The following is a 104,193-nucleotide window of genomic DNA, read 5'->3' as shown; positions in this document are numbered from 1 at the left end:
TATTTTAAAAATCTGTTTTTCAGTCCTAACCTCTTTAGACCTTTTACCTTGGGCGGTTTGTTGTCCCACTTCAGACCCAGTGATGATATTCTTGAGAATTCTTGCTTTCAGATTTCTTTCTAGTTTTCTTCTATTTTCACAGAGTCGCATGTATATGAATGAATGATTTTTGGTTGGATAAAAGAACAATTCTATAGGTTAAGTCAAGAGAAAATGAGGAAATTTTCTCTTGGTTAAGTTCATTACCTGACGAGGGAATTCCACGTTAAATTTCACACGAAAAACGAATATCATATCTATTCTGCCTCAATTTGGACATCTTAGTTCAGCGTGAGTTCCACATGTGTCCTGGGACACAAAACTTACATGCTATTTACCTCAACTTACATGTTCACTTAAGTAAAAGAAGAATTGCTTTGGGCTCATGAAACTGAGTATTTTATGCTGTTCTTGATTGAATTCAGCTGAATTCGCAATTCCTAGTAATAGGAAAATGCTGATGATGTAGGCAAACTAACAAGCTACGGAAAAAAAAAACGAAGGCGTGAAATAAATAAATAAATAAACAAATAGACAAACCAATCAATAAATGAATCAAGCAATAAGTAAACCTCAATAAATTAACTCTCACGCGTACGACAACGACAAAATCGAAAAAACTGTCTTTACGGCTGAAACTCGTACGCAAGAAGAACACTGGAAACCTGTTACAGGATTGTCCTCCTCAGGGGTGGGGCCTGATGGGACAAAATCGGGATCGCTTTCGTCATCGCTTGATTCTTCGTCACTGGAACACGAAGAGACACTTTGCTCTCGTCTGACAAAGACCTCCCCCGCGATCTCGTCGGATGGTTGCTTCTCGCGACTGTGAATATCGATTTCACATTGCGATTTGGAACTTGTACTACAGTGAGGACATTTCAGTTCGCCCTCAGGACTGTTTTCTTATGTCAGCATTGTTGTCCATGTTAACGAAGAAAGCAGGGCTGCTGTGACCAGCAGCAGTTACTTGAATGTCGCTTGCAGATTTTGTACGTTTATGAGCTCCTAAGCCAATTGTGTCGCATCCCTCCGGTGTACCTCTCTCTTCATAGCTGGGCTCGGTCAGACCATTGTTGTCATTTGAAACGGAGCCAGCCATTGAAGACTTACGAGTTGAAGGTACTTCTTCGCCACTCTCACTTGTCATGATGCCAGGATTGCTGTAAACACCTAAGGTGAATAATGTAACAGTCACTAATCTTCGGAAAGTTATGTTACCTGAATTTGGTGCTGGAAGGTATGAGTGGAAAACAGGAAAAGAAAAAACGCTGAAAGATACTGGGAAAAGAAGAGTACTGCTACTCAGGGCACTTGATTTGCCCCCTGCCCAGATTTTTGATTTATGCGTTAAATTTGTAATATGTATTTGTTTTCAATGTTTAAATATTCGACCCCTTTAGTCCCATTGGCACTTGCGTTTAATCAAAATTTCTTAATCAATATTCATTATTTCTAGCTTGAAATATTAATTATTAGCATTACACTGCATGATTAGTTGAAGATACTCCAAACATAGATACCGGACAGTCATACAGGCGATGACATTTAGTAACTGTGCATGATTCCATACTTTGGTATTGAAGTCTTTTCTAATCTATATGCAGAACACTTTGGTCCAGTGGTGAGTAACTCTTGAACGTGTTTTGGTTGGGTGAACCTCTGTTATGCTTACTACGAGGTAACATGTCAACAATGTCATCAAGAACATAAAACGCTTCTTGCGTCTTTGATTTGCATGCGTTGACGGCAGCATTTGTCCAAAGTGTTCTACTGTTTAATGGCAGCGGATATGATGGTCAAACCTACAGCCGGACTTAGGCAAATTATAAGGACCCTATAAGGGTGCATTCCTTTGGGAATTGATCCAAGATTGCGCATCAAAGAAACCGATGAATTCTGCTGGCTTGAAGTGGGTTTATGGTTTCCATTGACGCACCACGATCTGACCCGATATGGGTGATCAGTCCAAAGGAACGCACGCTTAGTTTCCGCCAGTTTTCCAAGTTTTCCACGTTTCTGAAATCTTCGGGTCCACATTATTTTGGTCAGCGGACCAGCATCGAAAAGACGCGCGCGTTCCCTTGACAACAACAAACCCTTTCATTAGCAACAAGTAGAACGCGAGGAGAGATTCGAGAGCTACCACAACAAATTTATCGATACTTTTGTTATTTTGACCGATCCAAACCATTTTAGTTGTTGAGAGACAGCTTTTGCTTAGTTATTTAATTCTCAGTTGCAATGTCCTCTGAAGTTCGTGACGATCTTCACCAAACATCAACAGGAAAAGGACACTACTACAGATCGCCTCACGACTTTCCGCCGCAAGGCTTTCGAGTGAGTTTCTTTATTAGTATTTTGTGTGATTAGTTAACTTACAAACTACACCAAACACCTTTCCTTTTTCAAATCTACACTTCGTAAGACCTGAAGCATCTAACTTTAAACATGTATTTTTGGTTGAGCTGACTGCTTGCATGGCAATGACTTCCCGTTGCTACCTTTCTTCTAGTTTGATGTGTATTTTGTTAAAACGTCTGTAAGCTTTTTTATTTAAAGCTCTTCGACATGCCATAATAACATTTTAAACACGTTTAAGGGTTACGCTTCTAAGCTGCAGAATACCCCGCCCGCCACTGGAAGAGAATCCTGGAATTGCACTCCAAGAGGTGTTCCCTTGCAACAATTTAATGAAACAGGCAACTTGTTTGAAACAAGCCTTAGATTTTCAAGTACTTTTTTTTTCAGAGAACAGTTTATGATGTGTTGCCACCAGTCCTTGGCAATCCAGATTACATTACTGAAAAGGAACACTTTCAAACAACAACTGGAACAACTCACGATTACAAGGCCCATGGAGGGACACTCAGCAACACGCAATTCAAAAAGGCTCCAGGATCATGGAAAGTTCACTGTGTAGAGGACAACATTGCGAAGGTGAACCACGATCGTAGAAGTGTGAAACATTTAGTTTAACAATTAAGTAAACAACAATAACAACAACAGCAGTGATATATTATGCATCTGAATATGTTCTGCCATCAGACTTGTTTGCTCTCAAGAGTACATGCACATGCTTCAGCTGAGCCTCTCCATAATGGCCATCTTGGGAACAGGGGAAAGTCAGGCCATTGTGTAGAGAGGTGGCCAGTAGTGGAGGTTTGACTTTATTTTGTATCTCTAATAGTTGAGTGTAAAACCATGGAGAAGACCTTTGACAATGGGATATCAGTGTAGTGAAATGACAGCTCAGTACACAGGGAGACCAGGAGTGAATTTGGATACTGTTTACAATGCAGGGATACAACCATTCAATCTTGCTGATCACCACAGGGAAGGAAATAGTAAGGTATGGTTGCATTTTCTCCTGTTCGCTCAAAACGTATAATTATTAAAAAGCCAATAAAGCCAGATGAATGTATTGGTAAAATATCACTTTTAGGACCACAATCAGTTTCCCACTCAAGCTAAGAGCTTATTAAGTCTAAGGGCCTTATAAGGGCCCCCCTCCTGCTCGTCCCTGGATTGAGCGGTTTGGGTTCGAGTCCGGGCTGGGGACAGGTTGTGTTATATTCTTGGGCAAGGCACTTTACTCTTACAGTGCTTCTCTTCACCCAGGTGTGTAAATGGGTACCAGCAAACTTAATGCTGGGGGCAACCTGATGATGGACTAGCATCCCATCCAGGGGGGAGTAGAAATACTCATAGATGCTTCATGCTACGGAAACTGGGATATAAGCTCTGGTCTGATGGGCCACTTGACTTGTATGCAGACTTTACCTACCTTATAATGACAATGTATGGGTTATTGGTGTAGAGAACAATCAATCAACCAAATACAGTAGTCCTGTAGACATCATACTAAGTAATTATAATATGTAAATTTACTTGATTTTATAGGATCTTGTTCCATCAACAATAAACAGGGGTGTTGCTGGTCAGAAGTTCTACCCCAGGGACAGAGGTGTTCTGACATACCACATGGATCCTTATTTAACCACAACACAGAAAGATCACCGAGCTTTCACTAAGTAAATAAAAAGTTAATACTTTCTTATATTTAGTGTTGCATCATTTGTGGTGAATTAATTTTTAACTTCTGGGACAATTTTGAGAAAAATAATTGAAAATCAAAATGTAATCTAGCTTGTCTGTTGTTGTCACAGACCATAAATACCCACTGCTGAGAACTGATGTTGAATGTCTGGAAATTACTTGGCTAATGTCAAAGACCCTCGTTAGAGAAAATGGCAATTAACCAACATTAACTAATGATCTGTAACCTTTTTTCTGTACTTAAAACAGGCACGAGTTGGGACATTATCCAGCCAAGGATTATGCGACCTACTGGGAATGTGAAGAGTACACCAAAGCTTGGGGTCATGGCTCAAAGGAAAATCCTCTACCCCCAAATTCTGTTCCTCGAGAAAAAGGGCCCATGAGGGACCCTATCTGGTTCAAAGAGCCAACAATTATTCCCAGGCTACCAAAGTCACTGGATCCTGTTCCTAATAAGTAAGAATAAAGTGTACAAGTTACTTTCAGTATTTGCATAACTAGTGAAATTTACAAATAATTATGCAAGAGCATTTATATGATTGTGTGGTTCCAGAAAATATCCATACCTCCTCCAAGGAAGGCTACTTGGTTTGTACCCAGGGGTACTCCCTTATATGAGCTATATAGGTATCTGCGACCTTTGAGGGTATGGTTTTTTGGTGGTTTTGGTCATAAATAGGGTATCGATTTAGGCCATTTTGGTCATAAATAGGGTAGGGTTTTGCACTCTAGTCTTGAATTGGGTGTATTTTTAAAAAGATTATAGCTACCCTTTCATCATTATCAATAAGACCATCAACAAAATGCGTTGATAAATTATGTTTAGGGAAACTGTGTCAGCCGCAACGGTCGTAAATAGGGTTTCAAATTTTTGGTCAGGTCATACATGTAAATAAGGTACAGAAAGTTGCTGATTTTGGTCATAAATAGGATTAGGGTTTTGGGAAGCGGGCCGCACACCCCCACCTGATTTTTCTGGGAGTACCCCCTGGGGTTTGTACCCCTTATGCCAAATTTGGTTATTGAGACCCACACATTGCAAGTAGCTGTTTTTTGTTTTATGATACTTTTAAAGACATACGGTTCTATTCAGTAAAAGCTGATGGCAATTTACAATCCATGCTCAGGATATGCCCATGTTTCTATCATATCCATGTCAATGAATGATCAATCACTGAGGGTTGTCACCCTCCCCATCCAGAGTTTAAATAAGAGAATGTGTTTCTACTCCAGGATTTGAACCCTGAATTTGAACTCTGCTACTCTGCACTAATGCAGCACTGTGACTATCAATATTGTCACCCCTGTGTAGGAGCAGTTAATACATGGTGGTACATGGACATGCATAAGTAAACGTTTTTCTTTATTTGCAGAGGAATGAAAACGCTGATGAGTGAATCTTACACGATGCCTCTTGAGAGAAAGAGATGGGAGCTATTTAGCTTGAATGTTCCAAAACCCTGGCACGCTCCTCTAGAAAGTAAGGACATACAGTGTATGGTAGACAAAGCCAAACAAAACCAATCCCCCATTACATGTAAAAAAAAAAAAAATCTATGGCTTATTTTAAAATTTGTTTGTTTTTTCTCAGGCCCTGGTCCTGGCAAAGGCGAGACTTTCCAAGTTCCACGGATGTACAACACTGAATATCAATTCTACGGTAGTGAAAAACCAGTAACAATTTGAACATAGAAATGACTTATGAAACTCTCACCAAGTACTTTTTAAAACGGAATTATTCTTGTTGTCTCCTTTCAAAGTCAGCATAGATTTTAGTCTTTGCGGTCAGTAACTTCTGGAACGGAGCAGGGACAAACACAAGGATAGATGACTTTTAAATTTTTTTAAGAAACTTGAAATATGCGAAAAAAAAAACTTCATATGTCTTGGTTACAATTGGGTTGTATGTGTATAAATCGTCTTCATTTTTGGTCATTCTTACATTCAGAAATATTTAATTAATACCTGATATAGATAACAAACAGAACATACTTAAAGAAAAATTAACTAGAGTTGTTCTGTTCACCCGTTCACCCTCGGTGTCGCTCAACTTGGAAATGCTGTTGAAATCTGTAACAAATTTCAGAAGGCAGCCTACGGTAATGAAAAACTTGATTATACTGCCCAAGACACAGAAGACAGGGTCAAATATAAGTCAAGGTATCGCTCAACTATCTTGCTCTTATCACTGGATATAAAGGATGATGTTTTAAAACATTTTATTGTAAATAACATTACCAAGGAAAGAAACACGAATATAAAATAAAATAAAAATTATTTACAAGCTGTGTAGATTATTCGTTTAGTCCTACGTTCATCTCGACATAGTAACCAGTCGGATCATACAACTACATGTACATTTAGCCCTAAAAGGGTGTATAACCAAATGTAAATATTAAACAAATGGTGCCCAGTAATCAATTCAGTTGACCGTTGTATCAAAATTTCCCCGTGGTTTCATGGAATCGAGAAAAATGGCAATTTGCAGTACTACATCATGTACGCACCAAATGAACAGAGTGCACAGTGTATTGGAGTGTTAGTGTACTGTAGTCTTCATTTCGTGATAGGATACAAGCCCTTTCTGGTAACTGACGTTAGATGCAATTTATCCCCCGCACCAATCAGAATTTGAAGAGAAAATATACGTCACGGTCTAATTCGCGCAAAGGAGGTCGCGATTGGTTTTAAGGGACAGCATGTTTTAGAGCTGGTAGTATTAATCAATGCTCTATGTATAACTCGGTCACAGGAACTGTTTTCTCTCCTGTAGAAATAGTATAGTATAGTACCATCAGGCCTAACGTTTTCGCCGCCACTCTGCCGTTGAGGAATAGAGAGCAGGAACAAAAGTCTGGTCATTAGGTGCTGGCGATGGCATTCATTTATCAGTTCATGTCAGTTTGTTTAGCTCAGAGCTAGAACCTTACACGATATTTTAATTAAGAGCCAAAAGTCAATGGGTTAAACTGTCGGGCGCCAATAGAAACTAATCAATTAGGGGTTAATGATGTAAATACTAATTTTCCCGAAAGTTAACATGTATTAAAAAATGTAGATTTTCTGTTATGATAAATGTGGTGATACTAACAACATTATAATTTACAGTCAAATTAACCTACATTTTTCGATAACATATTATTTTTTACAAAACTCCAATTTACAAGGATGGAAGTTCCGACAAATTATGGAAAATACGCTGGTAGGATTTTGCCTTGTCATAAAAGAACGGGAAATAATTTGAACGAGCCATCCAACCACGAAAAATCGCACAAGCACTTGCTTTCGTGCTGTACAGGCCCGTACACGTGAGTTTTTTTTCCTATTGGTATTGAGATGTTCGGAGATTAGCCTGAAAGTCGACACTTTATTCTTCAGTATGGAATTTAACAGTTCACGCTTCATATGTTTTATCGCTGACTCGGAGAGTTCATTATCGTTCGCTTGTATATCTGCATCTCTTAAATCTCAGTAACTAGGATACAATCTAATCTACCTTTCTTCAATAATTTGACCACTTTACAACGTTGCTGAATATATTGTTGAAGTTGCTGAAGCTAACCATAGACCTGACACTTTATATCAAGTCTAGTTCTCGCCTCAGGGGCCGGGCACGCCTCTCTTATAATCAGTTCAGTGTTTCTAGAAGACTTGTATTCTGTTGTTCCCGCTATCGACAACAACAATGTTGCCCTCCTTAGTTACAGCGATACCACAAGGATTTTTAAAGCAGCCTTCATCTTCGCCAAACGTACCAAACGCACTCACAAATTCGCCATTAGTATCAAACACTTGAATTCTGTGGTTGTGGTAATCGCACACTAAGATGTTGTCTTCATCATCACAGGCTACGCCCTCAGGACCGTCAAACAGGCCGTTTTGTGATCCTGCAGGTTAGAAAGGGCGATGCAATAGCTATTGGTTAAATTAACTATAAGGGAATGCCTAATTTGATTACCAGGGGCCTTACTGAAAAAAGAGGGGTCCATCGAAAAGGGGGTGAGGACAAAAGGAAGCTATAAGAGGTACGCGTTAATCAGATATTTAAAAGGTAGCTCTTGTTATCGATTAATAAAGGAGAATGGCTGCAGCTTATACTAGAAAGGAGAACTTTACGAAGAAGGGCTAGAAGCCTCTTAACAAACACTCTGTTAACGCTACTGATGCATAAAATGTTCACCTTCCTTTCCAAAGTCGGATAAGTATTTTCCTTCCATGTCAAACACCTGTACCCTATCATTCACGCAGTCAGCGACAATGATCCTCCCCCGCTGGTTCACACACACGTGATGCGGGTATATAAACTGCCCCTTAGAAAAGCCCTGGGTTCCAAAATGTCGCACTGGCTCCCCGTTCATGTTGAATAACTGCACTCGATGATTATCCTGTTCCGTCACTATCACCAGTTCCCCAGCAGTGGAAACCACGCCGCACGGATGGTTCAACAGGCCTGGTCGCTCAACCCCATACACGCCGAATTTCCTGATGAATCGACCGTCTTCGTTGAATACTTGAACTCGATGATTGTTGCAATCTGCGACCATTATATGGCCGTTACGAGCGCGGGCGACGCCTTTCGGGTTTTTAAACTGACCCTTCTCCGTGCCCTCTGAGCCGAACTTGAACATGAAGGTTCCCTCAAAGTCAAAGACCTGCACTCGGTGGTTGTTACAATCTGTTACAATCAGGTGATTGTTTTCATCATCGATGGCGACGCCCCATGGCATGTTGAATTCACCTGTAAATTGGAGGAAACAATCAGCAATAAAGCCTTAACATTGTTAAGAAAACATTTCACACTAACTAACTGACATTAAAACTTTGACAGTCCAACTTGTAACAGTCTAAGCATGTGGGAAGATTCAAAATAGAATGACAAATAAATTACGATTTGATGTTCTAACCAGTGACAACCTAGAAGCGCAGGACAATTTAAAGCATGTTTAAGCGTTTGCGAAAACAAGCAAACAAATAAATAAATAAATAAATGGATAAATAAATAAATAAAAGATACAGAAGGGCTAAAAGTAGATTCTTCTGTAGACCTGATAGTGAGAACACTAAGCTCTAAATCAAGTCAAAGTAACAGGTGACTTGAGATTTTAACTACTCCTTAAGGTTTCTGCAGTCCCATTACTCCTTACCTCCTCCAGACCCCTCGCAGCCAAAGCATGCCAGGACTTTCCCAACCTTAGCAAAGTCCATTCTGCCAGTCACGTTAACAGTGAAGGGACTGCCGTTGATATTGATGTTTCTCATGGTGATTTTAATCTGGTGTGCTCCCCGGACTATTGGTTGGTAAGATACCGTAAAGGTGCCATCTTCGTTGTCAATTACGTACGCTATCAAACAATTAGAAAATATCTTTTTAACGTATTTCGAACGGTTCTTCATACCAAGCTCATAGCAAAAAAAAAGCTTTGCAGTGAATTTGGCAAGTTGTGTGAACTTCTCTGAAAGTAACGAAAGTGAGAAACTGGGCTCTACTTACTTGGTACGGGATCTCCCTCGGGTGGGGCAATCTCCACGCTGATTGATTCCCCTTTGCCGCTGTAGATCTCGTTCATTCTGTCTTTAGTAGTAACAAGAAACACTGCTTCCAATCCAGATTTGGCTCGATGAATTCCGACACCAGTGGCAAAACAATATGGCGGATAAGCATGATAAACCTTCACCTCACCGATATGCTCAATAGCCTTTCTAAACTCGTCAGCAGAGAATGTGTAGTCGATGAGATCATCCTCTAATGGCAAGTGCTCTAGCTTCGTGTTGTTCAAATCTTGCAAACGTTGAGTCATTTGCTTTTTTACAAGCATGACTTCAGCCTCGTTGCCGTGCCTGAGGAGACTTTCGGTAAAATCAATACTGCTGTTTAGATTCCCCAGCATCATCTCTAGCTCATCGAGTTGGATTTCCAGAGTTTTGGATTTCATACGGTAAATGTTGTTTACTTGTGTCAGAATTTCTTCTTCTCTTTCTGAAACGACTTCTCTGCATCGCTTGCAGTTTTGCATCACTTGCTGCCGAACTTCCTCCAGTTTACAATCGAGCTTCTGTTTAGTTTCGGCTACTTTTTCGATGGCCTGTTTTAATGGACCGATTCTTTTTTTCGTGTTCATGACGAGGACTCCAACCTGGGAAAAACATATAAAAACAATTAGCAGCAAACAACAAAACAAAGAATGTCAACTAACAACTTTAAATCATGTTTTAAATCTATGGGAAAACAAGCAATAACTTCAACTACCAAGTGAACATAATTTACCCAAAACCCAAAGGTGATTTCACATTTTAAAGTTACATGGGAATGCTAATTCGAGTCGAATTTAACAACTGGGGACAGATTTAAATTCAAGCTCCTGCTACCTGCTTACCTATTTTTCCTCAGTTAACTCACAATTTCTTTTTACTGGTGATATGTCAAAAAGCAATCTATAGTGTGTATATATTAGAGTCCTTGGTTACCGGCGTTGCATGCGCTTTCGGACGAAAGATTACAATATTTCACAACTGAATGCGTAGTTAGATCACGCCAGTTATTACATTTCCAAGTATTTTATGCGGAATAAAATGAAGAGATTCAGTTGACGCCGCTTAGATATGTACTCCAGTTATGGAGAAATATGAAATATTCTTTTTTATCTGCTTAAAACGGACCATCCTACCTCGGAGCGATGTCTCTTATCCACATCTTTCAAGTAACCATAATGATGCTCTCGATGATCGATAATCAGGCACTCGCGGCAAACAGGCTCATCACAGGTTTCGCAGAAGTACTTCAACACATCGCGCTCGTGGACGGCGCACAACAGAGGCCTGTGAAGCTTCTCCTGGACTTCTTTTTGCGCTTGCAAGTCACCTAAGGCAATAACTTCATGTTCTTTAGTCATTCGAGTCCTGCGATGTGCTGCCACGCACTGCGAACACAGGAACTCCATGCATTCGATACATCTGGATGTCGCCCTGTTTTGTTCCTCGCAGTTTGTGCAAACAACTGGGTTCGAGTTACTCTTCGCAACCGAAAGAAAGTCCAGCATGTTGTTGATGAAGAAGTTGGTCGATAGTGCACCGACGCCATCTTTGGGCACGGAAACCTCGCATCGACACGTAGGACATATAATGGTGTTTTCTCCACTGTTGATTAGTCCTTGTAAACAATGTTGGCAAAACGTGTGCAGGCAAGGAAGAACCTTAGGCGTCGTGTAGGTTTCCAGGCAAATTGGGCACTTGAGAAGATGCTCTGATAGTTTTTCGACCTCCACAGATGCCATATCCAAACGAAATAAACGACTCTTTACAATACGTACCACGGAATTACCCAGAAATTCTTTAGAGGATTTCGCATTTTAAAATTTCTTTCCTGGTCGCTGTCTTTGGTACTTCGGCGAGTGTGCAACACGGGTTCGTTCAGGCGGAACGATAACCACACGTTTATAAGTGCTACCAGGGAAGAGTTTCATACGCCCTTGACAAACAGGTTTATAGCGCAGTAGATACACCCGTAGAAGGAAAACAAGACGTTTTCGTTCCATTGCCACCTGCGGGGGCACCTGTTTTAGACTAATTCGCTGTCAAGAATCAAGTGAAGTTCGGTACCAATCGATAATCTTTCGGACTGGTCTGTAAAACTTACTCGTCAGCCAGTTGTACGGTACATAGGTTAGCCTACGAGCAGGCTACGCCGCGCGCACTTTTGCTCCAACGTGAGCCCGCTCTCGGGCTATACGTGGGTCTCTTAAGCTGTTGAGAATTTAACATTTAAACTCCAAGATTACAATCGACATCAGATTATGAATAAACGACAGAAACCATTCACTAAGTGAATACTATCCGTGCCAAAAATTTCTCTGAAAAACATCATTTTAACTGTATGTCGGCCAGTAAGGACAATTTATATACTGAACAATTTACAGACTGGCAGACAAGTAAATACTGCTTTCAATCACGAGCCAAATCATTATCACTGAAGGTGGCCCACCTGTTAGCCTGGCAAGAGTCCAAATGCGCGCTGCATATTTGAATGAATTGGGAGAATATACCTGAATATTTATTTTTGTCGTAATGCGAACGATCGAGTACCATGGATGCTCGATTTGTACAAGTGCTTGTTTTAATGTTGTTGTTTTGTTCTACAGTCAAAGGTAAGCTGTGCTTGTCTACTGCAGTGTTCTATTGAAAATACCTGCCCTGAAACTAAAGAGTTACCCTGATACCCATGCTTAGTTTTTGTTTTTTGTTTTTTCACGTTGCTGAAGTTCCATCAGGCGAAAAACATTATTCGAATTGTTATTTAATATCAACGGATATAAGACAGTTTTTGTGTAAATCAATGTTGTACAAATGCCAAAAAATTACCAGCGTAGAGAAAAGGTCTAGTTCATTTGATAAATATTCGTTTTTCTCACGATCTGGCGATCCCCCTTCAACTGAAGAACTACTAAGAGCATTCATCCCTATCTATGGCCTTGTTCCTCAGAGCGCCGCTTGAAGACACAAATTAGATCGCCGCCTCCAAAAATGTAGCCAAACCATCGCCATGATTTAATTGAATGTTATTTTTTGCAGGTCTTGAAGCAGCAAATGCTACTCGTAACAAGCGAACCCTCATAGAAGACTTGCTCGACGCTAACAAGTACAACAGACGAGTTAGACCCGTCCTTAGGAGCGAGGACGCGGTTATCGTTACGTTTGGATTAGTTGTCAGAGAAATAGAAGATCTGGTAAGCAGCGGTTGTCTGTGTTGTAGTCTCATTCCTAGCTCCAGTGATTGTGTTTAGAACATGCACTGATCTGTGCATGTGTTCGTAACTCGGACGCAAAAATCGCTAATTACTGACAATATATAATCCGGCCTAAATAAGGTACTTGGTCAAAAAAATTCGAACAAAAAAAAATAATAACAAAGAAAAAGATACAAAAATTTTTACTAAACTAAAACAACGACCCACTTGTGGCTTTATAACAAAAACTTTCAAGCCAACTGATAGTCTTCTCATGCAAAAAACAATTTAAAGCCATCATTTTCTAACACATTTTTAACAAAATTGCTTAATTAAATTAAAATACTTGTTTGCCTTCAAACTAAGCCATAATATTAATTGAGAGGTTTTAGAAACTTGTCTAGGTGGCATCATATTAAAACTTTTGTTTAAATTTACGTTTACAGGATGACAAGAACCAGTTGCTTATCACCAGAGCTGAAATAAGAGAGGTACTGAGATCTAGAACGACCATCACGGGAACAATATCTTCAGATTCAAGTTCACTTTCAGTTCTGTCAGATATAAACTGGTCTTTGATTAAATGAAACCTCACTTTAAGAGTCCAAAATGAAAGAGATCCTACGATACAATATTGACTCCTTAGACCGGCTTATGGAAATTGTAGAACGGACATTGTTCAGTATAGACCACCAATTTCTCAGTTGTTAAAGACGATACCATTTATCATTACCGTTTTTTCTTACCCAATTGAGTCGTTTGAGGCAATATCATTTAGTGAAGTGCCTTGCTCTTGACCAAACCTTCTTGCTCATTGACTGCACAAGAAGTTAATTATAAATTGATTATGAACTAAATTCGATCTTTATTTAGTATTGGGTGGACCCATTCTTGAGGTGGAATTCTTCAGAGTATGGTGGAGTGAAGTACATCAGTGTTGATCCAAAAACGATTTGGATCCCTGACATTGTGCTTTATAACAAGTGAGTGAATTTTAACATTCGGTAGTTTCAATTGACTTCGCCTGTTGATAGTCTTTTCAACCTAGTGTTGTACTGTCAAGATTGGTGTCTATCTGTACAACGTAACTCCTAAAATGAACGAACATTCTAAAACTATATATTTCCAAATACATTTAAGCGCTCACCTTTTACTGCGAATTTCGCTGTTCATGAAGTGATCTTAAAGGCCCAGTTTCACCCTTAATGCATTGCGCGCCTCCCACTTCACTGATGAATTTTGTGCAGTCGAAAATTATCCGTGAAGTGAATCACTCCGAAATCCATTTTAATCCTGTTCATGTCTGTCTTTATCCATCCAATCATTTTTCAGTGCTGGAGAAGGCTTTGGCAACGGCATGACACGAACAAAAGCTGTTATCAAAAACAATGGTCTGATCAGCCTGAACGTGCCCACAATCATTGAAAGCAGCTGTAAGATACGGGTGGATAATTATCCGTTTGACCAACAGAACTGTGAGCTTAAATTCGGCTCCTGGACTTACGATGCAGCTGGAATAGCCCTGACCTTGGAGGTAAATTACCCAAGTAAATGCTATTATGTTTATTTAATAGATGTAACTTGAGAGAGAGTTTCCCTTTTCCTCTTAGATTAGAGAGGACGAAAACACTCTTGCAAAATAGGTTGATTTTTACATAGGTTTTGTAATAGATTTTTGATTACTGTATATTTTGGAGGAACACAAGTTTATTAGTTGTATAACTATTACGTGTTTTACCCTCTATAAACAAAGATCGATTGATTGATCGATTTAATCTCTGAATCAGCGTTTAGTATATGCAGGATCAAAGCCATCTAGCCAGGAATATCGCCTGTTGTTTCACAAACTGTTTGATATCATACCCGGCTTAAAGTGCCATATATCATTTCTTATTTTGTCAGAGTCCGTCAGCAGACCTGACCGAGTACTCTCCCAGTGTGGAGTGGGAACTATTGGGGGTCCCCGGAGAATTTAATTCCATTATTTACACGTGCTGTCCTGACCCCTATCATGACGTCACCTACAGAGTGCAGATTAAGCGGCGGGCGTTGTATTACGCCATGTATTTGATAATACCCTGTGCCATGATTTCTGTCTTAACATTGTTGGTTTTCCTGTTACCTCCAGACTGCAACGAGAGAATGACAGTTGGTAAGGCTGTGCTGTGTAGTGTGTAATGAAATGGTAAATATGTAACGTACACTTTGAGTGGCTGCTCAGTAGCTTTATTGAAGTTTTATTGTGTATGGCTACGTTTGACAGCAATAAAAAGAAACTTTGATCACATTGTGTTAATATAACGTTATGCAAACACACGAGGGAGTTTGAAAGAACTGATAAATACTCGAGTTCATTACAATCTCTACACATGAAAGATTATTTCGCCAAGAAAATGTTAACGTAAATGCACCATAGACATGCGATTTTATTGCAATGCCACCATTATTACGAAGTGATGGTGTATTGCAAATGATTGTCCTACATCAGAATTGCAATCAGTTTGATAATGATCTGTTTATTAATCTTAGGAATGGCGATTCTTGTTGGCCTGAGCTTCTTCTTTCTACTTGTGGCTGAAAACATGCCAGCCACATCCGAAGCAGTACCGCTGGTGGGAATGTATTACACTGTGACAATGATTGAAGTGTCTTGTGCATTCTTTATGACGTGCTGGGTTTTACGTTTTCATCATCAGAACCCAACTGAGGGAGAGGTTCCCAAGTGGGTCAAGGTGCGTTCGTGGGATAATCTTGTTCAAAGGACCTAGCTTTTTCTTGAGATTTAGATTACTAGCATCGCCAGAAATTGCCTGATGCTCATTGGTTTACATATTTTATTCATTCTTACTCTGTAATCCACAGGTCTATCTTCTTGGTTATGGAGCAAAACTGTGTCGATTTAATTTCGGGAACAGTAGTTCTCAAAGCGATGCTTCACAGGAAAGTGACGTTTCTTCAGCAGAAAGTATCACCGGTCAAAAACGTAATTACCTTTTATCCAAATAACCATGTTAAGAAAATGCTTAACTCTTCTGAGCCAAAGAAGTGTGCACATCCTCGGCAGCTTACCAACACTGAAGTAAATTCTACTCGTAATATGCACCAGTGAACGCAAAAAAACGAGTCGTGTTTTAATCTACCACGCTTTTATCGATTTTACTTAATATCTGTTGCTTTAAATAAGGAAAGTTGATTGCATGTAATATGTACAACCGTATTTTTTGCACTTCCTAAGCTCCTTATGTGCCACACAAACCCTTACAATGTGATTCAACGTATGAAATAACAGAATTTTGTTCTTCGCAAATAAAAACTTATCATAATTGCCTTACGCATACATTTTTCCGTGACTGACAGCATTCCATATCGTTTGCTTTTGCAATATTTGTTTAAAAAACGATCTGCTGTAGCATTGTGCCAACCTAATTTATTACCAATGTAATTTACTTTCCAGTGAATGATAAGGAAATCCTGGTTGCCAAGGAAACAAACGGAATTAACCAATCAAAAAGCAGCAAGAACGGTGGTCACGTGCCAGGGGACAAGAAAAGCGCCAATAGGATCCTGGCTGATAACGTCCGACAACAAATGATCCTGGAAGCGAGGCGGGACGAGTGGAGGAAGGCAGCCCTGGTGTTGAACCATATCTGTATTTGGGTGTTTCTCTTTGCTGTTGTCGTATCGTTCATGGCCATATTTTTTCAGGCTCCGTTGTAAAACAGAGAAGAAATTAAACGCTTTCAAGTAAGCCTCGGCCAAACTTCCTTAATAGCAACTGACTCAGTTGAACACTTTGCCAATGAACAGGGCTTGGCAAAAAATGTTTTGTCGATAAAAAAGAAAAATTTATTAAGACGAGCAAATTTAGGTTTGTTTCGAGAAGGAACTCATGTTTTCAAGCTAACGAGGCAAATATAAAGCCCTAACATCTCTGATATTTGGAGATTTTCTCATAAGCAAAAAACAGCACAGCTAAGTTAGAAATGTCATGAAATTATATTTATCATATGATTTGTTTTACATCGATACGCCGCTCAGTACTTAATATAAAGTAAGCCTCAACTCTGTTTTGTATGCAACAGGCTATACCGTTTGAGTTTAATAAAAGACCTGTTAACAACTTTACAGCAGATATACCGAATTGAATACTTGAATAATGTAATATGCATGGATATAACAATAATAATAGTGATAATAGTTACATTCATAATGTCATTTATTGGATATTTATTAAGTCTAACCATGGCATTTTCTAAAATCATAATTCCGATATAGCACTATGAGCCATAAATATATGTGATGCCTAGGTTATATAGTTCTCATCAACTTAGAGTCTTTATCGCTAAGTGCATCGTTGAGGGGACTTAATTCGTTTCTACTAAAATTTCTACCTGATCCCCGTTGACATGTTTTTTTTTATATGTCATACTCTATATTATAATTGCGTTTCTTCCGTGTAACGCAAGACGAAATTCCTAATAAGATATGCCCTTATGAGAAGCCCAAGTGTATAACAAGAGAAGCGTTCACCTTATGTTGGAATGCTTCCAATGCTTTTCGTGAATATACTGTTTTTAGAAGCGGGAAAATATTATCAGCCAATCAAAGAAGCACATTTAACACGGCGATAAAAAATTCTATGAATATGTTACGGACTAAAAGGAATTCAAATTCTTCGAGTTATGAAATAAATATGAAGTGCAAACTGGCAGTTAAACCCAGCAACAGAGCCAAGCCAGTATTAAACTGCGACCAAGAGGCAGCGCTTTTACTTCTACCAACATTCACGCTTGGATCAACCATGACGTTCTGGTTGAATTTAGGAATGCGGAAAACAAACTTTTTCTCGCCATCCTCGAACTCAAATTTTGGGAATCCCAGCGGCATGGCAGTGTATTTATCGTCATCGGTAACGACCTGGAAAAAAAAGAGAGAAGAGAGGAAATAAAATTGGCGCTAAAACATAATTTTTAAACTTTTTGTCAACAAAGCTGGGCGTTACCAACACAAAAGTCAATTTGAGATAACTCGAACATATTTCAGCGAAGTTTAAGAGGTCTCGGACTGTGTGGACACGAATCCAGATTATCATCACTGCAATACAGTAGAAAGAGCCTTTTGCACATGCATTCATCCTACCCATTTGTTAAGAACCATTTCGGAGTCTCCACCAATGTCATATATTGCTGGGCAGTCGTCATCATTATCACTGCTATCCTTTTGATCGTCAGCATCATCATTGTCGTTGTCTTTACAGATTGCTGGTTTAGCTGCCTTTTTACGGTCCTCATCGTCTACCTCTTCTGGTGATCCTTTGCTCTTTATTTTTAGTTTAAGATCAAGAAATTCTCCAGTTTTGCCCTCGCTGCAGTCTGCAGGCGTCCCGTCACAGAAATCCCAGTCACTAATCTGTCATTAGAAAGTCATAGATGTAGTGGTGGTCTACTTCGAAGTGACTAATTGCTTTTGCTTTCATGAACAACTTCAGTAGACAAAGATATTACAGAGTAAGAATGTAGGTAGGAAGAAGCATTTTGAGCAATGTTTATACATCCTGAGCCCTTAACACTGTTAACAATGAACGTAATCAGAAAATAAAAATCATAGTATCATAGGACGTATCACATGTAACCCATGCTAAGATCTTGAAGTGAGAACACTTACCTTAATGTTGAACTTCACTGTTCCACTCTGCACTGCAAAAGTCTCGCTACCAAAGGTGATACTACCACCACGACGAAACAGGTAGACTATCAGGTCAAGAGTAGCCATTTGCTCGACAAGGAAAGCTGACATGTTGACATTAATAGCAGGCAGTCCTTGTAAGCTTGACTGGCTGTCTACTTGAGAGAACGTAAACTTCACATCGTCGAGAGAATCCACAAAATGTTTCTCCAATTTACCAACGTCCATACCATCTGCGTCTTTCTCTTCTATTTTTTCCACTTCAAATGATAGCAACTCCTCATTGCTGTCACTAAAGTCTTCATCGTCATCTTCGTCGTCATCATTATCATCATTATCGTCTGTGTCACCATTATCATCGTCGTCATCATCATTGTCGTCATCATCGTCATCATCATCATCACGAACCATCATGATTTTGCCAGACCGAGACAGCATCCTAGTCGAGACATCACTTCCTCGGATTGTTTTCACTTCATCGTCTTTGATAACCTCGTCCGCCAAACATACCATCAGAAATAAAGCTGTTGAAAGAAAAGAGATTTACTCAAGTTATGGTTGTAGTAGCATGATTATGGATTCCTTAGGTCAACAACAGTTTAATTTATAAGCACTATACATTGACAAACAAGGGCCAATCTACATTCCATTCTAAGGCTAGTGTAAATATCTTTTAACGGTAAATTATTCAGTGCTGAGTGACACAAATTTGTTTCATGTTTACTCAGAGGAGGATGAGAGTGGGTTTTTTTTCTTCATTCCCTTCAGCTTCTGCTTGCGGCAATGTTTAAGAGCAAAAGAATATCGATCTTTTAAAAAAAATTAACAGTTTTAGATCTAATTAACGAGAATGTAGTATATTATAAACATCCGTGATCGAGTTTGTTTTGTTATTCTGTGTTTCCCATTTCCTCGACCATTTCCTGTCTATTTTTGTTCTATTTTCTCGTGATCCACAAAACAAAATCGACATCAAAATTTTAAGCAGCTGGCCAATATAAGTTACTCAAAAGTAAGTCATAAAATTACGACAATTTCAGTATTTCAACTTTTCTTTGCTTGTTCTACACTCTTCACTTTCCCCAAAGATTTCTCTGCTGATAGCGGTCTTCAGAATGATTGATGACAAAACATCTAAGGAAGTTCCAACGCTGTTGCGATAACAAAGGTTGAACTTTTCTTACCTTAGATATTAGCAACAAGAATTTATAAAATTCAAAAAGCAGACTGGACGACTGAAATATTTCCATGGAATATTGATCATGGGATTGCATCAGTGTCATTATTGATACAGCTTTTGTGATTTCTTTTTAAAATTCACAGCTGTTCTTAACGCTTCCAGAACCTACACCGCTGAGCGAAAAGTAACAGAAAATTTGCTAAGGTGGCCTCTAGTAATTTGACAATATATGAACTCTCCAAAACAGAGACCTGTGAGATGATTCCGGTAGTTTAGTCGAAAAACAGTGTCAGGATTAAAAGTGGATGTTTTTTTTCTGCGTATTTTAAGTTGTACCGTTAATATATCTGCCTGGTTTAGCTTTTGATCAACAAAATTCACGGACCTGTTAATAGGAAACATTCTTAGTTCAAGCTTTCTCCACCGATCATTTGTAGAAAGACGTTTACCATCTGAAAATACTAGTTACGTTACAATGCAACAGTTGCTAACTCAGACTGGCTGATCCACGTGGACTTCTGTCCTCCTCTAGTCTCTCTGTGTCCAGCAGCTTCTGTGTCCCATTTCATCGACGTTTGTTACCCTAATACCGAGTTCATTCGCCACAATTCTTTTCTTTTGTTCACTGGAAGCCTCAAAATAAAGTTGCCGATAAACCTATTGTGAGAACACTGCGTTTATATTTATTCGTCAAGCGCTTAGAATGAGTTCTTTACACAGAGCAAAGATGAATGTTAACTCTTACGATATGCTTCAATTCTGCTGTTAGTTATTTTTTCAAAAGCGAGGTAAATATACTTAATGCTAGGTCGCCGTTCAATTCGTTAACTGAAAGGAACAAAATATCCTAATCGTATTTGATGTGATACCTCTACTGTTACAAATTTGATCGAAACTTTATACCATCGCTCTCGACTTTTGTGTCAGTGCTACTAGTTAAACTTACCAATACACAGAAACAAACTGCTACGGAATCGCTGAGCCAAAGCCATGACAGATAGGGTGAAATAAAAGGATGAGAGTTACTTCCTTTTATAAGAGAAGAACAAAGATAATTAGATTCGCTTTTGTGATGTGGAATTAGCATATGATATTAGACGACAGTTTTTATTTGCCAGTATAGGTCTTTCGCCACAAGTATTATTTCCGCTGCTCCCGGCTTGCTTGTAAAACTTGAAGTGTGTAGTGATGTGAAGTAATAACTGCCGCTGCCCCTGGATATTTCTGATTCCGTTCTCAGGATATTTCGCTATCTATAATCAATGTCTTATGGATCAATTCTTCGCGCGTTTTGTTTTTTTTGGAAGGGGGTAGGACTGGGATAGCTGTACAAATCCGATCATTTAAGAAGTTCTTTTAGTAAGCGTTAACCAAATGAAGTCCCCTCATTTAAAATATTGTAGATGTGTAAATGTTGTCTGTGTCTCTTGCGGTCTTTTTGAACCTTCAAGTGTATATTTTGTCTTTGTCGCAATTTTGGGCAAACACTTAAGGTTGCTTAGCTCCTGTTGCCAACGCAACGCTTCCGTTTGGTCGCTGTTTACAAATGCTGAGAGACATGAGGTGGAAACCCTTACTAGCATGTGGCGCAACATGTAAAGAGTGCTCTAAGAATGTTGATGCATTGTGATTATAAAGATAGAGCGCTTGTACAACAATAGGAAGTGAAAGTTAGGTTAATCGAGTGACAAGCTTGAACTGAGCAGTCCGCCAAACTTTTCAAGAACTTTATTAATTCGCTGGCGATTAGAAGGTGGTATAAGAAAAGAAATCATCTACAGAGGATAGCATTTTAAAATACTTACCACCAAATTTCTCAAAACTAATATGAAAGAATGCGCGAAACAATTTATAAGAAGAATTTACCGCGAATCTTGGCACTACTGACTGTTATAAGGATAAAGAGAAAACACAACAGAGTGTTGTTTACACGAGAGGCCACTAATTTTAGTTCTCGCTGTATGTGATGTTTTTCCATTCCCATGTCAACTGTTGCCAAAAAACAATGTAACGTTAACTTTAAATTACTTCCAGATTTGGACAATTTTTATCATCTAATTGAGGAGACTGAAAAACTAATATTGAGGCCCAAAACGGCTTGATAATTGTCAGTGCGTTATCAAAGAGACTTTCCTGGAAACAAACACTGTTTTTTTTTAACTCGATCAACTTGACGATTGATATCTTTAGTATTTGATATTGGATTAATTAGCTTAGTGGGTAGCTGTCATTGTATCGTATTTTTCTGTGCTAAAATTTATTTTAGACCGTTACTGAACGATGACCTCGAAAGAAATCATTGCATGGGGTTTTTTTACTTTCCTTTGCCGAAAACTTGACGTTATATTAACATTCGACTGGCATACCTCATTTCTAGAAACAGATAAAATACACACTGACAAATATCAATTGAATTGGTTAGACCAGAACTAAGTTATTGTGTATATTGAAGGTTCGCAGGTGCAATAATTCAAAATAAAGGCAGTCCATTATATTTTTAATCCTTTTCAATTGGAGCTTGGTTAAGCTTAATGTGGAGCTTTTTTTTCGGACGGTAGGAATACTTAGAAACCTCTTGAGCTATGAACGTGATAGCCCTCGGTTAATTGTTTGATAACATGACACAGGAGATGAGTTAGCCCATCAACAACAACAACAACAACAACAAAAAACAAATAAGGATGTTAAAGATTGGAGAAGATTGAGTGAGAAATTATTACAAATGTCGAATTAATCTATAATTAAGGTCAAAGCTGTATACATTAACAGTGTATGACTTGGAACTACGAATATCACGAACATTTTGTATTCCGATGAAAACAGCTAAGGTATATCAGTTTCTATGTTTTCTCTATAAGAGTTTTTATTGGGTAGATTTTAATTCCGAAAAAAATAAATTTGTCCGTTGCTAGATCCTTTGATTTTCAATGGATGATGCAATTATTGAATTAACACGTTTCATAATTTGCTTTCGCTTCTAATAAACAACAACAACCAACCATTTTATTTTGCCAGATTTCTAAGAAAATAATAAAAAAACAGCACAAAGACAACTAATTTGATTAAGCAAACAAATTACTCAGAATAGTAAGAAAACTAAACAAGCTGAGTAGACAGAAGAAAAAACTTATTTGCTTTACTTCGTAATGGAACGAAAAAGTTTACAATATTTGCAATAAAGTATCATACGGAGAATCGGCGAGAAATTAAAAAGCTGATATCTGGGATGTTTCATTGAGTTATATTAATTACATCGTTGGATGAAGAAGTTGACCTTGAATTTCATAGACAAACGTTAGTTTGAGAAAAGTACGTGCCAAGTTTCACACATGTCAAACACCGACGAAAAACAACAACAGATTAAATTGTTACCACGGTAACGTTAACGGGAAAGCGGATTCTCGCCAACCCAACTTGGACACTGACGGTTTAGAGAAGCTCAAAACACATGGAACCTGGCCCAACAATAACAGTGTTTATTTGGGAGAACGGTTATATATTTGAACACTATCACATTGGGAAATGAAGTCGGCTATCAATTCCTAGGGTAGACATATGAACATGAATTACACAATATACAGAAACGAATAGCTTAATGTTTTTAATTTGGGTTTAGACAATGATTATTCAAAGATGAAGGCATTTATATTAAGTTTTAATTAAATAAATGTTACAAGCGATGGCAGAGTACGTTGAATATTTAAAGAACAAGTTCTAATCAATAATGAATCGTGTTTTCACTCGTTTGGTCGTTGCTATTTATTTGTGAACCATAATAGTGGCTTGCCACCTGCACTGAACAGCTCTCTCGAGCCATTCTGTTCATTAACATGCGGCGTTGAGCAATTTCCGTAACACGACTGCAGTAAAATATGTTTCATTCAATGCTTGTGTTTTTGGCGGAATTCTTGAAGCAAAAATGTACATTTTCACCAAGATGTATCCGGCTTGGCTTGTAATCGTCTTCCAAGGTAAGCGTGTTTTTACTGTTAAACTTTGTCCATCAATATTCATTCTTTATTACAAAGCCAAGATAGTGGTTTATTTCACGCACCCTGAAGCAGCAAGCGAAAAATGTCTACTACCAAACATCTTTTCCTTTCTAAGGCTGACTACCTTAACACGAATCAATTCGTCATTGAGAATTTCACTAAACCGTTAGCAAGGAAGGTTGATTAATTTCCATATGCAATAATACTTGTGAAATGTTCGTGGCTAGTCTGACGCGGCGTTTCGTCTCGGCCAAGAGACTCTTCAGAGACCTTTAGAATTCAAAGGCAAACTCGTTGAGCATCACGCCCAAAGTCCCGTTCGCAAATTCTTGATGTTGACAGTCTGGCCCTCTATCGCAGAAGGATTCCCAACCGTACGTTCACGAGTTAAATTTATACAAAAGCAAACAATTGTCAAATACTTGTGAAATGTTCGTGGCTAGTCTGACGCGGCGTTTCGTCTCGGCCAAGAGACTCTTCAGAGACCTTTAGAATTCAAAGGCAAACTCGCTGAGCATCACGCCCAAAGTCCCGTTCGCAAATTCTTGATGTTGACAGTCTGGCCCTCTATCGCAGAAGAATTCCCAACCGTACGTTCACGAGTTAAATTTATACAAAAGCAAACAATTGTCAAATACTTGTGAAATGTTCGTGGCTAGTCTGACGCGGCGTTTCGTCTCGGCCAAGAGACTCTTCAGAGACCTTTAGAATTCAAAGGCAAACTCGTTGAGCATCACGCCCGAAGTCCCGTTCGCAAATTCTTGATGTTGACAGTCTGGCCCTCTATCGCAGAAGGATTCCCAACCGTACGTTCACGAGTTAATTGTTTGCTTTTGTATAAATTTAACTCGTGAACGTACGGTTGGGAATCCTTCTGCGATAGAGGGCCAGACTGTCAACATCAAGAATTTGCGAACGGGACTTCGGGCGTGATGCTCAACGAGTTTGCCTTTGAATTCTAAAGGTCTCTGAAGAGTCTCTTGGCCGAGACGAAACGCCGCGTCAGACTAGCCACGAACATTTCACAAGTATTTGACAATTGTTTGCTTTTGTATAAATTTAACTCGTGAACGTACGGTTGGGAATCCTTCTGCGATAGAGGGCCAGACTGTCAACATCAAGAATTTGCGAACGGGACTTTGGGCGTGATGCTCAACGAGTTTGCCTTTGAATTCTAAAGGTCTCTGAAGAGTCTCTTGGCCGAGACGAAACGCCGCGTCAGACTAGCCACGAACATTTCACAAGTATTTGACAATTGTTTGCTTTTGTATAAATATGCAATAATGACAACGAATTAACATGGTGTAAACCTGTTGTCAAACAGTAGAAAGGTATGTTCATATAGAGAGTAGTAACAGCGCATGTGACTATTCTTTTTAAATATGAAGGGATGGCATTTTCATTTCGCGTCTTATTCATATTTAGCTATGCATCTGTTGTGACGTCACATAGCAGCCATGATGACTAGCCAAATAATTGCTGCTTGATCATCCCAGATGAATACATGATAACCATTTTGAAAACTTCACTTAAGCTTGAAACTTTCAATTGAATGAGTGAGCAAAAAATCGCTTGAAAGCCAAACAGACCAATCGATACACAGTAAACCGAACTGAATGCAACAAAATGAGAACCATAAACAGTGAAAGGGCAGTATGAGCCAGCTAATGAGTTGAGTTTGTACCGGGGAGCCACACGTTATCACTGTGTACTTGCTTCATATCATCGCGACTTTCGATTAATTGGCGATAAATTAACACTTGCTATCCGCGGGCCAAACAACATGTAATTTTACAATGAAAGAATATAAAGATTATTGTTGTTATGTCCCTTTTGTGTGCTTTACAGGAGTGCTATGTTGCTACTGTCAAGAGGGAGACCTAACAAGATATCTTCTGAATACTACACGTTACAGCAACAAGTTTAGACCGATTTTAGATGATAATGACACCATAGAAGTGAAGCACAGTTTGATTCTTCACCGGATTGTTAAAGTAGTAAGTAAAGCGCTCGAAGTCTCACTCTCAGGAGTAATTTCGCACCAGTCTCCACACGTTTGATCCCTTAGAATGGCCAACAGCACATGACTGACTTACTGGCTGGTTGGCTGATTGGTTAACTGGTTGACCAGCTGACTGACTGTCCGACTAACTGACTGACTGTCCGACTGACTGACTGACTGGTGGTTTGATGTGATGTCGTAATATTTTTGCTTTTGCTAATCAATATTATTTTTATTTTATCTCTGTTCCTTAGGACGAAAAACATCTGAAGATCGATTTAGATGTAAGAATTAAAATGGTAAGTTTTTTAACGTGTGTAGACGCTGTTTATTCGAAGCCATATGAACGTTTTCTCTTTCGTTTAATATGTTATTATAATATGTATTATAATATGGATGTTATTATAAGAGGACAAATTAATTAACGATAAATGCGATTGATTTTCTTTTTTGGCTTTTTGCTGATCGCAGTAAATACATGATCAATTTATCTCATGTGTGTAACCATTGGCTTAATTTGCTTTGATTGGAAAGTGTTTTTATATCATAATATAATATACCAGACATTACTAATCATTTACAATGTCTTGTGGGATATTTAATATTTCAGTTCACTGTTTTTTTTTATTTAGCATTGGAGAGATATGCATCTGAGATGGACTCCTTCAAAATACGGCGAAATAAGACAGATTAACATAGATGATATTGATATATGGACACCGCGTGTCATTTTATACAACAAGTAAGTTGAGTTTGATTGGGTGCACATGACAACCCATAGGCTGATGATGGTGTTTCTTTTTGTCTTTTTCTTTCATCTATTAAACGTTTCAGCTACTGCGTAGCTTAGAGTAGCCAGACCCCACTCACTGTAAATAATCTGCATCGCACAGGTTATGACTACAGGCTTGATTTGGGTTCGAGATCTTGTTCCAATTTCCTTGTGACAAATTCTTTTGTTATTTTTCTCTTGGAAAAATTAGCATGTATAATAGCTACTCTTAAATTCGAGAAAAAATAAAGTTTATGTATGTGTATGTATGTAGGGTAGTGTGCCGATCTTGTGACTGAGATCACGCACTTGCTGTTGATCCTTGAAACGTAGACTGACTCTTAGGACGCCGCTGTCTTCGCTTGAATTTCTTTTACACCCACTTAACTTGTTCTGTATCTATTCAAGCTGACGCAAGTGAAGTAGAAGTTTTATGCACCGCATTAACGGTAGAAATTAAAATGTGGCTTGAGGTATCAACTGAATAACTTAAGTGAATACGGTACTTATCTATATATCAATAGCAACTTTTTGCACTCGTTTATTTTGACACCAGGAGAAACCGGAATTTTCCAACCAATCTTGCATGGTCAAACCCAATAAAGACTTTAGATTTAGTTTTTCTTCTTTAGTGCCGACTTTGATGATTCGGACACAAATCCTTTCAAAGCTACCGTGACATATGATGGGAATGTTACGTGGGTTGTTCCCATGACTACTATGAGCTCCTGTCAAATAAGCGTGGAGAACTTTCCGTTTGATGAACAGGTTAGTGACTTGACGTCATATACACTAGTCAACAAATCAAGGATTGCCAACCTCAATGACTGAATGACAGGCAGACAGATAGACAGACACACTAACTGACTGACGGACGGACGGACTGACTGTCTAAATGACCGACTGACTAACTGATTGACCGACTGACTGACTGACTGACTGACCGGCTGGCTGACTGACTGACTGACTGATCAATTGATTGATTGACTGACTGACAAGACAGCTTCTTCGACTAAACTAATTTTAAAATACTAAGAAGCAGTAAGAAGCATTGACGGTTAAATCAAATCTCTTTTTCAGATGTGCAAATTAACATTCGGATCATGGAACTACGACATTACCAAGCTAAACATTAACGCAGCTAGTGACACTGTCTCCACTCAGCAATACCTTGCTAACGGAGAATGGCAGCTGATCAATGCTCGATCTGAACAAAGCCTCATGTCGCATTTCTGTTGCAAAGCGATGGTGTCTGGAGTGTCGTATGTTCTTCACATCAGGCGGCTGTCTCAATTTTACGTCACGAATTTCATCACACCGTGCGCACTGATCGCTGTGTTGACTCTTCTAGTATTTCTAATGCCTGAAGGTTAGGGATGTTTCCTCATATCCACTGCCTGCATCAGCTCCTAAATAGTGTGCGCCACCTTTCTGATAAGTCAGTATTCAGCCATACAACCAGTAAGCCAATCAGCTAACCAGTCAGTGAGACAGTAAATCAGTGAGTCAGTCAGTCAGAGACAGAAATCAGTCAGTCAGACAGTCAATCATTCAGTCAGTATGCCAGTCAGACAGTCAGACAGTCGACCAGTAAGCTAATCAGCCAACCAGTCAGTCAGTCCGTTCGTCAGGCGGTCTGTTAGGCAGTGCGTCCGTTCGTCCGTCAGTCAGTCAGTCAAGCTAACTTGCTAGTCGGTCGTATAGGCGCTCTTTTGGTATTTTGGGAGCAAAGGTTTGTAACGATGTCATTCAATTTCAATTTCAGATACTGGCGAGCGGATGGCAGTCGGAGTAACAATTCTGCTCTCTCTTGCGGTATTTTTCTTAATGGTGGAGGAAAAAATGCCAGTTTCTGAGAACCTTCCACTGATTGGTAAATACTACTGCTCCACAATAATAGAGGTGTCCCTGTCACTTGCTGCAATGTGTTACATGCTGCGATTTGTCCACAACCGGCCATGCGCATTGCCAGTCTGGAAACGGGTGAGTAAAGAAAACAGATAATATACCAGTAATGGACAAGCATGCAATTCAAAATAACTACCAGTACTCCTCGACGGTTCACTCTTGGTATTCTTTTTCAGAAATACATACTGGGCTACTTGGCGCGAATTGTTTTCTACAAAACCGGACAAGAAAAGGCCGAACAAGAAACGACGTCACACAAAAAAGCACAGTCGAACCCTCGGAATGAAGAAAACGAGAAGGTTGCACGGAGAGCAGTGAACAAGTGGAGAAAACGTAAGATGCTAATCACTGTTTGTACAATCACTTTAGCATGACGGGGAATGATTGAAAGTCTCTTAATGGCGTATACCTTGCGTCCAGTTAAATTTCGGCAAATCGTCCCTGTGATAGATGACTTTTATCATCACCAGTTACTTACCGTCCCCAATGTAATCTATAGAACTGTAATTGTTTACTTTATTTGACAGCGTTGCAAGAAAAGAAGTCTGAACTCCCTGTAGCCGAGTCCCGCGCGGTCAAGATCCTAGCTGACAACGTCAAAGAACAAGATAAGACGGATGAACTTAGAGAGGAATGGGTACTAGCTGCGAATGTCCTCAACAGATTCTTTATTTGGCTGTTTCTCATCTCAGTCGTTATTACTCTTATCGCTGTGTTTGCAGTGGACACAAGATTTGGAACTTAAACCTGAGTAATTTATCAATTTATTGATTATTTGTAATTTTTTTACTTATATATCTAGATACAGTCTGGATAGATTCAGTACAGGGGAGGGGAGAAAAGGGGATATTACCCAGATTTTCACGTGCTGAAAGAAGACTTCCGCTCGGGTTGTCGATACATAAATCACCAACAACAGTTCTTTTCAGAACTTCCCTCGGCCAGGTGACCACACTAAACGAACCAGAACATGTATATATCAGTACTCCAGGAACCAAACAGTACTATATGTTCTGTTGAGTCCAACCATTTTATTGACATTCAGACAAGAATGATAAATATAACTGTGCATAAAATCTCGATATACAAATGTTAAAAACAAATAAATATACTTGTTAAATATATCTACAACATATATCTCCTTTTGTCTTGGCAGGCAACACTCTTCCTCCAGTGTTTTCCAGTCTGAAAGTAATACTCTAGATTTGAAACAAATTTACTTTGTGTAATGGATTGAAAAGATACAACACCTATTTTCTGTTTGATACTTTACGAATACTCATCGGTTTAGCGGTCTATCTATTTCGAGCCAGGAAAAGACTTCTTTGTGAACAGTTCTAATCATTGTGAGAATTTTCACGATAATTTTGACAAGACTTAATGAACTTCGTGAGTCTATATCTTTCTTCAAAAGTGATAAAATAAGTAACAACAAGAATCTAAACTAAGTCTTCATTTATATTTCCTTTTCTAACGCTCTGTCAAAGCGTTATTTGTGCGACGGGAGAATTAACTAAAGCCATGTGTCATACCTGAAAGAAAACCGAACAGAAATATATTAAATGAATAAACTGTAGTTAAAATTATACTTCATAGCACCTTCATTATTACAGTTCTCAAACGTAATCAAATCGACAAGTGACGACACTTTTCTTGTGATAACGTGTATCAATCGACTGCGTGACTTCCACAGGAAACTATTAACATTCAGTCAAAAGATGGATCAGTTTGTTACGTAAAAAAATCAAGTGAGCCAAAAAGAGTTTCCAGGGTCCTTAAGTGAGGAGTGTTTTCTTATATTTCAAGGAATTTCTTCGCTTGTTATCTACGATCAAAACTCTGCTACTTGAGCTCAGCAACAACAGCTCGCAGTGTTCACCCCCTCTACTACCCCCCTGCGTCAATGATCCTAGCATACAAAACTACTTACACCTCCACCCCAGTGACGGGATCTCGTTTCCTCACTACACTGCCACTTCTCAGAACTGGCCGCCGGCTCGCTCTTTTCAAAGAAATGGCCACGACGAGATCGATATTTTCCTGAGTGCAGCAATAACAGCAAAGACACAATATTATTAGATCTCATACCTTCACTCTCAAGCTCGATAAATTATCAATTCTCCTAACTTGTTACCATGGATATTCCTCAGTGTTAGTTCTGAGAACTTGATTTGGCATCAAGATAATGTCCCTTGGTTGATTATTCTGCGTACTCTCATAAGTTACCTTCTTGACAATGCACTGGTATTGTAAGGTCAAATTAGTTATCGATCACTCAGTCCAAACCGAGATCCAACGAGAATAGGAAGATGACAGTTCCTTTGTCGCGTATAAAAGTCCGTTAAATTTAAATGCATTTGCCCCTCTAAAAATTATTTTCCAATGGCTATTTATGCAAAGTATATTACATACAAACTTACTGAGTTTCTGTTCATGGCCTTGTTTAACTCCTCGTGAGCTTCTTGCACACTTACTCCAAGGAGACTGGTGCCCTCCACATTTAGCAACTGATCTCCAGGACATACTCCGCCTAAAAGAAGGAGCTCATGAACAGAAAACTGGGGAAGAATAGTCCATGTACTCAATTGGGCACTAGTAAGTCATGAAGTTTAAACGTGATTGGATCAGCGAGGGAAACAGAAACATACCGTGTACAGCCACACAGCCATGTTCTTGAACACCTGTCACGTAAATTCCGCCATCGCGTTCCTCCAACTCTAGCCCTAACTCTGACACCTGCAGTTTAAAACCAAGAAAGAAGAAAATGTCAAGACATAAAATGTAGAAAACTCACTTAGCCGACATTCTCACTAGCAAAAAGGCTTGGGACTACGCTCGAGTGACTGGTCACGATTCATTTCAGGTAGGGTGGCATAGGCTTGGCGGATATAAGTACTATTGAACCCTTAAAACCGCAGCCGCGGCATTGTTCCAAGTACAATAAACAGGATTTTATTAGAGATCTCGAAAGATAAATACACCGGTCAGAGGCATTAACATTTCACAAAGGTCAGCTATTATTTACCTTTTCAATTGACAAAAAGTGAGCTTCTCTCCCCTCAAGCACGTCATCTTCAAACTATAACAAAAGAAAATTCAAGCGGGAAATGATCATCATAGTATTAAACAATTCACTTGCTGTTGTTTCTGGTTGTTAACCGAGTTCTGTACTCTGAGTGAACAAAGTAACACAATCCGACTTAGTTTCTGGAATCCTCTTAATTCATTAATAATTCATCGAGTTTCGACAACGGAAATCATGACGGTCTTAATTAGCGTAGGTTTTGACAATTTTGTTTCTCTGTTGTCTCCCTAGTTTTAGTTTCGATTGAGAAGATATATCAAACACTAAAGACAGTGTTTGACCACATTTCCAAACACCTTGAGGTTCGTCAGAAATCAAAATACTCCACTGCGCATCGTATTTTCAACTCCCTTCTCGATGTTTTGAAATGTGGTCAAAAACGGTCTTTCGTGTTTGATATGTTACCGCTGGGTTACTTTTAGCCTGCGAGCAGGTTGTAATGCGCTCCAGCACGAGCAAAGGTGACGCAGCGAGAGACGAGTCGACGAGCAAAGTGAGCCGGTGAAAATCAGAGCTCTTATTTTCACCGGCTCATCTCTGAGGGTTTGACCTTTGATTGTGGCGCAGTGCCTGAGCCTGCTTGTAGGCTATGTTACTAAGTTAGGCTCATTATCCTTTACAGTGTGACATGTGGTGTGAGTCCCCGGTCAGTGAACTTTCTTGTACGTTTATGTAAGGAACATTGTGTACCCTGCCTTTCGGTTGACTTCATATAATACCTGTACATTGCTGGGATGCAAAGACGCGGGATGCACATCACTGACCACAGTTTCTTCATGGTAGTTTTTACTGGTTCCTGCAACAACAACTTGTACACTGAAATAGAGAAAAAAGAGGGCCAAACTTGAAACATTTTATACCATCCTTTTTCAGAGGGTCTATTTCAAGGTGACCTGGTACTGAACTAAAAAACAGTGCTATTAATCAGTGTCAAGTTTGCGGGTTTACATAAGTTCTTACAATGTCTGATTACAACCACAATGCCTTTTTGCGTTTCATTCTTAGCTTATGATGCAGTTAGTTTTAGGAGGGTAAAGGAGAATTCAGGGAATAATCTTCATTCATTGTTTGTTATTTTTAATGGTAGCTGCCGGTTTCGCCTCATAGCAAGTTCGTCCCCACCGAGTTCGCTCCCACATTGACTCAATTTGATCAAGTTCGCCCCCAACCAGATCGAATTGAATTCTTGGATGATAACTTAAAAATAAGGTCGCTTTCTGAGAGTGAACAGTTCTGTTAACTCACACTAAAAGTACTATAATTAATAATCCTCTCAGAATTCAGGAAACTACAAACATGAAACCAGTAGCAAGACCAAGAAGATAAGCCGCAGTTTGCGACTCACTGATGAAAAGACATCTCAGCTCTCATTCAACTGAATCCTTCAAGATGCATTCAAATTTACACTGAACTGAAATGAAACCGTGACCAGAGAACTTACGTTTCTGAAAACGCTGCTCGTTTGTGACTGTTGGGTGTAAGCTCTGAGCACTGGGATTTGTTGGACGGCTGACTGACTTCTGCATTTTCTACTTCCCTTCCTGAGCAGAAAATCACAGGAAATTAACGAGAAAGAGTTTTAAAACAACTTAACTGCATGTTGATTATTATTTTGTGTACTATCTTAGTCCACAGTTGGGACTTATTAACGAGCAAATGATAAAGATCTCTCACGAGACTCGCATTTTATAAATTGTCCATATTGTAATCTACATTAACGTGGAGTAATAAGGGAAAGATTATCTTTCAACTTGTCGCTCGACAACGTTGAAAGCGTCATAGCGTGTATTACTAGTCAAGTTGTTAATCGTGGCATCACGTTGCACAAAGTTCACACTGCCGCAACTTGCCACATAGCTGGTAGTTAAATACAAGCAAAGATGTTTGTCAAGTTTCAATGCAACAGTGTTGCAAGACAAGTCTGATACAACAGGTTTAACTGTACCTTCAGTTGCTCCCTTAGATTTCTCATGCCCCTGATCATCCTCTTCACGTTTTGATTGCAGCAGCTGCTTGAAGTGCATCTGTTCTTTGGCTTTATCTAATCTTTCTTTTTCTTCCGCTTTTCGAGTTAGCAGCTGAGTTTTAATGGCAAATTCTGGTAGTTTGTCCTTCTGCTGTTTAGCAATTTCCTCCATGATAAACTGTTCTGCTTCCTGTTGCAAAAAATGTAATGCTTGCTTGAACAAAAGCAATGTATTACACCACTGGCGAAAGACAGGCCCCTACTTAATGCTCCAAATGTAATACAAATTACCAGTTACCTTGTCATGCCGGAGAACAAGTTGTAATTCCTTGAAAGACTTCAGCAAGTATATCGCCTATATCAAAAAGAGAAAAGAAAAGAGGTTTGAACTGAACAAACTTAGGTGGGGTGTGTTTGTCAGGTGATGGGTTGGGGGTGGGTTTGCCCGTTTTAACTTGATTCTACTCATGCTGAAGACTGGAGGACTGTCTGTATTTCCTCATCCCCAATGTTCCTGGATGGCCTTTTTAACACACCCACTGGTGTGAATTTGTGAATAGTAAAAATCTCAATGAACTTACCTCTGAGTACCTTAGTTTCATAATATTCTTTCCATTAACTGCCACTATTTGATCACCGATCTAGAAAAAAATTTTTTTTTTACTAACTGAATGTGAGCACCACAACTACCAGTATGTTCTAGGAGCGAGTTGTTGTTGTTGTTGTTGATAACTTACCCGTACACCAGTCTTATCAGCTAATGAGCCTGATGTGACAGAGATCACGAACAGCCCTTCTTTGCCTGGTATGCCATTCCGAACACTAAGAGAATATGACACAGGACAAATCAGGTTTGCTCACAAGACTGATGCTCTACTCTAACTAAATGAGTTCAACTCAGGCACTGTCTTGTGCTTTGAGCAACATTTTGAAAACTGCAAAACAGGATCAAATTTTGTAGAATCTTGAAAATGACAGGAAACCCATAAGGAAAAGAGATAAAACAGAAAGGCAATTAGGATCAACGAAATTGGATATAATATCCCTGGATAACAAGGATAATACTGTAACTGCTACAATTATTATGATCTTTAATCTTTCCTTAATCTTTCTTTAAACATCGTGAAAATTCATCAGGATTTACAAATTCAATGAATATACCTTATTTATATCTATACTACAACTTAATTCTTATCATTACAGTTCATATACCGGTAATTAAAAACAATAGGCTTGAAGTGCTTTGAAATTTAGCAAAAATTGTGCCATCAACACTTATCTCTCTGACCTGTTAAGTTGTGGAATGCATAGCCTGTCACTCATGTTGTAATGCCAGCAGGTACTGCACATGTACTTAATAACGCAATAACGTACATGTATTTACAATTAAAGTCAAAACTGATAAGGATCCCTACAATAAAAAAAGCCATTGTCGAAGGAAAAAATATAATGCGCACATAAAAGAAACTGTACAGTGAATTTTTATTCACACCACTAGTAGTCATGGGTTTTCTTATGGAATTTGACTTGTTAACGTCATATAAATGTAACCTCCCTTTGGTATGCATACATGTACCTTAAGACCTTGAATCAGGGGTGTTAGTGGCAGTTCTTACCTACAACCAATTCCTTTAGGTCCAACAACCAATGTCACTTGCTTGTCGTCTGGAGCAGGTTCAAATCTGAGTTCATCTACAAAGTCTCCTTCTTTGATGAGATAATCCTACAAGCAGTCAAGGCAATACATATACTGACATGATAATGTACTGATGGGCACGCAACTTCTCATGAATATGACTGTACTTGTATGAACAAGTCTACAGTTATACATGGGACTATTAGGCTATGTACACATACTGCCAGTCAGATCTGTTTCACATGCACTATTTTGTTTCTTTATAGATTGTTTTAATTACTCACCAGTAAGTCAGGACGATAATAAACATTTTCTTTTCCCTCTGCAGTTTCCCAGCTGATGATATCATTTCTATTGGAAAAAAATTATAATTAATAAGTAAACAAATTTAATAACTTAAAAGTCAATAAATAAAATATTATTATAAATAAACACACGTTTAGCAATAGCTAGTGAACAAAAAAGTAATAATATTAATATACTAATTGTCACTATAAGAAGCATGTAGAGTGATGAATTAATGGTTCGCCAGGCACTCACATTTTGCATGGCACTTTCCCTGTGGCTGTGAATAAAAGAGAATTGAACATCATCAAACTCACTGAGTGAGTAGTCTTCATAATAAAATAATCAACTGGTACATTATTAAAGTGGATATATAATAATGTTTTTAAATAAACTATTTGTAGTGTGTAATCAAAGGAAATTCTTACTTCTAACTTTCACAAGAAGATTTTTTTGAGACCTCAAGATGTTGACTACCTCTCCATGAGTTGATTCCGCAATGTACAATCCATTGATACTTAAAATCTCATCTCCTGCCTAGACAGAACAAGAAAGTAGGAACAGTATATGTAAAGGGAATACAATCTGTGGTGGTTCAACTGATGGCAATGTATACAATGACTAACTAAGGTTACTCCAAACATTTGCGGGTGTCATCCAGAAAAAAATGCGCATGCGCGTTTTTTTGTGATGAGATCCCCACAAACTATATATCAATAGAAGGGTAACGATATGTAGAATTCGATAATGTTATATTCTGTTTTGCAGATTGATTTCCTCCCAGCGTTCACAGTATGCAAACTTGAGCTTCACAGGAAAGCGATAGTGTTACAGTCATGTTTTAGGTGCACATGTTTTAGGCCAGTAGTCAACAATAATGCACAAAACAGAAGGAAAGTGATAAGCCACAAAACAAAACGAAACTGAGGAGCAATTGCTGAAGTGTGATTATGAGGAGTCACTCTTGAAGAGCATGAAATCTTGAATTGAAAGAAGTCAATATAGGATCTCCGGATTAAGCCGTTTTCCGCGTAAAGGTCACTGAGGAGTCCATGCCTTTTGGGGATTATGACACCTTTACGGTTTATTAACTTTTATTAACAAATTTCTTTTTCCTGATCTCTTTTTTTTTCTTTTTCCCCCCACGTTACAATATTTTATTTTCACTTCCTTGGAAAATGTTACCTTAAATAATGAACTTTAATTTCCTTGAAAAAAAGAAAATTTGGCAAATGTAGCCCCGTGAAGGTTTGGAGTAACCTTCACTGCCCCATGACAATAATTATCATGGGGCAGTTACTCCCTTTTAGACTGGTGAGTGGTGAAATTACTGATCACCATGTAGATCAAACAGGCTAAACTTAATACACTCCAACATAATTTAAATACTGAAGTATTGATTACAAAATTTATTAAGACAAAGTTCTGATTTAGAGCATACATCTGAGCAGAAAAGTACCTTTAGTCCAACAATGTCTGCCTGTGAACCTCGTGAAACAAGAGACACAAAGATTCCAACTCCATGCTCCCGCCCTGTAACAGATTAACAATAAGGAACCTATTAACTGTTGTCAGATGTCACTGTTGTGTTATCAAGTATAAATATTATATACACGGTTACCACAATAGAAATGCTGTTAGCGTGCTACAGATCTATGTGTTAAATTACACACACATATAAATTCTGTTAATTGTACCAGAATGCTCCCCCACACAAAACCAGTTCTAATTAGCTTCCTAGATCCCCTAACTACCTTGAAAGCATGTACAATTTGTACTGAAAGGGCCACAGCCATTTGGCCTAATAAAAATTGTCATTTCATACCGTGTCTGTCCAGTACTGACACCTACATATTATACAACAACTATAATTCCACATGCACATTGGATGCGAGATGCTACCATAACATGTAGATAGCTAATGAGGGGTGTAGCTTGCCAACTTGGCTATAATCGTCTCATATCTAATAAAAACAAGACTAGCGGAATAATTGTTCTATTAAAAACATCCCACCCCCCCCCCCCCCCAAAAAAAAACAGAAAACCAAAGTAACAAAAAATAAAAATGCCCTAAAAATATGCCAGTCCTATGCTTTACCATATTTGTAGAGCATATTATAGTTGCACATGATTATACATGATGGCTAGAAGCTAATGAAAACTCTTTAAACTGTATATATCCAAAAATTCACTTTTTAATCATAGCAAAATTTAGATGTTGAGAAATCAAATATCAAATACAAAATCAAAGGAAACTTATGAACATCTTGTTGATTTCTGAATGGGGGTAAAACTATAACTGACCATGCTACAAATATCATGCCTCAACTGATTGTATTGTTCTGTAAGAATATACGGATCTCCTCTACAGAGGGTTGTTTGGTATGAACTTAATACCCCCCCTCCCTCCCTGGTATGAATTTTTTTGTGAAACACACACACATAGGCAAATTTTACCTCCACGAACACTGAATCCAATGGCACTGTTTCCAAAGTGCTCAAGCTTAATGAGCCGTATTCCATCACTGAAAAAGAGTTACTGGAAATGTCACATCATAATGATGATGATGATGATGATGATGATGATGATGATGATGATGATGATGATGATGATGATGATGATGATGATGATGATGATGATGATGATAATGATGATGATGATGATAAATTACAGTTTGATCTTAGTTACAGGACAGACAGGACTTATTGAGAGTAGTCACACCCCACACACCTTGGTAACTTGGGAATCAAATTCAGGTATGCTGTAGTGTCAGCTGGCTTTACCAAATACCTGTCATAAGTTAGAGTAGATATCAGTCCTAAAAAATAAGTTATGCTACACTCAATTCCAACAGGATTTAGTATTTTGTTGTCCTTTAAACCGCATGCTAATCTTATACTTGATTGTTTCATGATGCATATAACTAACCCAAGTCTACAGAATTGACATACAACACTACCAGGGGTTGATCAAATTCAGTACAGTATATCATACAATGAATAATTTATTGACAGTGCCAGTTGCACTGTTGTGTAAATTTGGCGACTAAGATCAACTTAATCAAATTCAAGGGAAGAAGTTCCCCATAAATTAAGTGGAAGCAGTCAGGAACATACATGTATCAAGTACAACCTACTTCACTTCTCTGAATAGTGGATATCTCTTGGGAGTGTTGATGACAGACTTCAGATCATTCACAAGTTTTTGGAGTGAGTTGGACCTGATGTGAAATAATTTTAATCAATAATTTATTTATCGCTTAATTAACCATTAATAAAAATAAACAGCAAAAACATGTGCAAACTGTGTATGGAAAAAATATTGTGTAAAGGGTCAGGTTGATAGAAATTTATACTCAAATGTTAAGCAAAAAATAATTAGTGGTATAAATCAGTTAACTAAAAACTGTTCTCATTCAGAATTGCAAGTCTCCGTCAGGTTTGATTATTTCCAAGGAAGACCTCCTTTCATTTAGCTACATGTAAGTTTTTACGGATTGATTTGTCATTGCTAACTGATTGCCATAAATTGTAAATATAGATAAATGAATGAATGAATGAATGAATAAATGAATGAATTGATTTAAGAATGTCGTAAATGTGTGTGTCGATCTGCACTCCAAATGCAATCAAAACAATAAAGCTTAAGTGTTTAAGCCTAATTAAATGCTGGAACAAATAACTAGGCGCTTACCCCTGATAGTCCTGGAGAGCCTCATAAAAGGAAACTCTTTCTTCATCGTTCTCAATCAAGACTTTAACCTTGAAGAGTAAAGGATTAACTAAGCTTCTATGTGAATTTGGAGATGAATGTTTGAAGTCATATATCATCTGATATACAGAGCAGTCCCCTCAAACTAAATCAAAATTACAGGGTTAGTTACCTTATTTTTAAACTCTGTAGCGTGTTTAGACAAAGTGTATAGATTCTCCTGCTCAAATCCTCGTCTCATACTTTTCAAAACATACAAAAAAACACCAAAAAATTAAGCGATTTTGCAAACACCATTTCAAAATGTGTGGCCTTAGCTCTTGAGAAAAAGGCCTGGGTGCTAATGTTTGAGAATTGTGAAACCTTAGTATTTGTGGTCAGGGATTACTGCTAAAATGTATGACGTCATCATGCTTGGCTCTGGCCGTTCGGAGCTTTTGAAATGCGTTGTTTAGAATCGAATTTATGACATTCTTAGAGAATTAGAAGACTTAAAATGGACGTAGACTGCGAGTTAGATGGCGATTTGTTGACGAAATTTAGTTGTCTGGGAACGACTGATCACGATGTCCTTATAAGTGAGCTTCAAAGATTACTGGATTTTCAACTCAACCCGACAGGATGTGCTTTCTTCTTAGACATGACGAACTGGTAATTCTAAATTCTAACTTAAGTTTATATTTATTTTCTAGCGAGTAAGGTTATATTCTTGTGGATATTATAATTTGTAGAAAGAGTAGCTAATGTGAGATTTTGTTTTTTCCGCCATGTTCGTGTCAAGGAATCTCCAGGTAAGCTTTATGTAAATTAAACTCCACTTCAGTTCAATAAACTTTAATACTTGAACTTACATGTTGATATTCACGATACATAAAATATTGCAACTGGCTTAGAATGAAGACTTTCAGTTCAGTTGGGGTGTTAACTTTTGGCTAAACTGGCTTGTGATGTATTAAGCTTATGTCCAGGTTTTTGTCTCCTCTAAATACTACTACAGTACATGTAACAGCTAACTTTAAATAATTATTTTGTGATCTAATATCAACCATCAACCATCAACCAACCGCGTCATTTACCTTGGCTAGTGTTATGTGGGCTTGCAACTGGTATTTGGATCTTTTGACAGTAGGGAGACATCTTTTATAACATACATGTTGTGTGCGTGCTCATTTAATTGTCAATTTACAATACTGTGTACATATACAAAAATCATGAACTTAATATAACTAATTCATGGCATTATTTAACAAATAAAGAAGCCTAAGCCATGTATTACACTGTGATAAAACATGATGGGCATTTGAGAACACGAGGGAAATGTAGAAAACACGAAAAAAAGAAAAAAAAAAAAAAAAAAAAGAGAGAGAAAGAAAGAAAAGATAAAACACAAGCTGTAGGTGAGTGTTTCTACCTTTCTCGAGTGTTATTAAATGTCCGGAGTGTTTTATCACAGTGTAAGACAGGGCTTAGGCTTCTTCATTTGCTTTATGATATACAGGTAGAGTAGAAACAACAAAGTGCACAGATCGACAAACTGATGCAATTTAATACCACAAGAGTGCTACCTGTAACAAATAAAATGTTTTTCGCCATCTCTAACAAAAATGTTGACTCGAGGTAATGTGGCGAAAAACAATAAAACACGCTTGTTCTATGTTTTATACTCTGATAAAACATAGGTTTTTGAGCAATCAGAGCTCGTGCAGGGTCCTATCCATATTATATTATAATATAAGCTTAGATGACAAGAAAATTGCTTTGCTTTCATTATTCATAAAAGTTCAATTTTGTAGCTGAATTATGTTCATGTATCATAGCTGTACATTGTATTATATATATTGTAGTTCATTTTGTGTGGTACAATTTGGCATGTTAATTTGTTCTAGTGTGTGGTAATATATGATAACATGTATAAAAACATACATTTCCTTTCATATCTACAGTAGATGAAACAAAGGAAAATGGTAAATTGTAATTTTGAACCAACCCATGTGTTTATGTTATAGCCAGATTACAGAAACGATTCTCACAAAATTAATGGAAAATATATGCATGCCATGTCTGTGCATATTATAAGAGTATTTTTTAATCTCTCTTCTTTTACTAATCATATTTTCAGAAGTATATGTTGGGGTGGGATTGGGGTTGGGGTCAATGTTGGCATGGCAACATGGAGATAGCCTCTTTGACCCTACAGCTTGAAAGGTCAGCTTTCATATTTCAAACAAGATAGAGTTTATTAATTCAGTGAAATGATCCTAACTGGTACTGACACTCATAGGGTTAAAGAGGCAATCCACTTAAGGTGTCCTAATTATGAAGAAATTCCTGAAGCATGGATACCAAATATCAAGTAGCACAACAGCCAGTCAGTAACAAAGTGAACTTATGAGGAAACGACATCTAATGGTCAGAGTAGTATGAGGATCAAAATGTAGCAATCACAAGAAACCAACAGGGTTCAAATAGTGACTTGAAAACAAGGAACTCATTGCCTAATGAAGGCTAACAGTATTTAATTTGAAAATTGTGTTCAACTCCTCAACAATGTAGTGTTGAATACTTCTATCCTGATCTCAACTTTCACATTACTCATCTGACTTTTTGATTGTTCAAATTTAATAGAACCGTGTAGAATACTTTGCAAGATACTATAAAGGTGTGAATTCAAAATGATTTATTACATATATTCAATCAACCTTTGTTGTGTTTGTAGGCAGCAGTAGGCGCATATTATGATTTCAATGGTTCTCAGGACAAGCTTCCAACTATGTCTTTTATCCGAGATGTGACAATAGGAGAAGGGGAATCAGTTCAACCAAATACAAGCTTTGTGAAAACCTGGAGAATTCAGAATAATGGTAAACATAATTAGAGAATTTATTCACAGATTGTGGAGTTTGAGATCATCCTGCAAGTCAAATGTCATTTTATATGGTGGTTAGTTTTTGTCATCCGACATACACTGTTGTTAATCAGAAAGTAATAGAAAACAGTTCAGGGTCCATGAATGGCATTGTTAGGTGGAATAGATAGATATTTGGACAGTAAATAAACTGTTTAACACAACTTTATGTTTGTCTTTAGGAAATACTGCTTGGCCATCTGGAGTGTTTTTAAAATACACAGCTGGAGATCAGCTGGGTCCTGTAAATTTGGTGTCTGTTAAACCTTTGGATGCTGGTGAATATTACGATCTAAGTGTCAACATGATTTCACCTGGGAAACCAGGCATGTATCAGGGGCAGTGGCGTATGTGCCTGCCATCAGGACAATATTTTGGGGGTGAGTAAATTTTATGGTTCTGTTAAATGAATCTATTCAGTGTCTTTCTCTCCTTGCCATGGTTTGTTCATGCTACATGTATATTCTTTTTTGTCAAGTCTGCAAACTTGTCTTTATAGTTTGTTAATTTTAACTAATGTACACGTAGAAACTATAGTCATTAGTAACAGAACCAGAGGCTACGTAAGGAAAAGTGACCAAAATTGGGCAAATTGAAATGCATCACAAATTTAAGATATACTTTACCTGGTAGAAGTGAAGCCTTGGTCAACAAATTTTGGCTCAGTCAAGCTCAACATTTCTTAGCTCAACTTTGAACTAAAGCCACTTTTTATGCTTTTGTTTCATTGCAAATATGGGTACAATCAAACCTCCAGTTGTGACTGCCTTTCGTAAGCAACCACCTCTCCTCAGCCACCAGTTTTCCAATTGAAAGTACCAAAAGTTTCCGAGTCAAATCACCATACATGTATTTGGAACCTCTTGTAGGCGACCACCTCTCATAAGTGACCACAACCGCTTTTAGAACTTAAAGTGTGACATTTTCTTTTCTTTTCAACCTCCCGTAAGCGACCACTTGACAGATAATAGAATGAAAATTGGATAATAAGTTGTTGTAACATTAACCCATTCCTGGGTAGTACAAGAGACAGAATTGTTTCAATGGGAAGTACCAGAGTTTTCTCTAGATTAACTTTTCACTTGAATAAAACATGGGCGAGTCTCTGCTGTTACCATATGCTAATGAGGTAAAATTTTGACCCAGTATGGTCTATTAGCTCTTGTAAGCAACCACCTCGCATAAGCAACCACTTGGGCTTGACATTTTGGATGGTGGCTTATGGGAGGGTCGACTGTATCAACAAAGAAATAATCCACGCTACTGTTACTTTAAAGTTTACTTTGGTTGCAATGATGATCTTAAAAATTGTGCTGTTAATTTTTTGCAGATGTTATATGGGTTATTCTGTGTGTAGATGAAGGAGGACTTTTAGGACTGACACAGCAGTTGTCTACCTTAGGAAGAGAAATGAACTCATATCCAGGATCTAATCCTGCATCACCCTCTGCTAATCCCTTTGGACTTTCAACCCCCATTGGAACCTCTCCACAACCTATTTATTCTGTTCCCCATAACAGTCCTGCTAATGGAGTCTTACACATTTCACCAGCTAGGAGATCACTTTTTAATTCCATGGTAAGTACAGATAATAATGGAGAATGAAACTTGAATTTGTTAAGCCTATGGGCATACCAGTCTGTGCTCCATGTATAACAGTATTCATTGTACAGACTGTAGGTTTATATGAAGTGATCAGAATATTGTTTCTCCTACTTATGAATTGGATGTTAGTACACTTCAGTATTTGTCAGATTTATTTGGATCAATCTGCAAGGGATGCTAGTTGCTGTGAAGAAAAAGTATAAAATAATGTAACCAAAGAAGATTGGAAGTGACTCCACTCAAATCCTGGTTCATTTTTCAAATTGGAATGGAGTGCATTAATCATAACGTTCTTTGCCTCTTTCTAAATGAAAGTCTGAGTAATGTTGACTAAGAACTCTTCATGTGCAAATGTACCAGCATCACCAACCGAAGACCAAGGAAGGGCTCTTGACCAAGCTATTCTAAACCAGACAGGAGAATGTTTTGCCATGATTCACTTGCCAGACATGTCACCGCACTCCGTTTGAGAGTTCTGTTTGTTAGAACTCTATTAACTCTGTAATACAAAACAGTTCCCATGCTTGTCTGCTTTTTAACCTGATGACGTTGTACAATGTACTTACTCTATTGCCATAAGGTATTTAAGACTATTTTTCTCACAAACGTTGCCTTGTTTCTTCTTTGTTTCTCTACAGGTCAATGGAGATCATTTAGAGCCTCTTATTAGTCCTAGCATACAAGTTGGTTCAACATTAAATAGCAAAGAAGAGGAGAGTTTAGTAAATCAGTTAAGAGATGCATCACTTTTACAAGATTCAGACCCTGATCACTCATGATGCATTTAGTGCCACAGTTTGTAATTCTATTGAGTAAAATGCACCCTGCTTTACAGCTTTGATGTGCTGTCAAAGAGGAGTCAAAGTGATTTTTCACATTAGGCTGACTTGAAGCAGAAATTGCTGGTGGAACGAATCACATGGAGGTCGTAAGCCACCTTAATATTAATGTAGATTAGATTTTTAAAGTTGCACATATGGACTAAAAATTGTATTATAAAATAATGATGCAGATTTATCAGGTCTCCACATATTGTCTGAGGATGTCATGAATGTGAATAATGCTTAAAGTATTAATTTTTCAAGAGGCAATTTATTTTTTACTCAGTTATTGAGTGGATTCGTTATTTATGGTGCACTAAGTATGCATTGTTTTATCCATTGTGAACGTTTGGAGTGGATTGTGGAATGCCATCACGTATGTATCTTTCCTCACTCTTGGCTAATTGTCAGACATTGCTAAAAAATACATGTATCAAACTTTGGGAAAAACAGTTAATTGTTCACTAATCATGAATGCTCTAGTATCTGTAATACTCTGTAAAAGACGGTTTCTAACATTCTATAGTTCTGTGTCCATCTTAGCCAAACTTTGACAATTCATAAGTTTGTTGTATGTTCCTTTTGTCAATTTTATTATAGGCTTTCTTCTGGATTGCATTCATTTTAATGGCATTTTGTTGTTTCTTCCATGTTACATTGTACTGCGTAAAATTAATGTTATTTGATCATCCTGAATTCTATGGCACCTTTAAGAATGATCAAGAAATTTCTTGCTAAGTCAAGCAGCTGGTTAATTTTAATTTACAGCAGTGACCTTACTTGTACTTGTAGTTCATTCTTACATGTACTTTGCCCTCATATATTCTGAAGTAATCATGACCTCATGGAATATGTTTTCTCCTTCTGATAGCCCTTCCAAAAGCACATGCATTTCATTTTGAAATGTGTGTTTAGATAAGTTGGAATGAGGTCAACTGTTTCACTGCCTACCGGAAGGTATGAGACTAAAAATCTACCAAGCAAATCAGTGAAGTACGAAACATCACGTGAACCAAACTACGTGTTAGTTGCACGAGAAGGCAACCACGCCACCTTTTTTTTTCCAAAGTCATTTAATGAGCCGTTTTTCAACCTTCTAGATAAGTGGACAGCTGGCTAGAAGGATTATTTCTGGAATAAAATCCTTGAATGTGCAAGTGAAGTGTTGTTTTTCAACCGTTCATGAGTGCACTGGTCTAGCCATGCTTTCGCTTTTTTTGAGGAAATGTTACATGGGCCGCCTTCTCGAGGAGGATTTAAACTTTAGGGGAAAAAATAAATAAAGTATATGAAAATGAAATCTTAACTGCTTTTCTTTCGCTTTTTGACTTTATTCCTTCTCTTTGTTTAAAAGCAATTTCTCTACTTAAAGTTATGTTTCTTTTGGTTATCATACTTGAGATGTTTTGACTAGGGCCCTGTCCACACGTATCCGGATATTTTTTAATCCGCAACTTTTTCTTTCCGGATATGGCTTCCGTCCACACGCATCCGACGAATATCAGTGAACCCGGATATTTTTTAATCCGCTCTCCAGTGTGGAAAAAAATAAATCTGCAACAAATCCGATAACGTTTGGACGGTGAATCCCGATATTTTCGGATCCGATGACGTAGCAAAATCGTGTCCAGTCTCTTACCGAACAATAAACCAATATGGCGGCACGACGTGAAGGCCCAGTTTCTCTACAGTGAATCACCATCGGATGCGTGTGGACAGGCGAATTCGATTTGAATACGCTACGTGTGGACGGGAAAATTTTTGAATCCGGAAAGAAAAAGTTGCGGATTCAAAAATATCCGGATACGTATGGACGGGGTCTAAATACTGAATCAAAGAATAAATTATTAAAAAATTGCAGGCCTGCAGATCAGATTTGACTTAACTCTGGTCAGCTGTGACGTTCAGGAGAAGAAACCTTAGAGCTATAACACTGCAGACATCTTATCACTGATAAACATGTACCAGTTGGCACCAAGTTGGAATTTTTCTCGGTTCTTTCATATAGACGTTTAACCCGTCAATGACCATTAGTTTATTCATTTTCCCTGGAAGCCTGCTGCTTCTATGTCCAAGGTACTTAAGCCACAGGCGGCCCAAGCTCACAATGCGAGGATTTTTTTTTTTTTTAATCTTTATGCGAACGTTCAGCGCGCGAAATGTGACACGATTACCGCCGACATCTACTATTACATAACGACCGAGTTTGGTTACGCGAAACGTGACCTTCGCCTTGCAGTATGCGGTGGTGTTGTGTCACAACGGTTTGAATTTATAAAGGTTTGTATGGGGAAAAACGGTAATCGACATTATAGCTGAAATTTCGGTATTTTTGGAATAAAAATGACTCACCTCAATGCCTTGTTGTCTTTTCTATTGTCATCTCGCTTCTCAGCTCGATCCGAAGCTATTTAAGCAAGTTGTCGCTTTTTGGTTTTTCTCTACTAAGAAAGAGTACTCTTTCTTAGTAGAGAAAAACCAAAAAGCGACAACTTGCTTAAATAGCTTCGGATCGAGCTGAGAAGCGAGATGACAATAGAAAAGACAACAAGGCATTGAGGTGAGTCATTTTTATTCCAAAAATACCGAAATTTCAGCTATAATGTCGATTACCGTTTTTCCCCATACAAACCTTTATAAATAGCCCTTTTTACAGTTCCCGGCGCCATCTTGGAATAGCAACCGCGCAAACACCACATCGAGGCTAACGTTGACCCGGGAAACACAAACAAAGAGAAATCACAGCTGTTTTGCTCGCGCGTTCCTCTCTGTAGCTATTTTCTTCGATCAAAATGGTCATAAAGTACAAAGACAAGGAAATTACGACCCTTGAGGATATACAGAAACTCTCAGTGAAAGATCTGAGGGATATTTTGAAGAGTAATTCGGAAAGAGCCGGCGGAATAAAGGCGGACTTGGTGCTGAAAGTGTACGCTTTGCTTATGCGGAACGTAACAACGCCGGCTGATAACGCCCAGGAAAGTGTGGAAATCACTGGCGACTTCAAATACGACGAAATCCTAAGACAAATCTCCGCTCTTGGATGGTCTACTGACTTGCGTCAGCTTCCAGAACTGAACTTTATTCAGCTGTACGATTACCTTGTCGTGTCTACACGCAAGTACCGCCACATTGTGCTAAAAGGCACAAACTACAAGAAGCTGAAAAGTTACCAATTTTTCTTCGAAGGCAACGTAAAACGGCTGGAAAGCAAAGCTTATCAAGGCAAGACCTATGTTAAGGCCAGCGTTCTTCCTTCAATGAAGAAGAATTCGTATAGAGTTTTAGTGGAGTTCTCACCTCAGTGTGACATTTTGCGAGCAGCGTGCACGTGTCCGGCTGGACTTGGCAGACTCGGCAAAGGCAAATGCAACCACGTAGGAGGCGTACTGTTTGCTATCGAAGACTTCACAAGGAGAGGATTGCAAAAACACGCTGAACCATTGTCGTGCACGTCACGGCTGTCTGTATGGGTTGTGCCACGCAACCAAAGTGTCGCAGCAAAGCCACTAGACCAGGTCTTGATTAGAAAGATACGATTCGGCAAGAAAAACATTCGTCTGCAACCCAAGATCATAAAATTTGACCCAAGAGCGCCAAATCAGCGAACAATAGAGGAAGAGAGTTTCAAAACCTTCAGTGAAAGTCTTCAGAATTGTCTCCCTGCTAGCTCATTCTTCTTGTTTCACGACATCAAGTCAAACTGTCTAGAGGCGTCTGACCCCGAAGAGCAAGAGGAGGAGCCAGAGGGTGTGTCCTTTACAGATAGTTATGATATAGCTACCAAGCACTTTAAATCTATGGTCGATGAACACATCTCTAACTTAACTATCACCCAGGAAGAGATCCAGGAAACAGAAAGATTGACACGTGGACAAAACCAAAACAATCTTTGGTTTGAAAAAAGGAAAACTCTCTTGACAGCCTCAAATTTTGGAAAAGCTGCCAAGACTAAAGTGGAACCCTCAAATAAAGTAAAATCAATTCTCTATTCAAACTTACAACTTACTATTACACCAAATGCAACATACGACTCAACGTTAGCCTCGATGTGGTGTTTGCGCGGTTGCTATTCCAAGATGGCGCCGGGAACTGTGAAAAGGGCTATTCAAACCGTTGTAACACAACACCACCACATACTGCAAGGCGAAGGTCACGTTTCGCGTAACCAAACTCGGTCGTTATGTAATGGTAGATGTCGGCGGTAACCGTGTCACGTTTCGCGCGCTGAACGTTCGCATAAAGATTAAAAAAAAAAAAATCCTCGCATTGTGAGCTTGGGCCGCCTGTGCTTAAGCCAGATATTTTAAACTTATCGCCTTGGGATAAAGCGAAAGCTTTTACACGAAACTCCTTTAGCGAGTTTTGTTTTCATCGCAGCGTCACTTAATACCTTGCTTAGTCTTTTGTGGTTGTTGAAAATTGTGGCAACATGCCTCTCTTGGTCGGTAAACAGTTTACATATTTTTGTTACCTCGTAGCAAGCTGCTGCGGTCGCTGATCTTAGAATTAAACAATGCCCAGAAAAGGACAATATTTTTAGTCGAGCTAAAATACGAAGACAACTAATCGATCAAATTTAAAGGACATGTTTGCGTGACAAGCATAGTTGGTATTGTAAGCGTGTGACCTTGGATTTTACCAGAGTTGCTGCCTAATATAATCGGAGAAAAACATGACAGAATATGAAGGTCCAAAGCATAACGTCGTTCTCATTCCTAGCTAAAGAAAGACTTCCTGGCTTAAATCCCGTAGATTTCATGTTCATAATTGTCAATGAATAAATTGACTCTGCTGATCTGTTTGCCTTGGCAATGTTTGGGTTCCGAAGAAAGTTTTAAGACAAAGAAACTAGATTCTTTAGATTGCTATGAATACTTCTCTTCTTACATTCATTTCGAGGCTAGCGTGGCAATTAACTTGATCTAGATTTAGAAATCACAAAAGAAAACTTGACTTGAAATGACATCATGTCGCTTGTGTCGTATTTTCTACGTCCTACTTGACCAAAACAAGCCAGTGTAAGGAAATCGGCTGTTACATATCTGAGCGTTCCTATTGGCTAGATCAGGCAAGCGGATCATCAACAACAAAGCATTCTTCAAGTATGCGTGTCAGCTTTTATCTGGGCGTGTTTGTATAGGCACTGCAGCATAAGAGCCTTGACGTTCTTGGCATTTTAACTCGGATCAGCACTGCACGAGTCAGACGGTCTCAATCTAGCTGTGAGAAAAAAATTATGGATCCAGTCAACGGTGATGCAGAGTTGTCAGAGGAGGGAAGCGTACTCCGTGATGGAGAGGATGTAGAAAGGAGTGCGAGTTATTGGGAAGAAGTCGATCAAGAAGAGATTGAACGCGAAAGAAGGTACGGTGAAATGTTATTCGGTTCCACCGAAACATCGCGATCTTTCTGAGGTATCAGTGGTAAAATTTGCAAATTGATGCCTGTGATGTTGACATAATAAAATGCTGACCGCACTACAAGTTTGTTTGAGCGATCGTCCATTCTTATCATGAACAATTTCTCTTCAGAACTGAATATTACTGCAGTTTGTTATATTTCTATGGCTATCTCATTTGCGTCGATGTTTAGTCGATTGGATATTGCCTAAATCGGTAACTTTTGTGCTTTTGTTTATAGAGTTAAATTTAGTCCTTGTCGGGAACTTCATACATTAAGTCGTGTCCCTAAAACAACCGATTGAGATGGCGAGGATCTTGTTTATAGCTTTCCTTAACTGGAATTATATACATTAAGCTAATTATCCTGGCTTTCACTGTATTTGTACGTGTTTACTATGGCCCAAACTGGATGCAGAAATATGTCTTCTGTGCAAACAGACTAGGAAAATGTTTGGACGACTGTGTCATATATACTGCCAAACAACGTGGTTTTTGTGACAACTTTGTAAGTAAACGACCCAAAAACTTGCCAAGGCTACTGGCTGAGAAGGTTCTGGAACTTTATACTGAAGCACACGTCGTAAAATTATATCGCGGTGTTCTTACAACAAAAATGACCTTTACCTTCATAGGAAAAAGCTGACTTTCTTGAGTTTTGACAGATGTTAATTTACGCGCGGAGAATCGTCACGCAATAACACAGACATGGATCACAGCCAATAAAAACTCTCGCGCCCAGCTGATTTATCTGGGTCTACGATATTTCGATGAATAACGCTAACATCTGATTACCACAGCTTGCTTTGTTCTGAGAACACTACTATCGAAGGTCGAGACGAAGCAAGCACTTGAATGAATCTCATGTCAAAATTAAGCAAATATGGTAATTTGGGGTAGCATATGGGAAGGAAGATGAAAAATGTTTGTTAGTCTTTCAAAATCCTCTTCTCTCTTCAAGCGATAGATGTCAAAAGAGGAAACATCTTGAATCGCACAGATATTTTGCCAAGTGTCGGTGAAAGGTCGGAATTCTTAAGATTTCTGATGAAAGAAAAGGCGTCATGTCCAACATTATCGAACGATTTTTTTTAAATTTTACAGTATCGCACGTTTTCTGTAACACAGTTTTAATCTTGATCTCCAAAGTAGAATTGTCACATAGACAAGCCGAGGCAATATACTGGAGATAACAGTATAGCATGTTATTTTCAAATCGTTGAGGTCATCTGTCATGGGAAGATGAGGGATCTTGTCACTTCACAGTCTCCATATATAAATAGGACTTGTCTCCGAAACCCAGCTTTAGTTCATACAAGCCTTGCAAGTTTGTCAGTAACAAGCCCAGCTTTCTATATTTTTCGAACTGAGGAGTCCTTTCACCGCTGTAAAACACGTCCAGAACGTTTTCAGCCCTCAATATCTGAACATGGTTGTTTAAATGGCTTTTCTACGGCCAAAACTCCTAAGAACCGCAAAATCGGAAGGTTTATCGACTGTCAATTTAGCTCCAAATAATAATAATTCTAATCAACAATGATTTAGATAAACATATACAGGCAAAAACTAACGATAGATAAATCCGACGTTTCGGCGACATCTTGGCGCCATTGTCAAGGGAAACTAATTAAATATGCGATTTCAAGGGTAACTAAGAGTTCAGAGTTTCTAATTTGCATAAGTTAGACAAAGACTTTAGCGCGAACTGAGTCTGATTGTACATTTAAACACGGTCGTAATTGTTTAATGAGTAACATCTCATTAATGAGACAATCAAACTTGTTGTGGCATTTTTTCAACACGCTAAAACAATTGCGAAGGTCATCCGGAATCCTGCCTGCGTGTCTACTATCATAGTGATTGCGTACTGACGAGGTCTTGCTTCTATGTCCATCAACGCGTACGAACAGATGGCCACGGGTGTAACCGACATAACCAGCATCGCACTGGTCACACTTGAAGTTATACACAACGCATTGTTGATCAATGAGCTGAGGCTTAGGTTCGCTTGTCGGGAACTCCTGGGCAATCTTGCGGCTCGTAAACACCGGTTGAACACTGGTCTGCAGCTTCACACTGAGATCTTTCAACTGTGTCTTCACGATATTAGCAGACTCCTGGTCTTTAAAGGGTATGACAACCCGAGTAGTGTTTTCTGTCGTAGATCTGGACCGTAATGAGGGCTGGTCAGCGACCTTTAAATTTAGGAAGGTTTTGACAGTGGAGTCAACAAGGTGCTTGGGATATTTCAGTTTAGAGAAAACAGACTTCAGTCGTTCGCACTCCTCAGTGAAGTAGGACCATGACGAAGACAGGCGATGTGCGCGATCGAGCATAGTTGTCAATAGTCCGCGCTTGTACCTATTATCGACATGACTGTGGTAATGGAGAAGCAGACCACTGTTTGTTGGCTTCACAAACACTTTAGTTTCAATACGAGGCGCTCTGTTTAGGAGTTGAGTACCGAGAAAGGGAACCTTTAGAAACAACTGGTTTAATTCCGAGTATGATTTGAACATTTCAAAGCAAGACCTTATTGATCTTTTGGGTGTGGCCACCAAGGGGCAGCTTTTCCAATTTAATGGATCCCTGTATGAACAGATCGACGGAGTAGCGATGGGGTCCCCCCTTGGGCCCTTGCTAGCCAACGTATTCATGTCGTCTATTGAAGAGAAATTAGATGTTGACGGCAAACTGCCACCTTACTATCGTCGATATGTTGACGACACATTCACTGTGATGCCCGATTTGTCTACAGCTAGGGACTTTCTTAACACCCTCAACCACGCTCACCCCGCCATCAACTTTACTATGGAGGTCGAAAATGATGGAATGCTTCCCTTTCTCGGTACTCAACTCCTAAACAGAGCGCCTCGTATTGAAACTAAAGTGTTTGTGAAGCCAACAAACAGTGGTCTGCTTCTCCATTACCACAGTCATGTCGATAATAGGTACAAGCGCGGACTATTGACAACTATGCTCGATCGCGCACATCGCCTGTCTTCGTCATGGTCCTACTTCACTGAGGAGTGCGAACGACTGAAGTCTGTTTTCTCTAAACTGAAATATCCCAAGCACCTTGTTGACTCCACTGTCAAAACCTTCCTAAATTTAAAGGTCGCTGACCAGCCCTCATTACGGTCCAGATCTACGACAGAAAACACTACTCGGGTTGTCATACCCTTTAAAGACCAGGAGTCTGCTAATATCGTGAAGACACAGTTGAAAGATCTCAGTGTGAAGCTGCAGACCAGTGTTCAACCGGTGTTTACGAGCCGCAAGATTGCCCAGGAGTTCCCGACAAGCGAACCTAAGCCTCAGCTCATTGATCAACAATGCGTTGTGTATAACTTCAAGTGTGACCAGTGCGATGCTGGTTATGTCGGTTACACCCGTGGCCATCTGTTCGTACGCGTTGATGGACATAGAAGCAAGACCTCGTCAGTACGCAATCACTATGATAGTAGACACGCAGGCAGGATTCCGGATGACCTTCGCAATTGTTTTAGCGTGTTGAAAAAATGCCACAACAAGTTTGATTGTCTCATTAATGAGATGTTACTCATTAAACAATTACGACCGTGTTTAAATGTACAATCAGACTCAGTTCGCGCTAAAGTCTTTGTCTAACTTATGCAAATTAGAAACTCTGAACTCTTAGTTACCCTTGAAATCGCATATTTAATTAGTTTCCCTTGACAATGGCGCCAAGATGTCGCCGAAACGTCGGATTTATCTATCGTTAGTTTTTGCCTGTATATAATAATAATAATTGTTAAGAAAATATGTTGAACTGTAATTGAAATTTATATGTTTTTGTAGAGAAGAATAACATACGTTTTGTCTTAAAATTAAACAGTCAAGAAAATTCCCGTTTAGTACATTATAGAACGATTTCAGTGAGGAGAGGAAAAGAGTTCTCGGAATGGAAACTTCTCTTTTTGTTCCACCTGTCACGCTTTGAAATTGTAGCGTGACAGCCAGTGGGGGCGAATGCCAACAAAGGCGATGGGAAAAATCGCAGGTCTCCAGGAATTACTACGGAACTGTAAGAGGTGGATTAGGAAGGAACACACTTACCAGGCAGTAAATCAACAACTAGATTCTTGAGTGGCCATTTTCCATTTCTTTGATTTGGAACGACAAGTTTATTTTTTAACAAAAAATCTTAAAAGATATTCCCGCAAAGCGGGAATTTTTTTATTAATAAGTCTTCCATGTGTAAGTCATTAGGACATTTTATTGTATGGTTGAAAACTCGCCAAACAACGGCGTGAAACACTGGAATATACAAAGAACAAAACGAAAGGGCCGGGATACAATGTCGAGCATTACACGGTGGATCTCGCGTGGTGTTTCATTGATAACTTTATTACATTATCTCCCGTCACCTGCTTCCTTTAGTTCAGTATTTCTTTAATCTTTCATTTACCCTTTGTTGCGAACTGCGAGGAAAGACTGGAAAGCACTTTGCCATTAAGTCGTGCCTTAATAAGCTGTTTTATGAATGGCGTGATGGTATTGGTTGATTTATTGTTGTTTTGCTGGCTATCACTTAAAGCGATACGAAAGTCAACGTGGCCAAATGCTGCTATCGTAGTTCATTAGAATTCACCACCACGTCGCGCCTGCTAGAGTGATTTCAGTTGAGTATTCTAATCAACCGGTTAATTTCGCTTCACTGCTGAGGTATGTGTTACTGCCAGTTGCTTTTGATGTAGTTGCAAACCAGTTTTTGGTCTTCTCGAGCGATAATCCGTCTTCTACTGTATCTGTGGTCGCTTAATAGTACAAAGCTCAAATTCGGTAACGCGTCTTTAATAAAAAGCGACAATGTAGAAACTTCTCGCTACAAACGAACCATCGTCAGGCCTAAAGGGATAGAATCTGTTTCTTTCATATAACAGAAGAGCATTGTGTATTAAAGTGAAAAATGAAAGCATCTTTTTCAATTTTTTGGCTCTTTTCTTAATTAAACCAAGGATAGAACTCTTGGTTGAGAAATGTTTATAATACGTATGACAGAACACTGCTCAACTCCACTGTCGCGTCGATTGTCGCTGCACTTACACCGACGATAAAAATCTTCGAGTATGATTCTTTTCCTCGAATTTAAGTTTTGACTGCGAATAAGCCTCGCCTTTGGGCGTACATTTTGTCGATTTGATGCGGTTATTATGCAAGTTTTGGCGAATAAAGCCGGCAACTGTCTGGCAAACAGGATGTAGACTTCTGTAATATCTGAAGTATTGGTTGAAAAACTCATTGCCGGATTATCGGAGCAAAGCTTAGTGAACTTACGTAAAAAAGTTGATTTTTTCACTTTCCATCAGTGTCAACACGTTCAGAAACGTGATTATTTGTGGAAAATTAGTGAGTTTTGAGCTCCTGCCATTTGCTGTCATTTTCTACATTTAATCTTTCTCTCTCTCTTTCCTTAGGAATAAATTAAGCAGTAGAAAAATCAATTTAAATGATTATTACATGTAAATTCCCCCAATCACTGTTGAAAAATGTGTTGTCTAAGTTTTTCTTAAGTCAAATCATATTTCGTGTAACTTACTTGAAGTGCCCTCCGTCTTTCCTACCTTCAAAGGGAGCGGGAGCTGGAACGTGAAAGGGGAAAGATTGCAGAGGAAGAACTACCAAAAAGTGGAAGTGCGAGACGAGCTAAGGACCTTTTTGAATCTCAGCCTCAAGAAGCGGAAAAAGAAACGCCGGTTGATTTGCAAATACTGTCTGGTGTCACTAAAGCAAGTATGAAGAGGTACCAAGAAAACCAAGCTTCAAAAACTCCTTCACAGCAGCGAGAACTTGAGGGCCTTGATGAGATCCAAGGTGGAATAGCCGCCTCGAACAGAGAAGCATTCGAGAAAGGAACGGCGCGCAACGTAGATAGCAAGAAGGAAGATGAAGAAGAGGAATACTTACCTGCCACAGGAATTGCATCTAAAACACGTGCAAGCATCGAATCTGGTCAAGTTATCCGCGCCGAAGATAGGCACGTACGCGAGACGAACAACTCCGAGGAAATGCCTTCAGCCGGTGCTGCGTCTTCCGTGCGGCGTAGATTTGAGCAAAGAAACGACGATGAAGGCAAGGCACAAAGGCGCTTGAGTTATGAACCAGACAAAGGCGAGGCTAAAGCCCGGACAGCGATGTACATGCAGAGCGTGGAGGTTTCATCACGAAAGAATCAGTCTCAGGACGAGGAAGATGCCCTTCCGCCCCCCGGCAGCACTCGTGGGGTCAGGCAAATGTTTGAGCAGGATAAAGTTATTCACGCCGAGTCAAATATTCAGGATTCTTGGAAGGAAGAACTTCCTCCATCTGGCGTTGCTCACGCAACTAAAGAAGCACTAAAAGCAGCTGCTGCCAAAGGCTATGAGAAATCACAAGTCGAGGACGAGGCTCTTAACCCTGGCAAGGCTTTGGCAACCAGAAGTCGGTTCGAAAAGGGAGAATTTGAAGACCAGAAGACTGTGGAGCGGGAGGAACCTATTGTGACACCTGGATCAACCAAGGAGCAACTGAAACAGTTCCAGGAAGCAGCCCAGAACCAAGGTCCGAGAAGACGAACCATGGATAGCGAGCGGGAGGATCTGGAAGCTGCCCGCGGTGTAGCCCTAGCGGTGAAGTCAAGCTACGAGAAGGAAGGTGCGCCTCATATAGAAACCAAAAGAACCATTTCAGATGAAGATTTCACAGCAGTTCATGGCCGTACCAAGGAAACCACTCGAGAAATTGAGTCGGGTGCTCTCATCAAACAAGCACCGAAGATGGTTGAAACTGAGGACTTTGGTGTGACTCAAGGAGTCACAAAACAAACAACTCAGCAAATAGAAAAAGGAGAATTAATAAAACACGCGCCTAAAATGGTTGACGAGGAAGATTTTTCAAGTGTGTCCGGCCGTGCCAAGCAAACGACGCAGCAGATTGAAAAGGGCGAGTTGATTAAAGAGGCACACAAGATGGTGGATGACGAAGATTTCTCAGGAGTTTCGGGCGTTGTCAAGGGAACAAGAGAGCGCATCGACAGCGGAGAAATGGTTCAACAAACACCAGTCAGTAATGCCGACCAGGGCAACTTAATGGGGATGCAATCTGTGACGAGTAACCGAGCTGTGTTCGATCAAAATGGACTGGAGTCGAATTCTGTTCATCCGGAATAAGACCTCAATGATCAGGTGTGGCAGTTATATCATCCTAAGTTCAATGCCACTAAAAAGTAAACGAAACAATTTAAGAACGAATTTAAAATCCTAAGGATGAAATAATACGGGTTATTTGAGATTTAGATCATTTACTATTTTAGTTGATTACGCGGTAAAGAGCTTTGTAGCAAACTTTAAACAAATCCTGAAGGATAGTTTGATTTTGCGTGCTACCGTTTTTAAAATTATATGAACCCAGACCAAAATACAACTTAAATTTCAAAGAGCGTAAGATAATTAATAAAATGCTGTAGTGTAGAAGACGGTACTGTGTAAGCTAACCTGAAAATTCTTTCACAAGAAGTTATTGGTATGTTTTGAGTTTTAAAGTCCAGGATATGAACAAATTCTGGTCATAACAAGCTACTTCAGTAAAAGCTGAAAGTGCTGATTTATCGAAGCTCCTGTCATTATTATTCAAGGAGAGGTGATGATATGAACACTAGCAAATAAACTTGGTGTTCATCCGGGTACTGGCAGGATCTATCATCAATATAGTCTCATTCAGATGTAAATATGTAATAAAGCTGCCTTAAGCCAGCACTACAAATAGGTCCAAAATTCCCACAGTCCAATAGATTGAAGTTTATAATGTGTAGAATAAAGTGCTTTGAATTTTCATCCGCGTTGTTTATGTAATATTTAGGAAATATTAAAAGTAGTCTCTTATCTTTTCCGCACTGAAATCGTCAACACGATTTGAAATCGCGAAATCTGGGAGAAGACAATGCTATCACTCCCCATCCCGAAGAGTATTTTTCATCTCTCGCCAGGGTCGAGGAATGTTTCACTCACAGATTATCCAGTCTATCCCCTCCGATCTGATCTGAGATTTTTATATTATATTACAGCTATGTTTGAATATTGCCATTGACCATTTGTTTTCAATTCTGAGGCTTCTTTGGAACTTAACTTTCTTCAGACTTGTTTATTTAAGAGTTTAGGGACTGTTTATTTTTTTACGGGGTAGCGAGGGGAGTTGAGTGGATGGGAGGGGCTGGCCGTGAGCATTAGTAAGAATGAGTTGCGAAAAGAAACTTGCTTGAAAGTGGGCGAGAAGGGTTTACGGGAATTTTTTAAATACAATTTGGAGATATTAATTGAGCACTGAAAACTTTGAGAAACTGATCCACTTTAAGATTTCTGTGAGCCGCATGAGAAGTAATTTGCCGTTGGCGGTAAAATAGCCAACCTATCGGCCACTAACCGTAAGAACCACACTCCAACAAAGAGCCTCGTTACATTTTACTGAGGAAAAGTTGACCATCGACTGAAAGGCTTTCGGAAGGCTTGGGAAATGTTCAAAAGCATCGCAAACCGTCGCGAAGCACCTCCGAACCTAGCTTTGGAAATTCTCGTTAACGATAAAGGCCGATCAATTGCGCATTGCTCATTTAAAGATGGCGTGGCTATTGAACGGTGTTTTTGTTTTCGTTTTTGTTTTCCTTCGTACGAAGGCTCGAGTTCATATTTGCAAATTGCTCATATTTGTTTAATCTCACGTTGTTCTAAGAACAGTTGTGAGGGATCATTTCTGGTGCACTGAGAGGGAACCACCCCACGGGCATTTTCAATTGTTCCATCTAATGACTTACAGTGTGGCACGAAAATTTTGCAGCAGCTTAATTTTGCCAATAGGCGAATTTTTGTATTTTGCGGGAAGCAATTTTTGCGATTGTGAAAGGCTGTTTTTTGGAGTTGCTTTCTATCCTTTCTTCAGTGCTGGGTATTAATTTTTGCGATTATCACAAAGGAAGTCGAGTTTGTTTCGATTATGACCTTTTGTTTTGTTTTGTTTTTTTTTATTGAAAACTACTTGCAATCGACAAGTGAAACAACATGAAGAGATGTAAAACACGGTACTCAGAATCACTCCATTACAACTACATCTGGCTGATTGGGCCGAGGGCTACGGTACCTCTTGATGTATACCCCTTGAGGTTTGTTTCTAAACGAAAGAGACGTTTTAATTAAATAAATGGGACCGCACCAAGATTCTGCATGTGTTGGTTTTATGTATAATATCGGTAATGGTAATGGTATTTTATTTATATTTATACATGGTAAATCCTTCAGCAAAGATTATAAAATGATAAAAGATCGACTAATTATCCAACTAACCTAAACTACATACTAAAAGCTGCGTTAAAAGGATGCCCTGTTAAAACTCATTCTGTGGTGACGTATGTTAAGTTTAAAATCCGTAAAGATGTTGCCTGCACGACGGTCACTGGATAGGCTGTTTCACAACCTGGCTCCGCTGTAAGAGAATTCTTCTTCAAATAATTGGTGCGGGGCTGCGTAAGTGCCAATTTATTTTCAGTATTCCTTCATCGATATGATGTTATGTGTTTCGAAACACAAATTTAGAACTCAGATACTCAGGGGTCATCCCATGTAAAGATTTCTACATCATAAAGCAGCTGATTAAAATCCAGTTGATATGTGAGTTTACGCCAAGCCAGTGCCCGGAACAATTCATCGATATTAGCGTCATAATTGGCCCACATTAAAATTCGGGCTGCCCGATTTTGGAGTTTCTGAAGCTTTTCAGAGAGACCACTGCCACATGCAGTTCATATTTCGGTCGATGTGCAGACCAAGATATTTCGTAGGTGACACTTGCTTCACTGAATGGTCATTTATACTGAAAGAATTAGGAATTTTAGGAAATGTTGATAACTTCTGTCTTGACGTAACTAACATGAACTCAGTTTATGTTAAATTCAAGGTCAGTTTATTGGCTGATAGCCATTTATATACCCTGTTTAAATCGTAGTTAAGACAGTCATCAGTATGTTTATAATCTACGCTAGCGAAGGTGAGGCTGGTGTCATATGCATACATTCTAGGTTGTGAAAAACAAAGGGACAATCCAGCAGGTCATTAATATATAAAAGAAAAAGTAAAGGTCCTAGAATTGTTCCCTGGGGGACACCACATTTGACAAATTTTGGAGTAGACATAAAGGAGTTCATTAGACAAGTTTGAGTGCGTTCATTAGACAAGTTTGTGATCGACGGTGTCGAAAGCCTTTTTTAAATCTAGAAAAACAACGGCATTGACGAAACCGAGATCAATATTCATGGCCCAACTATCCATAGCTTCGAGTAGCGCAGTAACCGTAGAGTGTAGAGAACGAGATCCAGATTGATAACAAGAGAGAATACAGTTTCAGTGAGATAGTGGGGTAACTGGTCATACACAACCCCTTCAAATATTTTAGCCACGACTGGGACTATTGATATTGGTCAATAGTTTGTTGGATCATTGCGTTTTCCAGAATTTTTCGCCACTGGTATAAGTTTTTGCGACGATTGCGGGAACCCGTTTTTTCGCGTGAACTTATTTTTGCGCAAAACTGATTTCCGAGTCGTGGCACACGATTTTAGTGTGAGTATACGCTTTGCCATTAAGAGATGTTGAGAAGCTTTTGGTTGATGATCATTCTTAACGGCCTCCCTACAGCGGAGATTGTGTGTTCTCGGGACTTGGAAATTTAAACTCATCATGGAATAAAAGGAAACTGTATTCAGATTAACCGTGATTTCCAAGCAACGTTAGCTCAGTGTGGTTCTCAGCAGTCGACAACCTAATCCTGATAACGTTGTCTCTTTACATATCTTTAAATTGATTCCGTAGGCAAAGATATAAACAAGAACAGACCTATTCTTAGTTAGTTTCTAGTTTTGGAAGTGTTTCCCCTACGGCCAATTTCTCCATTTAAATTTGGTCACTAGAAAAGCCCGTTATGTTAGTGACCAATTTGTTTTCATTGGGTGAAGTTTAACTAAGAAGAGAAATTATTTTACTCAGTGTGTTAAATATGAGACAGTTTATACCAAACCTGAATTAATAAAATGTTTCAATAATTTATTAAATATCAACATTGTTAGCTAACAAAACATTTCAATTGTTTAATGTCGCAAGCCTCTAGAGAATCCTTGGAATTTCCTTCCCCCAACAATTGATTTTCAACCCAGAATTCGTTTCTACTTGGAGGCAGTAATAGAAACATTGATATATACCTGTTGTCGCGATTGTAATATTTACATGCATTCAATTTTTCACAATTCTTTAAAACATTCTTGATCATCTGGGGTTAAATAATACTAAAAATACAATCTATACTGACAAAATAAACTTTAGAAAATGTAAGACTTTTAGAATAACTTAACGCAGTTGTCATTCTAAGTTCGTGTACCTCAACTACAGTGATTTAATTTCACTGATGTTAGCATGTGTTTATGACACTCGAGGTGTTCGTTCTCCCACGCTATAAGCAGTGGAGTTCTACCTTGCTTGTCAACCAAGTTAACATTCGCTCCTCTTTGTACGAGTAGTTTAACACAGTCTAAACTTCCTTTAGCGGCGGCCTTGTGAAGAGCGGTCTCTCCAGACGAACTCGGTTTATTAATATACCAAGGCTTTTTATCCAAGAGGTCTTCCAGTTCAGATACAGAGTTCTGGCTCGCAGCAGTAAGAATCAAAGCATACATGGAAAATGTGACACGTCTGCAATTTGGAGACGGAGTCGATGGTGAGCCCTGTTGCTCTCGACGAAGACATGATTTCACGGGTAGTAATTCAGTTCTTGTTGTCCTCACAGGACCAGTGTGTTCAACTTTAACAGTTCTTCGAAGAGTCCCGCAACTTGCGTCATTCTGTTCTTCCTCTTTGCTTCTTCCTGTCTTATTTGTGTTTGTTAATCGCAGCCACTCGCCGCTGAAAAGAAAACTTTCTGAACAAGCTCTCCGGAGACTTTGCCCTTCTCTTGTTCTCTTCCAAATAAATGACATGCCTTCTTTGAACTTCATGATTTTCGGATTTTTATCTTCAGCGCACAGATTATTAAGTCCGTTTGCCTTCTCCATGAAGTTTACAACTGCTCGGTCATGCACAAGACTGTGTTTTCCTCCAGACAAATCAACTCCTACGCGTTACGAAAGATTCACGACTTTCCACATGGGAGGTTCCTTTGTTTGGAGTGCTTGACGTCCCGTCTTTTGTTGTTCAGGTCATACATCATTCTGTGGTCTATTGTTTAACATTCTTTTCAAGGAATTCATAACCCCGTCAGCTGTCAATTCTTTTGTGTTAGATCATTCACGTGAGTTCTAATCAGTTCTTTATTTATAGATTTACGTTCACAAATTTAGTAATACCTCTTACAAAGCGTCCAGGTCACGCATAAAACGGCTGGTTTTGGCTCGGTAAGTGAATCCTCCGCAAAAAAAAGGCGGGTCATGTGATGTCGCCATGTCACGTCTTTATGACTGGGTGGTACTTGTGTTTCTAAGGAAGGCAATCTGAATAATGGCTTGTCAGTACACGACATAGCAGTGGAATGTCTCGTACTAATGGACCAATGTTCGCTTCTAGATCTGTGTGGCAACACACGTCATCATGCGTTCCGTACCAACAGGTCATAGATTTCACTGCAATCAAAAGTGTAGAGATTTGTAATGTGAAGGACGACTTTTTTAATCGACAGGGTACATCTACAACAAGATTTTACTGAAGTGAAATAGCAGCGATAATTCTTTCGAGCAACGTCTTTGCATGACATCAATATTGATTATTTACATGGTTACGTTAAATACGTCATTATCCTTAAGTGCCATCTGCCACTGAACTTCCACCTTCTTGTGCTGTGCCCTCGACAGAAGCTGGGATGTTGACGGTGATTCAGTTATATTTTTGCTGATGAAACTCCCTGTGAGCATTCAAATGGAAATTATCGAGTAGTACTTTTCTGCGTCAGGTAAAGTTTGAACCTTGCCTGATTTTTGGTGGGTAATATCATCGAAGCTTGCAGCGCGGGTCGGCTTTGAGTGTTGCAAGTCTGCATGTCCACAGAATTCAAGCCAAATGGCACGGCTTGGTTTTGTGCATATTCATCGCACGGAGTAAAACTTCCTGACAACATGCTAAGCTTTGCTGTTCAATAAGTAAATGTGCCTAGCTCACTGAACTATTTGTCTTAAGAGATTGAATAGTTTAAGGAAATTGTTTATTGGTAACACTGATCTTGATTGGTGGTAAATTGTTTGCTATACTCATCTTCAGCGTTGTCAAAATTGTTTATTGTAAACAAAAGTTCATAGCCTTAGTTTCGAAATCAGTGGCTATGCGGCACGTGCGTTATAAATCTTTGTACATTTCTTAGCCGACCTCTGTAAGACAACAACGTGAAATGACCACGTTCTACGTATTTTGGAGAACGCGAACGAGGGCGGCTAAATTTTCGTCATTTCCTTTGGAACCGACCGCTGGCGTTACACTTTTAGCTTGAGCAAGCTTTGAGCCCGACAGGCCCACTCAACAGGTCTAGACAATTGCGAAATTCGAATGTAAAATATAAATTCATTTTTACTAGCCATTGTCCTCGGGGTCGCTGTTGTCATTGCTTAAGCACCCAATTCAGTCGACGTTGTTTAGATGAAGGAAAGGTGGAAAACATGTTATAAACTTTTTCATAATATAGATAGGATCCTGCGCGCGCTCTGATTTGTCAGAAACCCATGTTTATCAGAGTTTAAAACATAGGGAAAGCGTGTTTTGTTGTTTTTCGCCACATTACCTCTGTTCCTCGAGAAATGTTGTTCTCAAATGTCCGTCGTTTTTTATCACAGTGTAATTCACGGCTTAGGCTTCTTTATTTGTTAAATAAGCTACGGTATATTATTACGCTTTTCGGTACACACCACAAGTTTAAACGTAGAATTGAGATTCTTAACCCAGCATCATTTTGGGGCCGCCTTTCAGTTACTAACACATAAAGACGCTTCTGAAGTCCTCAGTTTGGCTGCATGTTATCTGGTGTAGCTATACTGACTGGACTGTCTTCTCTTTTTGTTACTTTAACACTATACACCGAATTCTTCAATCGTTTTGCGATCCGAATTCTGACAGATTTTCGCTGGAGTATCGTGCGCCTCCGTCATTCAGTAGAAATTAAAAACGCAAATAATTTGATTTTTGCTATTGCCGCTAGAAAGATCATTACTCGGTAACAGCTTGAATTTTATTGTTTATTCACTTAAGCACTGGATCGCTATCGGCAGCAGATATCCTGAGACTTTCTCGAATGCTATACCACCTCTTGTCTCAGTTCTCTTTTAAGATTTACAATGGACCATTTTATGAGAGTACGAGAATCTGCTCTGTTACTTTCAGTTACATTGAACAACGAAAGCGGATTTTTTTTTTTCTTTAGAGTTTAACGAAGAAACACAAAAACGGACGTCACAGGGTCGTTATTTTTGCTCGAATGGAGTTTGATGTAAGTCTAAAGTATTCTTAAGCACGTACCGACCCTTGCGCATGGTATGAGTGTAGAACTTTCCCAATCTTACTCCGTGATATTTGTATGTTTTGTGTTATTTCAGAAATTTAATCATAAATCTCAAGGGTTATTGACAAAACTCATCAGAAAACAAAGGTTCAATCTTGTTTTCTCGTTGAGCAACTGACAAAAGATCTTCTCACGCATCAGTTAACGTCAGTCATTAGTGAACGGTGGGTTAACGAACACTTTATCTAATTAACAGTTCTTTAAATTTTAACACCTCGACCCTTTCAGAGACCTCTAAGTGACGTGTACCTTTTCTATAGCTTTGTCTTAAATTAAGCAAATCAAGCTTGTTCCACAGAATTTCTCGTGTGAATATTGATCTTTGAAGGCTTGACATCAGGTAATTCGTTGCCATGAACTAACTTCAAACTCATTTCACCCGAACGAATATTCTGATATGCCTTTTTCCAGACGGCTGAGTAAGTCAGAAAGGTCTTTCAGACAATTCCAGTGTAAATTTCAAGAAGAAGAAGGAATCATTGATGGGCCTAACTTAGAACAAGACCTGGCCAACAGTAATCATTCACCGAGCAAATCGGATCCACCGAAGATATACGTGGAAGATAATCCTTTAGACGTAGGGCTGGATGGGCTGCCGAGAATTCACCGTGCGGTCTCAGAAGGAAATGTAGAACTGCTTAAAGAGCTGATAGAAAACAGAAACGAAGATGTAAACATGCCTGATTCGGAAGGTTGGCCCCCTTTACATACAGCTATCAAACAAGGCAGACTTGATTGTGCAGCGTACTTGTTGAAGAAAGGAGCGACAGATTTTTACGAGAGACAACAGCTAGAATACCAAAAAAGATTGGGTGTTTCAAACGGTATCGCGAAATACAGGGCAAACTCGTATAAGTAGTGCCAGAGAGTTTTATTTTCCTGGATAACTCTTACAGTGGTATATCAATTTGTAGTAATAAGATTTCAAAATGAAAAGCCGTGACGAACACGACGCAAGGGCTCGGATGAGTTCTTATCCACGAAATTATCGAATTAATTACGGTGTTTGAATATTTGCTGTCTGCATTTCAGGCTTGCATTTCGTTTATACTCGTCTAGGTATTGATTTCTCTATTGGTTGTAGTATATCCCGCAATATCCTTTGTAATCTTGTCTATTGTGATCTTGCCAAGTTCTGAAATGGCTACCACACCTGAAGTTGTGCACATTTGATTTCCATACCGTACAAACTTTTCCACATTTTGTATATAGGTCATTTGCAATCGGCTAACTAACTAAACAAACAGGTTTATCTTTAGCAGGTTGTTGTCAAATTTTAACACCTTGCACTGACCTTAAACTGTAGCTATTAATTGTAATTTGACTGTGAAATTAAACACGCTGAAGCGAGACGAGGTATACGGGTATGTTAACTTAGTTTTGAAAACGCAGTGTTAAGTGATATGCACGTTCTTGTTGTAAGATTGCTGTTGACTACGATATATCACATTCCCTTGTAATTATTGCTTCTGATTATTTACTCTCATATGCAAATAAAAGTATACTTGGCAAAGGCAAATCCGTCGCCTGTTCCAGCTCTCGAGTCCCATTGTTTATTCGGCCTTGTTAATTTCTCTTTTATTCCCCTGAGTGCGCCAAAGTAATTTAGTCAGCCATCATTACATGCTGTGAACATATAGAACAGTGAATATACACCTGCACCAGACTACTCTCACACTGCCTCTTGACTCCATTCTAGCTTTCACATGGCAAATTAGTCTCTCCTCAAAGTGTAACGACGGCTTAACTTTCACCTGAAGCTGATTGTAATTGAGTAAGAATAAAATTAATTCAGGCTCTGTAACACTAAGAGACAAACAATTTAGAAAGGGGAAGGTAAGTGAAGCCTAAAAGAATATAGCCTGAGAGGACTATGAAAAGCATCTCTTTTCGTGTGTAACATGACATTCTTCTGCAAAAGCCAATACAAAAAACAGATTCAACAGACCAAATTATCATTGTCCCCGGATGGATGACTCAGAGGGGGGCTGATTTCGATTTGAAGTCACTGTAAACTACAACATTTACAAAGGACCTCGAGGAAATAACGAATAAATTGCCTTCCACTCATACAACAGAATTCATCGACACTATACGTAGCTATTTTTGTTTTAAATCAAAATGCATTTAATTTTATTGACCCCCTAATATTGATCACGTTGATTCAGTCAATCTCCCAGTAGAAAAATATCAACTAACAGTAAACTAACTCGAAATCGTGCCGCATGAACTGAACGTGTGTATTTTGTACACCATTTTATCTAGCGTCTACCTTCTCTGTTGTCAGAGCTTGCAATTGTTTTGCCGAGATGAGACACTGTTACCCGGGTAACTGACTGAACGTGCTATCATTCAAAAATAAGGGCGTGACTTATTTATTTAGTTATACTTTATAGGTCTTCTTCTGCTGAGTATGCGAGGAATACATAATATATATGTAACTAAACTGAATAAAATAGATTAAAGAAATATTTTGGAATAATTCATCCGTCATTGCTGATTAGTCCTAACCGACAAGCATTCATACAACGGTTTAGTTACTGCTGGTGTTCATTTTATATATTTTTCTCGACTAGCAACCGTTACTCCTTGGTTGCAAATACAAAACACTCAATATTCGGTGACGGTTTGAAGCTGAGCTAGTATCACTGTTGCTCCTGTGATTTTCGATCGACACTCGACATTCACTACTTCGCTTCAATCCCAGCTGATAATGTTGCTTTTTATCTTCACGAAATGAATCTTTCAACGTTAAAGTTGGCGGTGGTTGTTGCCGTAGTTGTTGTCTGTTTTGGTCTAATTTTGACAGATGTTTGCCTTTTTGGCCGGCGAGAATGTTTTCCAAATCCGACAAAACTCAAAAACAGTTTGGTCGTTTCTCTAGAGCGGTTGTCTTTCTTGGAAGATACAGCCACCGACAAAGAGGAGAATGTGCTTCACTCACCGAAGGGATTAAACCACCATGTTTGGGAAAACAACTGCGTAAAGACCATTGAGACACTTTGTAATTTTCCAGTCTTTCCAAAAGCACCGGATAGAAGACAAATCATTTTTCGAACCGAAATTATAGCTCCAAAAAATCGTGGCGTGGATGGGCACCGACTTATTGGTTATTTGCTTCCCAATTTATCTGGCGATTATCATTTCGCTGTTGTTTCAAATGGTTTTTCTGAAGTTTGGCTCAGCCCGATAAAGAGTTGGAGGGCAGCAAAGCAAGTTGCTTATATCAGCCCGCAAGATGTACCATCAACGATCAAGAAATGGGACTTTGAATCTTTAAAATCTCAGATTTCGACGAGAATTTATTTAAAAGCGAGGAAGCGATACTTCATTGAGATAATATATTCTGTTGGCGCTCGAAAAACAGGCGAGAACTTTCTTCAGGTCGCTTGGAAAAGACCAGGGAAGTCTATGTTTGAGATTATTGAAGGCGAGTCGCTTTCACTCTACACAAATGACAGCGAGAAGGCACAGTACAAAATGTTTGACGATGAATTACCAGAGGCTCATTGTTGTGCCAAATATCGAAAAGGCTACGCCAACAAGTACATGAGGCCACCGATTTATCCCAGTTTAGAAAATAGAGCGGTTAACAGGACGCTAGATTTTTGTGATTACAGACCGAATTATCTTCTCGAACCTGATAATTTCGATAAACTATCTAAATTCCAAGTCTATAATGGCGTGACAAAACATGTCCATCAAACGACAAGCTTCCCATATCCAAATATTGATGGCGTCGTAAGGAATCAAAAAGCCCATCCAGTTTTCTGGGCTGAAAATCCGTTAGAAGAACAAGAGGCGTGGTCTGTAGTGGAGAGATACATAGAAGCTATTGAGGAGAGTTACCCTGGGTAAGAAGTTTGACATTGTTACAGTTTTGAAGCTGTCCATTCTACCAAAGATTTTCGTTCTAATTAGGTAATTATATAGTTTGTTTATTTATCGTTTTATTGGGGGATTTATTTGTATATTTTTCATATATTAATTTTGTTATTTACACAGATAAGTACCGAGTTTGGGTTTTTGTTACCTCTTTTTATTTGGCTATATCTCCATTCTGTTAATAAACAATTACGAATGAGTTTTCTCGATATATCCAGAATACTCAGGTAAAGTGCAATCAGGCGATGCAGATGGCACTGACAACACTTACCTTGATTACCAAAAAAAAAAAAAAAAAAAAAAAAAAAATTAAAAAACGCTTGCAGTCCCCTGAGTGGGGCGTGACTGCTTTGTACAATGTTCGCGATTGGCTGAAAAAGGATTCCAAACCCAACCGCTTTTGTTCTCTGTTTTTCTCAAATTCTACTTTTGCTCTACAGGAAGTATGAGCTTAAATCCATTATTCGCGTTGAGAAGAAAGAAGATCCCAAAAAAGGAAGCAGATATTTTCTTGAACTTGAAGTTAAAGATCTAACCACTGGTGCGAGCTATATATTGGCAGAATACGTATTCCAACCAAAAGGTGAAAACGCCCGTTTATGCTATCCTAAGGGCCTGCAGTGGGACAGGACAGCGGATGTTTATCTTATCCTCACGGCCAAGAACCTGGGTCGATGGGTTCATCATTTCATCAAGAACGTAGAACAAATTGTTCAAGAAACGAATGATGAACATTTACACGCGGTCATTTTTGACTTTGATAGCCCCGATATTGATCTAGAACAGGCTTTCAAGAGGAGCACTCTGAAGAACTACCATTTTATCACACAGCCTGGAAACTATTCTCGTACAATTTCTTTGAGTAGGGCAGTGCAGTCCATACGGAAACCTGACGCCATATTTGTCACTGTCGACCTACACCTAGATATTGGTAGTCAGCTGATTAACGACATACGCAAGGTGAGTACATAGCCACCATTCCTGTGCGGCAATACCGATATCAATGACAAGTTCTTATTTTCCCGGATAAGTCGAAACTTTGTCGACTGGTATCCAAAATAATAAAATCGCTGCCACGTGTAGATGGTGCTAATTCCATTCTAAAGAGAGTCGCACATCTTAGCCATTATCAATTGTGTTGACTTCTTACTTTCATCTTCTCTTCAGATTATACACTTACATTAACGTTTGCTGAATCACTCAACTACACTACTATCTTTTTTTTTTCTCTCCAGCACTGTTCTAAAGGAAAGACGGTGTATGCTCCCCAAATCGTCTTTCTAAATTGCGGTGGAAGCAGCGCTTTACCCAGAGGTGTCTGGTATCACTACAGTTATGGAACAATAGCAATGTACAAAGAGGACTGGCAGAGATTCGGCGGATTTTCAAACCGTTTTGCAAACAAAGTTACGTGGGGAGGCGAGGACTGGGATATAATTGACGGCGCGGTCAAGAGTGGCCTGGAAATAGAGAGAAAACGTTGCCCCTGGGTCTACCATTATTTTCACACTAAAGCTGGAATGTGGTCTAAAGGACACCGCTAGAGAAAAGCGACCCTGACATGCGCAGTTCGGACACAAGGTAGCTGCTTGACGTCTCATGAAAGGATTAATTTTAACCATCACTGAATAAAATGAAGTACACCAAACAGCAGAAGTTGTAATCTCACATCAAATTTATCACTTTCAGTTAATTCCAAGCTTCTTAAAATGATTAGTGGAGAAAATGAAAAAAGCTCTTGTAGGTGACGTCTACCTGAGACTGGAGACTTGGCCTTTTCATAGTGCAATCGACTTCGCAACGACTTCTGTGAAATGCTAAAATATGAAAAATCTACTCGAGGCAAGAATCCGAATTAACGGCAAAAATTGCACTTTGTCAGCGACTGCGTTTAACGCAAAAAAATGGGTAATAAGGTAGAGAGGTTTCTGATTTCTGACATTATGTATATAACCATACAGTCAAATTACAAGCTCCAAACGAAAGCCTGTTGTAACCCAGTCTGTTCAAACTAGTCTTTTACTAAGTCCGCTAATATTAACAATCTCAAAATAATTTATCCCATTAGAGGTTTTCATACATAAACAAGTCTGCTTTGACCTTAAATGTTCAATAGGTTAGTTTACATAGTTTTTAACTGCTCATCAACAAAAAAGTAACATTGAGAAATTAACATCAGAGAGCAGTTAGACGACAAAGAAAAATTTTGGTCGTTTTTGTGCGCTTGTGTAAGAATCCTAAGTGAAGGCAGGGTCTCTTGACCTCCTGAATTAATATTGTGAGCCAATTTAATCAATCAATAAATTACCAAACCATGTACTGTTTCTTCGTGCCCCTACAGAAAACACAGCACATAATCATAAACAGGGTTCCGTTACAAGCATCCTTTATTTCATGCATTATTCCTAACTGCGGCAATTTATTACGTCTCTGTCAGATTATGCGATGTTGTTTGATGATCACGAGAAATTTGGCATGACTGAGATAAAAAAGCATATTTGGCCAAACCTGTTATGTGAAAGCGTTGTGCAACTGTCATGATAGTTTAAGCAAGTTAAATTGGACGTGAAGGTGAAAGAGCTGACGATGAAAGAGCTATCGTTTGACTGAAATAAACGGAATACGGAACACGCCAATATCACATCGATCACACAAGAAACCAGAAACCAGTAGGAATGTTTTTTTATGCCTAACAAAACGTAGTGGATGAGGCGGGAAGGGTATTATCAATTGAACAAAGAATTCTATAGCTTAAATGACTTACTTGACACGCACTTTAGACGAGGACTTAGGAAGTGTTCAATCACTTAAACAGGTTTGTTAATGACGACAATCCTATCAAATGCGAATTACCCTGTAACCTGGTCACACTAAGTGACATGGCTCTGCAATACAATTAAATCATCTCGCAAGTTGGTTGTTCACAAGTCTGATCTCCATTGAAGGAATTGCAAATAAATACTGTAAAACCCTTTCTTTTGTCTATCACTTCGTTTATATGACCGCACCTTGTTATTTCAGTCACTACTGGTTTGACTGGGTTTGACTCGTTGGAGAGAATTAAGTGGCACGTTAATGGACGGACAATAGAGGTTCCACTGTAAATTAATCATCTATCTATTTTACTATCTAACAAGCTATACCTCCACTGAATTTATTACAAATGAGACAATAGAGTCCCTACGTCTTATTTTTTTCCTGACGTTCCTTTGGTGGCCCTCTTTGCTTTCTGCCACATTCCTGCTTTGGTGTGATAATAATGGTAAACAGCTGGGGAACGTGTCCGTTCTATTTCCAGGCCACCCTTGACTGCACCGTCAATTATGTCCCAGTCTTCACCTCCCCACGAGACTTTGTTGTCGAAACGTGTGGAAAATCCTCCAAATTTCTCCCAATCTTCTTTGTACACTGCTACCGTTCCATAGCTATAGTGGAACCAGTGGCCGTTGGGAATGGCACTGCTTCCGCCACAGCTTAGACGAACTATTTGAGGAGCGTACAGTGTTTTTCCTTTGATGCAGTGTTGAAAGGTCAATTAAAAAAAAAAGAAAATGAATGGCCAAATCTCTGGACATACATACATTCTTGTATGCACGTATGCACGTATGTTTACTTACTGCATTCATGTTTGGCCAACCCACGTACTACAAGTGGGCCACAGGTCATTCGTTGTTACAGCCCTTTTAGTAGAATTATTGATGTTTGGACAATTTTCGAACGTTTTGACTTACCAACCCAAGTCCGTTTTTGTTTTCATTAGTCATAATTACATCTGGGATTTGTCGAAAAGGTTCTAACTAAAAGACTGTCGACTTCCTTTCAAAGCGTTCAGTTGGTTGCTGGAACAGCTAGCGTAATAATGGTTTGAATCTTGTATGTCTCATTTTCGTTCGTCGCCTTTCACTTTGCTCCTTAACTAGTTGAACTCTGAAACAGTCTTATAATATAACTGAGATCAATAGGCTATATTGTGCAGTTATGGAAATTCTTATTTTTACATTTGCGTAGTTTGGACATTTGGAACCAACAATTACAAGTATTTCTCTATCGTCCAAACGAGAGGTAACAGGATCGATGCTCGGGCTCCCCACCAATCTTAATTGAAATCCCTCTATCGTCCAAACGAAGAGGTACCGAGAATCTGTTTACAGGTGTTTTATAGCACGGACCTCTGTCTTGCACTTTCTCCGCCTAACTTCTACTACTTCTACTTCTACTTCTGATGCTATTACTCGAGTAATTGACCAAGAAATGCCGCTATGCGTGAGCCACATCGGACGAACTGACCTTAGACGATTACACATCTTTTTTAGAATACTAACTCAAACACTTGAACGCGACTTTCAAAAGCGAACTACAAAGTTCTAGAAACAACCAATATAGAAACTAAAGTTTAGAGAACAAGAAACCTAAACAGGATCTTTGTGGGAGATTCAGACCAAGGCCAGTAGACAAACCCAAACATGCCCATCGGTGGGGTATAATTCGGAGCTCGAGTATTCTCGACAAACTAAGATATATAAAAAACGTAAACTCATAAAACTCACTGAGTGGGCAGTTGGGTCCTACAATCACAAAACTAACGTGGTAACTACTAAATGATAAACAATTGCTGATCACGAACAAAAGTTCTAAATTCGAAAACTTCTATAAAGATGATTGAACTTCTTAACACAAGGATGGAAGTGGATAATGAATATACTTTCCAACGTGGGAAAAACCTTTTTCTATGATCGACATTGTAAAAAGTCCGTTTGTGACATAACGTTCTCGACATTAACTAAGTAGAAAGTTACAACAGAGGTTTTGCATGAAAATCAAATCATTTCCACTTCGCACAACATGTCACACCTCATAGCCTCACAGCTTGGCTAGTGATAGTGCAACAACTCCTTTCAACTTGCAATGTGACATCTTTATGCGACAAGTTGCAAGGAAAATGTTGCTCGTATTACTTGAGCCCTTGACGAATCTTACGGCCAATACACAACAATCGCTTTCACGTACCAAAGTCTTAAAAACTCCATCGGCTGACAAATAGCTTTTCACTTGACTTTGAAAGTGGCCCATGCTTTCCCTAGAACATTTCAGAACCACCCTCACCCAGACTATGACAATGGACAAGCTCCTAACACTTCAGGGGTCAAACCATTTACTATATGTTACAAGTATAAGTGGACAGGTCGACAAAAAGCAAACAACAATTCTAAGGTTTCTTAAGATGTATAAGTAATATCTCAAATCCTGTTTTCTTTGACGTGCGAAGCTAAGCCCTTTCTTTTGTTAATTTCCTTCCTCGGATTTCATCGGCTATACCAACTTCCTCCCCACCCCCACCTCAGCTGACTTCCAATGTCAAGATGCATGTCTATGGTGACAATAATGGCGTCAGGGTTTTTTACTGACTCTATCGCTTTGCTAAAGGAAACTGTACGAGAATAGTTTCCAGGCTGTGCGATAAAATGGTAGTTCTTCAGAGTGCTCCTCTTGAAAGCCTGTTCTAGATCAATATCGGGACTATCAAAGTCAAAAATGACCGCATGTAAATGTTCATCATTCGTTTCTTGAACAATTTGTTCTACGTTCTTGATGAAATGATGAACCCATCGACCCAGGTTCTTGGCCGTGAGGATAAGATAAACTTTATCAACTTTGGAGTTGATGTTAACATTCTGAATAAAGTTTCTCTTAGCTGGTGCCTTAGGAAAAATTGGATAATAGCACAGTTGTTTTAGGCTGCTCTGACAATGTGTTTCCCATGTATGCTTGTTCAAACCTTGGAAAATATCTTCGTTGTAATGATCTGTAACATGGCGACTCGCTAGCAGCTCACTAGTTGTTCTACTTTCAGGTTTAGGCTGATTATGTAAAGACGTCAAATCGGGAATGACTTCTTGACGGCTAAACAGATAAACGACGACTGATATTACTCAGAGTCCAGCCATAAAAACCGTAGTGACAAATGCCTTCAGTAGTTTCACACGATTCATGGTCTATTAGTTCGTAACTAACATTTGTGCCTCCTAAAATTGAAGTTTCTAACCGCAGGCGGTCCAAGCTGTAGCTGTGGGCGATGATGAATTTGCGTAAAGGACGGAGGAAGGCAAAAGGCAAACAAACAAACAAAAAAACACTGGAGACAGGCTCCCTATTGGGTTATATATTGCTAGTTTTGACTATCATACCATCAAAAATAGAATTAGTGTCAAAAATGTGTATCAAAAAAAGAAATAGGTTCATAATGTTTACGTACGCCTATGCTTTAAAATCAATAATTAACTAATTCGAATTTGATATAACAGCGGGAAAAGAAACTTGTCAATGCAAACTGATAAACTTATTTTTCGTTTGCACTGTCACGCAATAAACATATAATTCGAAAACCATTCAGTAGATAAAGTCAAGAAATTGTTATGTTATTGCAGAAAAAAAGAAGACACTTCTCCCAAACTTCAGATATTCGTCGAAATATTTTGCACAAATTCACAGAGCCCTGTATGGAGCCACAACGTTGTCACCGTTATCAGCATGCATGGCGGCCAAAAAAATAGTGTAAACATCTGGAACTTACTTTGGATATCTATGCGACTGATTATCTGAACTGAACTTGCAAACATTTAAATAAGTACTTGCCCTAACACTTTAACTTCTAAAAAGGCTAAAACTCACGAGATAAGTATATATTTTTCGACAAACGCGATCGTAGCTTTATGTCACTCACCGCCATAACTCTGAAATTCAAAATGGGCTTGTTTCCAGGCGAAGCAAGCTATTGAGCTGAAAAGTTTACCCTGACGAAGATAAAAACTTTGGTGGCTCTTTAGTTTTGGATTTTAGAACATGATGACATCACCTGCAAACGAATCAATCGTGTATGGTGGTATTTACTGGGGTATCAGAACCCTGCGTAGCTGGTGGTTTCCGTGGCGCGGAACGAGCGGTGAAGCCGCAAGAAGAACTTTTAACACTCGTCATCACAGTCCTTCTGCTAACAACCAAAATATGTTCGAATTGATCTTTTTTTGATAAAAGCATGGAACTTTGCCAGATTACTAACATCCCTGTTAACAACATTTTCAGATATGCAGCCAGCCAAAATTTGCTACCTGAGCATCATGCTGCGCATGTTCCAAATCACGACTACATGAAAAGAACATTAAAGAAATAAACATCAAGGAGCAATTAGTCGAGAAAGAAATCTTTTCGTGGTTTTTCTTGCGCATATGTGAAATTCCTAACTAAAGGAAGCCACTTGACTTTCTAATAGATCGAGTTCACGTGACGTCATCAAATTCAAAATCCAAAACTAAAGAGCCACAAAATTTTTATCCTAACAAGGCATAAGGAGATCTAAACTTATATCTGTTTACAACTTTTCAGCTTAGTAACGTGCTTGGTTTGGAAACCAGCGCCGTTTGAAGTTTAGAGTTATGGTGGCGCGTGACATACCGCTCCGATCGCGTTTGTGGAAAAATATACACTAATCTAGTGATTTTTAGCCTTTTTAGGAGTTTAAGTGTTAGGAAAAGTGCTTTTGTAAATGTTTGTTGGTTCAGTTCAGATGATTAGTCGCCTAGATAGCCAAAGTAAGTTCCAGATGTTTGCACTATTTTCCGGCCGCCATGTAGGTGGAGCACAGAGCTCCACCAACACGGCGGCTCCATACTGGGCTCTGTAAATTTGCGCAAAACATTTCAAAAAATATCTGGAGTTTGGGAAAACCCAGAGACCCAAAACTTCGAGAAGTGTCTTCTTTACCTGTTTCCTATAGTATTAAAATGTCTTGAGTTTATCCACTGAATAGTTTTCGATTTATTTTTTCGTTGCATGACAGTGAAAACCATCTATATCGTGAGCCCATTTTATCAGTTAATCAATCAATCAAACAGTCAATCAATCAATCAATCAATCAATCAATTGACAAGCCATGCCGCGGTGCTGTTTCCTCATATCCCTGTGGTAAACACAGCACATAATCATAAACAGGGTTTATGATTATGTTCACTTTTAGCTTTATTCCTAACTGCGGCAATTTAACTACGTCTCTGTCAGATTATGTGATATTGTTTGATGATCACGAGAGAGATGGCATGAATAACGTAAAAAAGACGCCATCTCTAAGAAGAAAGCGTATTCGGCCAAAACTCTGTCGTGATAGTCAACCCTTCGAAAGTGTTGTGCGACGGTCACAGCTTAAGCAAGTTAAACTGAACGCGAGAGGCTACTTGCTGGCGGTGAAAGAGCTACCGTTGAGCTATTACCTGCAGACGTAATCACATAAGAGGCCATCTCGCAAGCGACTAGCCTGCCAACGCAGACGTATTTCCGAGACGAGCGACAGCCAGAAATACGTCTTCGTTAGCAGGCTAGCAAACGACGAGAAGGAATATTTTTTGACGCGTTTTGTTTTACAATTTTCTCTCAAAAGATAAAAAAAAGAAAGAAAGAAAAAAAAACAAAACGGTGAGAATGAAACATGGAAGGGTATAACCAATAGACTTTTTTACCGATAGGGCAGCAATTTTGACTCCAATGTTTCGAAAAGCTATTATGGGATATACCAGGAGCCATAATCGGGGACGGAGACCGTAAGTCTCGGGATTCGCGCGCACCTATGATATGGGACAATTTTTCTATTTTTAGAACAAATTGCGCCATTCTGACGTCATATATCCGCGCGGATTCACGCACATGTCAGGGGCTCTCGCGTGGATGTTGTCACGTTGCGTGATCAAATGGTGAGAGTTAGAGATTCTCTTGCGTATTTTTCACAGCGATGGCAGGGAATAAGGCAGGGAATACGAACCAGGGCGCTTATATGTAGTTTAATGCTCTGAACTAACGGAAAAGGTGGGTTTTTCAGTGTCGAAAACAAGACTTCAATCTCGCGCTGGGAATGAATAATAAGATCTGCTCACGCTAGTTGTAATCTCACGCGTATGCTTAAGAATATAGCAAGAAAACTCTCTACTCTGGTATCGAGTTAATTTGTGAGTTTCTCAGACAATGTTTAATCATAACCAAAACCTGTTTTGATGGTTTCTTATTGTCTCTGCTTGTTTGGTGAGTTTGCAAAGGTTTTTGAAAGGAAAGTCTGACGCGTACAATTAGCTCATTTGCATAGTGCAGCTCGTGCACTTTCAAGTCCGAGTCGGTGTTTTCAATTGTCAACAAATCTTGACAAAGACTTCTTTCGTTATCTTTTGTGTTGAGATGCTGCAACAAATTTCACGAATGCAAAAAAAGGCTACTAACATCATGTGTGTTTCTTCAACATAAGCATAGTGAAGTTTTACACTGCGAAAATGAAAATAGACATGGAGTTTTTATAACTCGATCAACAAAATCGAAATCGTTATTCCAAGTTGATTAAGGAAAGCGTCATCGTAACTTTGCTGATTGTTTCTGCTTTATTCACATATTTTCAGCTTAGCTTTTAATATGTTCTCAAACATTTATCAATTTTAAACATATTTAAAAACTATAGAGCTATTGTTTGAGTTCGATGTAGGTTTTCACACGAAAGTGCGGCGGAAGTACAATTTGTCATATTTACTGACTGTACAAAACACGCATCGGCGGGCGCTCTCATTCATCGACAACAGAGAATTTACTGGATTTTTACACGAATAAAACTGAGCAGTATCTACGGACGTAAAGTTATTAAGCCTCGATGAAACATCAAGCGTTGCTTACAATTCAAGCGAAACTCAAACTAGCAATTATTTTGTTTTACTTTTCGGTCGCGATAGACTGACAAATTCCTCGCAAGCGTGTGGCAAGAGGAGCTATGAAACTATGAAGTCCTGAAGCTCTGCTATATCTAAATATATCCAGCTAGTTTTTTGCTGTGTAATGGAAAAGCTGTTAATCTTCAACATATGTGAAATTTAAAGTGGAGTAATGTACAGCTCATGTAAAAGAAGCATCAGTCGGAACACAACTTGGTCAGCGATATATATAAGTTTACAGCGGAACATACCTAAATTCGACACTGTCTTACTTCACTCAAACTGGAGCAGCTTACGACGAAAATACTTAAGCAAATCTCCAACAGACGTAAACGCGTTGAGTTGTGGGCCAAAAACATGAAAAATTTCGGGAATTTCGGAAGCCATTTCCCCCGCGCGACATCCGCAAAAATCCTCACAGCATGCACGCGCGTGTGCCGCAGGTGATGGCGCAATTTGTTCTAAAAATAGAATTATTGTCCCATATCATGGGGACAACCCCAATACTAGAAATGGCGCGTGCTTACGGTCTCCGTCCCCGATTATGGCTCCTGGATATACATAATAATTTGCCCCCTGAGCATCCCATGATAGCTAATGGAAACTATGGAACGCAAAATGATCGCCGTATCGTTAAAAAGGTCTATTGGACAATAGATTCTATAGCTTGAATAACTTATTTGACACGCACTTTAGACAAGCCACTGAGAAAGCGTTTTATTATACAACTGAGAAAATTACTTCATTGTGATTGGCTCAGAGCACGCCAATTTATTGTTAATTTGTAATTTACACTGCACTGAAAATTAACACTCGCGCTTTCATGATTCTCTCAATCGTATGATAAATGAGTAATCGTATGAAGACTCGAGCAATTAAGAATTTACACCACTCATGATATTTGAAGCATTATTTCAAATTGCACTCGCCTAGGTTCGTGCAGTTTTGAGAATTTTCAAATAGCACTCGTAGTGTAAATCCTTATTGAACTCGCATTCTTACGATTGCCTATCCTACTAAATTTTTAAGAAAGCTAGGCTAATGACGACAACCTATAAAATGCGAATGACCCTGTTAGCTGGTCACACTAAGTGAAATGACTCTGCAGTACAATTAAATCTTTTAGCAAGTTGTTTATTTCCAAGTTTGATCTCCACTGGAGGACTTCCAATAATTACAGTAAAACCGTGTAGTTTGTTGTTGTTGTCTATCACTTTGTATATATGACCGCACCTTCTTTTTGATTGGTTTGACTTGAAGAAGACTGCAGTCACTACGACCTACTATTAATACAACCAGAATTAAGTGACAAAAGAGGTTCCACTGTAAATTAAACATCTATCTATTTTACCATCTAATAAGCTATACCTCCACTGAATTTATTACAAATGAGGTAAAAGAGTCCCTACGTCTTATTTTTTTCCTGACGTTCCTTTAGTAGCCCTCTTTGCTTTCAGCCACATTCCTGATTTGGTGTGATCATAATGGTAAACAGTTGGAGAGCGTTTCCGTTCTATTTCCAGGCCACCCTTGACTGCACCGTCAATTATGTCCCAGTCTTCACCTCCCCACGTGACTTTGTTGTCGAAACGTGTGGAAAATCCTCCAAATTTCTCCCAATCTTCTTTGTACACTGCTACCGTTCCATAGCTATAGTGGAACCAGTGGCCGTTGGGAATGGCACTGCTTCCGCCACAACTTAGACGAACTATTTGAGGAGCGTACAGTGTTTTTCCTTTGATGCAGTGCTGAAAAGTCAATTAAAAAAAAAAGAAAATGAATGACCAAATCTCTGGACAAAAAGTGTCGCAAGAAGACATACATTCTTGTATGCACGAGCACCTATGTTTACTTGCGGCATCCAGCATTTAGTTGTTATAGAACCTTTTTATAAATGGCTGCCAACTTGCCAATTATATGTATTAAAACCTCGTTTCGAGTGAATAATTCAAAAGAAGTTTTACTCTTAGTCATTAATGACAATGTTCTTTAGACCTTTAGGTAGAATTACTGATATTTTGGCTGCAATTTTCGAACTTGCCAATCCTGGCAACGGAAGATCGTTTTTATTTTCATTAATCACTTAAACAATAGAGTACTTTTCTGAAGTTCCTAATGACGTGCATACAAACATATACTTATTTCATAAGGCAGCTCTGAATAAGGCAACCTTAAGGTTGGGGTGTACCTGCCATGTAAGTCATTCCACTGATCGCGTTCTAATCACACTAGCTAATTAGCTGAAAGCTTCTTTTTCCTCTCTTCCTTAATTCCCGAAGATGCTTTACCGAGCTACCTTTTCTCCCTTCCCCACAAGTTACCTTACGTATGTCGTTGATCAGCTGACTTCCAATGTCAAGATGCATGTCTATGGTGACAATAATGGCGTCGGGGTTTTTTATCGACTCTATCGCTTTGCTAAAGGAAACTGTACGAGAATAGTTTCCAGGCTGTGTGATAAAATGGTAGTTCTTCAGAGTGCTCCTCTTGAAAGCCTGTTCTAGATCAATATCGGGACTATCAAAGTCAAAAACGACTGCATGTAAATGTTCATCATTCGTTTCTTGAACAATTTGTTCTACGTTCTTGATGAAATGATGAACCCATCGACCCAGGTTCTTGGCCGTGAGGATAAGATAAACATCCGCTGTCCTGTCCCACTGCAGGCCTTTGGGGTAACATAGAGAATCGTATTTACCTCGCGGCTGGAATACGTATTCTGCCAAGATATAGTTGGTGCCATCGATAAGATCTCTGACTGCAAGCTCAAGAAGATATCTGCTTCCATGTCTATGGTCTTCTTTCTTTTCTACGTGTTTAATGGACTGCAGTTCATATTTCCTGCAGAGAAAGGTGACTTCAGAAATGTAATTACTAACCAGGCCACCACAATTGACGACTGGTGCACTGTTATTTTACAGCCGTGTTTGCCTGGTATTTGGTGGCATTTTGTTAACAAACTTAACGCGTTTATTGGTCATTTAGCTGTTGACACTTGTTGCCGGGTAGCGCAAAGATTCCAAAACCACTTTACTAATCAAGGTGTTATTTTACTTATGAGATTAAGCCTCCTTGATTATTTAAAAAAGTTAGATGGTGGGTCTTTTGCTGAAAACTTTGCACCCCAATTTTCAATGTGTTGCCTTTAAAATATAGATACAGCCAAGCCTAAAAGCGGAGCTGCTGATAACAAGAAATTAACCTGGCTTGAGCTTGCGATCCTATCGAAAACCAGTACCTGGCCAGTTTCCAATCAAAAAAGGCACGTGACCTCCATGAGCTCTAAACCTGAGCCAGCGCCATGGTCACGTGATACTGGTAAGCGGATACCTTGTTTTTACAGCTGTCAATTAACCATAACTTGGATGTCCAGTATCAAAGACGTACCTGTGGTAATAGCTACTCTCTTATTTTTCAAGGTATGGGGCTCAGCACGCGCACGAGCGAAGCATGTGGCGTACGTACGTACGGACAGTCGTAAGTACGTACATACGGTCACGTGACAGCCAGAATTTTTTAGACCGATGGGTTACCAAATTTTCTAAGGTATGGGGCTCAGTTCGCAGGCCGTCGGTGAGCAGGAGCTCCGCTAAAAAGACGGTATCAATAGACCATATTCGTATTCTCCGTATTGGACAGAAACTAGCTTGCAGGGGAGGCTTATGCAGGGAAATTTCATTAAAAAGCGATCAATTCTATTTGCATTTGAAAAGCCGACTCTCCACATTAGCCTCAGCCACAAGCTAGTTTAGCCCAATATCGAGAATAAGAATATGGTCTATTAAATCGAATGGTCTTTCCACCCAACAAAGCATTTTGATATACAGTAAACACCCGCGTATAAGAACCTAGTGATTTAAGAACCTACAGGCTGAAATTGGGCATTTTAATACCCAAATATATAAGAACCTATTTAGGCTGGCAAAGAACAATAGGTTCTTATACAAAAAAACACTCTTATTTTGTAGCCAAAATACTGGATTTTAATTGATAGAAATTGTGAAATTTCTGAGAAACACCATGAAAATTATTTGTTTAATTGAAAATCTTTTAAATACAGAGTATAGAATACTGTATAAAATTATACTGGTGTAGCCTTGGGACTTGAATCTGTAGAGTGCCCTGACTTTTGCTCATGTGAAATACACATTACTGCTTGTCTTTTTCATTCCAACTGTAACAGTGATACCCAAAGAAAATGTTTGTTCTTTCTGTGCACAGTACAATGCATCTTTATTTCAATACGCAAGAAAATTAATATTTTGTTTCACATTGTATTTGATTATTTTCAAATTGGTTCAATTTTAATTCCCTAAATTGGGTTTTTATTTATTTTTGCTGTTTTTATTTATATATTTATATTGCTGTTAACAATTTACATTATTATCAAATACAACTGTAAATATGGTAGCCTATGATACTGAATTTATTATTGTTTAAAAAATAAGGCTTGGCATTTTTGCGGTTTAAAATACAAATGTTCAACCATTATGACATACTAGTACTACAGTAGCCCTCTGAATGGTATCACTATGACAACTCCTACAAATAAGAACCTACTAAGAACCTAATCAGCCTGAGTTCGGAAAAACTACCCCAAAATATAAGAACCCATTCAGCATGAACCCAAAAATTCTAGGTTCTTATACGCGGGTGTTTACTGTACGTGTCCGTCAAACAAAAGAAAACATTGAGTAAAATTAACTAGACACAAAATCAAACAAATGAAATAAAAATAAGCTAAGAAAGCTTAAATCAACCAGCCAGTAACCTAGAATTGTATTGCAACGCGCGCAAAGCTATATGATACACAATGTACAGTTAAGAGTAATAGCAGCAATATTTCCTCAAGCTTTATGGGTAGAAATTAATAAAAGTAATTGGACTTACTGTGGATACATCCTATGTATCGCTTCGAAGTATCTACGGACAACTGACAATGATTCCGTTTTATTCAAAGGATATTCAGGACCCGAAAGAATCCATTTCCCATCTCTCTTATTGGTTACCAGTCCACTAACATTTGCAACAGGATATACGTGTGTTTTTTGAACGTGTCTTCTTACACCATGATATGTTTTGAAGTTACGCGGCAAATTCGTAGGATCAAGAAGATAACTTGGTTTATATTCGCAGATCGGTAACGTCTTGTCCACTGCTACTCTTGACAAGTAATGAAGCGAGTCTGGTCTCATGTACTTGTTCGTAAATCGTGTCCTTAGTTTCACACAAGCGCGGACATCAGGCAAGTCTTCGTCGTAGATTTTGAATTTAGCCTTGTCACTGTCCTCTGTGTACAAAGAGAAATACACTCCCTCAATTAGTTCAAACCCAGTTCTATCTGGTCTTTTCCAAGCGACTTGAATTAACTGTTCGCCGCTTTTCGCATCAGTTTTAATGTATATCACTTCGAAATAGTATTTCTGTCTGGCTAATAAACTCACTGTCTCCGAAATCTGGGATTTCATTGCTTCAAAGGACAGTTGCTTTAACGTTGATCTTAGATGTTGAGGCGTGCCATAAGCAATTTTCTTAGCGTCTTTCCAGTTCATGTTGGGACTGAGCCAAACTTCAGCAAAGCCATTTGATGTCACCATGAATTGATATTCTCCTGTTGCATTTGGTCGAACGTAGCCCAGTAGACGAACGGCGCCGTCAACTTTATCAACTTTGGAGTTGATGTTAACATTCTGAATAAAATTCCTCTTATCTGGTGCCTTAGGAAAAATTGGATAATTGCATAGTTGTTTTAGGCTGCTCTGGCAGCGCGTTTCCCATGTATGCTTGTTCAAACCTTTGAAAATATCTTCGAGCTCGAGGTCTTCGACATGGCGACTCGCTAACAGCTCACTAGTTGTTCTACTTTCAGGTTTAGGCTGATTATGTAAAGACGTCAAATCGGGAATGACTTCTTGACGGCTAAACAGATAAACGACGACTGATATTACCCAGAGTCCAGCCATAAAAACCGTAGTGACAAATGCCTTCAGTAGTTTCACACGATTCATGGTCTATTAGTTCGTAACTAACATTTGTGCCTCCTAAAATTGAAGTTTCTAACCGCAGGCGGTCCAAGCTGTAGCTGTGACGTCACATTGGGAATGGCTTCTTGACGATTAAACAGATAAACGTTGACTGATATTACCCAGAGTCCAGCTATAAGAACCGTAGAAACAAATGCCTTCACTAATTTCACGCGATTCATGGTCTATTAGTTCCTAACTAATATTTGTACCAGTATAGCTATTAGTAGAATTTTCAGTAGTAAACTAATGCAAATGCTGGAATTTGATTGGCCGTGCCATTGCACACTATTAGTCATTAATGTGAAGTGGCTTGGTGCGGTCAACAAAATTGCAACGTTTCTTCGTTTCTCCGAAGTTTTGAAAGAACGTATAAAAACAAACGAATAAACAAAATTCCTCAGAAAACTAAAAGGAGTGCATTTACAGTTTCCTGGGTTAATAAAGCGCGCGTGCACAACTGCAAATGTCAAATTGAAAATTAGTTCAGTCTGCGCGAATTCTCTAAAACGTAAAGTTTAATACTATGACCGGAAACAATTGGAATCGTTATTTGAAGGAATTTTCAGTTAGAATTCTACTAAAACAATTAGATTATTCGGTCTCTATCGGCCTACGGCCTCATCAACTAATCTCGAGCTCATAATCCAATATTTAATAATTATTCGCCGAAGGCGAGGTGAACATTGGTGAATATTCACCGAGACGAAGTCGACGTGAATATTCACCAATGTTCTTTGAGCCTGAGGCGAATAATTGTTTTGGTATAATTTTCAGAGGTGGAACACAGAATAACGACTAAAACAGACTGTTCGTTTGCATACACGCATGCAGCCGTAGTTTTAATAATAAGCTTCTTGTAAGCTTAGATCGAATGTGAATCAAATTACACATCAAGTTCGGCATTAAAACAAACAAGGGAAACACTGCGAAAAATAAATTCATCCTGTACCTTTGTTTATCGTTATTGGCCTCATGCAGAACTGTCATCATCGTCTAATAAACGGTACGCAATGTATGCAGAAGCGATGACGTTTAAAAATTGTTCCTAGAAGATTGGAACATGAGCAGACAAACTGATTCTTAAACTTTTGGGTTAGAAATTTTAGGAGTTTACATTTAGGGTAGTCCATTGGTGGCTCATTCAAGTAGTTCATGTACCAGGTCCATCTTGTTAGTCCATGTGCTAGGGGTCAGCGAAATGTACCAACCCAAATGAAAAGCACTCCGCTGAAAAGTTCCTCTCTCTGAAATCAACACCTTATTATCTTTAAAGATATTTGGCAAAGCTAATTACCTCACCGGAAATCAATTTGTTGTTTTAACCATATACTTGTCCAAGAGAAAATCATTTTCTCTTGACTTGTCATATCGCGTGAGCGACCCGCTAGTCTATCTAAAATTGTATGTATCGAAGATACGTTATTATGAGTTTGCCCGTGAACGCAAATTTATCCGATACTGTTTAAACCAAAATCCACCCCTAAATCTTCTTTTAAAAGCTCCAATTAAAAGCACTCCGCTGAACCTACAAACAGCAAAGGAAAGCAGCAAAGGAACTTCCAGAGTGCATTTCGCTTCCACAGGGGGATAAAAAGTGCGCGACATAAGCGCACGGACATAAGCGCAACAAACTATGCGAAATCACTATCCAAAAGAATGCATGCATGCCAGAATAAAGCGATTACGTCATCGCTTAAAAATGAGTAGCTTTAGTTTGAAGAAAAATAAATTTCAGTCAATCGATCTGACCTGCTGGCGATCAACGTAACCACTGCGTTTGCGATTCTTAAATTCCTTGAATACGAGTTATTGAAAGGATTTTTGGTCCAAGGGCGACAGTAGTTATTTTGAAAATTCTCCATTCTTCCAAATATCCTGGACTTGGAGTGATGTCTTTCGAATAAATAAAAATTTCATTCAAGAACTGTCCGCGATGTTTACTTCCCGAGATGGCAAAGGTGGCGAGCTTAGTAACCAGGCCTCGAAAATGTTATATTCACCGCCAAGAGCGGTGAATACAGCGTCATATAAGGAATCGCTTGACCAATCAGATTGCTGGAAACTCTTTGTTCAGCTCTGGAATTATACTAACCTGCTGATCATCACCAACCTGCTGATTTCTACCGGAAGTTGCGGGGCATGCTGGGTTAAAAATTGGGGGAAACTAGCTCTAGTCTCCACTGTAAAAAACACGCGCGGAAAAAGTGGCGTCGATTTGTTTTCATTGTTTACTAGGTCGTCCGCCAGGAAAAAATAACCTTTTTTCCCTTACTGAAGCTTGAACTTTGGGTTATAAATAGACTTTCTTATAATTTTAAAATAGCGAAGTAGGCATACTACTCCCCAGCTTGGAGATAAATGTTATTTCGGACGAGTGAGCCAACGAATAAGGCTGAAATAACTATTTTGGCGGCACGAGATACAACAAGGGCCTGGGTTCCGGGCCGGGGCATCATGGGTAGGGATGTAGGGGTATATAAGACCGGATATAACACGTGGTTGTCATCTAGGCTTCAGAACCAACCGCGTTCTTTCGTTTCGTTTATTTTTTTCCTTTTTTTAGTTCTTTCTTTTGTAGGTACCATGCATCCAGTTTGGTAAGATCGGCTGTTCTAATTTCATTTTTGTAAAGCCTTCGTAGGATGGGCTTCTAATCGCTTGGAGCTTGAGCCTTGGTTCCTACCCAGATTTCCTGCACATTTTTTTCCTCTAAGGGTTTTTTTCTGGCCTCCGTTCAAACCGCATTTGCTTTGTTAGCGGTTGCTCAGCTCTACTAGTTTTATAAGACTTTAGTTCGTTTTCTTCTTGTTTTTTTTTTCTTTGCACTTTAGGCTTATATTGTATTTTATTTATATTGTACGTCGGAGTTGATGATCTCCAGCCTAACTGGCAGCCTGACTAGCACAAAGCTTGAGAGCTTATACGGGAATGTAGGCCAAGATGGCCTGTTTATATTGTAGTTTAAAGTAATGTCCGAGTTGATGTTCCCCCAGCCTAACTGGCAGCCTAACTGAAACAAAGCTTGTAATGAGAGCTTATTTGGGGAAGTACGCCAAGATGGCATGTTTATCTTATAGTCAAATGTAATGACGGAGCTGATGTCCCCCAGCCTAACTGGTACCAAGACTGATTGCTTATTCGGAGAAGTAGGCCATATATTTTGTGTATTAATTAAAGTGTTGTGGCTCACCAGCCCTACTGGCTCTAGCAAATGACCTGTACGTGTGGAGATAGCTTTATACTTGGTTGCTTTTCAACGATTTGTCATGTAAATTGTAAATTGTTTGTGTTATATAGTGTTCGGGTTGGTTCTCGCCGGGCCTTCCCAAAATAAACTTATTTGGTTCAGCGATGCTGCGTTGCTATTTGTTGTGGAGTGGAGACAAAATATTGTTTAAATCACCAGCTCTGACAGAAGTTCGTTCGCGGCCCGGCGTCCTTGTTTCTGAATATTTGTTTGTGTTTGAGACCGACTGAGGAACACAGATGCCTTACATTACTAATAAAATTTTAAAAATGGTAATGCTAACAATGTTGTTTTTGCTTGAGATAGTTAAATACAATGTCGAACAAGAAGGGCGTGTTTACATTTCCCCGAAATGATTTTAATAACCTGCGCGATGACTCGCAAACAGTTTCATCACTATTTGTTCTTGGAATCTGGCAGATAGATTTTGCAGAATTGTATCCCTGAACAAAACAAAAGGCCACAAAAATTCTTTGAGGTTTGAGCAATACTACTGTTACCATACCCGAGGTCTTTAGTTGTTCCGACTGCGAAAACAACTACCAAACAGGTCTTAGATTAAGAAAACATTTCCAAACACACCCAAGCCACAAGCGCGAAGAAAACGTAAGAACGCACCGCTGCAAGCTGCTGCTGCAGCAAATAATATCCTGGACGTCCCGCACCACCACCGCTCTGCGAGGCTAAAGGAACTTTTGAAATTTTAACATCTGATGAATTTTCAACTGTGGTTCAGTGTAGTATTTCCAGACATGTATCAACTTCCTCATTTCTGTTATCATAGCTAGTTGGTGGAGGGGACCGTGCTGTTATCAAGAAGCAAACTTACACAGGGCTCAGTTTCCGAAAGCAAGTTGCGAGGAGAATTGGAAGTACTTGTTGCGATGGTGGCCGAGTGTTACCCAGACTCGCTTCTTTATTCCTTAAAACAACAATCAGTCAAACCACAAGATGAAAGTATATGCCCGAGTTATCACACCAAGGAAAAAATTTTTACTCCAGCAAAATGCAGAGAATGGGTTCATTTTATTGACGATTTAAACATGCCTCAAGATCAACACGAAAAAGTTGAGCTGGTCGACTTTGATCTTTTAACTAAGGATGTAGAGTTTTTTAAGAGCACATTCATGCCAGTCATTTTTTAAGAAGAATTTCAAACATTTTGTCCAGTTTGCAGCTGAACTAGTACGTAATTTTGACACTGGCTACACTAAATATCAAAACATAGTCCGAAATCAGCTTGGTAAAGAACTAGAACATGTTTTTGGAATCAACATCATGGTACCAAAAGATGACGTGTGAAAAGCTCAAGGTACAAAAGGAGGCTCTGCAAGAAAGTTTGTCACTAACTTTTACTGAACACAATGGCGTTGTTGCAGCATACGCAAATATTAAAAACACTGTGGAATGGCTACTTAGCAAAAAAGTCCCTAATGGTCCCTAAAGAAAAATTATTCGTTTATCACTACATTGATGCATTCCCATGGATGCAGTGGAGTAAGTTCTTTACCGGAGAAACAGCAATAAGAGTCAAATTAGTGGAGCCCCACAACCTGTTAAGCTCCATTGTTACAGTGTGTTCTTGGTTAGGGCCAGATAACTACAACTATGTAACTAATCTTGGACAAGAAACCCTTCAACAGCTGTCCAGTTTGAAGTCAGTTTATCACCCAATTCTGAAGAAGAACACAAAAGTCATTGTGCGTGGCGTTGCAGATGGCTGTCAGCGAAGATCAATTGCTGGAAGTTCTTCTGCCAGCTCCACGTATCCAATTCCTGAGTCACCAGAACTCAAAAGCAACTTGGGGATATGACAGTCATCTGTAATGAGCCTGTGTGGAAAGTAGAAATGATTGAGAAAGGAGAAGAACAGTATAAGACATGGTTGGGAAAGCGAGTGGATAATACTGAAAACAGGTAATTATTTGATTAATGGCACTTTACTTAAATAAATTAATTGAATTGCCTTTTGAGAAAGAATAACAGTAGGCCTTTCCAGCGTGAGCAAACATGAGCACTGTTCACTTTTTTTAAACTTGGGTCTTTCAAATACAAAACACAGACATGAATAACAATACAGTATACATTTATATTATCATACTGTTCAACACTTACATGTATACAGTACCCACGCACCAATCATAGAGAAAAACTAATGTAATTCAATGTGAAAAACTTTGTTAAGAGGTTTTGCGCTATATGTACATGCATTCACTTTGGAAAACACCCTTCTGTTAATTAAAATTTAAAAAAAAATGTTTACTATCATTTGTGGCAGACGAGAATATGCAAAGAAGCACCTTATAATTGGTCAAACTGGACATCCTACTGCTTCTCAACTTGTCCTGGCAAATTTTGATGCACCAAGCTACAAGAGCTACAGAAACTATTGAAAGAAGAATTGGCCAAGTACCTGATGCTCTCGAACAAAATACAAAACAATGATTTTTAGAAGTACAGAAAGTTACTCGAAAAGTTTTTTTATGCAGTTATGATGCCACATTTGATGAAAATGGTGTTTTGGCCTTCTATGAAAACGCAGAGGAACTTTTGAACAACTCTGGTTTTAGCCCTTCGGTCAGCAAAATATTGGTATGTTTTTGCACTGGCCTGAAAAAAAATTTCCAATCCATTTTAAACACTCCGAAAGAATTAACCAGACAGGAGTATTAATGTCAAGCAAGAGTTCTGTTAGGATTTCAGTTTATTTTAATTTTTGGCTCCGAAACTGTTACTGCCACTGTGAAAGAACTGGTAGCTTACACTGGGTTTTGTGTCGAGGAGGCTCTTAAAGATGCCACCTTGAGTGGACTGACTCCCTTTGACCTTGCGCAATTTTAATGACAGCATCATGGAAACCAAACACAAAGAAGCCAAGCAAGGCAACTTCATTTACAGCGGTGGGCGAGCGGGTGAAACGGGAAAGATTGACTATCAAAAACGAGTACTCACCCAACAGTTCTGTCATGAGTGGCATCTGTTCAGAACCGAGAGAAGAAGGGGAACAGCTACTCTTCAGACTCTAAAGTCCACAAAAAGGAAAATAAGGATTTACCAAAACATTTAAAGAAGAAGAAAATGGTATGAAAAGTATAAATGAATCTGTATAAATGTGAAAAACAAATAAGTTTTCCCTCCATTCATTTTAAATAACTCCTAGACTACCATATACACTGTATATATATAAAAAATGTTTCTCAAGGTTGTCGTCGAAGAAATATTATGAGGAGCCCAAAAGTTCCTAACCATGGAATCCTGGGTGCCCAACACTTAAGCTAATATGAAAAAGAGTATTTTTTCTGTCAACCAAATTAAAGACCAAAGTTGGTAGCCTGTGGCACCCGGGCACTTCTAGTGGACAGCCCTGCTTCTTGTGTATGCTCCTGTTTAGTTGAATATCATGGGCACATTCACAGTCTTCATAATACCTGTGCTATTTTGTTTAAAACAGCGCATTCCTTTTCAAGACACTGCAAGAAAGTCAAGTCAAGATGAACCACCTTGTGCTACCTATACACCACAAACTACTCCTGAAATCGACGTACATGAAGGCAATATATAAAAGCAACATAACAAGTTCATCTGACAAACCTAAAAATGTCAAGAAATTTTGTTTTGACTTATTAATTCTGGTAAACATATCTAGCAGTAAAATAATGTCTCATAGTAACTAGAAAAAAATGATCGATTTCAATGAACTGAGTTAACACAGGTTAAAATCACATCATATTAAAATCACATCATATTAACTCAGTTACCTCCGTTAATTATTTCAGAAAAAAGAATCAAATAAAGATGCCGACGGCGGTATTTGTGATCGTCCTTGGCCAAATATCGATGACTCAAAACTATCTTCAGGCAGCGAAAACATATTTCCAGTCGTCCAACGTTGTAGAAATCACAGGGTTTTCAATAAGAGCCGGCGACCAGCGAAATTCGCCGGCTACTTCGCATGATTTCGCCGGCTATTTTCAGTGCTGTAAATAACAGTCGGTCATCAGACATTCCCGGCCCCCACCAAATTTTGAATATGTCCGGCCAATTTCTCATTATGTTCGGACATGATGTCCGAACATTTCGCCAACACAGTTTCACTTCGTCCTTTGAAGTTATTGTCCATCCATAAAATTTGGTTAGATACATTTGACGATCAATAACGGTTATTTTCTCTGACATTATGTCCTTCCAGAAATAAATATTGAACGATCTTTGCTTCTAAAAAATTTAACGTCAGAAAAGAAGTCAATCCATCCATTTGCTTTGCTGTAAGGGATTCGCTCAGATCGGAAAACTTCCAAATGGCTGACCATGGGCGCTTTCCATTCGACCAAAATTTCCGATAATTCCGGTTCAAAATCAAATGGACCAGAAAATTTCCGGAAACTCATTCCGAAAATTTCGGTCAACCTCTTGAGGTTCTCCTTTTTTCCGGAAATTTGGAATTCCGGAAATTTTCTGGTCAGTTCCTCTAATCGAGTCTGAAAGTTACAAGATGGCGGCGAGTCGATTCCACACTGGATGCAGAATGATCTGTCACAGTTCGAGCCTTTTATTGGTTGCCTATCCTCCACAAAAACCTTAGGATCTGCTTTTCTGGAAAATTGTGGACTGGTCGTTCCGATTTTCCTGTGGGCATTTGCCCGGTCTGTATAATCTCCCGCAAGAAAAGTTCGCAAGTTTATTATCTCACAAAAAAAAATTCATGAGTCGGTCAGGTAAATATCTCGGAAGAGTTTACTTAAAATAGTCGTGAATGCGTGTTAAATTTCTTCGCATCAAGCAGCTTACTACACTTACGACAGCCACTTCATCATTATTCGTCAGCATTTTGTCGAGTGAATATTGGCGGGCATGACGGCACGCACAGGGCTTCTACTGTAAGTACCGCAGAGAAATGGTAGCAAAATTTTCCCAGCATTCTTTACATACTCTCACTAGGGTTCTTCGTCTTGCCGCCAGGGAAGGCGTCAGGATCTGTTTCAGAGACATGTAAATAAATGAAATAAAAAATAAATAAATAAATTAAATAAAAAATAAACCAGAAAGGGCCGATGGAACATGAGACAAACTATAAAATGAAGTCATGATATTAATAGTGCTTACTGCGTTCGAGTCATTCCCGATGCTTTCAAATGATGGCGGACTCCCCCGACGCCAGTAATCTGAAACAAAACAAGGTCATTATATATCGGATCACGTCTAAACACACGTGAAGAAAGACTTGAGCGGGAAAAAAACGTGAGCGAGCAAAACCGGGGAATGCCGATGAAGCAAGTAATCCCGCAGTGATGAACGAATTACACAACATGAACCTTTCTCTGCTTCTCCCCCTGAACCAAGTTCAGGTCTACGAACTGAACTTAAAGATACCAAAGTGCCTACGAATGGATGTTGAGCGCGGCGAGCAGACGTAAATGTCTTGTTTACCCAATGAAAGCCATCACAATAAACTCTGAGCTTGCATCGAGATGCTTGTCCGGGCGTAAAGGAGCGTTTGATTAATTAATCTAAAAACAGACCTTAAGAAATAAAAACCCAGATGATCTGAAATACTTGTCTGAGTATGTCGTTGGCAGTGGGAGCCACGTGCAGTATTATCATGCTCGGCAATTGAAGTTATTATGTAGAAAATATCGCAAAATTACACAGCCGAGGGCAAAAAAAACAAAAAACAAAAAACAAAAAACAAAAAACAAAAAACAAAAAACAAAAAACAAAAAAAGCGCCAGGAGAAACTTAGTACATGGAGCTAAGATAGATTGTCAGTGCTTTAGGTGACCATGCACGGCTACCAATGGCTTGGCCAATCGCTTGGCCAATGGCTCGTACACGCAACGAATCGTAAAAGTCCGTGAGTAACGACCTCCGAAAGAAGTGAGCCCACCCCCCATCCCCTGAAAATAGAGGAACTGAGGTTCAAAAGTATAATTATTTTTCCAATCAATAACCTGAATAACGCACGATAAACTGATGACGATTCAACTAGGATAGGTATAGCTTATTCCAGGAGACGTCATGAAGCGCCCTGGTAAAACCAACCCCCAAATTTTCATCAGGTAACAAAAAGGTAGTAACAGGACCTCTTCTTCAAATTCAAATTACTAAAATTGTCAATTTTGCATCATATTTAACAGGAACGCATAAAAAGAACATTTAATCATATTGAAATTAAAAACTCGACCAGAGCAGTCAAATATTTATAAAGCAGACTAACGTAGCAGTGCGTCATAAACAGTAAAAATAGTTTAAGGTATCTTACATAACGGTCTACATATAAAGTGCCCACCCATGTGCCAGCAACATAAATTTGAACTGGAACGATAAATTTCTAAACGATTTATAACAACTCAGTGCTTTTACGAATTACACCCACAGCCTTAGAGGATTCCAGACCTGTTCTCAAAGAATTAAGAAAAAAAATCGTAGAGATATTTACAACAGAAGTCATTTGCGTCCCCTCATAAAGCGAGAGATTCTCGCCCATATCAACTTTCTTTTCTCTCGTAAGTTCTCGCGCGTTTAGAGATGCGCCACACCCGCGTTTTAGGTCCAGGGATCCTAACCAGTGCTTACCTAACTTTTTAAAGATGCAACTTTTAACCCTACCCCAAATCTACACACAAGTATTTCACTTGTGGAAGTCTATCGATTTGGACAGTGCTTGGGTGAGAGATTCTTGCCCGTATCAAGTTTCTTTTCTCTCGTAAGTTCTTAGGCGTTTAGAGATGCGTCACACTCGCGTTTTAGGAGCGGGAATCCCAACCAATGCTTACCTAACTTTTTAAAGATGCTACTTTTAGCCCTCCCTAAAATCTACACACGTGTATTTCACTGATGGAAGTCTATCCATTTAAACAGTGTTTGGGTTTGCGATTCTCGCCCATATCAACTTTCTTTCCTCTCGTAAGTTCTCGCGCGTTTAGAGATGCGCCCCACTCCTGGTTTTTGTGTCGGGATCTAAAATTATGGTTACTGGACTTTTTAAAGATGCTAGATTTGGCCCTTTCTCAAATTTACACACGTGTATTTCACTTGTGGTATTCTTTCGCTTTGGACAATGTTTGGGTTGGAGAGTCTTGCCTATTTACATCTTTTTCACTCCCTTGTCTTCGCGCGTTTAGAGATGCGCCACACTCGCGATTTCGGTGTCGCCATCTCAAACTATTCTTACTGGACTTTTTAAAGATGCTACATTTGGCCCTTTCTCAAATCTACACACGTGTATTTCACTTGTGGAAGTCTATCGATTTGGACAGTGCTTGGGTGAGAGATTCTTGCCCGTATCAAGTTTATTTTCTCTCGTAAGTTCTTAGGCGTTTAGAGATGCGCCACACTCGCGTTTTAGGAGCGGGAATCCCAGCCAATGCTTACCTAACTTTTTAAAGATGCTACTTTTAGCCCTCCCTAAAATCTACACACGTGTATTTCACTGATGGAAGTCTATCCATTTAAACAGTGTTTGGGTTTGCGATTCTCGCCCATATCAACTTTCTTTCCTCTCGTAAGTTCTCGCGCGTTTAGAGATGCGCCCCACTCCTGGTTTTTGTGTCGGGATCTAAAATTATGGTTACTGGACTTTTTAAAGATGCTAGATTTGGCCCTTTCTCAAATTTACACACGTGTATTTCACTTGTGGTATTCTTTCGCTTTGGACAATGTTTGGGTTGGAGAGTCTTGCCTATTTACATCTTTTTCACTCCCTTGTCTTCGCGCGTTTAGAGATGCGCCACACTCGCGATTTCGGTGTCGCCATCTCAAACTATTCTTACTGGACTTTTTAAAGATGCTACATTTGGCCCTTTCTCAAATCTACACACGTGTATTTCACTTGTGGAAGTCTATCGATTTGGACAGTGTTTAGGTTGAAGATTCTCGCCCATATCAACTTTCTTTTCTCTCGTAAGTTCTCGCGCGTTTAGAGATGCGCCACACTCGCGTTGTAGGTCCAGGGATCCCATCCAGTGCTTACCTCACTTTTTGAAGATGCAACTTTTAGCCCTACCCCAAATCTACACACGTGTATATAACTTGTGGAAGTCTATCGATTTGGACAGTGTTTGGGTTGGGGATTCTCGCCTATATCAACTTTCCTTTCTCTTGTAAGTTCTCGCGCGTTAAGAGATGCGCCACACTCGTGGTTTTTGTGTCGGGATCTAAAATTATGGTTACTGGACTTTTTAAAGATGCTAGATTTGGCATTTTCTCAAATCTACACACGTGTATTCCACTTGTGGTATTCTTTCGCTTTGGACAACGCTTGGGTTGGAGAGTCTTGCTATTTCTATTTTTTTTCACTCGCGTGTTTTCGCGCGTTTAGAGATGCGCCACACTCGCGATTTCGGTGTCGCCATCTCAAACTATGCGTACTGGACTTTTTAAAGATGCTACATTTGGCCCTTTCTCAAATCTACACACGTGTATTTCACTTGTGGAAGTCTATCGATTTGGACAGTGTTTAGGTTGAAGATTCTCGCCCATATCAACTTTCTTTTCTCTCATCTGAGTTCTCGAGCCTTTAGAGATGTGCCACATTCGCGTTTTAGGTGCGAGGATCCCAACCAGTGCTTACCTAACCTTTAAAAGATGCAACTTTTAGCCCTCCCATAAATCTACACATGTATTGCACTTGTGGAAGTCTATCGATTTGGACAGCGCTTAGGTTGACGATTCTCGTACATATCAACTTTCTTTTCTCTCGTAAGTTCTCGCGCGTTTAGAGATGCGCCATATTCGCGTTTTAGGTGTGAGGATCCCAACCAGTGCTTACCTAACCTTTAAAAGATGCAACTTTTAGCCCTCTTTCAAATATACACACGTGTATTTAACTTGTGGAAGTCTATCGATTTGGACAGTGCTCAAAGTCGCCGAGACCGGGCTACGTGCAGCGTGATTTTGATTAATTTGGGGTCGATTTCGAGGAACTTGGGCGATATTTCTGAGTCCCAGGGACTCTAAACTAATTCAAGAAAACACGGGAGTGAAAAAAAATATAAATGGGCGAGAATCTTTACCCCAGCCACTCTCCAAAGCGACAGAATTCCACAAGTGAAATACACGCGTGTAGATTTGAGAAAGGGCCAAATCTAGCATCTTTAAAAAGTCCAGTAAACATAGTTTAAGATCCCGACACAAAAACCGCGAATGTGGTGCATCTCTAAACGCGCGAGAACGTACTAGCGAAAAGAAAGTTGATATAGGCAAGAATCTCTTACCCAAACACCGTCCAAATCAGTAGACTTCCACAAGTGAAATACACCTGTGTAGATTTGGGGGAGGGCTAAAAGTAGCATCTTTAAAAAGTTAGGTAAGCATTGGTTGGGACCCCCGCGTCTAAAACGCGAGTGTGGCGCATCTCTAAACGCGCGAGAACTTACTAGAGAAAAGAAAGTTGATTTGGGCGAGAATCACGAACGTAAGCGCTGTCCAAATTTATAGACTTCCACAAGTGAAATACACGTGTTTAGATTTGAGAAAGGGCCAAATCTAGCACCTTCAAAAAGTCCAGTAAATATAGTTTGAGATGCCGACACCGAAGTCGCGGGTGTGGCGCATCTCTAAACGCGCGAAGACACGCGAGAGAAAAAAAATATAAATGGGCGAGAATCTCCGACTCAAGCATTGTCCAAAGCGACAGACTACCAGAAGTGAAATACAGGTGTGTAAATTTGAGGAAGGGCTAAGTCTGGCATCTTTAAAAAGTCCAGAGATCCCGACACCAAAACTGCGATAGGGGCGTATCTCTAAACGCGCGAGAACTTACCAGAGAAAAAAAGTTGATATGGACGAGAATTTCTCACCCAAGCACTGTCCAAATCGATAGACTTTCACAAGTGAAATACACCTGTGTAGATTTGGGGGAGCGCCAAAAATAGCATCTTTAAAACGTTGGGTAAGCATTGGGTGGCATTCCAGCTCCTAAACCCCTGTCCTAAAACAGCTCCACTGGTTACCTGTTTGTTACCGTATAATTTTTAAAATTCTCCTACTGGTCTACAAAGCTCTCAATGGAACAGCGCCTTACTACATCAGTGAATTACTTAAGTACAACACCTCTCAACGGAAATTAAGATCGTCCTCTCAACACCTTCTGGCGACCCCGAAAGCTAGACTAAAAACATACGGAGAGAGAGCATTTGCTGTGGCGGCACCGAGACTATGGAACTCGATCCCACTTGAACTAAGATCCAGTAGTTCGATTGACATTTTTAAACGGCATTTAAAAACATATCTTTTTAAACAAGCTTTTTAACTCTTTTAATTTTTAGATTATTTTTTATTATTATTATTTTTTTCCCCTCCCCTTTTTTAGCTTTTTAAATATATATATTTTTTATTTAATGTAAAGCGCCATGGACAAATAGTGGATTGGCGCTATATAAATACTTTATTATTATTATTATTATTATTATTATTATTAAACCGCGAGTGTGGCGCATCTCTAGACGAGCGAGAACCTACCAGACAAAAGAAAGTTGATATGGGCGAAAATCTCTTACCCAAGCACTGTCCAAATCAATAGACTTCCACAAGTGAAACACACGTTGGAGATTTGGAAGAGGGCTAAAACTAACATCTTTAAAAAGCGAGGTAAGCAAAGTTTGGGGAACCCCACATCTAAAAGCAAGTGTGCCGCCTGGCTTAACGTGCGACAACACGCGGGAGAAAAGAAAACTGACATGGCAAAGAATATGTTGCCCAAGCACTGTCCAAATCGATAGACTTCCACAAGCGAAATACACTTGTGTAGATTTAGGGGAGGGCCAAAACTAGCATTATTAAAGAGCCCCGTAAGCATAGCTTGGGATCCCCACAAAAAAAAACGCGAGTGTACCGCATCGCTAAACGCGCGAAAACACGCAAGTGAAAAAAAGATATTGATGGGCTAGAATCTTTAACCCAAGCATTGTCCAAAGCAACAGACTTCCACAGTTGAAATACACGTGTGTAGATTTGGAGGAGGGGTAAAAGTAAAACCTTTAAAAAGTTAGGTAGCATTGGTTCAGATCCCCCGCATCTAAAACGCGAGTGTGGCGCATCTCTAAACGCGCGAGAACTTACTAGCGAAAAGAAAGTTGATTTGGGCGAGAATCACCAACCTAAACACTGTCCAAATCGATAGAATTCCACAAGTTAAATACACGTGTGTAGATTTGGGGTAGGGCTAAAAGTTGCATCTTTAAAAGGTTAGGTAAGCACTGGTTGGGATCCTCGCACCTAAAACGCGAATGTGGCACATCTCTAAACGCGCAAGAACTCAGATGAGAGAAAAGAAAGTTGATATGGCGAGAATCTCCAACCTAAACACTGTCCAAAAACGATAGACTTCCACAAGTGAAATACATGTGTGTAGATTTGAGAAAGGGCCAAATGTAGCATCTTTAAAAAGTCCGGTACGCATAGTTTGAGATGGCGACACCGAAATCGCGAGTGTGGCGCATCTCTAAACGCGCGAAAACACGCGAGTGAAAAAAAATAGAAATAGCAAGACTCTCCAACCCAAGCATTGTCCAAAGCGAAAGAATACCACAAGTGGAATACACGTGTGTAGATTTGAGAAAATGCCAAATCTAGCATCTTTAAAAAGTCCAGTAACCATAATTTTAGATCCCGACACAAAAACCACGAGTGTGGCGCATCTCTTAACGCGCGAGAACTTACAAGAGAAAGGAAAGTTGATATAGGCGAGAATCTCCAACCCAAACACTGTCCAAATCGATAGACTTCCACAAGTTATATACACGTGTGTAGATTTGGGGTAGGGCTAAAAGTTGCATCTTCAAAAAGTGAGGTAAGCACTGGATGGGATCCCTGGACCTACAACGCGAGTGTGGCGCATCTCTAAACGCGCGAGAACTTACGAGAGAAAAGAAAGTTGATATGGGCGAGAATCTTCAACCTAAACACTGTCCAAATCGATAGACTTCCACAAGTGAAATACACGTGTGTAGATTTGAGAAAGGGCCAAATGTAGCATCTTTAAAAAGTCCAGTAAGAATAGTTTGAGATGGCGACACCGAAATCGCGAGTGTGGCGCATCTCTAAACGCGCGAAGACACGGGAGTGAAAAAAATATAAATAGGCAAGACTCTCCAACCCAAACATTGTCCAAAGCGAAAGAATACCACAAGTGAAATACACGTGTGTAAATTTGAGAAAGGGCCAAATCTAGCATCTTTAAAACGTCCAGTAACCATAATTTTAGATCCCGACACAAAAACCAGGAGTGGGGCGCATCTCTAAACGCGCGAGAACTTACGAGAGGAAAGAAAGTTGATATGGGCGAGAATCGCAAACCCAAACACTGTTTAAATGGATAGACTTCCATCAGTGAAATACACGTGTGTAGATTTTAGGGAGGGCTAAAAGTAGCATCTTTAAAAAGTTAGGTAAGCATTGGTTGGGATTCCCGCTCCTAAAACGCGAGTGTGACGCATCTCTAAACGCCTAAGAACTTACGAGAGAAAAGAAACTTGATACGGGCAAGAATCTCTCACCCAAGCACTGTCCAAATCGATAGACTTCCACAAGTGAAATACTTGTGTGTAGATTTGGGGTAGGGTTAAAAGTTGCATCTTTAAAAAGTTAGGTAAGCACTGGTTAGGATCCCTGGACCTAAAACGCGGGTGTGGCGCATCTCTAAACGCGCGAGAACTTACGAGAGAAAAGAAAGTTGATATGGGCGAGAATCTCTCGCTTTATGAGGGGACGCAAATGACTTCTGTTGTAAATATCTCTACGATTTTTTTTCTTAATTCTTTGAGAACAGGTCTGGAATCCTCTAAGGCTGTGGGTGTAATTCGTAAAAGCACTGAGTTGTTATAAATCGTTTAGAAATTTATCGTTCCAGTTCAAATTTATGTTGCTGGCACATGGGTGGGCACTTTATATGTAGACCGTTATGTAAGATACCTTAAACTATTTTTACTGTTTATGACGCACTGCTACGTTAGTCTGCTTTATAAATATTTGACTGCTCTGGTCGAGTTTTTAATTTCAATATGATTAAATGTTCTTTTTATGCGTTCCTGTTAAATATGATGCAAAATTGACAATTTTAGTAATTTGAATTTGAAGAAGAGGTCCTGTTACTACCTTTTTGTTACCTGATGAAAATTTGGGGGTTGGTTTTACCAGGGCGCTTCATGACGTCTCCTGGAATAAGCTATACCTATCCTAGTTGAATCGTCATCAGTTTATCGTGCGTTATTCAGGTTATTGATTGGAAAAATAATTATACTTTTGAACCTCAGTTCCTCTATTTTCAGGGGATGGGGGGTGGGCTCACTTCTTTCGGAGGTCGTTACTCACGGACTTTTACGATTCGTTGCGTGTACGAGCCATTGGCCAAGCGATTGGCCAAGCCATTGGTAGCCGTGCATGGTCACCTAAAGCACTGACAATCTATCTTAGCTCCATGTACTAAGTTTCTCCTGGCGCTTTTTTTGTTTTTTGTTTTTTGTTTTTTGTTTTTTGTTGTTTTTTTTTTTGCCCTCGGCTGTGTAATTTTGCGATATTTTCTACATAATAACTTCAATTGCCGAGCATGATAATACTGCACGTGGCTCCCACTGCCAACGACATACTCAGACAAGTATTTCAGATCATCTGGGTTTTTATTCCTTAAGATCTGGTTTTAGATTAATTAATTAAACGCTCCTTTACGCCCGGACAAGCATCTCGATGCAAGCTCAGAGTTTATTGTGATGGCTTTCATTGGGTAAACAAGACATTTACGTCTGCTCGCCGCGCTCAACATCCATTCGTAGGCACTTTGGTATCTTTAAGTTCAGTTCGTAGATCTGAACTTGGTTCAGGGGGAGAAGGAGGAAAAGGTTCATGTTGTGTAATTCGTTCATCATTGCGGGATTACTTGCTTCATCGGCATTCCCCGGTTTTGTTCGCTCACGTTTTTTTCCTGCCGAAGTCTTTCTTCACGTGTGTTTAGGCGTGATCCGATATATAATGACCTTGTTTTGTTCCAGATCATTGGCGTCGGTGGAGTCCGCCATCATTCGAAAGCATCGGGAATGACTCGAACGCAGTAAGCACTATTAATATCGTGACTTCATTTTGTAGCTTGTCTCATGTTCCATCGGCCCTTTCTGGTTTATTTTTTATTTAATATCATCGACATGTCACTGAAACAGATCATGACGCCTTCCCTGGCGGCAAGACGAAGAACCTTATTGAGAGTACGTAAGGAATGCTGGGAAAATTTCCTACCATTTCTCTGCGGTACTTTCAGTAGAAGCCCTGTGCGTGCCGTCATGCCGGCCCGCCAATATTCACTCGACAAAATGCTTTAGAGTAATGATGAAGTGGCTGTCGTAAGTGTAGTAAGTTGCTTGATGCGAAGAAATTTAACACGCATTCACGACTATTTTAAGTAAACTCTTCCCAGATATTACCTGACTGACTCATACATTATTTTCGTGAGATAACAAACTTGCGAACTTTTCTTGCGGGAGATTATACAGATCGGGCAAATGCCCACAGGAAAATCGGAACGACCAGTCCACAATTTTCCAGAAAAGCAGATCCTAAGGTTTTCGTGGAGGATAGGCAATCAATAAAAGGCTCGAACTGTGACAGATCATTCTGCATCCAGTGTGGAATCGACTCGCCGCCATCTTGTAGCTGTCAGGCTCGACTATAGGAACTGACCAGAAAATTTCCGGAATTCCAAATTTCCGAAAAAAGGGAGAACCTCAAGAGGTTGACCGAAATTTTCGGAATGAGTTTCCGGAAATTTTCTGTTTCATTTGATTTTGAACCGGAATTTTTCCGAAATTTTGGTCGAATGGAATGCGCCCACGGTCAGCCATTTGGTTTATTTTTTATTGAAAATATTATGAACATGTCACTGAAACAGATTATGACGTCTTCCCTGGCCGCAAGACGAAGAACCCCAGTGAGAGTATGTAAGGAATGCTGGGAAAATTTCCTACCATTTCTCTGCGGTACTTACAGTAGAAGCCCCGTGCGTCCCGTCATAAATATTCCCAAGCGGGAATAAAGCGAGATTGGTCTGGCCTGGTGGAAAATACCGTGCCATTCGGCATACGAAAATTTCGGTAATTCGAACCGGAATTTTTGGTCGGATGGAACGCGCCCCGTGTTTCAAATCACCCTATAATGCATTGCAAACCATTGAGTATATTGAGATATTGTGTCTCTTGTAATGCGCAGAGTTTTCGTTGCTACGTATACAAAATTAGCGGGCAAAAATGTCTTGGAAATTATTTTTTTACTTCGGGAAATTTTTTCTTTACTTTTTTCTTTTTCTTGACTTTGAGTCCTTTTCTGAATAAAATTCCTACTTGATTTTTGTAATTTTTAAACAAAGACTAGTGAGCAGCACACGGCAACTGTAGATCTTGTTAACCATTAGCTATAGCTATAACCATTAGCTATAAGATGAGTTCCAACACTATCTTGTTCAAACTCCCTGACGAAGTCTGTATGTTCAGACGAAACCGGTAGGAGAAAATAAAGAAGTTAACAAGATCTACAGTTGCTGTGTACTGCTCACTAGTCTTTATTTAAATAATTGTTATAATTATGCATGTATTTGCCCCAGAATGCAGAAATGCATTTTAAGAGGTCCAAATTTTAAGAATCTCCCAGGTGGGGCACGCTCCGGTACACCCCCACCCCGAGGTCATGCCTTCAGCTCGAGTTGTACCTTCACCGCCTATTCTTAAAGTTTTGCCGCCCACTCTGATTCTTATTGAAAACCCTGCGCCATGATATAATTAAAATGTATATATGCTTAAAAGGTTGTATTTGCCTAACTGATGTTATAGTCGTCCCATTTATAAATACGATCTTGATGACTACCACGTTTGTAATATTCTCGTTCCCATAGCCCTTTTCGCTTCTCTTAGCCGGCGGCGCCTTGGCAAGAGAATCGAAGGGCTCTGGGGACGTCCCGGTCACTTCTATTATGGAGCGAACTGACTTTTGGTCCGTATATAACATTACGTCAGAGGACATGTCTGCTACATAGGACATAACTGCAACGGTACAGTTGGTTGGGGCGAAGTGACTGGGGGCGAAATGACAATGGGGCGAAGTGACCGGATACCCCGATACGTCTGGGTCAGATGAGAAGACTCGACTTGAAATTAACTTTCACCAGCCAAACAAAATCGTGGCGGTCATGTAATGCTTATTAGTGAAACCATGATTGACTCCAGTTATCCGAACGCTCATTTCTCAATTCCTGGCTACTCACTTTATCGGAATGACAGGAAAAAAGGTGGTGGAGGCATTATGGCTTTAGTACCGTCCTCACGTACCAAGAAAAGTCTCAAACCCATCAAGAACTACAAGACACTGGAATTAATGGCATTGGAAATTACAACGGATGCTAGGAATATGGTAATTATTGGAATTTATCGCCCGCCGAGAAATCTTTGTGGTGACTACAAGCTGTTACTTGAGAATGAGCTCAGTCAAGTTTGTAACTGGGCAAGCCTGCAAAGCAACTCTGTCGCAATAATCGGTGATCTGAACTTGGACAGATTAAGACCTGACAAGCGTGAGGGTAAATTATTACTGGATCTTGAAACCGAACAGGGTTTTACATGTCTAATCACGAAACCTACCAGAGTGGAACATCGCGGAACAATAACGGGTCACAGTCTTAATGATGTTTTCTTGACTCACAGGCCTGAATTTTTCAAGCAAAGCGGCAATTACCACCCAGCACTAAGTGATCACGTTCTGATTTTTCGGTATAGTACGGGATCGTGTGAAATTAAGCAAGCCCAAGGTAATTTCTTTCCGAACCTATAAAAATTTCAATGGTGATAATTTTAAACAAGACTTATCTTTAGCACCCTGGCATGTTGGTGAAGTTTTTGAAGACGTGGACGACCAATTGTTTTTCTGGAAAACATTAATGAAAAGCATTGGAGTCTGAGACGTTCTTCCCCGTAGCCAAAAACCTCC

The 104,193-nt window shown here is 39.3% G+C and overlaps 14 protein-coding genes across 16 annotated transcripts; 8 read left to right on the top strand and 6 right to left on the bottom strand.

Moving 5' to 3' along the window:
• The first annotated feature begins 2,138 nt into the window (after positions 1-2,138).
• Positions 2,139-6,385, top strand: LOC110042815 (stabilizer of axonemal microtubules 3-like). The gene is made up of 7 exons (XM_020748184.2): positions 2,139-2,379; positions 2,791-2,979; positions 3,230-3,391; positions 3,943-4,073; positions 4,348-4,557; positions 5,475-5,581; positions 5,693-6,385. The coding sequence occupies exons 1-7, from the start codon at positions 2,284-2,286 to the stop codon at positions 5,785-5,787; spliced, it is 990 nt and encodes a 329-aa protein (XP_020603843.2). The 5' UTR covers positions 2,139-2,283; the 3' UTR covers positions 5,788-6,385.
• Positions 6,304-12,007, bottom strand: LOC110042812 (E3 ubiquitin-protein ligase TRIM45-like). The gene is made up of 5 exons (XM_020748181.2): positions 10,767-12,007; positions 9,593-10,235; positions 9,246-9,443; positions 8,282-8,839; positions 6,304-7,988 (listed from the first exon to the last, which is right to left on the bottom strand). The coding sequence occupies exons 1-5, from the start codon at positions 11,370-11,372 to the stop codon at positions 7,744-7,746; spliced, it is 2,250 nt and encodes a 749-aa protein (XP_020603840.2). The 5' UTR covers positions 11,373-12,007; the 3' UTR covers positions 6,304-7,743.
• Positions 12,008-12,105: 98 nt separating this feature from the next.
• Positions 12,106-16,949, top strand: LOC110042814 (neuronal acetylcholine receptor subunit alpha-7-like). Its single transcript, XM_020748183.2, has 9 exons — positions 12,106-12,242; positions 12,667-12,821; positions 13,268-13,312; positions 13,695-13,804; positions 14,154-14,355; positions 14,724-14,973; positions 15,351-15,553; positions 15,684-15,804; positions 16,276-16,949. Exons 1-9 carry the CDS (start codon positions 12,182-12,184, stop codon positions 16,536-16,538), a joined length of 1,410 nt encoding a protein of 469 aa, XP_020603842.2. The 5' UTR covers positions 12,106-12,181; the 3' UTR covers positions 16,539-16,949.
• Positions 16,950-17,019: 70 nt separating this feature from the next.
• On the bottom strand, positions 17,020-20,740 carry LOC110042756 (skeletal aspartic acid-rich protein 1-like). The gene is made up of 4 exons (XM_089289184.1): positions 20,633-20,740; positions 18,486-19,030; positions 17,961-18,230; positions 17,020-17,738 (listed from the first exon to the last, which is right to left on the bottom strand). The coding sequence occupies exons 1-4, from the start codon at positions 20,676-20,678 to the stop codon at positions 17,502-17,504; spliced, it is 1,098 nt and encodes a 365-aa protein (XP_089145310.1). The 5' UTR covers positions 20,679-20,740; the 3' UTR covers positions 17,020-17,501.
• A 2,710-nt stretch (positions 20,741-23,450) lies between these two features.
• LOC110042878 (neuronal acetylcholine receptor subunit alpha-9-like) lies at positions 23,451-29,948 on the top strand. Its single transcript, XM_089290570.1, has 9 exons — positions 23,451-23,657; positions 25,527-25,675; positions 25,935-25,979; positions 26,313-26,422; positions 27,085-27,220; positions 27,533-27,821; positions 28,218-28,435; positions 28,537-28,693; positions 28,888-29,948. Exons 1-9 carry the CDS (start codon positions 23,606-23,608, stop codon positions 29,103-29,105), a joined length of 1,374 nt encoding a protein of 457 aa, XP_089146696.1. The 5' UTR covers positions 23,451-23,605; the 3' UTR covers positions 29,106-29,948.
• Positions 29,372-39,391, bottom strand: LOC110042755 (harmonin-like). The gene is made up of 21 exons (XM_089290568.1): positions 39,217-39,391; positions 39,027-39,094; positions 38,470-38,553; positions 38,064-38,123; positions 37,790-37,857; positions 36,792-36,865; positions 35,761-35,869; positions 35,588-35,612; positions 35,332-35,398; positions 35,028-35,134; positions 34,149-34,233; positions 33,993-34,052; positions 33,710-33,766; positions 33,391-33,601; positions 32,887-32,986; positions 32,165-32,261; positions 31,386-31,439; positions 31,009-31,096; positions 30,781-30,890; positions 30,291-30,400; positions 29,372-29,892 (listed from the first exon to the last, which is right to left on the bottom strand). The coding sequence occupies exons 1-21, from the start codon at positions 39,283-39,285 to the stop codon at positions 29,874-29,876; spliced, it is 1,722 nt and encodes a 573-aa protein (XP_089146694.1). The 5' UTR covers positions 39,286-39,391; the 3' UTR covers positions 29,372-29,873.
• Positions 39,392-39,439: 48 nt separating this feature from the next.
• LOC110042879 (protein ILRUN-like) lies at positions 39,440-45,675 on the top strand. 2 transcript variants are annotated; one of them, XM_020748262.2, is made up of 6 exons: positions 39,440-39,695; positions 39,826-39,835; positions 41,761-41,905; positions 42,132-42,329; positions 43,280-43,527; positions 44,193-45,675. In XM_020748262.2, exons 1-6 carry the CDS (start codon positions 39,541-39,543, stop codon positions 44,331-44,333), a joined length of 897 nt encoding a protein of 298 aa, XP_020603921.1. In that variant the 5' UTR covers positions 39,440-39,540; the 3' UTR covers positions 44,334-45,675. The 2 variants fall into 2 exon arrangements, with proteins under 2 accessions (XP_020603921.1, XP_089146697.1); XM_089290571.1 differs by lacking the exon at positions 39,826-39,835 and having other exon boundaries at positions 39,533-39,695.
• Positions 45,676-47,019: 1,344 nt separating this feature from the next.
• LOC149111542 (uncharacterized) lies at positions 47,020-48,944 on the top strand. Its single transcript, XM_089288818.1, has 2 exons — positions 47,020-48,414; positions 48,857-48,944. The coding sequence occupies exons 1-2, from the start codon at positions 47,168-47,170 to the stop codon at positions 48,942-48,944; spliced, it is 1,335 nt and encodes a 444-aa protein (XP_089144944.1). The 5' UTR covers positions 47,020-47,167.
• Positions 48,945-49,479: 535 nt separating this feature from the next.
• On the top strand, positions 49,480-57,612 carry LOC110042877 (uncharacterized). 2 transcript variants are annotated; one of them, XM_020748259.2, is made up of 2 exons: positions 49,480-49,742; positions 55,374-57,612. In XM_020748259.2, the coding sequence occupies exons 1-2, from the start codon at positions 49,615-49,617 to the stop codon at positions 56,947-56,949; spliced, it is 1,704 nt and encodes a 567-aa protein (XP_020603918.2). In that variant the 5' UTR covers positions 49,480-49,614; the 3' UTR covers positions 56,950-57,612. The 2 variants fall into 2 exon arrangements, with proteins under 2 accessions (XP_020603918.2, XP_089146693.1); XM_089290567.1 differs by lacking the exon at positions 49,480-49,742 and adding an exon at positions 54,329-54,466.
• A 3,231-nt stretch (positions 57,613-60,843) lies between these two features.
• On the bottom strand, positions 60,844-62,150 carry LOC110042753 (arf-GAP with SH3 domain, ANK repeat and PH domain-containing protein 3-like). The gene has a single exon (XM_020748122.2). The coding sequence runs from the start codon at positions 61,863-61,865 to the stop codon at positions 61,197-61,199; it is 669 nt and encodes a 222-aa protein (XP_020603781.1). The 5' UTR covers positions 61,866-62,150; the 3' UTR covers positions 60,844-61,196.
• Positions 61,864-65,867, top strand: LOC110042752 (uncharacterized). The gene is made up of 3 exons (XM_089288817.1): positions 61,864-61,971; positions 62,131-62,204; positions 64,760-65,867. Exons 1-3 carry the CDS (start codon positions 61,864-61,866, stop codon positions 65,205-65,207), a joined length of 630 nt encoding a protein of 209 aa, XP_089144943.1. The 3' UTR covers positions 65,208-65,867.
• A 1,111-nt stretch (positions 65,868-66,978) lies between these two features.
• Positions 66,979-70,218, top strand: LOC110042880 (uncharacterized). The gene is made up of 3 exons (XM_020748263.2): positions 66,979-68,202; positions 68,674-69,193; positions 69,469-70,218. The coding sequence occupies exons 1-3, from the start codon at positions 67,085-67,087 to the stop codon at positions 69,775-69,777; spliced, it is 1,947 nt and encodes a 648-aa protein (XP_020603922.2). The 5' UTR covers positions 66,979-67,084; the 3' UTR covers positions 69,778-70,218.
• A 1,008-nt stretch (positions 70,219-71,226) lies between these two features.
• LOC149111541 (beta-1,4-N-acetylgalactosaminyltransferase 3-like) lies at positions 71,227-76,522 on the bottom strand. Its single transcript, XM_089288816.1, has 4 exons — positions 76,495-76,522; positions 73,571-74,153; positions 72,451-72,464; positions 71,227-71,758 (listed from the first exon to the last, which is right to left on the bottom strand). Exons 1-4 carry the CDS (start codon positions 76,520-76,522, stop codon positions 71,421-71,423), a joined length of 963 nt encoding a protein of 320 aa, XP_089144942.1. The 3' UTR covers positions 71,227-71,420.
• A 1,306-nt stretch (positions 76,523-77,828) lies between these two features.
• Positions 77,829-84,183, bottom strand: LOC110042876 (uncharacterized). Its single transcript, XM_089289476.1, has 3 exons — positions 82,855-84,183; positions 80,286-80,805; positions 77,829-79,712 (listed from the first exon to the last, which is right to left on the bottom strand). The coding sequence occupies exons 1-3, from the start codon at positions 83,970-83,972 to the stop codon at positions 79,377-79,379; spliced, it is 1,974 nt and encodes a 657-aa protein (XP_089145602.1). The 5' UTR covers positions 83,973-84,183; the 3' UTR covers positions 77,829-79,376.
• Between the last annotated feature and the right edge of the window lie 20,010 nt (positions 84,184-104,193).

The sequence above is a fragment of the Orbicella faveolata genome, unplaced genomic scaffold, assembly GCF_042242905.1.
Source record: "Orbicella faveolata isolate gen_17 unplaced genomic scaffold, um_ofav_v1 contig_2, whole genome shotgun sequence".
Taxonomy (NCBI): Eukaryota; Metazoa; Cnidaria; class Anthozoa; order Scleractinia; family Merulinidae; genus Orbicella; species Orbicella faveolata.
The sequence above is the reverse complement of the archived record's forward strand: the minus strand, read 5'-3'. Positions and strand labels throughout refer to the sequence as shown.

Bases quoted from the DNA above. Each gene is read 5' to 3' on its own strand.
- LOC110042814 (XM_020748183.2), top strand. From the start codon at position 12,182: ATGGATGCTCGATTTGTACAAGTGCTTGTTTTAATGTTGTTGTTTTGT. The intron at 12,243-12,666 runs GTAAGCTGTGCT...TATTTTTTGCAG, and splicing joins GTTTTGTTCTACAGTCAAAG to GTCTTGAAGCAGCAAATGCT. The intron at 14,356-14,723 runs GTAAATTACCCA...TTATTTTGTCAG, and splicing joins GAATAGCCCTGACCTTGGAG to AGTCCGTCAGCAGACCTGAC.
- LOC110042880 (XM_020748263.2), top strand. From the start codon at position 67,085: ATGAATCTTTCAACGTTAAAGTTGGCGGTGGTTGTTGCCGTAGTTGTT. The intron at 68,203-68,673 runs GTAAGAAGTTTG...TTTGCTCTACAG, and splicing joins ATTGAGGAGAGTTACCCTGG to GAAGTATGAGCTTAAATCCA. The intron at 69,194-69,468 runs GTGAGTACATAG...TTTTCTCTCCAG, and splicing joins TGATTAACGACATACGCAAG to CACTGTTCTAAAGGAAAGAC.
- LOC110042752 (XM_089288817.1), top strand. From the start codon at position 61,864: ATGAAGTTTACAACTGCTCGGTCATGCACAAGACTGTGTTTTCCTCCA. The intron at 61,972-62,130 runs GTTTGGAGTGCT...CTTTATTTATAG, and splicing joins TCCACATGGGAGGTTCCTTT to ATTTACGTTCACAAATTTAG. The intron at 62,205-64,759 runs GTAAGTGAATCC...GCCTTTTTCCAG, and splicing joins AAACGGCTGGTTTTGGCTCG to ACGGCTGAGTAAGTCAGAAA.
- LOC110042877 (XM_020748259.2), top strand. From the start codon at position 49,615: ATGGATCCAGTCAACGGTGATGCAGAGTTGTCAGAGGAGGGAAGCGTA. The intron at 49,743-55,373 runs GTACGGTGAAAT...CTACCTTCAAAG, and splicing joins GAGATTGAACGCGAAAGAAG to GGAGCGGGAGCTGGAACGTG.
- LOC110042815 (XM_020748184.2), top strand. From the start codon at position 2,284: ATGTCCTCTGAAGTTCGTGACGATCTTCACCAAACATCAACAGGAAAA. The intron at 2,380-2,790 runs GTGAGTTTCTTT...TTTTTTTTTCAG, and splicing joins TTCCGCCGCAAGGCTTTCGA to AGAACAGTTTATGATGTGTT. The intron at 3,392-3,942 runs GTATGGTTGCAT...TTGATTTTATAG, and splicing joins ACAGGGAAGGAAATAGTAAG to GATCTTGTTCCATCAACAAT.
- LOC149111541 (XM_089288816.1), bottom strand. From the start codon at position 76,522: ATGGCCTCTTATGTGATTACGTCTGCAG. The intron at 74,154-76,494 runs GTAATAGCTCAA...GAGTAATATCAG, and splicing joins TTATGTGATTACGTCTGCAG to TCGTCGTTTATCTGTTTAGC.
- LOC149111542 (XM_089288818.1), top strand. From the start codon at position 47,168: ATGGTCATAAAGTACAAAGACAAGGAAATTACGACCCTTGAGGATATA. The intron at 48,415-48,856 runs GTTAGCCTCGAT...GTTACCTCGTAG, and splicing joins AATGCAACATACGACTCAAC to CAAGCTGCTGCGGTCGCTGA.
- LOC110042756 (XM_089289184.1), bottom strand. From the start codon at position 20,678: ATGGCTTTGGCTCAGCGATTCCGTAGCAGTTTGTTTCTGTGTATTG. The intron at 19,031-20,632 runs GTAAGTTTAACT...TTCTTTCAACAG, and splicing joins CAGTTTGTTTCTGTGTATTG to CTTTATTTCTGATGGTATGT. The intron at 18,231-18,485 runs GTAAGTGTTCTC...TTCTAATGACAG, and splicing joins CAGTGAAGTTCAACATTAAG to ATTAGTGACTGGGATTTCTG.
- LOC110042753 (XM_020748122.2), bottom strand. From the start codon at position 61,865: ATGGAGAAGGCAAACGGACTTAATAATCTGTGCGCTGAAGATAAAAAT.
- LOC110042755 (XM_089290568.1), bottom strand. From the start codon at position 39,285: ATGAGACGAGGATTTGAGCAGGAGAATCTATACACTTTGTCTAAACAC. The intron at 35,613-35,760 runs GTAAGAATTTCC...TTTTATTCACAG, and splicing joins TCTTCTTGTGAAAGTTAGAA to CCACAGGGAAAGTGCCATGC. The intron at 34,234-35,027 runs GTAAGAACTGCC...ATATTCTCTTAG, and splicing joins CCTAAAGGAATTGGTTGTAG to TGTTCGGAATGGCATACCAG.
- LOC110042879 (XM_020748262.2), top strand. From the start codon at position 39,541: ATGGACGTAGACTGCGAGTTAGATGGCGATTTGTTGACGAAATTTAGT. The intron at 41,906-42,131 runs GTAAACATAATT...GTTTGTCTTTAG, and splicing joins CTGGAGAATTCAGAATAATG to GAAATACTGCTTGGCCATCT. The intron at 42,330-43,279 runs GTGAGTAAATTT...AATTTTTTGCAG, and splicing joins ATCAGGACAATATTTTGGGG to ATGTTATATGGGTTATTCTG.
- LOC110042878 (XM_089290570.1), top strand. From the start codon at position 23,606: ATGTACATTTTCACCAAGATGTATCCGGCTTGGCTTGTAATCGTCTTC. The intron at 23,658-25,526 runs GTAAGCGTGTTT...TGTGCTTTACAG, and splicing joins GCTTGTAATCGTCTTCCAAG to GAGTGCTATGTTGCTACTGT. The intron at 28,694-28,887 runs GTAAGATGCTAA...TTTATTTGACAG, and splicing joins AGTGAACAAGTGGAGAAAAC to CGTTGCAAGAAAAGAAGTCT.
- LOC110042876 (XM_089289476.1), bottom strand. From the start codon at position 83,972: ATGAATCGTGTGAAACTACTGAAGGCATTTGTCACTACGGTTTTTATG. The intron at 80,806-82,854 runs GTAAGTCCAATT...CTTTCTCTGCAG, and splicing joins ATACATAGGATGTATCCACA to GAAATATGAACTGCAGTCCA. The intron at 79,713-80,285 runs GTAACTTGTGGG...TTGACTTTTCAG, and splicing joins TGATCAACGACATACGTAAG to CACTGCATCAAAGGAAAAAC.
- LOC110042812 (XM_020748181.2), bottom strand. From the start codon at position 11,372: ATGGCATCTGTGGAGGTCGAAAAACTATCAGAGCATCTTCTCAAGTGC. The intron at 9,444-9,592 runs GTAAGTAGAGCC...ATTGTTTGATAG, and splicing joins CGAGGGAGATCCCGTACCAA to CGTACGTAATTGACAACGAA. The intron at 7,989-8,281 runs GTGAACATTTTA...TCTAACCTGCAG, and splicing joins ATCCGACTTTGGAAAGGAAG to GATCACAAAACGGCCTGTTT.